At 38.9% G+C, this 143,485-nt stretch overlaps 4 protein-coding genes across 4 annotated transcripts; 3 read left to right on the top strand and 1 right to left on the bottom strand.

The window, feature by feature from the left end:
* Positions 1-2,979: 2,979 nt before the first annotated feature.
* Positions 2,980-53,388, bottom strand: LOC134648974 (phosphatidylinositol 4,5-bisphosphate 3-kinase catalytic subunit delta isoform). Its single transcript, XM_063503645.1, has 19 exons — positions 53,223-53,388; positions 52,799-53,047; positions 51,445-51,673; positions 45,644-45,873; positions 36,747-37,005; positions 28,324-28,502; positions 26,444-26,674; positions 25,297-25,496; positions 24,532-24,714; positions 21,712-21,918; positions 18,986-19,129; positions 17,961-18,085; positions 16,024-16,174; positions 15,081-15,269; positions 13,585-13,727; positions 12,874-13,025; positions 11,921-12,100; positions 4,611-4,730; positions 2,980-3,242 (listed from the first exon to the last, which is right to left on the bottom strand). The coding sequence occupies exons 2-19, from the start codon at positions 52,943-52,945 to the stop codon at positions 3,120-3,122; spliced, it is 3,192 nt and encodes a 1,063-aa protein (XP_063359715.1). The 5' UTR covers positions 52,946-53,047; positions 53,223-53,388; the 3' UTR covers positions 2,980-3,119.
* Positions 30,958-34,879, top strand: LOC134648942 (UDP-glycosyltransferase UGT4-like). The gene is made up of 4 exons (XM_063503586.1): positions 30,958-31,822; positions 32,424-32,646; positions 33,962-34,178; positions 34,576-34,879. The coding sequence occupies exons 1-4, from the start codon at positions 30,980-30,982 to the stop codon at positions 34,868-34,870; spliced, it is 1,578 nt and encodes a 525-aa protein (XP_063359656.1). The 5' UTR covers positions 30,958-30,979; the 3' UTR covers positions 34,871-34,879.
* A 2,314-nt stretch (positions 53,389-55,702) lies between the features above and the next one.
* Positions 55,703-65,794, top strand: LOC134649096 (28S rRNA (cytosine-C(5))-methyltransferase). The gene is made up of 7 exons (XM_063503811.1): positions 55,703-55,881; positions 55,957-56,212; positions 57,206-57,372; positions 58,494-58,589; positions 59,335-59,448; positions 63,859-64,033; positions 64,734-65,794. The coding sequence occupies exons 1-7, from the start codon at positions 55,759-55,761 to the stop codon at positions 65,792-65,794; spliced, it is 1,992 nt and encodes a 663-aa protein (XP_063359881.1). The 5' UTR covers positions 55,703-55,758.
* Positions 65,795-79,470: 13,676 nt separating this feature from the next.
* Positions 79,471-140,246, top strand: LOC134648975 (echinoderm microtubule-associated protein-like CG42247). The gene is made up of 19 exons (XM_063503646.1): positions 79,471-80,323; positions 115,146-115,337; positions 122,227-122,343; positions 122,921-123,051; positions 123,396-123,526; positions 124,295-124,433; positions 125,465-125,614; positions 126,133-126,304; positions 127,290-127,385; positions 132,315-132,452; positions 133,235-133,366; positions 133,664-133,792; positions 134,586-134,714; positions 135,310-135,438; positions 136,651-136,813; positions 137,479-137,661; positions 138,332-138,427; positions 138,508-138,622; positions 140,064-140,246. Exons 1-19 carry the CDS (start codon positions 79,823-79,825, stop codon positions 140,209-140,211), a joined length of 2,991 nt encoding a protein of 996 aa, XP_063359716.1. The 5' UTR covers positions 79,471-79,822; the 3' UTR covers positions 140,212-140,246.
* Positions 140,247-143,485: the final 3,239 nt, after the last annotated feature.

Raw genomic sequence — 143,485 nt, forward strand, 5'->3', positions numbered from 1 at the left:
CCGCTTATAACATTCTGACAAAAGGTAAACGTTTAGTATCAACGGCAACGACAAGTATAGCAGTAATAGTAACAGCAACACTTTAGTGGGCTAAAGCCCAGCCATACAAGAAACAAATCCGAAATATGAACCTATAGCACAGGGCGGACACGCCATACATCAAAAATGATTTGCGTTTATATGTGTGCGCGGCACGTCTGTACACGCGTCATTAGGTTTCTGACGGAATCCTGACATGCTCTCAGTAGAACAACTTACGCACACATTCATGTCGCGGCCTGTCGCGGGCGAGGTAATCCGAATCGGGGCGGGGCGGTGCGTGTCCGTTCTGTATAATACTATGACTTATTCTGTGCCTATAGTACAAGAAATAGTCTTGATTTTGGTTTGGATGAAATGAACGAAACAAAGCAGATACCACTCTATTCCAATTCAAAATTATTTAAATTTCATCGATCTTAATAAGAACTATAGATAGGACCGTGAGCCTTACTAGGTTAGCCACGCCTACCGTGCGCGGTGTGCCATCGTGGACCTTATCGCAATGCGCGAAGGGCTAACATTGGCGTGTAGCCGAGCGCGTCAGTTGACGTATTTGGCGGTCACTGGATATGTACGGTGGACCTTATATATTTGAAATAAGGTTTAGATTTGTCAGTTAACAGTGCGGACGACGGTACAACATGTATTATGCATCCTTGTCATCGCAACGTCTCCAGTAATCTAGCTAGTAAAAAATACACTGTCATTTCACTATGGGTCAGAAGCACCAACTACAATCTACAGACTGATCCACGATTCTAAAATTATGCGAACGTTTTGACAGTGACACGGTTTGGAGTGACTGACCCTTAAAGTTATAATAGAGTCTGAAGTGACCATAAAATAATACATGTGTCGGGGGCGAACTAAGACAATTGAAATAATGCGAGTGATTACTGAGTTCGCGTTAGTACACCACACCATGAGGTAGCCTGATGTTATAAAAAACTTAAAAATAGCTTCTCACCCTAAATCGATACTTACATTACGATCCATATAATACTGCTAAAACTATGATAAATCCCCTTCGAAAATATACAGGGTGCGGACACCGCTAGACCTCAACCGAGAAGATTGCGTCTCTAGTTTTAACAGTGCGATCACCCCGTATTAGTCAGGGACATTTAAAAAAGCTAGTAGGTGCAAAAATTACGTCTATAATGCATGATTTATATAGTTAATGGCGTAACAATACACAACGAGAGGAGCCCGGTCGCGGCGGTCCGTACATCGCCATACTTCCCTTCCCTTTACGAAAACATTTCACTAGAGTACACAAACGCTTAAAAACTACATGAAAAACGAAATTTTGATCCAAAACCCTAAACCTAAAAGTTTAATCTGATATTTGACCTAAATAGAAACCGCGGGGTGTCGGGTGCCCGCCGCAATTGCCTACATTTGCCACATGAACTACTAACACTAACTCCAAACACAATCATCACTAGTATAGGCCAGAGCACACCGGGCGCGTGTGCATAGACGTGCACGTGCGCGTTTGCTAAACGCACACGTCACGCAAGCGGTGTGCCGTCTTTTATAAGTAACTTTATATTTCGACGAGCGTACGTGCACGTCTACGTGTACGCATACAGTGTGCACAGGCCTCCAACCTTCTCCTGATCTCGCGTTTTTATCACAGCCTATTAACCGCTGCGACCTGCCGAATCGACTCGCGTATCGACTTCAATACCCCGCCTAACTTTCTACACTCGATGGGTCGATTCAGCGAATTTTTGGGCTCCTCTGCTCCTATAACTACATAATATACTTTTGTTACGTCATCGAAATTGTGATGAACATCAAGCATACACTCTTGGCCTTTAAAAAATGCAATATTTTGATACAATCGAAGTAGTTTCGAAAACGTAACAAAACGTGTAACAGACTTTATTAAAGATATGCTCGCCGCAGTTCCAGTCCATCGATTATAACGTTAATTACAATTAAAATTAAGTCTACTTTCCCTCGCACCCATACAATTTCACTATTCACGCAATAAACGCAACCAGCTTGCATCCTAAACGTTGAATATTTATCTATATATCCTTTCTCGCACTTAAGTATGACTGCGGCGAACATTATGCTCTTTAACTAATTACTGTGGAGAATTGAGCACGCATGTAGCAATCCACTATAAATTATACAAATGGGTACTTTGAAAAGGGGTATTTTGAAGGGTTACTGAAGACAATTTGTTATTAATTCCATACTCGAACTCTTCCTAAGCCTCTTTATTAATTTTCTACATTACCGGCTTTCTAGCTTCCCTTCAACAACCAATAAGTTAAAAAGAAACACAGATCTATCGCCGCAACACACAAAACCGTGATAAGTTTCAATACACTCTCCTTGCACCACTTTTGGGCTTTGGATTCCTCCGAAAACGGTGCCGTCATATGACGGCCGCTATATAGCGGTGAATGACGTCACTAGAACGTTGTCTATGTAAACAAGATGGCGCGGTTTCCTAGACGGCGTTGATTGTCAACGTAACGTAAAAAAGCGGTGCCGTCATTTGGATGACGGCCGTCATGACGGTGTCGATTTCGTGAACGTTTTATTAGATAGCGGTGACGCCGTTTTGAATAAATGACACGAGATTTGAATAAATGATTCCGTACTACGATTATTTTCCTCTTCTGATGATATTTCATCCTCCAAGTAAATTATAGATGTCATCGATCAATTGTCAGTAGAAAAAGGCGCGAAATTCAAATTTTCTATGGGACGATATCCCCTTCGCGCCTACATTTTTCAAATTTGCCGCTTTGACCTTGGTGGCTGACGGCGTGTTATAACGGCGTGGTACTTTCCACATGTCACCGTAAAGACGGCCGTCTTTTTGCCGCCGCTACATGACGGCCGCTATAAGACGGCACCGCTTTCGAAGGAATCCAAAGCTTAACAGAGTTGTAATTTCATCGCACGTAGCGGTACATATCTCCATAGAAAAAGGTCGTATGCGCACTCAATCCTCCCAGCAAATTGAACCTTATTTGGTAGTCCGTAGCGGCTGGCTACAGCGTCTGCGGGGAGTACTTGGACGGCGGCCGCCGCCGGTGGCCGGGCCGCTGTCAGTTGTTCTTGTCGAAGTTGTGGAACGCCCAGTTGAAGGACGTCATCCAGGTGTTTTTGACGGCCTCGGTGAACTTGAGCTGGAAGTGCTCGATCGCTTTTTCTTCTGATAAGTGTAGTACCTGTTGGAGGAAAGGGGGTGTTGAGTTTTACGTCTAAGGGTTAACCAACCGGTTTTTAGGGTTCCGTAGCCAAATGGCAAAAAACGGAACCCTTATAGATTCGTCATGTCTGTCTGTCTGTCCGTCTGTCCGTCTGTCTGTCCGTCCGTATGTCACAGCCACTTTTCTCCGAAACTATAAGAACTATACTGTTGAAACTTGGTAAGTAGATGTTGTAATGTGGTGAATGTCCACTTTTAGTGTTTAGCAGTAACGCTTTGGTTTACTGCGACATAAACGCATATTGCTTGTGTCAGCGCAACCTAACGTGTATAAAACAATAGGCATTTAGAGAATAAACGTTCAGAATGTTCTTATACTAGCACACATAAGGTGTTTAACTTCCACTAACTCCTCACCCGACTCTACTCGTCAATATACTTGCCATAGAAGAAACTTATAATATTTGATGGCGATCCTGCCATTCTTGAACATTCTTCATTGATTCTGTGAACCGCATTAAGATTTTCACACAAAAATAGAAAAAAAAATCATCAAACCCATACGTCTATGGATAGGTCTTCAAAAATGATATTGAGGTTTCTAATATCATTTTTTTCTAAACTGAATAGTTTGCGCGAGAGACACTTCCAAAGTGGTAAAATGTGTGTCCCCCCCCCTGTAACTTCTAAAATAAGAGAATGATAAAACTAAAAAAAATATATGATGTACATTACCATGTAAACTTCCACCGAAAATTGGTTTGAACGAGATCTAGTAAGTAGTTTTTTTTATACGTCATAAATCGCCTAAATACGGAACCCTTCATGGGCGAGTCCGACTCGCACTTGGCCGCTTTTTTTTTCGATGTGGCGCGCGCACAGCTCTTGTGAGCAAGGACCCCGCCAAGGATACGGGCGAGCCTTGCTCATATGCATATCTGTCGCCAGTTTTCCCTTAGTCGCCTTATACGACACCCACGGGACGAGATGGGGTGGTGCTATTCTATAACCAACCGGTTAACCGGTTATTAAAACTGGAGTTACCATAGTTACCAGTACAATTTGACACTGGGTTAACAGCTTAAGTGCTTAACTCCGGGTTAGTGGGATGGTGCAAGTGGGCCTAAAGGTCTAGCCACAGAATAAATAATAGTACTAAGTACAGAAGACTCACTCTCTAACAAAACGCGTCTGTTACGATCAGCACAGATATGGCCGCTAGGTGACGACAGCGTCACGCGCGGCTTATGGCTTTCCCCAAAATTGGGGCCGAACGGATGTACTTTTAGCTACCTGTAGCAAAGCGACGAAATCGCGGAGTGAGACACGCCTGGTCTAGCTTACGTTTTCGAGGATCTTTTGGGTTGTGAGTGACCAGGATACTTACTAGGGTATCTCGGAGGTACTGCAGGTCCTTCTCAGACTTGAGCTCCGGCAGGCCCGTGGAGATCATCATGGAGAACAGCGACAGGATCAGGTGCCCGTGCCGCCGAAGGATTTTGAACGCCTGCAAACAACGAATATTAACGTATTGCCACAGAATAAATAATAGTACTAGGTACAGAAGATTCACTCTGTAAAGCTTTGGTTTCCTCCGAAAGCGGTGAATGACGTCACTAGAACGGTGGCTATGTAAACCAAATGGCGCGGTTTCCTAGAGGGCGGTGATTGACACCGTAACGTCAGAAAGCGGTGCCGCTATTTGCATGACGGCCGTCATGACGGTGTCGATAGTTTCGTGAACGTTTTATTAGATAGCGGTGAAGCCATTTTGTACTAAAATCTCAAATGCACCTTCTGTAGCACGAGATTTGAATAAATGATCTTCCGTACTACGATTATTTTCCTGTCCTAATGATATTTCATCCTCCAAGTAAATTATTAAAGCTAAATCAAGGTCGTCCATTTTCTCTCCTGGATACGTTTCGTTTGACCTTGGTGGCTGACGGTGTGTTATGACGCCGTGGTACTTTCCACATGTCGTCACCGTAAAGACGGCCGACTTTTTGCGGCCGCTATATGACGGCACCGCTTTCGGAGGAAACCAAAGCTTAACAAAACGCGTCTGTTACGATTAGGACAGATATGACCGCTAGGTGGCGCAAGCGCCACGCGCGGCTTATGGCTAGCCACCAAAATTGGTGTGGGACGTATGTACTTTTAGGTACCTACTTGTTGCGACGCGACGAAATCGCGGAGTGAGCCACGCCTGGTATTGGCGGCTGATTCTGGTAATTGAGCATGTGCAAAGTGTGGTCACCCAATACTGGCATTTCATTAGCTGGTAAATTAAACTTTGCTGTTTTATCTCTAAAACTCCCGATTGTCAACTGCTTCTAGCTACAGGCTAGGTTAGACACAACTCTCTATAAGTATGAATTGACCAGTTTATGTATATCAATGTATGACACAGGCAACTTACCCACAGTAAAATCTTTCACTCGGATCCCGCGTCAGCGTGACAAATTGTCGTATTTTGTGCAAGGTTTTATTGCAGGTAATTGTATAGCCTCTAGAGTCCCAAAGGCCCTTAAGGCCGTGCATCGAAAAATAACAGGATCTTAGAAACGTGGCAGTGGCTAGCCCCGGAAACAAACAGTAGTGATTTTCGGATATATGTTTCTTGACTATATGATAAGTGATTTCGTAGTAGTCGAAACACGAATGCTTAAAATTTTCTCGATAGAAAATAAATCCAAACTTACGTGTTCATTTTTCGGTTTTAGCTTCGTGCAACTAGAAAACACATCCATATCCAGCACAATCCACCTTACAGCAAAGGTTTTCATCTCATCTTAACTTTCAAAGAACTAAATATTAACTTATTATCCTTTACCGATGGATTTATTATCGATTTTTGATTTTATGAATTCAACAGCAAACGCCCATTTTACGCAGTTCGGTTTCTCTTTCTGTCATGCGTCAAAGTCATAAATGCATCCTTTATGCCAGTAATGTTAGATGGCCGTCGTGCCTCAAAGAGGTAAGACCTATGTCACTTCGCGCAGCGCTCTGAATTACGTAAAATTTTAATATCCAATAAACGTTGAGTCGTAACTCCATTGAGTAGTAACGGAATCGGAGGTAAACCTATGATGGTGCCTTCTTACAGGCCTATACGTTACGCATGTGTGCGTGTTTGCTTAGCTACGTCATGCTACGTCGAAATCTATACTCTTTGTCAGTTACCGTTGTAGGTATAGGTTAGGAAATTTCGACAGATATGGAAATGTATCGGTAGCTGTTTGGTAGGTATTTAGCCATCAGAATCTAACCGTAACTTTTTGCTTTATTTTTGTTTGAAAATAAAATATCTATAAGAATATATTTTTTGCTTTTTTCTATTGTAATGATAAAAATAAATCTAGTATTTTTCATGCTCAAATAATTTAAAATAATTGAATAAATATTAAAAACTAATAGATATTATTCGTTTTAATTATTATATTATTAAGTTTGAATAAAATATTTTATTTCAATAATACGAAAAGTTATTATATTTAAGTACCACTAAAAAAGGTCCCTACTTACAAAAACTCACTTGCACGGGCCGGGGTTCGAACCCGTGACCTCCGGTTTGAAAGTCGCACGCCACTACAATTTCACATAAGTAATTTACAATGACATGATACCGTGGAAAAAGTGAATATTACAATGTACTGTGTTACTATCATTTTATAGTTTATTTTGGCTTGACAAGGAGGAATGAGAAAAACGTGCAGAGCGAGAGGATTAAATCTCTCTGTCCCTTTCTTAAAGTAGCCAATCCTAATTATGACATCTGTTTTGATATAATTTTCTTTGAACATAATTTGTCGATGTTCTTTTTTATATCATCGAGAAAGATTTTTATTAAAAAAATTTGTTGAATTTATATGTTTTATTTATGTTTTTTTGGCATAAATTTCATTACTTTTGACAAATTTTGATTGTGATGACAAACGATTTGATGTGATGTGTGAAACGAACCATGTGATCAACGATTTATCTAATAAAACTTCATTTAGTCGAAAAAAATAGTTGTCTACTACCGGGTGGAAAAAAATTATGGGCCCTGGAGGGAAAGTGCCTTAAACCTTAAGTTTGCTCATTTTACTTAAATGAAATTATTGTTTTTTAAAGAAACAACTGCATTCAAAGATTTTTGAAGTGAAAACTTCTTTAGCGGCGCTAGGCACTTTTTGAGGTGGGGAAAAAATGATAAACTCGAGACAGCGTAAGGCGATCATGTGACCGTAAGGTTTAGATGGCATTTAAATCAATAAAAACTCAATGACATTACATGAAAAAGGTTATAATCTTGTACGGGCTGAAATACGAGGATCTCACAGTATTATAACTTTATATCACTCAAATATAATTCAATAAAGCTACATCTTGATGAAATCGCTAATAAAAGTGAACTCTAGTACTGGTGAATAAAACTCAAAATATCATGACCAAATATATTTAGATGCGAGGTCTGCAAGGTAACTTTACAATTTCTATTCGAATTTTAAACAATTAACGCTATAAATTTGAATTTCGAATTTTAAACAAGCTCACTGACCAGCAATTTCGGAACCAAAAGTTTTCAATAGAAAGGAGGATGGGTCAATTATACATAGTACTGCAGACATTTTGGACTAGTCATTGAGTTTTCACTTCTGTCGGCACTCCCGGAATGCAACACGTTGTTTTTTTTTTTAAATTCGCTTAGTCGCGCCCGGGAATCGAACCTACTTTTTCCACACTGTATAAAAGAACACAAATGCTTTTCTTCTGGTAACTTAAATGTTCTATCTATCTTGGTGATATGTCAATGCAATCAAATAATCTGAAAAAATAATAATAACCCAATTTATGAATTCCGTTCCTTCAGAAAAATGCGAAATGTACGTACAATTTTTAGGGATATCGTACTTTTCCCAGAGACAAATTTAGTTGGCTAAGAAACATTTTCACTGATTTGGGGTCTGTACTAAAAATCTAACATAATATGATAAGGACTTAATCGTTTTAAGCTCAAGAGTGAGTTTTCCTAAAGCTTTTTCTAAAAATTATGTCTTTATTAACGTTAGGAGTGCACTGCAGCATGTCAAATGTATGCCAAAATGTCAAGGGAGAGAACAATAAATTAAGTTTAAATTCCACTTCCACTCATCAGCAAAGTGATATAAGTATATCAGCAGTTTAAAGTTATTTTATATTACAAAATTAGCGCATCAAAAAAATCAAAGTGCATAGAAAAAAAGTCTCCTGAGTCATAATAAAATTGATGTCTCTTGGGTCACCAGAAAAGTCACCAGGGAGAACGATGACCCAAATCAGATTTAAAAGAAAATGTAAATTTTGTGTACTACCTACGAACATTTTTCAAAAAACTATGTTTTTATAACATATTAGACCCAGGATAGATCTAATACCTCTTTTTTAGGTTCACCTTGCCTTCGTTGCGATATGTTTGGTAAGTCAGGAGACTTAAAAAATGAGCCATGATTTTGGGACATATTAACAAATATTTTTTGAATATATATTAATTTTAGCGGACTTTAATAATTTACCAGTTAAATTAGATGTAAATACCTTTTTAGTTAATCGTTAATATGATATATTAGTAGCAGTAAAACACTTTATTGTACAAAAAGACACATAAAACATGAAAAAACACACATCCTTCGTATATGGTAGAATATATTTTTCACACTTATAAGTAAAAACCAAAACCGATACGCGATTGGGAGACGCTCTTTTTGTATGGGATAAAAAAAAATTCTCCTGGATCACCAAGAAAAATCGACATATTAAAATAATTCAGTTCGTTTTTAAGTTCTAGTCACATTGACTTTTTGGTGATTGATGATCATGATTTGAAAAACATGATTTTCTATTTTGTTGCGATCGACCCGGGTAATAAAAATACGGCGAATTTGAACTTTTGTTTGTTGTCGTTGTAAAATGTATTAAAAAATAATGTAGGCACCCCTGACAATTGAAATTCAAAATTATCCAGAAAAAGCGGCCAAGTGCGAGTCGGACTCGCCCATGAAGGGTTCCGTATTTAGGGGATTTATGACGTATTAAAAAAAACTACTTACTAGATCTTGTTCAAACCAATTTTCGGTGGAAGTTTGCATGGTAATGTACATCATATATTTTTTTTAGTTTTATCATTCTCTTATTTTAGAAGTTACAGGGGGGGGGGGACACACACATTTTACCAATTTGGAAGTGTCTCTCGCGCAAACTATTCAGTTTAGAATAAAATGATGTTAGAAATCTCAATATCATTTTTGAAGACCTATCCATAGATACCCCACACGTATGGGTTTGATGAAAAAAAAAATTTTTAAGTTTCAGTTGTTCTAAGTATGGGGAACCCCCAAAAAAAATTTTTTTTTTTCTATTTTTGTGTGAAAATATAATGCGGTTCACAGAATACATCTACTTACCAAGTTTCAACAGTATAGTTCTTATAGTTTCGGAAAAAAGTGGCTGTGACATACGGACGGACAGACGGACAGACAGACAGACAGACATGACGAATCTATAAGGGTTCCGTTTTTTGCCGTTTGGCTACGGAACCCTAAAAATGAGTGTTTCAAAAAGGCACCCTGTATTCCTTACATACCTAAATAATCTCTTATTCAATAAAACATATAATTACTAAACACTGTGATTTATTTCAAATAAATTCAAATCGATCGGATAAAAGATATTAATACCTACCTATACAATGAATACGAGTACAGTCAGCTGCAATAATGTGTTACACACCGAAGGCCGTTTTGCGGTAGATCGTGTTAGATCTTATTTGTAGAGCCATAAGAGCGTGTCACATATTTTTGCGGCCGTCGAAGAGTAACATATTATTGCAGGTGACTGTACCTATGAAAAATTCGAGGGTTCAAAAGCATTTCAACCAAAGCATTTATAATAATAACGACTATGGACGCCTGCAACCCCAGGGGTATTGTAACCCCATAACAATAAGGTTGAAATTTGCATTTAGTGACCGAAAAGTCAGGTGAGCGTAATCAAGTAAGTAAATCTGTTTTCATCATATTTTATGAAAAATAATCTCTTTTCTGTTCTTGTGCTATTTTCTTATTATCAATAGGTACTCTTAACTTATATGCTATCTACGCTGCTGCTTCTATGCTGTTAACATCTTCCAAAACAACAATAAATATGCAGGTTTATGAATTAATTATTTTATTGTTTGCTATTATGAACAAGTAACAACGCCATCTGTTTCAATTTTTTCCGAATTTAAGTTTCTGGCCGACCGCAGCGACCGCGTATAATGGTAGTTAACTTCTGTAACGTTAGATGGTGCTAAAAGGTAACACAAACTTCACGTGCGGCGCGAAGCGTTTCCATGTGTGCGTGTTAGCGGGGAGGAAAGAACTAGCGGGCGTGGTTTACGAAGCGCCAGACGCGGCTGCAGTAGGCCCTTAAAAGGCTTTATTCCAAAACGTAATTTTGTCTCTAATTAAATAAGTCAAGGTTCCAAATTCAAAAACGAAACGAACGATTCTGGAACTTAGTGTAAGGCCTGAGTGGATGCTCGAGTTAGGCGTGGAGCGGGGCGGGGCGTGCGGCGTGCATGTTAAACAAATGCAAACGTATAGGAGCGGCCTTAGTGCACGCTGCTCAAATCACTTGTGAGCCCGACGCCACGCTGCACGCCCCGCCGAACGCTCCGCATCGAGCGTCCACTCAGGCCTTACACTTACACTTAGGAGGATAGACACCGTGCGTGTTGGAAGGTATGCCACCTCGTGACCGGAATCGAAAACTTTAACATTTAACGTGTCTTTATGTCATTTTGACTTATGTATTTGTGAGAAAGGGATAATTAACATAATCTAATTCAGCGGCATTATCATGGTCGCATTTTTATCACTAGTCATGTCATGCGTCACTTTCGCACTTACATACTTGTTAGTACGTGACAGGTATGATGACAGGGTGATAAAAAACCGACCATATTAGCCCTACAGTCTCGTAAAGTTTAATGAATAAGGGGGTATATGTATAACACTGACAATCCAACCTCTAGACTGAGCTTAGGCCAATTCTTTCATGAAACCGATGCTGCCAAAAATACGGGAGTGCGGGGGGACGAGGTGAGCGAATCCCGTGCCGTGATTGGTCCGTTTAAAGACACGGACCAATCACGGCACGGGATTGACTCGAAGATGGAGTAACGCTACCGTATGTGTGGCAGAGGGGGTAGTGGGACTATGCTATGTCTAGAGCAGTGGTTCCTAACCTGGGGGTAATTACCCCCCTGGGGGTAAAACTGGTATTTTACGGGGGTAATAACTAGTAATAAGCTAACCTAATATAACAATACAACAAACGTACACGTTTTATTTTTTATTACCATTGGGAGGAGGGGTAAAATCAGGTTCCTTAGTTAGTCATAGGGGTAACCGGACTGAAAAGGTTAGGAACCACTGGTCTAGAGGTTGGATTGTCTGTGATGTATAATAAGTGTGTGACCGTTTCGCAGTGTTCCCGGAATATCTTGAAGTGCAGCGGGTCGTTGACGCCGGAGCCGCGCTCGCCCTTGTTGATCACGTGTATGAAGTCGTGCGTGAGGACGAACGGCACGCGCTCGCGCTTGAACCCGAACTTCTGCTTGAAGTGCCCGAGGAAGTGGCCGAAGTCTATGTGGAATAAGGGGGTATATGTATAATAGTTGGTTACCGTTTCGCAGTGTTCCCGGAATATCTTGAAGTGCAGCGGGTCATTGACGCCGGAGCCGCGCTCGCCCTTGTTGATGACGTGTATGAAGTCGTGCGTCAGGACGAACGGCACGCGCTCGCGCTTGAACCCGAACTTCTGCTTGAAGTGCCCGAGGAAGTGACCGAAGTCTATGTGGAATAGCTGTGGAAGAAGGTTCACAATGTACTCTTAGCTTAACACGTTACATTCAGTGCCGAAAACCCGACTATCGGGTATATTATGATTTCGTTGCCAGGCCGGACGACCCGATAGTCGGGATCGTGATACTACGACTGTAGCTTTATATGACGAAATTTTTGTGGCCTGGCGCGGATGTCTTGTTTGGCTGGGTGGCAATGAATGTGTTAACCCTTTCAACGCCCCGCCTGTGAGCGGCGCGCCATCGTGATCCTTGTCGGAATGCACCAAGGTTGATATTGGGCTGTAGCCGAGCGCGTCAGTTGGTGTTTTTCACGGTTTAACCCTTTAGTGTAAGGCCTGAGTGGACGCTCGAAACGGAGCGTTCGGCGGGGCGTGCAGCGTGGCATCGGGCTCACGAGTAATTTGAGCAGCGTGCACTAAGGCCGCTCCTATACGTTTGCATTTGTTTAACATGTACGCCGCACGCCCCGCCCCGCTGCACGCCCAACTCGAGCGTCCACTCAGGCCTTACACTTAGGGTTTGATTATGCTACTTTTAGGCCAAACGCCGTCGTTGTCCACAATAATTACCGTAACGGATGGACAAGTAGCAAAAACGTCGATCAAATAAGACTCAATATCGGTGACGGTCTCGTTTAAACAAAATGCTGCCTCTGAACATCTTTTCGTAAAAATACTTGCTGACACGACAGTTTTGAAAAAGCGCCGTTAAATCGTGTTACCTAGACTGTATCTCAGACTATAAACTAAATATTCTAGTAAGCTTTCATTACCTGTCCGTTCCTTTTGACCATGATGTTGTCTGGATGGCGGTCGGCGATGCCCATGACGTAGGTGGCGACGCAGTAGCCCGCACAGCTCATCGTGAACTCCTCCACTGCCTTATTGAAGCTAGATTCTGACTGGTTATAATCCCGGAGCCATTCTGTGGAAATAAAAAAGTACTTTTCTCAAAAATGGACGGCAAAGTCGACGTTGCCTGTAAAAAAATAGGTCGCGAAGTGCGTAGTTTATGGTCATTCAAAAAATTAAAAAGTTAAAAACATTGCAGTCTCGATTTCGGGACTGCAATGTTGCATACAAATTCCATTATTTAACGAGTTCCAATTTAGGTGTCTCAAATACGTTGGCGTATTTTCAGCAGAAAAATACACGTCTTTTTTTTTAAAGGCGACAAGCAAATATTTTTAATGTTTTTACTTTATTCTGTGAAAATTAGAACGTTGCTTCTGTAAAATATTTCTATGTCTTGCACCATTTTTGAGAAAAGCATTATATATGACTCAGCTGGAAGGCTACTTGCTGGCTTCGGATTCAATTAAACGTACTCCCAAAGTCGTCCGTTTAAAACGAATCCTCAGCCTGCAAGTAGCTACTTCCGAACCTCGACAATAGTGTACTATTACGATATAAATATTATAAGCCAAATGTAAATGTATGATTATGCTTATCTAAACAAATAAGGAATTTATTCTTGTACATACGGAACAGATTGGCCTTGGATATGGTCGAAGCGACGTTGAAATTGGCTTTCGCCTTCTGTATGTTGGCGACAGTCTCCGCCAAATCTACCACCTCAATCATGCCGACCGCGTTGTCCAACGATATACAGTTGTAGGGGTTCAATCTGGAACAAATGATAATCGTTTTTAGGGTTCCGTACCCAAAGGGTAAAAACGGGACCCTATTACTAAGACTCCGCTGTCCGTCCGTCCGTCCGTCCGTCCGTCCGTCTGTCCGTCCGTCCGTCCGTCCGTCCGTCCGTCCGTCCGACCGACCGTCCGTCTGTCACCAGGCTGTATCTCACGAACCGTGATAGCTAGACAGTTGAAATTCTCACAGATGATGTATTTCTGTTGCCGCTATAACAACAAATACTAAAAACAGAATAAAATAAAGATTTAAGTGGGGCTCCCATACAACAAACGTGATTTTTGACCGAAGTTAAGCAACGTCGGGCGGGGTCAGTACTTGGATGGGTGACCGTTTTTTTGCTTGTTTTGCTCTATTTTTAGTTGATGGTGCGGAACCCTCCGTACGCGAAACCGACTCGCACTTGGCCGGTTTTTTTATAATATGGCCTATAAATGTCGGTCTTTTGATAGGCTTGCGTGAGGGTATAGATCCAACACGTAGAGGCCCTTTGGAGAGCTTTAATGTCAATGTTCCCAGAGATGACAAAAGCTTCACAAGAATCTATTTGGCCCCGAAAGGTACTGTCGCTACAATCATGGTCGTGCTTTCGTAGATTTCTGGTACCTACAAGTTGATCTCGATAAATGAAGTATAGAATATGACCATGTGACCGCCCGTGCGATGAAAAATTACTAGAATATGAACATGCGACTGTCATACAATATTGCGAATTTTGCGTTATAAATTCTACCACTATAAATTTTGTCGCGTTACCCAAGCTATTTGAAAAATAGTATAGTAGCGACACAGACAAGACATCCTCTAGAAATCTAGACTGAGCATAGTAGCGCTACCCCCTCTGCCACAAATATACGGTAGTTTTACTCCATCTTCGAGTGTCTTTGTGTGACGTCCGTGTCTTTGAACGGACCAATCACGGCACGGGACGCGCTCACCTCGTCCCCGCACCCCAGTATTTTTGGTAGCATCGGTTTCATGAAATAATAAATAATAAATAATAAATAAATAAATAAATAAATATTATAGGGACATTCTTACACAAATTGACTAAGCCCCACGGTAAGCTCAAGAAGGCTTGTGTTGTGGGTACTCAGACAACGATATATATAATATATATAAATACTTAAATACATAGAAAACAACCATGACTCAGGAACAAATATCTGTATCATCATACAAATAAATGCCCTTACCAGGATTCGAACCCGGGACCATCGGCTTCATAGGCAGGGTCACTACCCACTAGGCCAGACCGGTCGTCAAAATAATTGCTCTAAACTCCGTCTAGAGGATTCCTAGTCTATGAGTAGCGATGAAGGCTCACCGGAAATCGTATCCCTCGTTCTTCCACAGACTGTCCATGATCCTGAGCATCTGCAGCGTGAACATGTCCTGTCGCAGGTCGTCGCCGATCTTGAGGATGATCCGGATATCCGGCCCGCACGACTCGATGTTCTCGAACTCGAGCTGCAGGGGCCGCATCTTGCTGTCCATCACTTTGCACTTCTCCGGTCTGGGTACAAGGGATCGTTTTAATTCGGTACAATTGGGTATTTGACTGTATATAAAATGAAATATTTCACACCATGCATGAAATAAAACATCAGATGTTAGTAGAAAAACATAGATAGCAGTTATTTTTAAACACAAGTTCTACCTAATTAATACCTTTACACCAGGGATGTTGCGAATATCCGCATCCGCAACCGCGGAACTTCCGCATTATTTTCAACATCCGCATCCGCATCCGCATAAAATCGATGCGGATTTAATGCGGATGCGGATGTGGAACGTCTTAGCATCGGCGTAAGTGCTAGACTGCTAGGTAATTTAGTCATTAACCAAAAAAACCTATTAGAAATGAGCAATCAAGCGTGAGTGGGACTTAATGTACGGAACCCTTGGAACGCGAGTCCTACTCGCAATTGGCCGGTTTTTTTAAATAAAAATTACTAAAATGTAATATTTGACGTTTTTTATGGTACTATCTTGAAATCCGCATCCGCATCCGCATTCGCGGATGTGACCCTTTAAAAATCCGCATCCGCATCCGCGTCCGCGGATGTCAAAAAACCGGCATCCGCAACATCCCTGCTTTAAACGAGCAATTCTTGTATATTTATTTATTTATCTATCTAATACCTTTAAACGAGCAATTCTTGTTTATTTATTTATATATATATTTCGGGGATCTCGGAAACGGCTCTAACGATTTCGATGAAATTCGAGGTAAAGGATTATTCTCTACATCTGTAATATGTACTAACCTGACAGATTTGCACACGAAGCTGGGGTTGAGCGGCGACACGAAGTTGCAGAGCGTCTCGCGGCAGTGCTCCTCTTGCAGCAGCGACAATATGGCGGCTCGCGCTTTGTTTATGCTCTCTTTGTTGCGCTTGCGCACCATATTGTTCAGCCCTGTTAATAAATAAATGTTATGGAACAAACTTACACATAGGCATTATATTTAATTACACAAACGGATCTACCGCGATATAATTTAATTGTTTTTACCTTTCGCGGTAGACCCGTTTGTGTAATTAAATATGTGTACAAAACGCGAGAGTTTAAAGTGTTACATAGGTATTATATATAAAAAATCGTGAAGATTGTCCACGGATATTTACCAGTTGCTCTTCGGCGAAAGAAAACGTAAGGAAACTGGACCTTAGTACCAATAAAGCCTTATTTCACTCCTGGAGTGGAAAATCAGATAGCAGTCACCAATTACAATACGGAGAGGATCTTAAGTGATGGTCATGGGTCTCTATTGTTTCCCAAATAGTTTTAAGCCATACAATACAATACAAATACTCTTTATTGTACACCTCATTACAGAAAACAATACGGATAATACAGGAAGAAGAGGTTAAACAACAGGCGGTCTTATCGCTAAAAAGCGATCTCTTCCAGACAACCTTTAGGTAGCCAAGCCATAATGTATTGTTTGCCCGAATTTTCGTTAGTCATAATTCATTTGGTTCAGAAACGCGTCACTTTTCAGGATTGCCATAAAACAAACCTAACCTATCTATAGGATAACCTAACGAAAATCCTGAAATGTTAACGGTTTCAGTTTTAATAATATGACATATAATACATTATGACTTAAAACTTTATGGGAAACAACGGGACCCCGATGGTCACACCTGACCCATGGTCTGGTCTATCGTAAAATAGTTCACTGTTGGGCTCATAGAAGGTAGAATCCTATAGAAGTGGTATACGCGTGCCTCCGTGAGGGACAAAACATAGGCAATGCGACACTATGATTGATCGAATTTATTTGTTGCCCACCATAATCCATACTAATTTATGGTGGGGAATTAAAAAAATGTGAGACTTTGACAAGGACAACAATAATAGCGCTTTCGCTGCTACTCCTACTGAAAGATACATAAACTATCCCGTTCGGTCACTTCCCCCACCCCTCATTGCCGATCCAGTTAAAATACTAGATTCATGGTTGGGCATCACATGACCATTCCTTGTAAAAATACTCTGAGGAAGCCTTTGTCCAGCAATGGCCAATGTTCGGTTGATGTAATGATGACTATATTGTTGAGAATACTTAGAAATTCCAAAACGACATTTCTGTTCTCAGTTCCGAAGGCTACGTGCAAATCATTAACTTTCCGTAGCGTATCTTAGTAGTCTCTCTCTATCACACTTCCTAGTGCGACAGTGACAGTTGCGTTTCGTTCGCTACGGAGCGTTAAGACGAAACAGGAGCTGAGATTTAAATATTTTAGGTAAATATACCCGTCTCGCTAACGGAAGCGGCTCCTAAAACTAGTGCGATAAGGACAAGGCGAAAAATCCTGCGTAAAAATCTCAAAAATCGAGGTTTCGTACTCGACTGTTTCCTCCTCCAAAACTTAACCAATCGTAACCATATTTGGAAATCTAAATGGTTATGAAATTATCTGTGTCGGACCGTTTTGCTTTTTTGGCTAATTGATATCAGTTTTGAATACCACGCCTCTCATTGCGGCATAGTCAATTAGGCAATTTTGGCCATTTTTGAAGGCCTTTAAAAAACAAAAATATCAAAAAAAGCAAAACGGTCCGACACAGATATTGACAATATTAATCTGTGTTGAAAAAATCATAGCTCTAACTTCAAGACCCACGGAGGAAACAGTCGAGTACGTTTGTATGGAGAAATGACCACTCCTGTTGACTCTAGTCTGATGGTACTTACACTTGAGTTTGTCCAAACAGCTGATCTGTCGTAGCAACGTGTCCACGTGGTCTTGGCTGCCGCGACAGTACGCTTCGAGGACCAATCCGAATCGTATTGATACCGATGATACGTGCATCTCCGACCTGAGGTAACAGGATATTGAACATTAAACAAGCAACAACGGTTGCACTCCGGGAGTGCCGATAGAAGTGAAAACTCACTTCACTATGTTACCGACGCCCGGTAACACGATACATACGTTTAGCGGAGGTATTTTATTTATTTATTATATATTATTATCATTCTCAAATAAGATCACACTTTTTCATTGACATGTTTATTTACATACTGCTGATTTGACATGTTTATTTGCTGATTTGATGACAACGTCAAATTATTTGAACATAGGTAGAGTCTTGAAAAGGAGTCCGCAACATTAAGTTATAACATTGAGTTTTTCTTTATTAATTTAAATGCCATTTAAATGATGAGTGGCCACCTTACAGGGCTTACGGTCACGTGATCGCCTTACGCCCCTTACGGTCACGTGATCGCCTTACGCTGTCTCGAGTGTACCATTTTTTCCCCACCTCAAAAAGTGCCCAGCGCCGCTAAAGAAGTTTTCACTTCAAAAATAAAGTTAGCATGGGAATTGTTTATTACGGTCACAGTAAAAATTAGAAGAATGTTATTGTTTGGATTGGACATGGTGGTCATAGTTCGAAAACAAAGGTAATTTTGGTTCCATCTATGGAGCCAGGGTGTTTCAAAGAATATTTAAAATATTTAAGAGTTAATTAAGTAATTGTGATTAAGTGTCAATTCAAAATATGAGCAGGTTCATAATCGAGCTTATCTGTTTACAGAAATTGTGCAAATTGGATCCAAGAATCACAAACATAAACACTTGTATAAAATCTGGTAACCTGTCGTTTCCCACGATATGACGTCACCCATAAGCGTTCTGGCTCAAATATGAGCCGCTGGGAGCTGACAGATTAATCGAGGTAAAATGGCATGTAATGGGAGGTATTCTGACTTACCTTAAATGCCAGAAGAGGTAGTGTCCGATGGTCATGTTGTTGAAGGCGCGCTGCAGGAGGAACAGAGACAGGTCGCACATCAGGTACGACTCGTGTTTCAACGCTTGCACGAGTTGTAACAGGTACAGAAGGAGTTCTTCGTCCCTGTAAATAAATAGAAATTAGTACAATCAACAGTATTACATAGTATAATGCTGGTGAACAAGTCATTTCTAAAGAAAATTTGGAAATTCAGAAATGTTAATTGTGTCTAGGAACGTACTAAATGCCATTAGGAGCGGCATTCGAACTAAACACATTGGCCTTTCTTTCATATCACTGAGTGCATGTACCCGAGGGCCACAGAACCCAATTTTGTCATTTGTTTCAACCAATGTATAGATAGGGATCCGCGTCAGAATCGAGCGTGCATATTTGGAGCGTATATGGGCTCGAAAAATCGAGAACTCGCATGCGAGTTTGATTACATTGCGTCGTTTGATCGGTCGGCTGAATTGATGTAACCTCAATGATCCGCAACGTATCCAAAATCGTATACGAGTTCGCGCACCGGTCTAAATGAGCCCTATGTTTCGTGACCAAGGCGATATTTGAGTGTCGCTCTAGTTCGAGTCTCACCCCACTCTCAAGTGGACAGTTTGGACAGTAGCAGGTGTCACATTGCATGGAAAAGACTAACATTTTTAGGGTTCCGTAGCCAAATGGCAAAAAACGAAACCCTTATGAATTCGTCATGTTTATCTGTCTGTCTGTCCGTCCGTCCGTATGTCACAGCCACTTTTTTCCGAAACTATAAGAACTATATATACTGTCGAAACTTGGTAAGTAGATGTATTCTGTGAACCGCATTAAGATTTTCACACAAAAATAGAAAAATAAAACAATAAATTTTGGGGGTTTCCTATACTTAGAACTGAAACTCAAAAAAATTTTTTTATCAAACCCATACGTGTGGGGTATCAATGGATAGGTCTTCAAAAATGATATTGAGGTTTCTCATATCATTTTTTTCTAAACTGAATAGTTTGCGCGAGAGACACTTCCAAAGTGGTAAACTCCTCACTTGACATAATTATGGCATAATATTTTGGGGAAATTCGGTAAACGTTGAATCGACATTCATTCTTCAAAAAAGATGCATGCGTATAATATTTAAGCTTTGGCATCTGGAATCTCCTAGAGAAGTTTTTAAAGGCAATGAAATATTAACTCATGTATCTATATTTTGGAAATTTGTGTATTGGTTAAGGAACAAAATGACATATTTATTAAAAAAAGTGACTCCAAAAATAATATAAGATCGCAATATAAATATGATGTTTGTACAGTTAGGTCGTCTAGCTTTATACTAAGCAAGAGCACATATGTCTCAGGTATAAAAATATTTAATCACTTGCCTGAATATATTAAGGCCCAAGAGGGGATTAGATTTAAAAACAAGCTCAAGAAATGGCTGTTAACAAAAAGTTTCTATAATTTAAATGAATATTTTATGTACATAGACAATGAATCGTTATGATGTTATGTTATTGTTATTTGCATGCACTAGGTTAGTTGATAATTGTACGCCCGAAATGGGCAAGCTGGTGGACTTTTGTGATATTTATAAGATCTATGTACCAGCTTTGACAATAAAGAAATCTTATCTTATCTTAAAATGTGTGCCCCCCCCCCCCCCCCGTAACTTCTAAAATAAGAGAAAGATAAAACTAAAAAATATATATGATGTACATTACCATGCAAACTTCCACCGAAAATTGGTTTGAACGAGATCTAATAAGTAGTTTTTTTTAGTCATAAATCCCCTAAATACGGAACACTTCATGGGCGAGTCCGACTCGCACTTGGCTTCTTTTTTATAATTGTGTAGGTACTGACGTGATCTTGGCGAGGCACTTGACGGCGAAGCTTCGGACGGCCGCGTCGGCGTACGCGTAGTCGAGCAGCTCGAGAGCGGACTCGACGGGCAGCATGGGCCACTCGGACATCATGTGCACCACGCTGGCCGAGTCCGCCTGCTAGCAGCTTGGTCAGCAGGTGGGGTGCGGTGTCGCGGAAGTGTTTTATAATTGTGTAGGTACTGACGTGATCTTGGCGAGGCACTTGACGGCGAAGCTTCGGACGGCCGCGTCGGCGTACGCGTAGTCGAGCAGTTCTAGCGCGGACTCGACGGGCAGCATGGGCCACTCGGACATCATGTGCACCACGCTGGCCGAGTCCGCCTGCTAGCAGCTTGGTCAGCAGGTGGGGTGCGGTGTCGCGGAAGTGTTTTATAATTGTGTAGGTACTGACGTGATCTTGGCGAGGCACTTGACGGCGAAGCTTCGGACGGCCGCGTCGGCGTACGCGTAGTCGAGCAGTTCTAGCGCGGACTCGACGGGCAGCATGGGCCACTCGGACATCATGTGCACCACGCTGGCCGAGTCCGCCTGCTAGCAGCTTGGTCAGCAGGTGGGGTGCGGTGTCGCGGAAGTGTTTTATAATTGTGTAGGTACTGACGTGATCTTGGCGAGGCACTTGACGGCGAAGCTTCGGACGGCCGCGTCGGCATACGCGTAGTCGAGCAGCTCGAGAGCGGACTCGACGGGCAGCATGGGCCACTCGGACATCATGTACACCACGCTGGCCGAGTCCGCCTGCTCGCCCCACTCCACGCACGCCAGCAGCTTGGTCAGCAGGTGGGGTGCGGTGTCGCGGAAGTGTTTTATAATTGTATAGGTACTGACGTGATCTTGGCGAGGCACTTGACGGCGAAGCTCCGTACGGCCGCGTCGGCATACGCGTAGTCGAGCAGCTCGAGAGCGGACTCGACGGGCAGCATGGGCCACTCCGACATCATGTACACCACGCTGGCCGAGTCCGCCTGCTCGCCCCACTCCACGCACGCCAGCAGCTTGGTCAGCAGGTGGGGTGCGGTGTCGCGGAACTGTTTTCTGAGGATAAATCATACAAAAAGTTAAGAGCCAACAGGAGTGGTCATTTCTCCATACAAACGTACTCGACTGTTTCCTCCGTGGGTTTTGAAGCTAGAGCAATGATTTTTTCAACACAGATTAATATTGTCAATATCTGTGTCGGACCGTTTTGCTTTTTTTGATATTTTTGTTTTTTAAGGCGCTAGAGCCCTTCAAAAATGGCCAAAATGGCCTAATTGACTATGCCGCAATGAGAGGCGCGCTATTCAAAACTTATATCAATCAGCCAAGAAAGCAAAACGGTCCGACACAGATAATGTCATAATCATTTAGATTTCCAAATTTGGTTACGATTGGTTAAGTTTTGGAGGAGGAAACAGTCGAGTACGAAACCTCGATTTTTGAGATTTTTACGCAGGATTTTTCGCCTTGTCCTTATCGCACTAGTTTTAGGAGCCGCTTCCGTTAGCGAGACGGGTATATTTACCTAAAATATTTTAATCTCAGCTCCTGTTGGCTCTTAATATTTTTCCCTTATATTATACCTAAGAACTGATGTAAAAAAGTAATGAAATAAATGCATTTGTATTTGTATAATGTAGGCCAGGGGTCACCAATTAGTTTCTTCAGGGGTCCGTTTCTCCTTGAGTTTTTTAAATAAACAAGAAATAAAATAGGTCGGCGGTCCGGATGCGGAGCGCGGTCCGCCATTTGGTGACCCCTGATGTAGGCATACACTTGACAATGCCAAAAACTGCTGTCCTGAGAAACACTGAAGTAAAAAACTTAGCGAAGTCTCATTTCTTCAGAACGATATCAACTATTTGATTTAAATTAATTAGGTACATCACCATAATCATTTATATGTCTTACTGTACACACCATAGTGGTTTTGCACAGATTATTTTTTTATCTTAGCAATAGGGTTTTGTTACGTTATATGACTCATGCCGGACGTTACATTGTCAAACGTCACTCCCCATATTAAAGTGTCATTCAATAGAACTTGCTAACTATGTAAACAAAAGTTACTAGTAAATTGACATTCAGTGTCAATTTTAGTATGGCGGTTTGTTTACATAGTTAGCAACTTCTATTGAATGACATTTTATATTATAATATCATATTACCCTATGGGGCTATTCATAAATTACGTCATTTCAAATGGGGGGGTGGTCTGGACATCGGATGATGGTAGCATGACGTAGGAGGAAACGGGGTCATTCGAAGCATGATTTTTGGATGATTTTAGGGGGGGGGGGGTTGTCAAAAATCGTCAAAAATAGATGACGTAATTTATGAACAGCCCCTACAGAGAAATGAAGTTTCCACCACACCAACTGGTAAAGACTATCTTGATTGATATCAATATCTAAACTGATAGGAAAGTTGCATTTTATTATCTAAGAATATTTTACGTAAAACATGTATAGCTGGTCAACCAAATCTTGCCAGTAAAAAAAGGCGCGAAATTCAAATTTTCTATGGGACGATATCCCTTCGCGCCTACATTTTTCAAATTTGCCGCCTTTTTTTACTGTCAAGATCTGGTTGACCAAGTATAACTATTATTTCTTTATCAAAAAAAATACTCGTACTTTTAGAGCCTGGAATGGAAGCACGGCTTGACTCGGTAATATTTTTGGTATCTATTACAATTTCCCAAGAAACATTGTTTTGTTTTTGCTATTTTATTATTATTATAAATGGGCTTACTCATGGCCACAGACTAGCCGAGGCGAAGACGTGGCCTACGATGGAGCTCGCCCAGAAGGTGCCTGTTCACCCTTGATTTGAAGGTTGCCGGGTTATATGAGCTCGGAAATATAGACGCCGGCAAGGAATCCCATTCCTGTATTTCCTGTATTCGACGGGATACTGTGCGAGTACTGACCTGGAAGCCCAGATGTCCTTCTCTAGTTCGTGCATCTCGTACAGCGGGTCCTTGTACGGCGGCGAGTCCAGATCTCGCGCTAGCCGCGCCACCACCTCCGGCGAGCCGTTCTCGGGGAACTCGGCGCGTTCTCGCACCGCGTCGGACGACGGTGTTCGAGGGGATACTGTGCGAGTACTGACCTGGAAGCCCAGATGTCCTTCTTCTCTAGTTCGTGCATCTCGTACAGCGGGTCCTTGTACGGCGGCGAGTCTAGATCTCGCGCTAGCCGCGCCACCACCTCCGGCGAGCCGTTCTCGGGGAACTCGGCGCGTTCTCGCACCGCGTCGCACGACGGTGTTCGAGGGGATACTGTGTGAGTACTGACCTGGAAGCCCAGATGTCCTTCTTCTCTAGTTCGTGCATCTCGTACAGCGGGTCCTTGTACGGCGGCGAGTCTAGATCTCGCGCTAGCCGCGCCACCACCTCCGGCGAGCCGTTCTCGGGGAACTCGGCGCGTTCTCGCACCGCGTCGGACGACGGTGTTCGAGGGGATACTGTGCGAGTACTGACCTGGAAGCCCAGATGTCCTTCTTCTCTAGTTCGTGCATCTCGTACAGCGGGTCCTTGTACGGCGGCGAGTCTAGATCTCGCGCTAGCCGCGCCACCACCTCCGGCGAGCCGTTCTCGGGGAACTCGGCGCGTTCTCGCACCGCGTCGCACGACGGTGTTCGAGGGGATACTGTGTGAGTACTGACCTGGAGGCCCAGATGTCCTTCTTCTCGAGTTCGTGCATCTCGTACAGCGGGTCCTTGTACGGCGGCGAGTCTAGATCTCGCGCTAGCCGCGCCACCACCTCCGGCGAGCCGTTCTCGGGGAACTCGGCTCGTTCTCGCACTGCGTCGGACGACGGGAACATTATTTGGTAGGGGCATTCGTAGCTGGAAAGAAGAATGGTTTAAGAAGTTTGATTTAAATGTGAAATCTGTATTTATGCAAAAGGTTGAATTGTTGTCATAGCTCCGAATTATTATACGAATAGAATTATGTATAATTTTTACCGTTGTTATTATAAATACCGAGCGAGCGCGAAGCCTAACAAAACGTATGTTAGAGCTTGGGAAAAAAAATGCTTTTGTATGTGTTTGGAGGCTGTTCTCTTCTACAGGTCACATTTCTTAACTGATTCGTGAAATGATGCGAGTCGATAAATGTTTTTTTTTTTTTATATTTTTTATAATAGTTGAGCCATACATTTATGTAGTTTAATTCTATGGAAGAACAAACACGCGAGATCAGCAGCTCACAGAGCCACTAGTAAAATGAAAGTAAAATATTGGGTTATACGAGGGGAAGCTGATTCGCGGCCTAAGTTAGAATAAAAAAAAGAAAAATAAAAAAAAACTATGCTGCTTTTCCCCCACCACTTTGGCAGTTTAAATATTGCCGCCATTACTAACGATTAACTTTTCAGCCGCCCCTCGTATTTATGCTGAATTTCCGTTGGCTAGGTGTGTACTCACTCTGAGAAGCGCACTTGCAGCGCGGCGCACGAGTCCGTGCTGGGATTCGACACGACGGTGCCCAGCGGGTGCAGTAGCATCTCGTCTTGAGTCTCGTCGGCGACGTACGTCCACATGAACAGCGTCACGCCGTCCGTCCGGAGGAGGTTCTTGTAGTCGAATATCATCGTGTTCGCCCACGCCAACTTGTTTATGTCGTCCTGCGGAAATATAAATAGGTAGTATTAGATATAATCATAAAGTAGACTTAAGGGTATGGTTTTAATCCATGAATTGAAACTTAAAATATGATTAAGAATATCCGTCTCGCACGAGTGTAGGAAGTGACGATAAAAGCCATTGCCAGATTCGTGTTGATTACACGAAATTAACAATTAATTCTTGTTTTATTTAGGCAAGTGACTAATGTTGCTAATGTCAAATATTCATGGAATTATTTTCATTGTCTAAGAATAGAGATAAGTAAATAACTAACATGTTAGTTTTGTGAGATGGCTATGTTGGGATATGACACTCAGATTATCCTAAAGCTCAGCTAAATTCAACGTTTCTTCAAAGTTACCTATGAAATGAAAGTTTATTCACGAGAACATATGGTACAGTAGATATTATTAAAGTGTACATTATTGAACCATGATATGTTCGGCCTTAGGGCATACCTTAGTGGTGGAGTGCCATTGTGGTATTTTGAGCGCGCATTTGTTTTCAAATAGATAGATTTAACAATAATAACATACCTTAGTGGTGTCCTTCTTCCCCTTTTTGCTCTTATTACTTTTGTACACCTCGGAGGTGGAGTATATGACGAAGCAAAGCCTCGCCATGCGCGGTATGTTGAGCACTTTGATCGGGAACGTGAGCGCTTGGTCCCAGCGCGCCACGCCCTCGTTCGAGACGGCCGCCATCTTGGTCTTCGTTTTATACTATGTAGTGATAACATACCTTAGTGGTGTCCTTCTTCCCCTTCTTGCTCTTATTACTCTTGTACACCTCGGAGGTGGAGTATATGACGAAGCAAAGCCTCGCCATGCGCGGTATGTTGAGCACTTTGATCGGGAACGTGAGCGCCTGATCCCAGCGCGCCACGCCCTCGTTCGAGACGGCCGCCATCTTGGTCTTCGTTTTATACTATGTAGTGATAACATACCTTAGTGGTGTCCTTCTTCCCCTTCTTGCTCTTATTACTCTTATACACCTCTGAGGTAGAGTATATGACGAAGCAAAGCCTCGCCATGCGCGGTATGTTGAGCACTTTGATCGGGAACGTGAGCGCTTGGTCCCAGCGCGCGACGCCCTCGTTCGAGACGGCCGCCATCTTGGTCTTCTGGGGCTCGCAGATGGGCTTGCCGCCGTGGAAGATACCGGCTTGGCAGACCACCTGGTGATTTGACGGACATATTTTATTGAAGGACATTATAGTACATATACTAAACAAAACCAGCCAAGTGCGAGTCGGACTCGCGCACCAAGGGGTCCGTACGGGATCCCGTTGTTTCCCATAAAGTTTTAAGTCATAATGTATTGTTTGTCATATTATCATTAGTCATAAAACTGAAACCGTTAACATTTCAGGATTTTCGTTAGGTTATCCTATAGATAGGTTAGGTTAGGTCAGGTTTGTTTTATGGCAATCCTGAAAAGTGACGCGTTTCTGAACCAAATGAATTATGACTAACGAAAATTCGGGCAAACAATACATTATGGCTTAAAACCATTTGGGAAACAATAGAGACCCGGTCCGTACCATTACTCCAAAAAACGGCAATAAAATCACGTTTGTTGTATGGGAGTCCCACTTAAATATTTATTTTATTCTGTTTTTAGTATTTGTTGTTATAGCGGCAACAGAAATACATTATCTGTGAAAATTTCAACTGCCTAGCTACCACGGTTCATGAGATACAGCCTGATGACAGACAGACAGACAGACAAACAGACAGACAGACGGACAAACAGACAGACAGACAGACGGGCAGCGAAGTCTTAGTAATAGGGTCCCGTTTTTACACTTTGGGTACGGAACCCTAAAAAGTACCCAAGCTCTCCAGTGCCCCGGACTGAATTCGAATTGCAATACGCCGATTATAAGAAAAATTGTATCTGCATCTATCATTTTGAATCTCATCTTTCTTATTTACTGATATCATTAGATATTCTGTTATGTTATTCTTGTGTCGGCATAAAATATTCATTGGTTGATGTTTCAGGGTCCACGAGAAACACGGATGATAGTTAAAACTATACATAATGCAAATTAAACCTTATCTTTAACCAAGTAAAGATGCTTTCAGTACAAGCTTTATAGTCACGGACACTGTATGTTTTATAATAATAACTATTATCAGCAGTGTTCTCGCGAGTCAATAACCTCCGCCATAGATAATAAATTAGATGATAAACAACAAAGCCAAATTAGAGTTTTGAATGATTCACGGTTTGTTTCACTATAGACTTATATCGACCTTTACCTTTTGTATTGTAACTACGGTCCATATCCCGGGCATTATAAGTCTAGTAAAGTCAAATGAAATTAATATATGTAAACACATGTCAGTTGAATGATAAAATGTTTGAGCTTAATCCACAAAGACACTCAATGTAAGTTAAATATTCTTTATAAGGATAATCTTTCTTTTGATAAGGTTAGCTCTTCGGGCTAGTTGCACCAACCACTTGACAGTGAATTATGATATTTCCCATACAATACCCTTTAGGATGAGTTGAACTACACCGTCTATTGTCGTTAAAACGTTCGCTAAATTCCCTTAGCTCTGATCTGGACTCATCTCCACAACCTTGTTTGATACTTATAAATATAACTTAAATAAGTGTAAGGCCTGAGTGGACGCTCGAGTTGGGCGTGCAGCGGGGCGGGGCGTGCGGCGTGCATGTTAAACAAATGCAAGCGTATAGGAGCGGCCTTAGTGCACGCTGCTCAAATTACTTGTGAGCCCGACGCTACGCTGCACGCCCCGCCGAACGCTCCGCTTCGAGCGTCCACTCAGGCCTTACACTAAGTCAACCAACCTCGACAAGTTTGTTGGTGTCCACATTGAGACCCCCGACGCTTTGCACGGTGCATGTGTAGTTCTGTTCCACGCTCCATGAGGAGAGGTACTCTTCTTGGCGTATCCGCCGCATGGTGCCGGTAGGAGGCTCGGAGGCTAGCCTCCCTCTTGATTCAACCAAGTACCGGGAATCGCCGACTGTTAAGAAACATTTTATATAAGATTAAATTCGTGGTTCGTTTATGGTGACCGTTCCGACTGAACATCTAGCGACCTTCACCAAGGAGGAGTTTTGGCCGAAGGGTGTCAAGTTTCGGCGGTTCCGCGGCCGGTTCCCTGACACTGCAGGGTTGCGTAACGCATCGCAATCATAATGTGATTTTGAGTGTTTAGTTATTTTTATAATAATATGTATGCTAGTTTTAACGTATTTATGTATGGGCCACTAGTTGCCTGAAATAAAGATTTCATTTCATTTCATCAAAAAAATTACATTTGTCTGCTTAGGGGATGTATTAGAAATATTTTACATCACAGGTTTAATACAAGATAGTTGAAAGTTTTAATCCCTATGAATGTACATATTGGTTTATATATTACATATATTTGTTAACTTCATGTAAAATCAGTTTGACGGCATAGATCATTTGAATGCGAGTTGAAGTTGTAATAGATATTAGGTACGAGTAAATATGACACCCATGTGCCTTTGAATTTGGTATAAGTGTCGGAGGCAGATCGTAAAATCGGCCATATCGAGATATTCCTAGGCATACCATGAAACGCCGCCATTTCATGATCTGACTAGCGACTACCAGCCATATCGTTCAAACATCAACGTTTGACGATTTGCCTAGCGACGTTTAGGCATATCAAATAAGTAGGGTGTGATATTCCTAGGCATATCATGAAACGCCGGCATTTCATGATCTGCCTAGCGACCATCAGCCATATCGTGCAAACCTCAATGGGTGATATTCCTAGGCAGATCATGAAACGCCGGCATTTCATGATCTGCCTAGCGACGACCAGCCATATCGTGCAAACCTCAAGGGGTGATATTCCTAGGCAGATCATGAAACGCCGGCATTTCATGATCTGCCTAGCGACCACCAGCCATATCGTGCAAACCTCAATGGGTGATATTCCTAGGCAGATCATGAAACGTCGGCATTTCATGATCTGCCTAGCGACGACCAGCCATATCGTGCAAACCTCAAGAGGTGATATTCCTAGGCAGATCATGAAACGCCGGCATTTCATGATCTGCCTAGCGGCGACCAGCCATATCGTGCAAACCTCAAGGGGTGGTATTCCTAGGCAGATCATGAAACGCCGGCATTTCATGATCTGCCTAGCGACGACCAGCCATATCGTGCAAACCTCAAGGGGTGATATTCCTAGGCAGATCATGAAACGCCGGCATTTCATGATCTGCCTAGCGCGACCACCAGCCATATCGTGCAAACCTCAAGGGGTGATATTCCTAGGCAGATCATGAAACGCCGGCATTTCATGATCTGCCTAGCGACGACCAGCCATATCGTGCAAACCTCAAGGGGTGATATTCCTAGGCATATCATGAAACGCCGGCATTTCATGATCTGCCTAGCGACGACCAGCCATATCGTGGAAACCTCAAGGGGTGATATTCCTAGGCAGATCATGAAACGCCGGCATTTCATGATCTGCCTAGTGACGACCAGCCATATCGTGCAAACCTCAAGGGGTGATATTCCTAGGTAGATCATGAAACGCCGGCATTTCATGATCTGCCTAGCGCGACCACCAGCCATATCGTGCAAACCTCAAGGGGTGATATTCCTAGGCAGATCATGAAACGCCGGCATTTCATGATCTGCCTAGCGACCACCAGCCATATCGAGCAAACCTCAAGGCTCAAAAGGAACGTAAACTTGTATTAAAAGGTACGATCTGCTGGCAACACCTCGGACGCAGCGTCATATAGAATGCAGCGCCACCAGTGGCAAAAAGTGCAATTATTTTACGATGCGATCGGTTATGAATGAAGCTAGGAATTTGACGAATACATTGCTCCCATCGATCTGCCGAATCTTTTATGAGACAGATCGTGATATGCCCGAGTTAATTTTAGTCAGATCATGAAATGGCGGCGTTTCATGATATGCCTAGGAATATCTCATCAATTATTTTACGATGCGCCCGGTATGAAGCTAGGAATATCAACGAATACATTGGTCTGACCGATCTGCCGCCTCTTTTATAAGGCAGATCGTGATACGCCTGGGTTAATCTTAGTCAGATCATGAAATGGCGGCGTTTCATGATGTGCCTAGGAATATCTCGATATGCCCGATTTTACGATCTGCCGCCGACATAAGCATTTCTTTAGGCAACTATAACTACTTCATTTTTTAGCATTAGAAAGAAGGTAAGCGATCTTGACGTGTCTTTTTATTGAAAAACAAGTATTAAAAATAAGTTGCACCTAATATGTAACAATTATATAGCGTATATGATCATTTAAATTATTTTGGTTCCATAAGTAATATGAAATCCACATAAGTACCGCAAGTTGATCAATCAAGTCATCTGCCGAGTTCTGTTAATTTATAAGTCAAGGTCCACGGCCACACGCAAAGCTTATTTTCATTCAGTCAAGCGCCGGCTAGCGGCGAGCGCACACGTCAACAATGTCTCGCGTCATCGTACTCACCCTCCTCGCCCTACTAGCCCAAGTCACAGCTTTAAATGTCCTAGTGATCGTGTCCATGCCCATACCTAGCCACTACATGGCTTTAAACACCCTATTCAGGGAACTAGCCCACAGAGGCCACAAAGTTACTGTCATGAACAATTTCCCCGACAAAAACCCCACGGCGGGGCTGGAGTTCATTGACCTCGAGGCGTACCAGCCCGGCGCCGTTAGGACAGACGATTTAAAATTCTACGAAAGTACAAGTTCTTGGTACGTGCCTTTGTACAACTTTTATAGACATTTTATATTGAGCCCGGGTGGTACTGCGCATGATTGCGAACATCTTTTTACGCATAAGAAGGTTAAGGAGCATTTGGATAAGAAAATTAAGTATGATGTAATATTTGTGGAGCAGTTCCTGAGCGACTGCGGGTTTGCGTATGCGGCAGCGATGTATGACTCTCCGATCATAGGGATAACCTCACACGTGTTGTTACCAATGCATTACTCAAGAATGGGATTACCGTTTGACGTCAGAACAGATCCGCACTATTTCTTTAACGCTGGAAGCAATCCGTCACTTTGGCAAAGGGTTCAGATAACAGTAGTTGACTTTGTAATTCAAAATTATATGAAATGGAACTTGCAGGAGAGCATAAGAGGTGTGTTCGCTAAGCATCTTCCAGAGGTTTCGGTGGATTTAGAGAAGATGGCGAAGGAAAGAATGGCGATGATGTTTTTGTACCAGCATCACTCGATAACGGGAGGGAGGTTGTTAGCGCCTCAAGTTTTGGAGATTGCTGGCATTCATGTTCAGAAACCTAAGCCAGTGCCGAAGGTCAGTTACGGCTGCAAGGTCATGGCTATAAACATGTGTACAATTTTTCATAGTAGGTATATTATGGATTCCCTGTTTAACGGCGCTATGTTTCAATGTCAAGTTTAAGTCACAGAGGACAGACCTTCAAACAACAATTTATAAAATTTATTTTTACCTACATGTACCTATAATGTATATGGCCGTGACAACGTTTGCAAGAGTTTTATAAACAAAGCTGTGCGTGATTTTTCTCCTTTCAGATGATCGCTTTCGTAGATATCAAGACTATATTCCTCCTTAGAGCTTTCGACATGCCAAATGACATAAGTACAAGCAGTATTAGCTATTTAGCTATAAAAAAAGCATACCTACAGAATGACCCTTAACGAATTAAAGTTGTTAATAAAAACAACAACTGACTAAATATTTACTACGTCATTTCAAATGTTGCAAGAATAATACAATCCAATAATTTAATAGAACCCTTTAAATAGTACCTTATTTGTTATTTTCAAAGCATTTGATATATTTTAAGCGGTATGTGGTAAAAAATATTGCAGCCAATCAAAATCGCGTTTTCAAGTGTCTATCTAAGTAATCTAATAACCCCTTATTCTAGGATATAGAAGAGTTTCTGTCATCAGCAGAACACGGCGTTATCTACGTCAGCTTCGGGTCCCTTCTGAGATCGAACTCAATGTCCGATAACAAGCGAAAGCAGTTCGTCGGAGCTTTTGGAAGGATTCCTCAAAAAGTGATATGGAAATGGGGGAACGACAGTTTTCCCGAGCAAAGTGACGACTTGCTTGTGGGAAGTTGGTTTCCGCAGTTGGATATTTTATGTAAGTTTTTTGTTGATATTAAAGTAAACCTCAGAGCCGATTGGCGCTACGATATCGTACAGTCCATGTCGTACATTTTTCTTTTTTACTAGGTACAGTTTTCGTAGGTACAGGTTCCCCTTTATTTTAACAGTAGGTACCTATACTATTGTCAATTAAATTAATACATGCTAAAAATAATGATGTAATGACGTCATAATGAGACATTAAGGCCTTTAATTAGGCCACCGCAAGTAATAGTATCCTTCCTGTTAATATACCATTATCACGAATTTAGAAATTTCCAATCTCCGAAATTACGTCAATGGTTCACTATGACGTGCGATAAAGCAAAGCCCATTTAAGGAATAATGAATAATGTAAAATTCATCATAGTGTTATAACTTATAAGTACAAGTACAATGAAAAATTTAGTTGGCCTTCCTGATTATGAATGATTGCTTTGAACAAATAGAAAATTAGGTTATGTTACGAGCAGCAGTAAGTGGGCTTGAAGGACAAATAAACAGAGATAAAATATCTCACTGTCCTATTTTTAGGGTTCCGTACCTCAAAAGGAAAAAACGGAACCCTTATAGGATCACTCGTGCCGTCTGTCACAGCCTATTTGCTCCGAAACTACTGGACCGATTAAGTTGAAATTTGACACACATATGTAAGTTTGTGACCCAAAGACGGACATGTAACGTAAACAATTCATTTCATTTTAAATATGGAGGACTTTTGGGGGTAAATGAGCAAATTAAAAAATAAAGTGTTTCAAACTATATCGTGTTACATATCAAATGAAAGAGCTCATTGTAAGAATCTAAACATCACACATACATATAATACACAAAATATTTCTTTACCTATAGATGACAGGAAAACCTATTAGAAATGTGCAGTCAAACGTGAGTCGGACTTACCTAAGTACTTAGTTTTTAAATACATTTTACTAGTCACTTTTCATTAAAAAGAAATATTGTTAAAAATTGTGTAATGTACGGTACCCTTGGAACGCGAGTCCGACTCGCACTTGGCCGGTTTTTTTTAATGTTGTGAATATATCTAAGTCTTATTCTCTCTATCACTACTCGTTTTCTAGTGTTCCTACTCGTATTACCCGTGTACGAAACAATGGGAACGAGAACGCGCGAACTCGCATGCGATTTATAGTTAGGTACATTGCGGGCTATTGAGGTAACATCCAATTCAGCCGACCGATCAAATACCGCAATGTAATTAAACTTACATGTGAGTTCTTGCACCGTCTAAATGAGCCCTAACTCTCCCAATCTTCTCATGGACGTCAACATTTTCAACTATTTTCCAGGTCATCCAAAAGTCCTAGCCTTCATATCGCACGGCGGCATGCTAAGCATGTCAGAAGCGGCCCACTGCGGTAAACCCCTGCTGACTGTGCCGTTCTTCGGCGACCAGTTCAGCAACGCGGCTTCAGCACGAGAAAGCGGATTGGGACTTACGCTCTTCTTTGAGGAGATCGATAGTAACAATTTGGAGGGAGCTATTAGAGAACTGACTTCGGAGAAGTAAGTATGAGGAGGTTATAATGGGAAAAACAAGATAAACGTTTGCGTTGATGTCCTTAAAACGAAATGTACACGCGCAGATGACATTAGTTGTTAAACCGCCCACTTCCGGGATTACAAGTTAAAAGTAGATAAATATCATAGTATGTATTACATCCAATGTAAAGAATTTTATAAATGTTTGTATTATTTAGGTATTAGCGTTGGCCCGCGTCTACGTCCGGGAAGAAATTGTAAAACAAGGTCTTTAATAACAATTGAAATAATTATAATATACCGCTAAGAAAAATTACTAATCGGTGTCGCAAAACCGAAGTTTAAATGGAACTTAAGTGATTAAATGTGTTTTAATCACGAAGGCTTAGGTAACAATCCTGACTAAACATCTTGTTTTCAGAATGCAATCAAACGCCAAGCGCATCTCTCAGCTCTGGCATGATCGGCCGCTCCCAGTTATGGACAGCGCCGTCTATTGGACGGAGTATGTAGCTCGACATCGTACCGCGCCACCCTCTCTACCACAGAAACTGAATACATCGTCGTTTTATACATCACCGCTAGATGTCGTTTGTGTGATCGTAACTTTAGTATTTGCAATCTTATTTGTAATCTACGCTATTTTGAAAGCGGTTTTTAAATTTGTATGGAGATTGTTTGCAAAAATATTGGGTAAGAAGGCGAAAGGAGAATAGTAATAAAATATAGTTATAGTATGTTTGTCAGTTCATTTCAATATGTTGACGATAGACAGAAAAACTAATTCAAGTTACGAACAGCGCCATCCATAAGAACAATATGGTAAACATAAGCCAGTAGGTACAATACTCATAGCAAAGATAATTTGAATTCTCTTTGCTCATTGTGACTAGATTTATGTTTTATTTTAGCTTTAATGTTTTTTGTGTGAATAATTTTAAAATTGGTGGAGATTATTAGTAATAGTGTAATAGTGTTGTAATAAAAATATTGCGCAATTTATCTATGTTTCTGTTCCTTTAAACCTACCATAAACCAAAAAAATATTCTCTGTTTTTTTTATTATGCTTTTTTTTTAATATGTACTTACTTTTTTTTTGACGGATTTTTGCCAAAAACTTATTATTTATCTTTTCCATCAGCTAAAGGAAAATTTATCAACCATCTGAAAATTGGGCAAGCTGATGGAAATCGGGTTTTATGGACGATAACAATGCCAAAAACGACCGAGTATTACTTAATGTATAAAAAAAAACCAGCCAAGTGCGAGCCGGACTCGCGTTCCAAGGGTTTCGTAAGTAATTAAGTCCGACTCACGCTTGACTCCACATTTCTAATAGGTTTTCCTGTCATTTTTAGGTAAAGAATGCTTTGTGTAATTTTTTCATAATTTTAGACCCAGTAGTTTCGGAGATAAAGGGAGGGGAATGGTCATTTTTTGGCTATTTTCTTGAATTACTTCTAAATTGTTTATCCTAAAATTAGAAAAAAAATATATATTTGAGATTCTCACAAAAAGCTCTTTCATTTGATATGTAACACGATATAGTTCGAAAAACTCCCCGGAAAATAGGCTGTGACAGACGGACAGACAGACTCCGGTTCCGTTTGTTCCTTTTGAGTTACGGAACCCTAAAAAACGTGTCTCTAGAACGATTCTGATGCCTTTTTTTAAGATATATCCCCAAAGGAATAGCACAGTTCAATAGTTCGGCTAGTTTGTTGCAAAGTTTGTTTTCACTTCCTTTTGTCGCGTTTTGCGATAAACAGGAAAACCAGCGAGATCCGATGCGTGAGTATGAATACCGCAATGATATGGTTGTTATTTTATTCGATTTTGTATTGAGGATAATGTGTGGACGAGAGTATTTTTTCTATGAATGAATAGAGCCTACATTGTTGAAAGCGCCGGAAAGTTTGCTATAGATGGATCTGGTAGTTTCAGAGTCGGCCCGCAAGGAGCCCAATATTCGTGCTCATCACATAAATATTTTTGTTTACGACCCGAGCCCATATAGTCGTACCATAGACAAAAGAATACATTACATTCTACGTAAATTATCTTTGGTCATACTGAGCGCCTGATTGATATTGAGGATTAGGTTCCAACTGACAGATGAGCTCCTATGAGTTTTAATTCTAGTTTTCTAATTAAATAATTAGAATAAACTTGTTTATGGCCTTAAGAAATTGAAGCTAGCAGAACAGATTGACAGTCAATTTAGATGACACTGTACGCCGCCGTACATTGTATTTGAGCATAGTAGCAAATAGTAGGTATAGCTAAGTTTTCTTTAGCCGTCTCACTGAGGTGCACGATATTTTTTCAGATTAAGGTCAACCGAGGTAAATGCGTCACTTGAGATAAATGCGTCTTTTAAAGATTTCTTCTAAACGGAACATTTTAGAACTATTGAACCCTAGAGCTGTTTGAAGTGTGGTCACTGAACTTTTAATGCAGACGGCTATAATAGTTCTAAAATGTTCGTTTTAGAGGAAATCTTTAAAAGACGCATTTACCTCAAGTGACGCATTTACCTCGGTTGACCTTACAAATATCTTACCGTCCCAAAATTAAAAAAAGAAACTCACCCGACAACGACAGCTTGTCTATATTGACAATCATCACATGCGGCACTTCGTCTCTCAACAGCTTCTCCTGTATATAGAGAAACTGGATCAGCGGGTGGTCTCCTAACAGATATTCCTCGCGGCCGGCCACTTTCAGCACGTATTTGTGCCTGTCCTGACTGGAGTAGCGCATGGAGTACTCTTTGATCTTTTTGTGTAGAATGTATTCTATGTGCTGTTTGGGAGTAGACGTCGCTGGCGCGTGGGTCGTGGTTTTGCGCTGGAAGAAATAAATAATTATAGTCAACCAGACACACACGTGCGTAAACACAGAGAAACACACACCCACATATTCCAACAATCAGACACACATAATACTCACACACGCGCGCGTACATACACATCTTAGTTTCACGTGTTTTTTTTTCTATAATTTAATTTAAATATTGTTTAAATTATAAAATGTCTAACATTTTAACCTTATGCTTGTAATCAGGATTGAACTGGCTCTTGAGACACAGGGAAACCTACTTTGAGAGCCAGGTACCATTGTTATGTAATAACTCAAAGTTGCAATAAAGATTTTTTTATAACACACCCCTCTGCCGGTAAGGTTGCCAGAGCTCAACGAGGATGCGAAGTGTTAGGGTCGGCAACGCGCATGTAACACCTCGGGAGTTTATAGACATTCATAAGCGAGGTTTAGTTAGACTAGCAAGAACTTGTATTCATTTTTTATTACATTGCGGTATCTGAACAAACTTCTAAATGCAGTTTATAACAAGCGTAACTAAACGTTTTTAAGAGGTCGGCAACGCACATGTGACAGCCCTGGTGTTCGAGGCGCATACACATAGGTACTTATACAGGAGCATACAACGGTAACTGGTTACCTTAAGGCGGGCAGTATGCTGATTTGCCACAACGTGCTATAAAAAAAAATTAATTTCCTTAAAATTCCATCTTGTACACCTTTTCCGTAACTTTTTGAATCGGTATAGAGTAAAATTAAATAGATTACACAATAGGTATTTACTCTATTTACAAAATTACAAATTAATTTGCTTTAAGATTCGTAACCCCATCCTAATAATAAATTCATCTTATCCTAATAATTATTATATAATAAAGTCGCAACCTTCAGTAAGACATACATATATGGTTGGTCAAACCAATTTGTCAGTCAGTATTAACAACCAGGAAAACTATACTCATCCTTTTTTTTGGGTGCTAGTACTAGTGTAAGACAAATATAGTATAGTACGATTCTCTCCGTCTATGTTTGAATTGAGACAGTCCTTTGACAAACTATATGACTTATGATCAACGCGTAACTTGCGCGTAACACACAACTTGTAAGTATTTTTAACTTTTAAACTCTTTGCAAGTTTGGAATGACTATGACTATTAAAACTATAACCTACGCAAAATATATGTCAGTTAAGTCAACGCGACAACTGCCAAAACCCACAGTTGTTTTACATATTATAATTTACATTTGATACATTTCAACCATTTCAAGAACAGAGAATTGCCTAAATAATTTATTAGCCTTGGAATTTGCATAAATAATGTTGAAATCACGATTCGCTCTTACTTCCGCCGAGAAGGAAAGAATGAGAATTGAAGAGGGGAGGGTATTTGCATAATTTTCCTCAGTATTTGGCATCAGGCCCCATATATACCATACATATCTTTTAACTTATTCATGAGGGTGCGTAAAGCCAGGAAATTAGAAGGAGACAAAACGACATATAATTGAAAATTAGATGTTTTCGTGATTTTTTCTATCGAACCAACTTTAAGTAGCGTGTGATTTGCATTGCATTTGCCGTTGATAATAACGTGTAAAAACAATACACTCCTTTTTTGGGGCAGTCGTGTAAAAAACAATATAACTACAATTTTGCCTTTGTCTCTTTTTATTTATCGGTCATTACGTTGGTACTTAATGCTAATTAGAGCAGATTGAACGGATCAGTCTTACATACATCGTCCCTAGCTTTCGCGGCGGACGTCATTATCTTTAGACCACTCAGCACCGGGATCCATTTCTAAGTTGTGTATACATATGCCATATAGTAATGGCGTTAGTTTTCGTCCACCTCTAATTTTCATCCACTTGACGAAATTTGAATATAAACCTACATTGCTGCACAAATTTGGACTTATTAAAATCCTTAATGTCTAAACAATATATCTAACTATTAAATGTATTATGTATTATTCGCTAATCTGTCAGGTGGACGAAAACTAGAGCATGGACGAAAACTAGCGCAATGACCCTACAATTTTAACAAGATTGTCTGCTGTCTCGCTTACCGCCTATTTATCTCACCGGTATACACCGATCCACAGAAAGAAGGGGACCAAGACGCAACCACAGCAGATGTAGGGGAAGAGGAACAGATGGACCAGATCGAGCAGGCCGAGCAGGGCGAGCAGGGCGAGCAGGGAGAGCAGGGCGAGCAGGGAGAGCAGGGCGAGCAGGGAGAGCAGGGCGAGCAGGGAGAGCAGGGCGAGAAGGGAGAGCAGGCCAAGCGGGGTACAGGAACAGGGGAGAGAATCGGCCGAGAAAAACTTCGTCTCCCTAAATATGTGGCGCGACGCTTGAACCCCTCGGAGGTCAGCGGCCGATTGAGCTTTCTCGGCAAGACTGCAGAAGGAGATGGGTGAGTACCCTAGAGGAGCGTTTCATCTGACCCACAGGTACAGCCACAGAAACAAAGAGATGGAGCCTGGTGTGAGGGAGGCACTGAAGAATATTACGTCTCCCAGAATATGTGTAGAGACGGCTGAACCGCTCGCCGTTCGACTGAGCCTTCTCGGCAAAACAGCTGACACCTTCATCAGTAACTGGCCGGAAAAAGCATAACAACGGGAGTTTCTCTCAATTTCTGATTGATAGCCTGTAATAGCTGTAATATTATAACATTTATAGCCTACAAACATAATATAATTTATATTATTATATAATATATATCTTTTCATGACATGTGCTTTTTTGTCACAGATACACCTACCTAAAGGCTACAATGACAAACATGAATCTGACCGATATCAGCCATATCAAAAGCTTCCAACATCTACAATTCCTTGACGTGTCCAACAACCATCTACAGCAAAAGGCCCTTCAAGTCATTAAATACCTCCCCTTCCTCGTTCTTATACAAGCAGACTTAAACTTACTCATCTCCGCTGCTTTGCCAAGAATGAAGTACCTTCAAGTTATCATTATGAACGGCAACTATTTGAGATCGGTTCACAATGTCTACCAACCAGAACTGAGCACACTAGAGGTGGCGGATAATAAGATAGAAAAGATCCATTTCGACAATAATATGCCAAGTATTCGATGCCTCGATTTTCGTCACAATCTTATTCAAGATATAAGCAATTTGAACTTCCCAAACTTGGACAGTTTGTATTTAGCTGGGAATAGAATTACAAGTCTAGTTGGCGTAGAGAAACTGGTGAATTTGAGAATATTGCATGTTCGTGGTAATCCGATAAAATTATTAGACGGTTTCAGTGAGGCTAATGAGACTTTGGAATACATTAATCTGAGAGCCTGTAAGGTGCGGACATTAATACAAGTGAAGAAATTGAAGGTGAATTCTTGTTTGTTCGTGATCACTTTATTTTTAGGATATTTTACTCTTGGGGTCCAAAGTCTTAATACTGCACACTACAAATAATCTCCAATGAAATTTAATGGCTGCTTTTGTTGTTTAATTTTTAAAAGAAACAAACTCAATCATATTTTATTCAAATTAGACTGACAAAATTGTATGGTGGGCCGCTAGAGGCTGTTTACGATAATAAAATTGAGCCTTTTAAACTAGCTTCTGGGTCATCAATTAGATGTAGCATTCGCCTCCCCAATACAATATCAACATATAAGTACAAGTAGTACAACTGTTTCCCCAGGTGCTGCCAAACCTACGAACGTTGATAATGAAAGGTTGCCCATATGTGGGCGGTACAGGAGGAGACGATGCTGGAGGAGAGGAAGACGATGCCGACATCCGACTCGAGATGTTAGCCACGCTGCCGCGGCTCAAGAGGATCAACAAGGGAGTAGTCACTCCTGAAGAGAGGTTAGTTTAATGTAGGGTTGTCTGTAAATGGGCGGGGCAGGGGAAGACGAGATGTTAGCCACGCTGCCGCGGCTCAAGAGGATCAACAAGGGAGTCGTCACTCCTGAAGAGAGGTTAGTTTAATGTAGGGTTGTCTGTAAATGGGCGGGGCAGGGGAAGACGAGATGTTAGCCACGCTGCCGCGGCTCAAGAGGATCAACAAGGGAGTTGTCACTCCTGAAGAGAGGTAAGTTTAATGTTAGGGTTGTCTGTAAATGGGCGGGGCAGGGGAAGACGAGATGTTAGCCACGCTGCCGCGGCTCAAGAGGATCAACAAGGGAGTCGTCACTCCTGAAGAGAGGTTAGTTTAATGTAGGGTTGTCTGTAAATGGGCGGGGCAGGGGAAGACGAGATGTTAGCCACGCTGCCGCGGCTCAAGAGGATCAACAAGGGAGTTGTCACTCCTGAAGAGAGGTAAGTTTAATGTTAGGGTTGTCTGTAAATGGGCGGGGCAGGGGAAGACGAGATGTTAGCCACGCTGCCGCGGCTCAAGAGGATCAACAAGGGAGTTGTCACTCCTGAAGAGAAGTTAGTTTAATGTTAGGGTTGTCTGTAAATGGGCGGGGCAGGGGAAGACGAGATGTTAGCCACGCTGCCGCGGCTCAAGAGGATCAACAAGGGAGTCGTCACTCCTGAAGAGAGGTTAGTTTAATGTAGGGTTGTCTGTAAATGGGCGGGGTAGGGGAAGACGAGATGTTAGCCACGCTGCCGCGGCTCAAGAGGATCAGCAAGGGAGTTGTCACTCCTAAAGAGAGGTAAGTTTAATGTTAGGGTTGTCTGTAAATGGGCGGGGCAGGGGAAGACGAGATGTTAGCCACGCTGCCGCGGCTCAAGAGGATCAACAAGGGAGTTGTCACTCCTGAAGAGAGGTTAGTTTAATGTTAGGGTTGTCTGTAAATGGGCGGGGCAGGGGAAGACGAGATGTTAGCCACGCTGCAACGGCTCAAGAGGATCAACAAGGGAGTTGTCACTCCTGAAGAGAGGTTAGTTTAAATAGGGTTCTTAAAAAACACGTCGCTACGCTACGCATCCTCGCACATATCTGATGAAAACGTAAACTAAAAGATCGAAGAGATGCATGTTTTTTGACAATAGCTTCATTCCGAACGCTCAATTCATGTATTAGGTATGTGTTGCTTCCTTTTATTAATACCTATAATATACTCGTATAGGGAAAAGTAAAAGCTATAGCGTGTAACAACTATCGAAAACCCTTTGCTATTACAAAACAGGAAAAATACTAAAAATTTCCAACCGCTGTGTGCTTAACCACTTCCTCAAAATGTATGATCTATTTCATTTGAACATTCCATTTCATTTAATCCTATAACGGGAATAATTTATCAAAACAAACCCACACTTCTAGCCAAATATATACACTAGCTTGAAACTTCTGCCCGCGACTTCATCTGATGCGTTGGAATGATGATAAAAGTCTTCCCCGGGCCTCAAACTATATCCATGCTAAATTTGATCTAAATCGGTTCAGCGGTATAAGCGTGAAAAGGTAACAGACAGACACGCAGGCAGTGTTACTTCCACATACAGAAAAATACGACAGTAAAATAAAAACGGTGGTATCGTAACTTTTTGTGGAAAAATTACAGAAACGTAGGTTTCTAGAGTTCCGTACAAAACTTTGTTCACGGAGCTCTTATGGGATCACTTCGGTCTTGGAAATCGGTTAAGGGCGTTTTCTAAAATAAATATTGAAAACCCGATTCTCCCAGATCCTGGTGTTTTTGGGTTCTTTCAACTCAGAATCACTAGCATATTCGATACTGATGATAAAAAAAATTGTCCCAAAATTTTGTATGAAAATTGTACATTCCACTACGTCACGTTACGTACAAGTGAAAATTTTTCTCATACTAAAAACGTGACGTAATGGAATGGACATTTTGGGACATCTTTTTTTAATGGTAGGATGGAGAGTGCTGTCGATACTGAGTAGAATGAGCCCAAGAATGTCCAGATTTGAAAGAATCGGGTTTTCGATATTTATTTTAGAATAAGCCCTTAAATGCAATTTTTTGTTAACCATAGGTACAGCCGAAAGTTTTAATTTATTACCCATTTTGTACCTTGTCGCAGTGACTATTAGTATGAGGTCTCTAGCGACTTTCATATTGCTGGTCACTGTGACAGGGTACGAAATCACTACATAGTAGTATTATAAAACAACCCAACGGATTTTGATGCGGTTTTTTTTAATAGATAGGGTGATTCAAGAGGAAGGTTTATGTATAATTTGTTAACCCGTGCGAAGCCGGGGCGGGTCGCTAAGTGGGGCATAAATGAATACTTTCGACCGTACTTATCTTCTTTTATTTGTAGTATTATTTATTTGTAGGGACAAACTCTGTACCTTCTAACCTAATTTTTTGGTGCTTTAGGACTGAAGCAAAAGACCTAATGGTGCAGTGGCTAGAAGAAGGAAAGGAAGACGAAGAAGAATTGCCTGAGGAAGCAACCGAGGTACACGATGAAGATTAAAGATTAGGTACAAGACTTACGTGTTGTTACTTTATTTTAATAAATTCTTCTTTATTTTATTTTATTCCTCAGTTATACAGCCAGCAGCAGAAGTTGCTAAGCGGGCGAGGTGTTCAATGATCTTGACGCGACTTTATTGTTAAGAAAAAAAGAGCGTGTCAAAGTAATTTTGAACACCTCGCCCGCTTAGCAACACTTCTCCGGCACACTTGGCGCAAACGATTGGCATCTTGGCTAGGCCGCCAGCGCGCGTAGCCAACTTGCCAATCGTTAACCCTAAAATTCACTTAAAACATAAGCACGTGGAAAATCTTGGCAAGGGACACATTTCAAACAAATAGTTTCGAGGGAAATACGTAAAAATGCGTAACAAAATTTATTGTGTTCAAAAAATAGGAGCGGATTAAGAGAAACGATTAATATTGATTCTATTTATATGGCAAAGTACACGTGTAGACGTTATCTAGCTAGGCATGTCCCACGTATTTGATAAACAAGATTCTAGTAGCTTTCAACCATAGACTACTCACATTAGACTTCGCATTATAAATGTAGTCAGCATCAGATAGTTAGTGAAAGTGTTACTATTGATATAAGAATGTATGGATATTTGGCCACTTTAGCCGTCACTATCTATTTGATGCTGAATGTACGAAGCGCTCGATATTAATAGGGTCGATTGCAACATACCGCCTGTTACCGTTAAATCGTGTGCTAAATTATATTGCATGGGATTTTTTATAGTTCTCTGCCGAGTGACGTTGATCAGCCTGTCAAATATGGTTGGTGCAACTGGCCCTAAGACTTTAAAACGTAATGTACTTACATTCAAAAAAATTACTTTCCGTACAATTTCGTACCTTGTTTCAGTGACACTAAAAATCAATATGAGTCGCTAGGGACCTCATCATACTATTGTCACTGTGACAAGGTACAAAATGCTATCGGTCATTCACAATGACGCGCAGGTTTGTTAAATCTAACCTTTAATAGCATGACAATACGAGCCAAAGCACGCGTATTCGTGAATGAAACGATCTATACTGACATTAAATTCCTTGACCGTACTACGCCAAACATACCTAATGAAGAAGATTCTCGGGTTGCCAATCAAGGTTTAAAGCTATCTTTATGTCGAATTTTATGCAACTCCGTATTCCTTTATGCGTGATTGAGTGGCATCCAAACATACTTTCGCAATTATAATATTAGTAGGAGACAAAAGTAAGCATGGGTCATTATTTATGTTGGAGTAACTGAGCTACAAGTGCTCATACTTGACTGATATGAGGGAGTGACACTAATAGTTGATGACCGAGAGTTGTCTTAATGCAATGTCTAGTAAGTAGTGATCTGTGATTTCGACTAACTCTCTGTTTTCTAGGAAACACTTGTTTTCTATTAATATCATAATACAATACAAAGTAACAATGATAACAACTTTATCTTTATTAATGTTTTGTAGTAAACAGCACATATTTACTACAAATACGTTTATTTTTGTAGAACTTTAGTATCTAATACAACAATCTAACAATATTTGACGAAATAGTAAGCAAGTTAGTACGACTACTTTCATAGAAAGTAATTTAATTTGTTCTTAGAATATTAGGCGTCCTAAATATATAAATGATTACATAAAACAATAAAAAACAACGATTAAGTAATTATGTTACGTTTTTGTGTTAAGCTCATGGCGTTAATGTCGGATAGTTTTAGCCTGTATTTATTTGTGTATTATAAACTCACTGTCGCTTTACTGTGCCATTTTATACCACGTCGATGGTAAACAAGCATATAGCCCGTCTGAAAGTAAGCTGTTACCGTAGCTTAAGCACGGCTGTTACATGCACGTTGCCGATCTTATTGAGACCTTTTTTGAAGAATCCCGTTGCCAAATTTATTACTAAATCCTTAAATGATTGATGACTAACGTCTCCATATTGCGAGAACTCAAGATCTCGTCGCAGCTGTCATCTGAATGTCTACGCAGTCCTTGAATACTTCGGACATATAGCAAGGAAAGACGGTGGCAACCTCGAAAAGCTTTTTGTGACCGACAAAGTGGATGGGAGAAGGCCTGGACGTGGACGCAGTCCAATACGTTGGTCTGACCAGATCCGCACCGCTCTTGACTCCACAGTTCACATGGCTTTTCACGCCGCCCAAGACAGAAACAGATGGAGAAAGATCGTAAGAGAGACAGTGATCCAAAAGGGAGGTCACGACCCTCAATATTGAGGAATACGACGCAAAGAGGAGGGAGGTAAATGATTTACTCACGTCTGTATCGACGATGGTGGTAGTCAAATAGAACTTGTTACTACTAAGATGGCTCTGCAACGTCCGATGCACGATATGACTCTTGGCTAATCTCGGCGGGCACTGGTACCGCAGCCTCTCCAGTGGGGTCGCTCTGGCGCGCTTTACGAGACTCTCCTCTGCTATGTACCGGGTTCGGGTCCGGAAATCGTTCACTTCTGAACTCCGGAGGTTGTCGAACTCATTTAGACCTGGGACAAGGGAGAAAAAAGGTTAGGGCATAATTATCATTCACTAAAGCTCTCTTTTTATAAAAAAAGGTTCCAGATATTAAAATGATAGCTCGCTTGGTTAGTTTGCTAACCAATCATCTTGTTTTGAATTTTGTGTTAAGCAGAAACATCTGCAAACGATAGAACAGAGCTTAGAAATAAAGTAAAAGTAGAAAAATGTACAGAAATGCCCCGAATAGTGGTTTTGGCCGAATACCGAATATTCGGCCCCTCCCTCGGCCGAAGCGCCGAATATTCGGTATATCATTTATACATTTTGAGCCACATTTATGAAGAAAACTGTTCGCCAACAAAGCACAATGTTTGCTAAGATTTAATTTTGGTTGCTCACAACTAGTGAATGTTGTCAGCAGAGTCAATAAAATCGAACCTATGATAATAATAAAGTTATTAGTAACCACTTTAGTAACCAACAAACGCTCAAAAAACAGTCTCGCTCGTATGTAACAACTTGCCAAGAACACATTTTAAATTTTAAGCATTAAATATAGTGGTTTGCGGTTATTTTTATAGCGTAATTTATCTTTTTAGTTAGGTGTAAGAGATATTCGGTATTCGGCCGAATAGTAGGCAACATTCGGCCGAATACCAAATATGTATTCGGCAAAGTGGCCGAATACCGAATATATTCGTGGCATCTCTAAAAATTAATGTCTCGGGCGACACTCGAGCTCGCGACTCTGGATCACTATAGTTCGTTTTCTTAGCATAAAAAATAAGCAAAAGAACGTAAATAATCGTATATGATTCATAATTGTTACATATTTGCCGTGACTTATGTTTCAAAAAAGTGTTTTTCAATAAAAAGACACGTCAAGATTGTTTACCTATTTTCTAATGCTAAAAAACGAACCATCGATCTGCCAACTGAGCTACCGAGATTTCACCCGAGGACAGCGAATATTTCCACCATATGCGCTTTAGGGAGGCATCCTAGCTAGCGACATTGATATATTATATAGATGGGTATAATAATATTAGATAGATACCTAATTTAATCTAATGTCGAATTTTAAGAAGAGGTGAATGATTAATTAATAAAATCATCCTAGTATTCATACAGAAAGACCAGCAACTTATTAGGCACTATCATAATATTCACAATACATGCCCACTAATGTATTATGCAAGCCATGTCAGGGTATGGGCACATTCACTTTCACCTATGACTAATCTCAACAGGAAAACACATTGAACACTTAATTCAATATTATTATTAGACTCTTCAGACATATACAGTATATTGGAGGGGTCTCTATTGGTTCACATAAATTTTTTGTTCCGATTTTATCAGTCCATAACGTTTTCCATCATAATTTTTATTAGTCATATTGTCAATAGTCATAAAATTTAACAATAAAAATTGGAGTTCCGATTTTTGCAGGTCATCATTATTGTTAGTCATAAAATTTGTTACTCATAATATTCAAAGTCCAGATGGTATACCATTACATAATGTTGAAGGCAATAAACTTGATTATAATAATTGTTGTAAGGTCTTTTATCGCAGATTATAATGATAAGTAGGAGGTCTCTGTTGCTTTCCATAAATATTATGTTCCGATTTTTTTAGTCCATAACGTTTTCCATCATAATTATTATTAGTCATATTATCATTAGTTATAATATTAAACATTACAAATTGCATTTCCGATTTTTGTAGGTCATCTTTATTGTTAGCCATAAAATTTGTTACTCATTATATTCAAAGTCCAGATGTTACCATACCAAATGTTGAAGACAAATAAACTTTATAATAATTGTTATAAGGACTTCTTTCGCAGGTTATAATCTTAGATAGTCACGTGATTAGTTACGCTACGCTACGCGGGGCTCCTATTTCTGCTCTGAGGGACACAAGGTAACTAACGAACCTACCTGAGGAAACAGGTTTTTTTGTTTGACTTACTGATTTCCCCGCCAATTCTTATTTTTCATGTAGCTAATCAAGCCATTTCGGCCCGCTAACGAGTCGACAGAACCCCGCTACGCGGGGCTCCTATTTCTGCTCTGAGGGACACAAGGTAACTAACGAACCTACCTGAGGAAACTGGTTTTTATTTGTTTGGCTTACTGATTTCCCGCCATTTCTAATTTTTCATGTAGCTTATTAAACCAATTCGTCCCGCCAACGAGTCCAGGGGTCCTACTTCCACTCTGAGGGACACAAGGTAACTAACGAACCTACCTGAGGAAACAGGTTTTTTTTGTTTGACTTACTGATTTCCCCGCCAATTCTTATTTTTCATGTAACTAATCAAGCCATTTCGGCCCGCCAACGAGTCGACGGAGCCCCGCTACGTAGGGCTCCTATTTCCGCTCTGAGGGACACAAGGTAACTAACGAACCTACCTGAGGAAACAGGTTTTTTTGTTTGGCTTACTGATTTCCCCGCCAATTCTTATTTTTCATGTAGCTTATTAAGCCAATTCCTCCCGCCAACGAGTCGGCGCGGGGCTCCTATTTCCGCTCTGAGGAACGCAAGGTAACTAACGAACCTACCTGAGGAAACAGGTTTTTATTTGTTTGGCTTACTGATTTCCCCGCCAATTCTTATTTTTCATGTAGCTTATTAAGCCAAGTCGTCCCGCCAACGAGTCGACGGAGCCCCGCTGCGCGGGGCTCCTATTTTCGCTCTGAGGAACGCAAGGTAACTAACGAACCTACCTGAGGAAACAGGTTTTTATTTGTTTGGCTTACTGATTTCCCGCCATTTCTAATTTTTCATGTAGCTTATTAAACCAATTCGTCCCGCCAACGAGTCCAGGGGTCCTACTTCCACTCTGAGGGACACAAGGTAACTAACGAACCTACCTGAGGAAACAGGTTTTTTTTGTTTGGCTTACTGATTTCCCGCCATTTCTTATTTTTCATGTAGCTTATTAAGCCAATTCGTCCCGCCAACGAGTCGACGGAGCCCCGCTACGCGGGGCTCCTATTTTCGCTCTGAGGGACACAAGGTAACTAAGGAACCTACCTGAGGAAACAGGTTGTTTTTGTTTGGCTTACTGATTTCCCGCCATTTCTTATTTTTCATGTAGCTTATTAAGCCATTTCGTCCCGCCAACGAGTCGACCGCCTCCTATTTCCGCTCTGAGGGACACAAGGTAACTAAGGAACCTACCTGAGGAAACAGGTTTTTTTGTTTGGCTTACTGATTTCCCGCCATTTCTTATTTTTCAAGTAGTTTATTAAGCTAATTCGTCCCGCCAACGAGTCGACGGAGCCCCGCTGCGCGGGGCTCCTATTTCCGCTCTGAGGGACAAAAGGTAACTAACGAACCTACCTGAGGAAACAGGTTGTTTTTGTTTGGCTTACTGATTTCCCGCCATTTCTTATTTTTCATGTAGCTTATTAAGCCATTTCGTCCCGCCAACGAGTCAACTATTTCCGCTCTGAGGGACACAAGGTAACTAACGAACCTACCTGGGGAAATAAGTTTCTTTTGTTCTAATTCGTTTCTATACTGATCGCTTAAGACGTAATTTACATTAGGTAAAATCGGGAGTCTTTTACCATTTCATAACGTTTTTCATCATAACTTTAATAAGACATATTACCGAAAATCATAATGAAATGAACTTTGAAATAAGTACCTAATAGTAGAGAGAGTAGAGTAATAATGACATAATATGAAGGATGTTATTGATTTGGTTTCTTAGACGTAATTCACTTTAGTCATTAAAACGATAATGATTAACGACCAATTAGTCCATTAAAATATATGCCTGAAAGTATTTCTGAATAATTATTGATACACCTTTGAATGTTATACTCATCAATTTTATAATCTCTGTGATTTATTTTGTGTGTTTAATATTATAGCTCTTTAATATTATGAATATTAAACTTTATACTTGACTAATATTATGACTATTGATGTTTATGTCCATAAATCATAAGGATATCATTTTCTGACAATCGAAATTCGAAACAGTAAGTTTATGGGAAACAAAGGGATGACATTAAAAAGATATGATTAACGACCATTAGTACGATGAAATATATGCCTTAAAATATTTCTGAATAATTATTGATAGATCTTTGAATGTTATACTCATCACTTTTATAACTTTTGTGATTATAGTGTTTAATATTATAGATCATTAATATTAGAACTATGAAACGTTGTACTTAACAAAAATTATGACTATTGATGATTATGTCAATAAATCATATAGATATCAATTTCTGAGTATCGAAATTCGAAGCAATAAATATGTGGGAAACAAAGGGATCCCATATTGGAGTATGACTTATACGAGTAACAACACTAAACAAAAGGTTTAGTATGAAAGAGAACTGAAGAAATTGAAAGTGTTTGTGAAACATAATACTAAAAAGACCCAAAAAAGAGTTTGTATTTGGTTTAAGAGTTTACAGATTAAGATTTAAGAATCACATGAACCCACCGCCAAAAAAACGCTCCCATATAATCGATGTTATGGCACAGAATAAATAATATTACTAGGTACAGAAGACTCACTCTCTAACAAAACGAGTCTGTTACGATCAGCACAGATATGGCCGCTAGGTGGCGACAGCGCCCACGCGCGGCTAATGGCTAGCCACCAAAATTGGTGTGGAACGGATGTACTTTTAGCTTCCTGTAGCAAAGCGACGAAATCGCGGAGTGACCCACGCCTGGTTATGGTATCATTTTGAAACGAGTGAGTATAAGTTTTGTATTTAAAACTCTCGCCAATTTCTTTGATTTGAAATATCATTACATGTCCCTAATTTTTAAAAGTGGTACGAGTAAGTATGGAAAACTTTCCTTAAAATGGCGCATCCAGTCTGGTGATAACATTTCTACAAGGAAATAAGGCCATTATATAAACTGAATAAGGATAATGTAGAGGAAATAGAAACAAGTAAGCAGCCAAAAATATTATATGGTATTACCACTTGGCCAAGGACTATTAGATAAGAGAATTATTTTCCCCTTGCACATTTCTCTGTTACAAAAAGTTTTTTAATAATCTTCTTACACTTAAACCACATTTTGACAGTTATCTTTATCATCTCAGGACACATGGAATTTATTTAGTGTAATGGGAGTGGGAAAAGTAAGTGAAGTGACTATACTGACAGACTATTTTGACTCAGGCTCTTGGCACAATTGTTCATTGGGGTAAAAAAAAGCTGTAGCCACAAGATTGTGCCGTGGTTACCGCGCAAAAAGAGAGTGGAAAAGGGTTGGCTCCCCAGGTCCAAATTGTGCTATATTTCTATATAAACTGTGCTACAACCTGGCGGTCTAGCATGAGCTGCGTTGTCGTTCGAGTCCATACTTGAAGTCGCGCTAAATGTATGGAGTCGCGCGCGAGAAGGCAACTCATGCTAGACCGCGTGATAGCATTACCAATATGGGGAAGGCAACTGTCTATGATATTGACTTATTCCAAACAAAAAATGTAACTTTAGATTGGATAGAAATGCTGTCAAATTCCATATAAAAGAATGTACCATCAACATAAGTGTCAATTTTAGATTTTACCAGTCTTTGTTTAAAGAATGATAACTCACCTTTTCCAATTAAATGACTTATTTGCATATTAAGGAACTGTTCCCCAGGCCTCATAGACCGTTCTACGATCTTGAGCACCCCAAAGGTGGGTTTGATGTCTCGAAGGCGTTTGTTCTCGTCGTTCACCTCCTCCAGAACCGCCAGTGAGTTTATGAATTGGAACACATAGTCGGACATCTCGTGCAGCATCCCAAATAAGGGATATCTCGCAGCTTTCATCCATAACTCCTGAAATATAAGTTTATGGTTAGTTTGAGTTCAACTATCAAAAAGTATTTAATATAAAATTGTTTCAATAGCATGTATGTTATTGTGAATTGGGCTAGAGTATTTGCATTTGATTACTAAAAAAAACTACAGCATATGAAAAATCTGATTTTGAAAATGTTGACTCAAATTTGTATCTGACTAGAACAAGATCTGTTTCAAAATAATTTAGGTTCTTTCCAAGTTTATCCTAAAAAGTGAATGAGACATTCAGGATCATGTTGACTCAAATTTGTATCTGACTAGAACAAGATCTGTTTCAAAATAATTTAGGTTCTTTCCAAGTTTATCCTAAAAAGTGAATGAGACATTCAGGATCGGATCATTAGGTACTTATAAACAGAAAATCTTCAAAAATAAAACAAAGAGTTCTGTATTAAATAATATAAAAACGTAAAAAGGGTTCAATGTTCAATTTAGATAAAAATAGAATGAGATGTTTTCATAAATGCTTGATATCTTCTATAATTACACACTTGCATCAATAACAAACATGTTATTTTGTTTCCATTCAACGGAAACACAATGATCATTATTTGATTCTACATCAGATAACAGTATCAGTGATTTCATTTTCATTATACTTCGTTTTTTTTAGCATTTAGAAATAAGGTAAACAATCTTTATGTGTCTTTTAATTGAAAAACACATTTTAAAAATAAGTTACGGTAAATATGTAACAATTATAAATCTAATACAATCTTTTATAGTCTTCTGCTTTCATAAGTAATAGTTATTGATTTTTAAAAAGTGTTTTTCAATTAAAAGACATGTCAAAATCGCTTACCTTCTTTCAAGTTCTTCCTAATGCTAAAAAACGAACTATAGTAGCTAAAAACTTGTTTTTCATCAATATCATTAAAATGTAGGTATGCGTTGTTAACTAAGATTGCAATAACTCAGCCTACATGCTCGAATCGAGTGCACAGACAAGTAAACAATGTGATCTACTTTCTAAAAATCACAGCTATCTCTAGACATATTACTCAACAGTTTAACCTACTTTAGCGAACTCTGGTAGCTCAAAGGCGGTCTTTGGACCACGAATGAGTCACTCGGAGCCAGGGTGCTCCCTCAAGTACTAACCTCCTTCACGTCGTGCAGTGTTGCGTCCCAATTTGGTGTAATAGGAATGTAAACAGAGTTGGGCAGCAGACATGTTAAATCCACGATATAGGACGGGGACGTCGTCCAATAGTCCCAGGTATTGGGGCAGCTCGGTGCAGGAACCATTGTTTTGATTGATTACAGCCAAATTGTCCAAATTACCCCCACGACATTTCAGAACCTTTCACTCATAACACGCTCACATAGCGACCGAGTCGCTGGCTTTAACTGAAAATATTACATTAAACATATTAGTCATTATTATTGAAACCGCCGCACTGTTGAATCATAGCGTTTCCTGGTATTTTTATGAGAGACAAATCGCCATTCGAAATGAAACTGTCAATGATTATTACACAAACAACATTGACACACAAATAACACACCACCATGTTATCATTACCTAGACATAAAACTTTTACATAATTTACGTATGCTTCGACTGTGAACTAAGAACCGAACACAAATTATGTTTTTGAGAAATTGTAAATAAGGATTACGTGCAACCAATAAACTACAGTAGTAAATTGTTTTTGGTACTTATATTTTTTATATTATTGCAAGTATTGGAGGCCAAAGCTTGTTATTATGATTTTCAATCTGCCAAAGTTCAAGTAGACTAAAGAAATGGTAAGGGTATGCACGTACGAGCAATTTAGTCGCAAGGCGATTTATTTGTCTCTTACGACAAATTAATCGCCTCCTCGACGTGATGCACGCACGAGAGCGGCAGCAACACGACTTTTTTCTACGCAGTCATCAACATGGATTTTGAACAGACGGCTGTGGCCGTTGCACTCGTATTTAAAAAACCGAAGAAAACGTCGAAAAAAACAATATTGGGTATGTATTGGGTGCATCCATTACATAGATGGTAGTTATGACTATGTTGTCTATGTTAAATAAAGGATTGACTTAATAAATATATAGTGGTCTCCCTTCCACTTCTTCAATTAACCTACTATTGTCGATAATCTCATCTTCTACGACCGGACTTTCACTTCGTATTGAACAGCGCGTATCCGTACACGTACACGTACAAGCTCTCGCCGCGGCGGTTGAGTGGCATAGCCGGCCGGCGACTTATACTGGTTCAACCAAATCTTGTCAGTAGTAAAAGGCGGCAAATTTGAAAAATCGCGGGTTAGCAACACTGTGTTCGAATAATTCCAAAATCGCGTGTCATCTGTGTGTTATCTGTGGAATGTGGATCGTGAATGACAGCCATCATCTTATTGTTTACATTCTGAATCGTTTCTATTTCAAGAGAAATTTCTGCTGTCACCATTAAATACGAAGATTATGCATGACCTAAAGCAAAGCTAAGGTGCCTGCAATGTACAATCATACTCGTTGACGGTAAACATTACTAAAATTTGAGGTTATGATAATTCACTCGAACTGACGTATGAAGGGCGGAAAAATAAACACATTTGGTTCGATGTACATTGCTGCTTTTCTTAGCGCAATTCTGCTCTTTGAGTGTTACATGGTGTTACCCTACTTTAATTTGCAGTACATTGCTACTGACAAGATTTGCTTGACGCACTATATTTGTCGCCCGTGCGCACACTAGCATTAAATTAAAACCAATAGGGAAGGAGACAGTTGCGTCGCGGGCTTGTCTCCCAAACCGCGGACAAAAAAGTCTCCCGGGAGTTGCGTTGCCACTTGTGCGCACTTCCATACTAACCCATATAGCCAGTTTAGACTCTCGCGCGAGCCACGAGCCGAGCCGCGAGCCTAGCCACGAGACGAGAGTGTAAACGGTGGGCTCGTGGCTCGTCTCGCGGCTCGTAAGCTCGTCGAGCTGATATAATTTAAACACTAACGGCACGGCATAAGGTTTTTAATAGCCAATTTAAACTCTCGCGCGAGCCACGAGACGAGCCGCGAGCCGCGCCACGAAACGCGACTGTAAGCGGTGGGCTCGCGGCTCGTCTCGTGGCTCGCAAGCTCGTCGAGCTAATATAATTTAAACACTAACGGCACGGCATAAGGTTTATAACCGAATGACGAGCCGAACGCGAGTGTAAGCGGTGGACTCGCGTCTCGTGGCGCGGCTCGCGGCTCGTCTCGTGGCTCACGCGAGAGTCTAAATTAGCTATAACCGAATGACAAGCTGAACGCGAGTGTGTCGAGGCGAGCCACGAGACGCGCCGCGAGCCGAACCGCGAGAAGCGAGTCTAAACCGGCAGACAGAGCGCCTACCGCGAACCACGTTCGACGTGTTGCCTCTCTGTCGCACTTGTAAATTCGTACGTAAGTGTGACAGGGAGGTAACACGTCGAACGTGGTTCGCGGTAGGCCCTCAGACATGATGTGAGAGACAAAATAGACGCGGAGACAAAAGTTGCTCGTGCGTGCATACCCTAATGAGTTCTATTGTAATGGTAAATTTTTATAACTGAAATTAAAATCGAATCATTGAATACATTCTTGCATTTCATTGTATACTGGGTCAACCAAATCTTGTCAGTAAATAGGGACAAAAAAAACTATACTCATCCTTTTCTTTTGGGTGCTAGTACTAGTGTTAGACAAAGATAGTATGATTCTCTCTGTCTATGTTTGAAATCAAACAGACCTTTGACACACTATAATTATTATGTGTTATTATTTTTCAAAGAATATCTGATGATATAGCTGGTCAACCAAATCTTGTCAGTAAAAAAAGGCGCGAAATTCAAATTTTCTATGGTCCGATATCCCTTCGCGCCTACATTTTTCAAATTTGCCGCCTTTTTCTACTGTCAAGAACTGGTTGACCGAGTATATATATCTGAGCGGTTTATCGTATAGCCTAAATAGTTTATAACCTCAAACTTGACAGCATGAATATGGCATGAATGATGCATGAATGGCAATGACATTTATTTAGTCTCGTGATTGTAGTTGAACAATGCAATGTTTTTTGCCACATTTTAGCTAAAAAGAAAATGTTTGAACATTCTGTAAAAGTGCCGAGACATTACAAGGTTGCTGCTAATATTTTTAAGAAAGTTTCCACTGAAGGCGGTAGCGTCAAAACATTGTTGTACGACGACAAACTTCGTCACTTTGTGAGTATAAAACAGCTTTTTATATTTTGTAGTTTTTGAAATTAGTGAAGAGTTTAATATGTGTAATGTTTGCAGAGAATTAATGTGCTGTATGCACTGATAACAGAAACAATCAAACATGCTGCTGATATTGACAAAATGTTTGAAAGTAGTGGCCTTATCACAAATGAGCCTCGCCTAGACCCCTGGCTAGCGAAAGTGTTAACGACTGAATTGTTGTTTGGCAAAAAGGCTCTCCCAGGGAAAAGCAAACCTGAACAAACAATACGATCATACAAAGAGAAATTCGAAAAATACACTGCTGATCATCCTGAAGATTCAAAAACAGAAGGTAATTTTACTTTTTTTATTTTCAGATTGATTAAGATCACCTCATAAGCTCCAACAATGGCTGACACATCTGACCAGGGTCCCCTTATTCCTAAGCAGACAAAACTGGCAGCACTGGCTTTAGCCAATCTGTTTCTGTACAGTGTTGCTATGTTTACCCTGCCATTCATTGCATTCTTCGGGATGCGACATGTCCTGACTGATTACTACCCGGTGGACAGCTTTACACGGACAGTGTGGTCTGTGGTGTCTGCAGTGGTGGTGGTTAACCTGATCATAGTTGTGTATGCATACCAAGCTTATCATGAAAAGGAGTATGATGAGCATGGCAATGAAATTGACCAACATTCATACAAAGATGCTGGTGCGGAGACTGAAAAGAGCTGTTTAAATCTTAAACAGGACTGATGATGTGTTCATGAACATTCCTTTTTTGCTGAAAGAAAGTATTTTAGTTTAATGATTGATATTTATTTTGATAAGCTGCTTTAATATAAATGTAGCCAGGCTTCGTAAAATAAATAGTTGTATTAGATCTGTGTTTTATTAATTTAGTCAGATATTGTTTGTAATATTAACTTTACAATAAGTAAATTCTGTTACAGAAGCAAAGAAACAGATTTCTATATTTTCTATCTTCACTCACTAAAATAAATATGATTCTGTGCTCAAAAATCAAATTACAACATGTTTCTGGTGAATCTGGCCACTCTTCATTTGTGTACCATTTTTGAAAGACTATCTAACTGTTTGTGTGCATATTGAAGTATGGTATACAGCATGAGTGATTTATAAATGGCGCGCAAGCCAGATTTACACTTACATGCTTTCAGATAGGTACCTATTCCTCCTGGATCTTAGAAGACTTTATAAAGACAAAATTCTAAAATTTGATGTTAACTAACTTTTATTAAATAGGTCAAGTTCCTATATTCAAAAATAAAACTGTCTGGGATCCTCTGTTAAAAGTTTCAACCTATTTTTCTCCTACAAGCTGTCCGCAGACCACGCTATGTTCGCATCAACACCAACCTCCTAACCACGTCCGATGCCATAAGAGCCTTCCAAGATGAGGAGTACCGCTTCGTGAGGTGCACATCGGGGTCCTACAATGATTATCTAGAACAAATAAAGGGCCTGGGCGAGTACGACTTTACACAGGTTCGATTGTTTCATTATTGTTTTGAGGCTGCGGTCTGGACGCACGCGACCAGTGTGGCGGCGGGTAGCGACCACTGCCGCCACTGCTGTGGTTCAAAACAGACTCATTTAAGTATGAGTGAAAATCGTGTTAGTTTAAATCAATATAAAAGACGCATTTAAGTCTATACATTTTGATGGAGTCGCACGAACCACCAGCAGTCGCCGCCCACCGTCCCGCTTGCCTAAGTGTCCTTACACTTCCTGAGTGGACGCTCGAGTTGGGCATGCAGCGGGGCGGCGTGCATGTTAAACAAATGCATACGTATTAGAGATGCAACGGATAGTTGTTTGGCCGGATACCGGATATCCGGCGGAACTATACCTATATTTTGAGTTTTGCAGGTGGTGAACGTTCGCGCGGACACATTTCTAGGATCGTCTGTGTTTTATCATGCATTACGTAGTAAGTTCGTTTATAGTTACAAGTGCGCGCGCGTATTTTTGTGTAAACAAATAAGTGTATTGTGTGACATTGGTTACGTATTCATTTCTATCTAATGTGTCGTTAGCATTATGACCGTGACTGTTTTTTAGATTCCATTTTTTACCCCAAAATGTGTTAATTTTACTATCCGGTATCCGGCCGGATAGTATGTCACTATCCGGTATCCGGCCGGATACTAAAATAACGGCCGGATAGGCCGGATACCGGATAGTAACCGGATATCCGGTGCATCTCTAATACGTATGGTAGCGGCCTTAGTGCACGCTGCTCAAATCACTTCTGAGCCCGACGCCACGCTGCACGCCCCGCCGAACGCTCCGCTTCGAGCGTCCACTCAGGCCTTACATTCAACTTCAACTTCAACATTTATTCAGCAAATAGGCCACAAGGGCACTTTTACACGTCAACATTGAATTTACATACAAGCAAAATAATAATAATAATACATCAACAATTATTAAACAATTACACTAAGTATCGTACTGCATTTCATAAAGTTAAAAGAAAGTGAAACTACTTTGGTTATTCAAAATTTGGTACATTATACCTGGTTTAGTCTACGTTTGTTTGTTTAGCGGGTAGCCTAAAGAGGCAAGAAGTCGCACGTCTAATGTGAAATATTCTTTAATTACAGGACTATCACGTGAAGACGGTGTTTGTATTCTCTTCGGGCACCAAACTGCATGAACATGAGTTGTATACGGAAAACAAGATTATATTGCAAGATAAGGTAACAACAATTCAGTCGGGCGTTTTATAAAATACTAAACCGTAAAGCGGCAGGGACAAATATTGTAGCTAGGAAGAGACTTTCACTTGTATTAGGTACAAGTTGTTTCATGCATTAAGTATACTTAATTACTTACCTATATTTAAGTGTATAATATAGAGTAAACCACTCAATGGCTGAGAAGTCACCACTGCCACTTTAAAATACCTATGATCAGGTGCCAACAATAAGGTAGGTGCAGTCACGCTCCGTGATTGTTACGCCATTTAGGGTCCTAGCTAAATTTGACATTTCATAGCGTAAGTATGGAACAACCAATTTAGCTAGGACCCTAAATGACTTTACATAGACACACAGTTCTTAGAACGAGGCATTTAGTGCTAGACTTATATCGACCGGGATATGAACCGTGATTATGATTAACTATTGTATTGTTTTCGAGCTCCCGAAAACAATACGAAAATTATAATTCGAGGTATTTAGAGGCCATGCAAACAAACAAACAAACATACATTTTTGACTATTTTCTTTCCCCGACGCAAAAAGAGGGGTGTTGTAATTTAAACAATAATGAAACGACTGTACAGTCACGCTCCGCGATTTAGGGTTCTAGCTAAATTGGACATTCCATACTTATGGAACAACCAATTTAGCTAGGACCCTAAATGGCGTAACAATCGCAGAGCGTGATGGTACTTACCTAGGCTAAGGTAATGATAATAATGAATGAACTTTTATTCGACAGGCTACAACCCTTGCAGTTCATTTGCTGGCCCCTCCCCCCGGCAGCATAGCCTTGGACATGTGCGCGGCGCCCGGCATGAAGACCACGCAGCTCGCGGCCTATATGAGGAACGAAGTACGTATGCCGTACAATTTACACAAAACACATCAATAACATACCTGCGGGCTCAGCACGGTTCCATTTTTATCGACTATCACTATGCCCGCCACTTTCGCACTTACATACTTGTTAGAACGTGACAGGCATGGTGATAAACGATAAAAATGCGACCGTGCTACTAGTGCTGGATACCGTCCTGATAAGGACCGTTTGTTAAAGGAATACGTAGTCATAGCCAAACATTGTTATGATTTGATTATCATCATATCAGTTTATCACCCACTGCTGAGCATAGGCCTCTCTTTAAGTAGGCACGACACTGGTCCCGGTCCGGTCCTGGGCTATAACCGCGAAAATCGAAGTTCGCAAATTGCGGGCATTTTTCTCTGTTACTCTAATTACGTCTTCATTGGAGTAAAAGAGAAAGATCCCCGCAATTTGCGAATTTCGATTTTCGCGGTAGCCCCTCTGAGCTAATCTCATCCAGAAGTGATACGCAATCTTACGGAATGATTTACATACTTATAACACTTATATGTATGTAGTTAATAACTTTTATACAAAGCTTAATTAATCATCTCCCTTTTCTGTAGGTTTTTTTTAATCAAACCTTTATCTGATTGCTACAATATAAATGAAATGAAATGAAATTTCTTTCTCGAACAACCTTCATAGACTAAACGAAACGACTAATAAACAGGTATAAGTATAACAATCACTCAACTTTTTAAAAGTTTATTTAACTTGGTCCTAGTTAAGGTTTTAAGTAACAAAAAAAGGTCGAACCTTTTTTTGCTTGATTAAAGCATGAAACTTGGCACAGTTGTTCCTTATATCAAAATAAGCCGATTAAGATCGGTAGCCCGAGGGACCCCCCGCTTAAGCCCGAGAGGGGGGGGGGTCAAGTAGCGCCCCGCCCGGCTTCATTCTAAAAATTCTAACAGGCCCCGTTTAGCTAATAGGTCATATTTGGTATCAATTTCGGATAAATAAATAACGTAGAATTCATTTCTGGTATAAAAAATTGCAATTTGTTGAAAAAAAAATTAAAAAAACACAAAAAATCTAATTTTTCAAGTGTAATTTTTGTTTTTTATTTATTGTCAAAATTAAACTGCTTGGTTTTTCTACATACAAAAAATATGACAATAAAGCCTATTTAATGCAGATTTTAAAAACATAACTTTTACTAACCTTTATGAAAAAGAAATTGCATTAAAAAAACATATATCGTCCCGCGCCGGTGAATATCTTGTTACCGACATAGGCATCGATATAGACAACATCCGAAGTACACACTCTGGAGACCGACTAAATGTGTTGTTTATTATTGTAGATCATATATTAAAGATAGAAAGGCGTACATAATATTTGATTAGAAAAAAAATGTGTCGTTCAGTGAAAAAAGGGACCTTGGAAAAATTTATCATAGAGCCTCTCTTTTGTATAGAAGCATAGTTAATTCCAACTACTCCATGGACTCCATGGTCCCTGTTCTCAATGAATAAGAAGTAAACTGTAAGTATTATTTAATCTACTTACTTATTACATTATAGAATAATTTGCCAGTAACTGGCCGCTTTAATAACTAGCCGCTCTAAACTAAAAATGAATTCTATTCACCTATAAACAGAATTCATTTTAGTATAAGGTTCCAAAAACTGGCCAGCTTTCAATAACTGGCCACTGGCTAGCCTAAAATGATTTTTTGGTTTTGGGTGGCCAGTTACTAAAAGTGGCCAGTTACTGGCGAATTACCCTACCACACTTTAATTTTGCGTCTTGTGTCGTAATACAGTTCCTTCCCCAGACACATAAATGCGTACATTTCATCATTCATGTAGTTGCATCGCGTTTTTTATTCCGGTTTGCATTTACTTCTGGTCAGTTCCAACCATATTCTGACCAAAGCAGGTGTCAGACCAGTGTCGAACCCGTCGTCTGCTTCTTGCTTCCATTCCCAAGAAGTCTGACGGACTGAGCAAGTTTGACGACGAACTAACGTCTGAACTGAACCTAAACATCAACCCCTCGGTACACTGCGCGTAATAGGGCATTTATATGGCTCCCTTTTGTTAGAAGTAGGTATACATTATGGAATTTAATAATAAAATAACTTAGCAGTGACTTAATCTCATAGAACAGGTATACAACTCTTCATTTCAATATCCCGGTGTAACTTGCCTTCTTCAATATTGCACTTATTACCGATCATATAATAACATTTTAGTATTTTAGGGGAATGCTTTTAGCCACTGCTATTGCTCCATCTTGTAAGGGCTTGAATCCTTGTAGTGGTTTGGTTGAACTCTGAACAGATTCCATGCTTCGAATTCACTTTTTCTCCCCTTTCCACTGAATGCTCGAAACAGGGCTAAGACTTCCGCTCTTTTAGGGTAAATAAAAGATAGTTTACTTAGCTTATAGAATAGATAATTTTATTAGCTTAAAATATAATTCCCTGACCTGGATGCAATGGTGTGTCATGTGATATAATTGTGTTTTCCACTGTGTCAACGTGAGCCCACAATTCCTGTAGTTGGGGAAATATTCGTACGCATGAATCTAGTCTAGCTGCTATGACTACGTTCGTGTCTATACTGTGCGTATCAATACCTTGCAATGACTGTTTTACAGCATCTGCAACTAGGGCCATCATATTAAATGAATCGGACTTTTCATGGTTCTTGGACTATTCGGAATCTCACGAGGAACATTACTTGTGACATGTTTCTCTACACAATTTCGCGATGGCATAAATAAGGACTTTTAACTCTTCGAAGTTTTGTCAACACAGTGTCTCAAAATGATTTACCTAGTGGTAAAGAAATGAGTTTCACTAAAAGATCAGTGGTTATAAGTGAAGCTTACCGTCATGGTAAATTAAACTCTAATTTATTTCTATCGGGCCCTGAAAAACCAGGAGTCGTACTCGTATTCCAAGCATTCTCTCGATCGACCTTGTAATACTGTAAGCTCAATAAGACTTGTGATGTGGGTACTACGTGATATATATCATATATATTTGATACATACACTCAAAACATCCATAGGTAATTCAGGAACAAGTATTCACGATAAACAGACAAATAAATGCCTTCTAGAATTTGAACCCGGGTTCCCCATTTAATATAAGGTGTATAAAAGTGAGATCTAAGCATGGACCCTTTTTAGCCTGGCCGATACAAGGATTCAAGCTCCTACAGGATGGAGCAATAGCAGTAAATAAATAGCATTCGCCAAAACTTTATTATACCTTTATATGATGATAGGTGAAATAACCTTGTAAAGCAAAGTAAAGTGATACTTACAGATAAAGCCGTTGCTAAATAATTAAAAAATGCCCGAAATAATTCTTTACATGAATCGACTACTGAAATAGAAGCAGCCTTATCAGGATAGGATTATATGTTTGGGGTCAGACTTTAGTTCCTCTTTAAACTTGCTCCTAGTCCGTCTCCTTGGGAATGAAAGCAAGGAGCAGACGACTGTTTCCAAACTGTTCTGACTACCCTGCTGTGGCCAGAATATGGTTGAAACTGACATATATACGTGAATGACGAAATGTACCCATTCATGTGTCGGGGGAAGGAACTGTATTAATACACAAGACGCAAAATTTAAGTGTGGTATAATGTAATAAGCAAGTATATTAAAGAATACTTACAGTTTACTTATTAATTGAGAACAGGGACCATGGAGTCCATGGAGTGGTTGGCATTAACTAACTACGAGTATGCTTCTATACAAACACGAGGCTGGCTGTGATAATTTTTTTAAGGTCCCTTTTTCACTGAACGACACATTAAAAAAAATTGTACGCTTTTCTATCTTTATAATAGAATCTACAACAATAAACAATACATTTAATCGGTCTCCAGAGTGTGCACTTCGGATGTTGTTTATATCAATGCCGATGTCGGTAAAAAGATATTCACCGGCGCGAGACGATATAAGTTTTTTTTATGCAATTTCCTTTTAATAAAGGTTAGTAAAAGTTATGTTTTTAAAATCTGCATTAAATAGGCTTTATTGTCATATTTTTTGTATGTAGAAAAACTAAGCAGTTTAATTTTGACAATAAATAAAAAACAAAAATTACACTTAAAAAATTAGATATTTTGTGTTTTTTTAATTTTTTTTTCAACAAATTGCAATTTTTTATACCAGAAATGAATTCTACGTTATTTATTTATCCGAAATTGATACCAAATATGACCTATTAGCTAAACGGGGCCTGTTAGAATTTTTAGAATGAAGCCGGGCGGGGCACTACTTGACCCCCCCCCCTCTCGGGCTTAAGCGGGGGGTCCCTCGGGCTACCGATCTTAATCGGCTTATTTTGATATAAGGAACAACTGTGCCAAGTTTCATGCTTTAATCAAGCAAAAAAAGGTCATTTCACTTAACACCCTCACTATCCAGGGTAAAATCTATGCAGTAGAACGCAACGAAGACAGATACAAGACCTTATGCGACTTCGTGGAGAAGACTGGGTCCAAATGCGTGGAGACGATACACAAAGACGCCCTCGAGATCAGGAGGGGGGACTACGATGACGTCGAGTACATCCTGCTGGACCCTAGCTGTTCGGGATCTGGTAATTTTGTTTACTTAACCAGTGGAAGGTCTCGCGTATGATGGCGATAGTCCGTTTTTTTAGCATTAGAAAGAAGGTAAGTGGTCTTGACGTGTCTTTTTATTAAAAAACACTTTTTTTTTAATAAGACACAGCAAATATGTAACAGTTATAAATCATACTATGATTTACATTCTTTTGCTTTCATAAGTACCTAATACAAACTAATCTTTTAAAAGCGTTTTACAATCATTTTCAATAAAAAGACGTCAAGATTGTATACACTTTTTCTAATGCTAAAAATATGAACTATATGAAATGATCACTAGTTTTAAATGTTATTGATACCTCGTAAAACCGATAAGTAATCCTAGGGATTCTGAGTCTTAGAAATAATTCAAAAGTTGATGATTTTTCGAATCATGATGATCACCAAAAAAAAATAACATGATGAAATGAATGGCCAAAATGCTCTAAATAAATGTCTTGACAGTACATGCGTGTTTAAATACTTATGAACACTTTGGCCACTTCGATGTATCCAATGATTACCGAATATGCTTGATGATATTTAAAAGTGATTACAAAGCGAAGCAACAATTTCGAAATAGCTTGTGTAAATAAATTAATTTACAAGATAAATTTGATTAGTCAATACAAATTAAAAATATTAGTTAGACTATTTCTTTTGAACGTCATTTTATTAGTAAACTAATTCCAGGCATGGAGCTTTGCGTACACAACTACATCGAACCAGCCCGCCTAGCCAAACTGACGTCTCTACAAGAGAAGTTCCTCAAGCACGCCATGAACGCCTTCCCCAACGCCAAGAGAATCGTCTATAGCACTTGCTCCCTCTTCCCCGAAGAGAATGAAAGAGTCGTCACTAATGTCGTGAAAACTTGTAGGACTAAGTGGAGGGTACAAGATGTAAAGGAACTATTAAAAGGGCAATGGAATAACTTTGGCTCTGGCATGTATGGAAGCATGGGTAATAGGTGTCTGTACGCTAAGCCAGATACTGATAATACTACTGGGTTTTTTTTAGCAGTGATAGATAGAGATCAGAAGGATTTTGAGAGGAAAGCTAATAAAGAAAAGGATGCCAGTAAAGTAAATAATGAAGATGATAGTGTTTCACTATTTGAAGAAGAAGTAAATAAAAAGAAAGACAAGAATATTAAGAAAAAAGATGAGACAAATGAAGATAATGACGAAATTACTTCAAACAAAGTAAAAAAGAAAAATAAGAAGACACATGAGAGTCATGAAAACGATGAGCAAAACAATGATAATAATGAATCCCAAATAACAACAACAGAAAATGAAGATGTAACGAAGAACAAGAAAAAGCGGAAACATGAGAGGATAGAAAATGATGAACAGAACAATGATAATGTTGTCAATGAATCTGAAATAACGGTAAATGCAGAAGGTAATGAAGGTGTACCGAAGAAAAAGAAGAAACGGAAATCTGAGAGTGATAAAAACCAGGAGCAAAACAATGATACTGTTATTAATGATTCCGAAATAACGATAAATACAGATGGTAATGAGGATGTATTAAAGAAAAAGAAGAAAAAACATAAAAATCAAGATGTGGGGGAATCTGTAATTATAATGATTACAGATAGTGATGACGAGGTTCCTAAGAAAAAAGAAAAACATAAACATACAGATGAAATGAATGAAGAGTCTTTAGAAAATGGCGACATCGGAGAGAAAGTTAAGGAAAAGAAAAAAAGGAAAAAACGTGATAAAGAACTAGAACTTTTGATTTAACACCTGATATTGATACGTTATTTTTTATTACTCTCAGACCAATGTTATAAGTACGATCAATATGCAGAAGCGAAAGTTCGAATCGTCCTTCTGCTATGCGACAAAACATGGATACTGAATCTGTTACAGTGCTTTAATGTACACTGAGAGTTGTATATTTTTATTAAATAAATTGACAACCTAATGCTTTGCTTATTTAAATGCCAGAACAACCTAGTCCATCCCATAAAATACGATTGAGAGTCACTCATGGAGAGACTTGAATTTGAAATAAAAAGAAATGTAAGAGAGTCAACGATCTAGGTAAGTACTTAGTCCGTAATTAAATTAATTACAAAATTAACAGCCCAAACTTCAACAACCAATCGCCGCTCAGCCATAAATCCTTAACACAAGTAGGGCAAATATCGCAAACGACACTTAATTCGTCTAGCCTTTCTTAGAACCTGATATACTTTGACACCATAAGTTTTACCGTGAATAAGCCAAACGATTTTTAACCCTAAGACAATCACAGTAAGTTCTTTATTAATTTTACTTGGTCAATAAAGTTACCATTGGATTTTGGACTTTATTTGTAAGGCGGTAAGATCGGTTGATGGTGTTATCGGATAAAGAGTTGTCGTAGCGTACCTTACACGCTACTGTGTCACGAAGTTCGTGCGTTCATATTTTTGCCACGTGGAATTCAGTCTGAGGGGTCGATGGGAAATTAGGTTTTGGCAGATTTAGCAGTTGGAAATGGAATATAAACATTTGGTTTGGTAAAGTTGTATACCTACTGGTAGCGGGTGTAGAATGCTACCTGCTAGGTGAACTTTGGACTATACTTATATTATATGCCATTGTAAAATTAGGTAGGTACCTATTCATATCATATCTTTACTGGTGTCATAGAATTGCTTAAATATTATAGCTATATTATTTTCGAAAGCGTCTGTCTTTTTTGTCAACTTTAAGTAGGAATCCTTCCTTATTTAATTTAGCCATGACTTCATGCGCAGTTACTCACCTAATGCCGGAACCACACTTCGCTATGCGTTATTTGTTATGCGACTACGCTGTATTCGCTCAAATATTTGTTATGTGAGCGAACAACAAACACGGCATCCACACTTCGTGCCGGTGTGCCAAACTTGGTGCCGGTGTGCCAAACATATGTGGTGCGTTTTGACTTTGAAAAGCGTAAGCGAGTGAATGAGTGAACAAGTGTGGGCAGTCGAGACGCATATTCGGCTTATTCGTGTCCTTTGAAGTGTGTCAAAAAACCGACAGGTGGACGGATAGGCGTATTTGCTATTCGCGCTTATGCGTTATGCGGGCAAATATAGAAAATATAGACGAATGAACCCTCCACACTTCATCGTATGCGGCCGAATAACGCGCATAACAAATAACGCATAGCGAAGTGTGGTTCCGGCATTAGGTTTGTGCCAACTTGTTTGGCCAGACCGCCATTAAATAAAATAAGAAGACTCACCTTCTTCTGTGGGGTAACTCGAGCCATGCCGAACGAGTGCTGATAGCTCAGAAACAGTGTATAAGAGCAATATGTAATGTAGACATTTTAACATCTTGCAGGCCGCTTTTTAAGGTCTTAAAACTTTTGACTGTACCTAGCATATATATTTATGAAGTTTGTCTATTTGTGAAACTTCATCCGGAATTTTTCAGTAAAAAAAAAAGATATATGTAAGTTCAACACGAGGTACCCTGATAGACTTATTATTCCACCTAAAAAAACAAAATTGTATGGCAAGAATGCGCTATGTATGTCAATTAGTATCTATAATCGTTTACATGATGACATTAAAGAATTACCATTTAATTTATTTAAACCTAGGTTAAAAAAATGGTTAATAGACGAATGCTTCTATAGTGTCAGTGATTATTTTGATTATTATAATTGTTAAATTGGAATGTAGTTTTAAGTTCTTGTATATTCTTGACATTTCTCGAATCTCTTAATTATTTAAATTAATACCTACTACTGCGTTGTGTGTGTTGTGACTAATGTGTAAATTACTAATGTATTTTAATATTTTTATGTGATTCGTACTTCCATTAACTATATTTTTTCGTTATGACTTTGTTGATTTAAAATGTTGTAAGTAGGTGTAGATTTTGCTTGCCAGCTACTGGTGAAATATGTGCTTCACTTATAATTGTTGACCATCTATTGTACCATGTTTTAAGCAAAATAAATGATTTATGATTATGATTAAGGCAAAATAAGTAGGTAGGTAGCTTTTTGGTACGGGCGGTTTTTTGGACATTTATTTTTACGATGTATTTATCGGCAATTCACATCCTTACGGCTCTTGCATGGGTCCCTGCAATTCCCTTCGCGGTGCTAAGAGTCATTGACACAGTTTTCAGACCAATTTTACCATGGTCTAATAAAACATGGTCTTCTCTTCCCAGAGTGTCACTTGCCTACGTCACAATAACATTGCCACTTTATTTCAACATAACATGTTACATGGGTACATTATATCTATGGTTAATAAGTTAAAATATTTCTTTATAATTTAATAATTTTCATTTATATGTATTTTATCTTAAATTTTACAATAGCACGTAATTTTTAATTATTCGTTAGCAATATCTTCCGATTCACGAAAGAAATTTCAGACGTTCGGGTAATTCTGTTTACACTACTGGCAACACAGGATAGCGCAGTCACATTTGACAATCCGCCATTTTGTCACTGACTGTCATCCTTGTCGAACGCGTGTTAATTGTTATTTCCTTCTCGCTCAGTGTCAGCAGTCGCAGTGTTTTCCAAACTTTTCACGTCGTAAGCTTAGTAATTAATGTTTTGTTACGAAAATGGTTGGCTGCTCTATTCGGAACTGTAAGAGTAGGAGTGAAAAGTGCAGTATAGATTTGTTTTATTTTACTATGTTCCTACATGAATAACTTAAAATTAATGCCGTTAAAATAATTTTCACCGTTGGTTAAAATTCTCCCACATTTTAAAGTTTGAGAACCTGTAAACAGCATGATGACGTAGGCAAGTGACAGTTAGGTCATTCGCGAATCTCGGAAGAGAGTACCAGGCGGAGTATATTATTATACCATGAATTTTACCCTTAACTGTTACATTAGACGACGCAATATTCCAAATTCTCGTTGTGAGTTTCGTTCAAATTCCATCTTAAAAGCACAGCGAAAGTGAACCATATATCGTTTGCAACAAGGTACAAAATCGAATGCTTTAGAAATAGATAAAGGGCAAACTTGAATGCGGTCATTCTACTACTATTCAATATCGATGCTCAGAAGAGAAAGGGTCTCAGTGTCAGTGAATAGTGATATTCTTGTTACTTTTTAGAAAGGTTATTTTTAAGCGTAACGAATGGGCATACGGATCAACTGGGGTGTTTCTAATCGGACCAAGGTTGGCGATAAAATAAGAAATATTGCGTGTTTCCGCTCTACAACGTTTAGTGACTTTGGATAATATTTTGTAATATTTTTATATCGTGTTAATTCAGTCGAAATTTGACCAACTTAACCGCGAAAAGCGAAGTTCGTCAATTGCGGGCATTTTTCTGTCACTCTAATTAATTATGTCTTACTGAGGGTAAAAGAGATAGATCCCCGGAATTTGACAATTGGCTCTGAAAATTTACTTAAATAGTTGTCCTTCTGAAGTCCAGCGACACAAAGTAAAAGTAAAATTATGTAATGTACAATTATCTACCTACTAATTGACGGGTGTGCTAAACTTACATGAAGCAAAGTACTTTAGCGGTTTAGGCACTTTTCAGCCACACGATAAAAGGAATAAAATGATACATTATCGCGGAGGCCGGGTAACAGCAATTCGTGGATGAGATTTGATTTTGTCGGATGAAGTGAACGAAGTGAAACAAGAGTCCGACAGTGAGACGAATCCACAGATTGCTATTCCCGCCGGGGCATAGATAGTGCTTTTATCTACGCATGCGAGGTAAAAGATAAAATATTCAAGCATCAAACATCACTCGTGCACACTTGGATCTTAACCATAAAAAGTTAAAAACGTCAAAAAAAAATCATTCAAGTTCAAAAACTATTTTCCCTCCTTAATTTCTTAAAAGAAAAAAAAAAGGTTAAAACTATTTAAGGCAATTTTAAGAACGCTGTTTTTGCAAACCTGTATAATCATTATAAAAAAATAAAAATAGTCCTATAGTCTATGATTACATTAAGCAGGCTTCGCACGATCTTACAAAATGGTTATGCTAGAGCGAGACATATATATATGGTATTTAACCTATCTCGCTCTATTTATCCCATATTCTAGATTAAATTGATAGCTGTGCCGGGTCGTCTGGATGCGGTTTTACTTAATGGCCGTTTGCATTGTTTCTTCTTAAGTGGAGTCCAGACGAGACAATATTTCGCCAATCTGATGAAATTGTCCGATCGAATCAGGCCGTGCGGACGCAAACGCCAATTTGATTCCTCAATCAAATCAGCAGATGCGGACACAAAAATGCCAATTTTCGAAGTTGGTATCTTGGGGCCCGATTCGGATTTTGAACTAGACATCTAATAGATGTCTATTAAACATCACCAAGATACGACAACGATATGTTTAAGATCTTGCCTGTCAAATTTGACATTTGTGAGATTCTGGAGATACTTATGACCGATTTCCACAAGATATTTAAATTTATTATTACGACATTTTAACGTAAAAGTGACATTTGTTTCCCGAATTGAAAGAAAAAAAAAAGAACTACTAAACTACTACTACTAACTGCAAAAGAGAACTAGTTGAAATCTAAACTACAACGTATCTAGTACCTACATATCGTATCGTTCTCTAGTCTACGGATCTTGTTTTCCGAATACCGCGGTTGGAAGGAATGCAAATTGGTGATTAAATTTGTGTAGGTACGTGTGGACGGTAAATGAGATTGGCCCAATTATTTTCCTGATCAAATCGGTCGATTTGCCCAGCTCGTCTGGACTCTACTTTATAGGTAGGTAAAAACAATACAGAGGACTTACCGCGAAAAACGAAATCCGAAATTTCGTTATCTGCTTCTATCGCTCGAATATGCAAGTGTGATAAAGAGGCAAATAACGAAACTATAGAAACTACGATTTTGGTTTTTCGCGGTAGTTTAGGCCTTGCCATGCCTTATTGGGAAGGCTGTCAGCCCTGATCTTCCCGTCAGCTAGAACATGAAAATGATCCCGTAACTACAAGCAAAAAATCGAAAGATTTTTGCTACAATAAGACGATTTTTATTACCTAATTTTATGTATGTAAACATTTATTTAACACCTAACGATAACATACTTAAACAAACGAATCTAACAATGCTTTTCGTGATTGGCCGCAATAGACTCATCACGTCATCATTAACAACCAATAGCGGAAACCCTACTATCTCCTTCCCCATTCAAACCTCGACCCTTTCCCTTTGGTTTAAGCTTCAATATCGAATAACAGTGTGTTGTCGCGATGACACGGCGGTGACACGTTGTCATAACAAGCGCATCCGGTTCGTGATTGGTTGGAATTAGGGATGAACGCCCAGCGGGCACGCCCAGAGATGTGCGTTGCGTGGCAACTTTTATTGTTAGATCGAAGAAAATAAGGCTATTCAGTTTTCTTTATTTTTTATCTAAATCTGATAATCATTTATTGAAAACTATGGTAGGTACTTAATATATTAATATTAAATATGTCATACCACAATCGATTAGAGAGTAATACAGTATAATAGTCAATTTACTTAATCCCAGAAAATAAATAAATCTTATTATTTTTCAAACAGCCGAATTGGCTACTTTCCTACTAGTCAAATCAGCTTCTTTTTTAGAACTGTCAAAACGATTTGCTAATAGGGAATTTATATGAAATCATGTGTAGTGACGTCACGGTCAACTCGCCTACTTTTTATATTTTAATCCGATTTATTAAATAGAAACTGTATATTAAATAAAATAATTATCTGGTGTTTTATTTCGTGCACAGTGAGAAATAATTTATTTTAAGTAGAGGAATGTACCCAATTGTATTGAGATGAGTACGATGGCCGCTGTCATCTCAATGCAATATGCCTGCAGCTGTCACCCTACCCCATGGTCTAATAAAACATGGTCTTCTCTTCCCAGAGTGTCACTTGCCTACGTCACAATAACATTGCCACTTTATTTCAACATAACATGTTACATGGGTACATTATATCTATGGTTAATAAGTTAATTTATTTCTTTATAATTTAATAATTTTCATTTATATGTATTTTATCTTAAATTTTACAATAACACGTCATTTTTAATTATTCATTAGCAATATCTTCCGATTCACGAAAGAAATTTCAGACGTTCGGGTAATTCTGTTTACACTACTGGCAACACAGGATAGCGCTTTCACATTTGACAATCCGCCATTTTGTCCCTGACCGACCGTCCTTGTCGAACGCGTGTTAATTGTTATTCCCTTCTCGCTCAGTGTCAGCTAGGGTTGCCAACTATTTTTTGGTAGAATATAGTATTTTCCAGAATAGGGCATCAAAAATATAGTACATTTAAAAAAAATATGGTACTTTTAGATAAAATACTAAACATAAGTGTAACATACGTTCAATCGGAAATATAGTATTATAGCGTACTATATATTTTTCCAAAAGTATATAGTACAGAGAGCCAAAATATAGTACAATACTATATAATATAGTACGGTTGGCAACCCTAGTGTCAGCAGTCGCAGTGTTTTCCAAACTTTTCACGTCGTAAGCTTCGTAATTAATGTTTTGTTACGAAAATGGTTGGCTGCTCTATTCGGAACTGTAAGAGTAGGAGTGAAAAGTGCAGTATAGATTTGTTTTATTTTACTATGTTTCTACATGAATAACTTAAAATTAATGCCGTTAAAATAATTTTCACTGTTGGTTAAAATTCTCCCACATTTTAAAGTTTGAGAACCTGTAAACAGCATGATGACGTAGGCAAGTGCCAGTTAGGTCATTCGCGAATCTCGGAATAGAGTACCAGGCGGAGTATATTATTATACCATGCCCTACCCAAGCTATTTGAAAAAATACTATATTGTGGAGTAATTAACCAACAAGTAGGGGAAATACGGACAAAATGGCATATACGGACAAAATGTCATAGCGGGTTTATTTCGAATTTGGCGGGCTATAGCGAGGTCACGAACATAACAACACGTGACGGCGGCCATTTTTACAATCCTGCGAGACACCCAGCGCCATTGGGTCAGTCTCTTTGAAGTTACGAGTGAAAACGTGTTTCGTATCCACAAAAAAATATTTTATTTATGGATTTCTTCGGATTTTTGGTGAGTTTTGTGTTATATTTGTATATTATATTTACTAAAATTGAAGACTTATTATATACACTTGTGATTAGAGTTAGTATTAATACAATTTTCAATCGGTTTAATTAAATATGATTTTTAATGTTTGTTGTGTACATTTGGGCAAAATGACATGCCTATACGCTGGACAAAACGACATAGTGTTTGTCATGTTGTCCGTGACGTGTGTCGTTTTGTCCGTAGTGTTTCGATTATTTACTTTTGATTGTTACTCTCTAGGAGAGATGCCGCGGGAGCGTCAATTTGTTCAAACTATCGATTCCAACTCCGATAATGAAGAATGTGCCGCCGAAAACGAGGATGATGAAGACTGCCCCTGCATTTATTGCAATGATCTTTATTCGCGGTCTAAGAGGGAGAATGCTGGTTAAGATGCATGAGTTGTTTTCGTTGGGCTCACGCCTCTTGTGCTGATGTCTCAAAGAAGACTAAAAGATTTATTTGCGAGCTTTGTTCTTAAAATTTTGGTATGTCATTATACCCATATTTAGTGTGTCATTTTGTCCATACTATATGGACAAAATGGTTTTTTTGATACGTCCATTTATTTCTTAATATTTAATTTGATATAGTTCCTATTCAATAAAAAGACTGTATTACTAGTAGTCAATGAACCTAAGATCATTGTCAATGTATGAGACTGATTATAATTACAATAAATAAAGATATATGATCCAAAATCAAAACACCCTGTCATTTTGTCCGTACTTCCCCTACCTACTTTTTTCAAACGTGTAGGTAGTTCTCGATTTTTGTTTTGAAAATATTACACACACGAACGATATACATATTCGACCGTTTTCGTACCTGATTTAATACGGGTAGGGAGCTGAGTTTTTATACATTACGATAGGTACATAGGTATATTTCATGGCTACGAATAGTTGTTTTTATATAATTTTGTTTATTTCTAACGAAAAGCGGCAATTAAATTGCATGTAATAGTTCTATGCCGTAGTGCTTCGTAGAGGGTCTACGAACTGCTACTCGTACGTCACATTGTAAGTGAATTGTAAAAGTTAGCCACATAGTTGTTGGCAATTTGGCCGTCTTTAGATCTAGGTTGAGATTTAGCACTAAGTCGGGGAATGCTTTGCTTGGTTTACTTTAGGTACTTAATTTCTGTATAGCAGTTATTAAACGATGGGTTATTTTATAGTATTTTATGCAAACGTTGTTTAAGAGAGATCAAAAAAGGCGAGTGGCGTGAGTACCTAACAATTTGAGGCGAAGCCGAAAATTGTTAATAAAGACGCCATGAGTATTTTTTGACTCAGTTAAACAACGTTGCATACAATACTTTTTCTACGACCAAGCACATACTTTGAAATAAAACTGTAAATTTAACAAATACTTTTTATTCAAGAAGTAGCAAAGAATAGAGGGTACGGGCGGGAAAAGAAATAAAAAAAACATGTCTATGGTTCCCTCATCAGTCAGAGATGACCATTAAAATTGGTTGTCAAGAATGTATTTCATACAATATTTTTTAAGTGGTGATTACAAGCAATATCGTAAAAGTGCCAAAAAGATACTGCGTGTATGCACACAAATGCTTTTTTGGGGAATAGACTAAAGACTTGTCTTGACAACTATAAGATAGGGGTTTAAAGGTGTGTGCACGACCCTTTAAATGACAAATAAAAGTACGGGAGTAGAAAAAATAAATTAAGGTTCACATCAAATAACTATAGGTATGTAAGGAAAATAATATTAAAAAATATTAAGTATTATATGATGCAGTTATGTGCTTGTAGGTAATCATAATTTAAACTTTTATGTATAAAAGGCAGCTCTAACATGAAATTCAAGAAAAGTAGAGAAAATTGTGGTAATTAGTGTTTGTAGAAAAACAAAAAATCTCAGTGCTTAAACGTTTTTAAGTTATAAGAAACGCGAGAATTGGTTATTAAATAAATTAAGCTACCTAATAATAAATTCCGCCATAACGACCGCCAAAGCAAAACCCCGATTTATAGTTCGTTTTTTTAGAATTAGAAAAAGACTACGCGATCTTTGACGTGTCTTTGAATTGAAAAGCGCTTTTTTAAAATCAGTAACTATTACTTATGAAAGCAAAATAACGTAAATAATCGTATATGATTCATAATTGCTACATATTTGCCGTTACTTAATTTATCAAAGGTTTTTCAATAAACAGTCACGTCAATATTGTTTACCTTTTTTCTAATGCTAAAAAGCAAACTATAGATGTAACATTTTTGTATGGATTTGAACAGGTTTTGACACTCCTCGAGGATCGTCTTGGTTATTGGCGCGCATCTGTACGACTTTCACTTCATATCGCATGCACCAATCAGCGTTAGCGATCTTCAAAGTGCTATCATAAATTCAAGTTATATAGTATTATGTTAAGTTTAGTTGATAAGTTTATTCTGTATTTCTAATTTTTTTTTCGTGTTTTTTTTGTAAGGTGTGGCAATAAAGATGTTTTTCTATCAAAACCATAACAAACTGGTCATCTGAATGGGTCTCCAGTTTTATACACGACACGGCATGCATAAAATTGGTGCCATGAATCATATTTAAACAGTTTTCTTGAACAATGCTAATCACTTAACTAGCGTCTATGGAGGCGACATTTCACGCGACGGTTAAGCTTCAGAGGTAGGTATTAATCAATTAACTTACATACAGGATGTCTTTTATAATATATATAGATCAGATGTAATATATATAGGTCATACCGAACGTGTCCCAAAGTCCCAACTAGGCCACCAAACGAAGGAATTACAGCGGAAATAATACATGTGTAAGCCAATTTTAGCATGGGTGTAGGGGGTGAAGCTAACGGGTAGGGAGGGGTTTAAGGTCCCTTTTTATAGTTTTTCGTAAATAACTCTTAAACGGTGCCCCGTAGCAAAAAATGTTCTATAACATAAGTAATCTACATAAAATTTTCTACAAAAAAGATTCAGTGACTTTTTCGCTAGGATCAATATTTTAAATTTTTTTCGTAAATAACTTGTAAACGGTAGCTCACAGCAAAAAATATCTTTTACATAAATAATCTATTTGAGATTCCTTATAAAATAAATGCTACGTTTTTTCGCTAGGATCAATATTTAAAAAAATATTTAAAGGGGAAAAGGGTATACGCCTGACAAGCGTGGTTTAAATATTGATCCTAGAGAAAAAGATTTAATAACCTTTTTGGAGGAAATTTTATGTTAATTATTAATGTTATAAGACATTTTTTGCTATTGGCTATCGTTTACGAGTTATTTACGAAATACTAAAAAAGGGGACCTTCGAATTAATATTCTCCCTTTAATATTGATCCTAGCGAAAAAAAGTAGCATTTATTTTATAAAAAATCTCAAATAGATTATTTACGTAAAAGATAATTTATTGCTGTAGGCTATCGTTTAAAAAAACTAAAAAAAAACGACCTTAGAACAAATTATACGTCACTTTCCAACCTTAATATATTGATTCTAGCGAAAAAGTGTACTAAATATTTTTTGTAGAAAATATTATGTAATGTACATAATTAATTTTTTCCCCTATTAGGATAGAAAGAGCTCGTGATTCTGAGTAGAAATAACATAAGATATTCCAAATTTGAAAAAAAGTGTAGGCGACAACAAAAAAAAAACGCCCTAGCACGAGGGGGTAACCAACAACTTTGTAAAACAATAGTTATTTGGTTTCAAGACTTTCAAGTAGTAGGACCCTGGCGTGCGTCAATACAGCAAGACATATTTAAGGGCTTGTTCCACAAAAGCGCCTAAAAGTTGCGAATAATTAGATGTATCTTAAGTTCTTGACTGCCCACTAAGGGGTATCTAAGCTCTACATTTCACCGTCGAGCCAGGATTTACAGGCCGTCGCTTTATTACAGTTAGCACGGAAACTTGTGCTGAGCACCGGAATATCGATTTTGTATTGGTATGAACACAGGGTACACAAATATATTTAAAATATTGTTGCAGTGGTACATACATATCGATTTTGATGGCTATACATAGGACTGAGGTTAGCATAAACATTTTCTTATAATGAAAAAAAACGACTACTTGTAGGAACTACTTAATCATGTTCTGGAAATGGTCGATACATTTCAAAAGCGGCACATAAAGAAGATGTCTTAATTAATAACCTTTAACCTAAGAACGCCACAAACTAATGATCTAACCTTAAGTAGGTAGTATATACTTTATATGTTTAAAAAATGTCTTCATTTTTTTATAAATAAAAATCGATTCACGATAGTTGTTTTTCTTGGTAGCTCGGGCCTTAAAATCCTTTATCATAAACAAACCATTTATCTACATAATATACGACCCTCTTATTATTTTTACAAAACCCCATTTCCCCAGCATTAAACCCTGCGTGGTAATTGGAAGCAGTAAAAAGGCAAACACGAGCGAGAGCGAAAAAATACAGCCTTAGCCTACATCTACATCTATTACATACTTTACATAGTCATGCCGACTATGCTTTGTTGACCGGTGAACGGCTGGCGTACGTTAATGCAGCAATAGCAGATTGAGCGGTATTTTTTGAGTTAAACCACAGATATAATAGATACAATTATATCTATGAGTTAAACTAGGTTCGACATTTTTATTATTAACTTGCGTACTTAATTTAAAAAATGTAGGCGAGAAGGTTTTTTTTTATATCTCTTGTCTCAACAATCAAGTCAAGCAACAGAAACATTTGAAATTCACAAAGTCCACTGTTGAGTGTTGGTCTATTTCGCATCGCTATCTACAACTCGTAATCCAACATCACTGACTTACAGGCCAATTCAAACGTACGCTGATATCAGAATGATATCTAATGCACGATTACTGAATAATATCATTTTGATATCATTCTGATGTCTGTGTCCGTTCGAACTGACAATAACTACTACGCATGACTACAGGCGCTACGTCGTAGCCTGTTATAGCATGGTTTATAACAAAGGCGTCTTGTCTTATCTTGCGCAAGATTCCTATCCCTCAATCAAATAACGGTTAGTAACAAGATAATTTAAGGGCTTTTTATTGTAATTTTTAGTAAAACTATTTAGGTACTTATTGATTATTTATGTAACAAATCGAAAGTTAGTCGCTTTTCGACTATAATCGACAAGGTTTTGATTTACAAGTGTAACAAAGCTATTTCTTTCTCCCACATTCGATCATAACCCGACTAAACATAATTAAGTGACACGTACACTTCTTGAAATTTCACCCCCAACTGGTCTTGCTAGCGTGACGCGTTCGGGAGCGCTGGCCGCTACCCCGCGTCCTTTCCACTCCTCACTCGGTTCCGTTCACAAAACATAACCGGTCGACTCCATCCTTACCATTTGCATATTTAATTCACTAAAACTAAAACTAATCACAGTGCTTAGTAATAAAACGCGCCGGAAATTAACGTTTTGTTACAGCCGCTCCTGACCGCGTGCCGGTTTTCCCGCGTTTTTATATTTGAAAATTTGAATTTGGAATCGCGGCTGTCATTTGTTATTGTGTGTGTGCTCATGCGGTGATTGATGACATCGGAGGAGAATATGGCTGCTGCTGTTGTTGTGAGTACGATTTTTAATGAAATTAATTAACCCATAGTACCTATTTGAGACTATTGTTATATCTGCTTTAAATAAACGTAGGTACCTTGATCCATTCACTTAGCTATATGATAAGTGAAAGGATCTAAGCTAATCTTTTTTTTAAATAAGATTTCCAGTCACAATGTGCATTGTTTGAATCCTTTCATTATTTTACATTTACTGTTGTGGCTGTTTAGTTTAAAATTCCCGACAGATAGTTACATATAAGATATCGACTACACATTTTGCAGGTTTATTGGCAAGGAATATCCCATCAAATTATTTCAATTTTCAAAACTTACCTAAAAGATCCTTACACAAACATATACCTAAACCATTTATCCCCCTTAGGTGTGGGCTAACAGTATAAAATGCCTAACTACATTCGTAAAACTATAAAGGCATTTTTATGAAGCCTTATTTTCCCACATAAAGTTTTAACCTGTCGAATCCCACGATATGACGTCACCATAAGCGTTCTGGCTCATATATGAGCCGTGGGAGCTGACAGATAATAAATCAAAAGTTTTTCTTGTTAACATTTACAAAATACAATCTACTTTAATACAAATATTCACAGAGCTCATTATTGTAAATCAAATACTTAAGCCTTTTATACACTTTGCACAGTATATAATATGAGTGTATAGTTATATGAGTAATATTAGCAAGTTTCGAAATTACTTCAAACCCAGCGCATAATGAATGTAATGCAGTCTCAACAACATTTACGATCAATCATAACTTGGCAGGTACCTGAAAAAAAAACAGTCTTCGTGAACATGACTGTATATACTTGTCATGTCGTTAGACCTTATCAAAAAAGTTCACCGATGACTAGCCAGTTTTCGTATGACAAATCATTACAAAATTATACCTCATTTACGAAAATATGAAGTCATGTAGCATTTCAGCGTAGAGCCATTAATGTCTGTGCCTTCAGACGGTAAACATTTCGCTCGTAACGCAAATTGACTGAGCGTCGACAACCCCTCGTGTGCTACACACGTGTATCTCATTCATGAATGGGTCATCTTGATATAGATAAGTAGTTGATTGAAAGTGTGTGAGGGGGCGCGCGGCAGTCTACGAGCGGCGGTCGCGCGGTATGTCGCGTCGGTTGCTCCGGCCGCGTCAGAGACGTTCTCGTTCGCAGGCGGCAGCGGAGCCCGCGCCCATAGCAGAGCCCCCGCCGGCGCCCGAGCCGGAGCCCCAGGCGCCGTCCGACGACGAGAGGGAACCGGGGGACTGGCGGCCGTCACGTCCGGCCTCCCCGCCGCAGCGTCCTGACGATATCTCTGAAGCTTCCGAAGCGACCGCGCGTCCTAGGAACGAGCCTGCTAGCCGCTACGCTAACCTCAACTTCTGGAAAGCTAGACGAGTAACCTTCTACAGAAATGGCGACCCGTTCCATCCAGGTGTGGAGTTCCGATTTAAGCCGGGAAGAGACTTGGCGTCGATGGATGCTTTGCTGGATAGATTATCGGAGAGATTGGAACTGCCGAGAGGAGCGAGGTTCATATTTGGAATGGATGGCGATAGGAAATATAGACTGGAGGAACTTGAAGATGGAGCTTCGTACGTGGTGTCTTCATACAAAACTTTCAAGGTAAGTTGTAACTTGTAACAAATTCTTTAATTGCTCATGACGCACATGCGAGTATAACGTTTGCTACGCTTAATTTTCGCTACTGTACCTAAAGGAAAGAAAAAAAAATCGCTACTATTTACTGTTACTTGACTTAATTGGGACATTATCTATGAAAAGGGACCTTATTGTCGATGGCGCTTACGCCGCACAGCTTCGCGCAGCATTATATTTATATCGGAGCATAGTTAATAATGGCGTAAGCGCCATCGACAATAAGGTCCCAAGTAAATAGTAGCGATTTTTTTTTCTTCACGTTACGATTTGTCAGTATATTGTTTATTACAATAATTAATATTTGCCGTGAAAATTTATTGTAGCATCGTGACGCATGTGTGTTGTCATGAACCTTTAACAAAGCATACGTATAATTCCTTACCTGAGTTACCTGTATATGTATTCTTAAACAAAGTTTTCATATCAAACCGAAATACTAAAGCAGTGACTGAGAGATCTTAAGATGTTTGCCATCAAAATCCAAGTCCCAGAAATTCAAATTTTTAACCCTGTGCATGCTCCCATTTGCATTTAATTAAACAATCTTAAAAGAAAAATAACTTAATCGCATAAACATAATCCGACATTATGAAGTTAGGTTAAGTAAGGTTAGTGAAGTGTTGCGTGACCCAGTGAAATATGAAAGGACCAAATAGAATATGAAACGGCAACGGTGAATTAATGTAGGGCAAGAGTGACCAGGCGGCCTGCCAAGGTGCCAATCGCTAACGCTCCGTAGCGAACGAAACGCAATCTGTCACTATCACTCTAATATGGAAGAGTGATAGAGAGACACAAAGCGATTCGACGGTGAAGCGCAATCGATTGTCACCTTGGCATATGGAGCTTGATTCTGATTTAATAGTTTGCTACAGGTTTGAACAGGTTTTGATACGAGCTTGACGTTGATTGGCGCGCATCTCACGCACTTTCAATTCATTTCGTATGCACTATCAGCGTGAGCGATCGTCAAAGCCGTATCGAAGTAATATCAAAACCGTAAAAAATATTCAATCTGAATCGAGTTCATTGGGGCGGATTTAAAGAAGCTTAAATATTAAATAAATTCTAGTCAAACCAAAATGAAACTTAGTGTTGCTTGCAAGTTCATTTGGGTGAGATTATCAGACGGAGATTGAAATCAAATTAGTGTCATAATATTCCTATTACGGAGATTTAATGTAGTACAGAAGCATGTTTGTAAACGTTAATATTTAAAAATAATAGTAAAGTCACAGTTGAAAAATATATACATCAAGTTTTTTAAGGAGTAAATTACATGCGTATCACACATAGGTAATATAATAACATTATTACGTTTATAACATCACGCATTACCTCTGAATCTGTCATTACTCTAGCTAAATCTAAATAGGTATACCTGGTCTACTTCTGTTCTAGCGCCAAGCTCTGATACATATCCAATTGCCATGGTATAATAATATACTCCGCCTGGTACTCTATTCCGAGATTCGCGAATGACCTAACTGGCACTTGCCTACGTCATCATGCTGTTTACAGGTTCTCAAACTTTAAAATGTGGGAGAATTTTAACCAACAGTGAAAAATATTTTAACGGCATTAATTTTAAGTTATTCATGTAGAAACATAGTAAAATAAAACGAATCTATACTGCACTTTTCACTCCTACTCTTACAGTTCCGAATAGAGCAGCCAACCATTTTCGTAACAAAACATTAATTACGAAGCTTACGACGTGAAAAGTTTGGAAAACACTGCGACTGCTGACACTGAGCGAGAAGGAAATAACAATTAACACGCGTTCGACAAGGACGGTCGGTCAGGGACAAAATGGCGGATTGTCAAATGTGACAGCGCTATCCTGTGTTGCCAGTAGTGTAAACAGAATTACCCGAACGTCTGAAATTTCTTTCGTGAATCGGAAGATATTGCTAACGAATAATTAAAAATGACGTGTTATTGTAAAATTTAAGATAAAATACATATAAATGAAAATTATTAAATTATAAAGAAATAAATTAACTTATTAACCATAGATATAATGTACCCATGTAACATGTTATGTTGAAATAAAGTGGCAATGTTATTGTGACGTAGGCAAGTGACACTTTGGGAAGAGAAGACCATGTTTTATTAGACCATGTCCAATTGCTATCATATTCCACGATTCAGAATTCACTCATGGCTGCGTGCCACATGCATATTTGTCGCGTCTCGCTCTACTATATGCTTAGAATAGCGTGTAAAAAGGACAGAACTTCGTTTGTTTTTGCGTGTGTCGAATAGAGGCAAAGCTGTCGCGTGTTCGTATTTTATACACCAGTGCACTTTCCTATTTAATACTTTCATGAAAAGTGTGACAAACAGCACTTTTGTAATACATTTGTACATTCAGCAGCAGAAGTAACTAGCTACCTAAGCGAGCAGGGTGTTTGTTCAAAATGATCTGAATACTAAAAGTACTTTATTGTTGAGAGCGTGTGCAGATTTTTTTGGACATCTGGCCCCATTTGCCATTACATTCATACGTCTAATGACTGTATATGTGCGGGTTAGAAAACACATACAAAATTTAAATTTAAGTATGCCATTAAATAGGCATAAGCACATAAAGGTTTATAAATTGAAGTTAATCACAGGTCGCGTTTATTTTAGGACCTACCTGTAGTAGCTAATTCAACTTTCACGAGACCTTTTATGACCTTTACTTTATTAAAGCAGAGACACCCTCGGTATCGCTTCAATTCGTGACTTTAACTTATGTTTTGGTCAAATTGTGTTTTTTGAAAAACAAATTATAGCCAGCTTGAAATGAATGTAGTATGGTGCTTTACGCACCCTGACGCAATCCCCCCTTTTAGCATGGAAATTAGTCCCAGTTAACAGTTTATTCTTTACAAGCGACCCGCCCCGGCTTCGCACGGGTTAACAAATTATCTCTTGAATAACTCTATCTATTAAAAAAACCCGCATCAAAGACCGTTGCGTAGTTTAAAAGATCTGAGCATACGTATGGACAGACAGCGACTTTGTTTTATACTACGCATGTAGTGATTTTTTGGGGAAAATACATATCACCCAGTGTTGCCATTTCAACAGCCGTATTACCATAGAGGCATCTGCTATAAACTTGGGTCCGCTGTCGTCCGCGGGGGCCGCGGCCTTGCCCACTCGCCGAGATGTGGGCCACAGGATAAGCACGCACCCCTCTTATTTGCATGCTGATTACGTGTAACAGAATTTTTGTTTTACCTCATACTTATCGATAAGACGGCTAATTGCAAGAAAATTACCTAAATACCATTGTGCGAGTTTGCTGCGGGAAATCGTAGCAAATAAAGGTTTTCATTTTGTATTTTTTTTGTTTTTAGTTTAATTGCACGCATGGGCAGGAAATCAATGGGATTATCAAGGAATATTTGAATGTAATACTTAATTACTGCTTTACTCGTACTGTTCGCGCCCCTTTTCATTCATTATCATTCACATTCATCCATATCGCTCACTCTTTCTTTCATAAATATATTCGACCTCATTTTTCACATCACCCGCCTCTTCTGCCGACCTATCAAACCGCAAATAAAAAGTAAACAATTAAAATATTGGCATTGCTGTCATTGAGCAAAAATACATCAATCAATATAAACTATTATGAAAAGAGGTTCAAAGAGGTTGTTAATGAGTATAATCGCACGTTGCTTAGGGCTAAGGCGGCTGCCGTCCCTAATTATCAGCCGATCATAGCCTTCGAAGATTTGTACTGCCGCATCAGGAGAGCGGTTAAGCGGCTGCAACCAGCCGCACCGCCGGCCTCTTCGCCACCTTCTATAGTGGAGAGAGCCAGACCTTCTTTGCCAACGATGGAACTGATAGCGTTCGATGGAGACATACGTAACTGGCCGCTGTTCTACGCTAGTTTTAAATCTAGAGTGCACGACAATCTGTCGCTTACCGACGAAGAGAAGCTTTTCTATCTTATTGGGAAATTGTCACCAAAAGCTCAAACTGTCTTCGCGGGTATAACTCCGAGCGCTGAAAATTATCAGCTTATCCTCGATAGTTTAATTGACAGATTTCAAGACAAGCGCACTCTTGCCTCGACCTACATGGATCAAATGCTCAATTTAAAGGTTAATTCTAACTTTCAGACATTCATCGATAAATTCGTCACAGCTGCGAATGCGCTTAAAGCGCTTAAGCTTGATGACTTAAGCGACTTTATGCTTCTGCATATAGCATTAAAAAAGTTAGACCAGGAATCTCTACGAGCATTTGAAATGCTGCACCGCAATACGAAGTTGCCTACCTTTCGTGATCTGTCAGATTTTATGAAGAGTCAGTTTAGGATTTGTCAAAATGTGCAACCATGTACCGCCGTCTCCGCCGCCGTAAATCCATCGCGCGAAAAGGGTGTTAAGTCGTCTCAACCGCGTAGTGCCGCACCAAAACTACAAAGTTATGTCGCTTGCGCGAGCACTACTAAATGTTTGTGTGACAATATTGTCCATGAACATTTATTTAAATGTCCGTCCCTCAACAACTTAACGCCTTCCGAACGCTTCAAACGCGCTAAAGAGCTTAAGGCATGTGTTAACTGCCTTAGTATCAAACACCGCACCCGCGAGTGCAATTCCGAGGTGAAATGTCGAGTTTGCCGTCAAAAGCATCATACTCTGTTGCATTTTGACAACGACAAGGATGAAAAGGCTACGACGTCTGATGTGTCAAATACATCTGCGAGCGCCGCGGCTGAGTCGTCTTCACCGCCGGAGAGCACATCTTGTAACACGTCTATCGTGACTCAAGCACTAGCGGCCTCTAACAATAAGATGTCAAATCAAAACTCAACATCTTCGTGTGATACGGTTTTGCTGTCCACCGCAAAGGTTATCGTCCGCGATAATAAGGGTGGCACACAAGTCATCAAATGTTTACTTGACACCGCGTCACAAAGTAACTTCATTACTGAGGAGTGTTGTAAGCGATTAGGTTTGAATTTTAATAAAAAACCAAGCGCTGTATTTGGCATTGGGAAAACTAAAAAAATTGTTAAAGGGAACGCAAACATTAAAGTATTTTCGCGGTTTGACGAAAACGTCAACTTTGACGTTTCGAGTCTTGTGGTAGATCGCATTACCGACGACTTGCCGTCAGTGCCCGTGGACATGTCAACACTCACGCATGTTCATGGACTCCCTTTAGCTGATGACACGTTAGATACGCCCGTCGCAATTGATGTGCTGGTGGGTGCAACTATATTCCCACATTTGTTGCTACCGCACATTGTTAAAAGCGACGTGAACCATATGCCACCGGCTATTCAGACGGTATTGGGGTATATTTTAATGGGTTCGGTCCCTGCTTTACAGGCACCGCGTAAATATACTTCGGCATGTTGTACTTCCGTTCAGGACTCCATGGACCACCTCCTCAAAAGGTTCTGGGAGCTTGAGGAAGTTTTCGCTCCGCCCGCTCAAAGTCAAGATGACCTTGAATGCGAGGATTACTTTCGTGCTACCACCACGCGCGACGCTAGTGGTAGATATACTGTCGCATTGCCTTTCCGAGATGACGTGTTCAAGCTTGGAGAGTCGCACTCTGCTGCTAAGAGGCGCTTTCTTTGCCTTGAAAGGAAGCTAGAGTTATCGAGTATCTTACGTGCCGCCTATGACGATATCATTCGTGAATACGTCAGTAAGGGTTACATATCGGAGGTAACTAACTCCATGAACGCCTCACTAGCCATCGCGTATATAATTCCTCACCATGCTGTCGTGCGCGAGGACAAAACGACGACAAAAGTGCGTATGGTCCTGGACTCGAGTAGCAAAACAAGCACAGGCCTGTCGCTGAATGATGTTTTGCACTCAGGGCCCAACCTTCAAGGGGATTTGTTTTCAATCCTTCTAAACTTTCGCTTATTCAAAATAGCGCTTTCGGCCGATTGTCGTCAAATGTTTCTACAGATTGGTATTCGCGAAGCGGACCGCCAGTTTCAACGAATCTTATATAGATTCCGCCCGGCAGATCCCATTACTACATACGAGTTTAATCGTGTGTGTTTTGGCATGAAGTCGAGTCCCTATCACGCGCTCCGCGTCGTCCGTCAGCTTATTGCAGACGACGGGCATAAGTTTCCCAAGGCTGCAGCGATTGCGTCCTCCTGTACTTACATGGATGACGTATGCTTTAGCATTATGTCAGATGACTCGCAACAGCAGGATGAGTTTGTTGCTATTGCCGCGGCTAAGGAGCTGATTGATCTATTCAAATGCGGTCAATTTGATCTTGTGAAATGGACCTGCAATTCAGACGCCGTGCTACGTGAAATACCTGCTTCGCATCGGGCTTCCGTAGACATTGAAATTGACCCAGGGGTCTCGCAAAAGGTTCTTGGCTTATGTTGGAATAAATCTGGGGATTACTTCCATTTCAAAGTGAAAGAACCAGACTCAACGTGCACTAAAAGGACGATCTTGTCCGCAGTGGCACGTCTATGGGATAATGTGGGCTTAGTAGCTCCAGTGGTCTTATATGCAAAACTCCTCATCCAGGAGCTTTGGTTGATCAAATGCGACTGGGATGAGACTCCCCCACCCCATATTGTGGATTTATGGGAACGATTCCGTTCGGAGTTGCCTAAACTCAATGAAATCCACATACCGCGCCATCTTGGAGTAGTACAGAGTTGTACTATAAACCTTTTAGGCTTCGGTGATGCATCTGAGCGTGCATATGGAGGTGTAGTATATCTTCAGGTTCTAAAGGGAGACGAAGTGACTGTCCGGCTGGTGTGTCCCAAGTCGAAGGTCTGTCCCCTTAAAACAGTCTCCGTCGCGAGGTTAGAACTGTGTGCTGCGGTCCTCCTGGCAAAGCTCATGCGGAAGGTGCAAGATAACTTCGAATCCCGTTATAACATTAACGAGATCTATGCGTTTACTGATTCGAAGGTTGCCCTCTGCTGGATTCAGTCATCACCACACCGCTGGCAAACGTTTGTTGCCAACCGGGTAGTTAAGATTATCGAAGCTATTCCGGCCAGCTGCTTCCATCATGTGGCGGGCTTGGAAAATCCCGCGGATTGCCTGTCCCGTGGACTAACGCCTGCTAAGCTAGTGGATCATCCTTTGTGGTTCACGGGACCAGCTTGGGCTTCCAAGCATCCATCGGAGTGGCCTTTAAGGGAGCTCGATCGAAAGTCCATCGGTGAGGTGCCAGAGCTTAAACCTCTTACACACGCTACAACTACAGATGTGTCAGAGTCGCCACTTTATTCGCTCGCTCAGCGGATATCGTCGTGGTCTCGTTTATTGCGCATCATCGTATACGTGTATGGCATTCTTAAACCGAAACCGCGCTCTAATACGGCACTTACTCGATCTGACTTAGAGTTCGCTGGAGGTAAAATTCGTTCATCGTTACAAGCGTTTAGTGATGATATTGATAAAATTAAGAGCAAGAAGTATTGCTCGCCTGCTTTACAAAAGCTTAAACCGTTTATAGATAAAGACGGTCTCATTCGTGTTGGAGGCCGACTGTCAAATGCTGACTTGGAATATACGCAGAAACACCCAATTGTAGTTCCGCGACGTGATCATGTAGTTAATAATATGATTGTTGACTATTTCCACAGAAAGCATTTGCATGCCGGTCAGATAGGCCACGTTATCAGTTCCTATCGTAATTGGCACTGTGGTTGTTATAAAGGTAGATAATGCGCCGCCATTTTCATGGCCTTTAGGCGTTGTAGAGGCAGTACATCCTTCGAAGGACGGTTTAACCCGCGTTGTCACTGTCAGGATAAATAAGGGAAGTTTTGTACGTCCTGTCGTGCGATTGTGCCCACTGCCTAACCAATAATATGTACATAGTATAATTCGTTAGGATAATACTTTTCTTTAGTTTGTTATTTCGCTATTGTTGTGAATGTTCGTTTCTTAGTTTGATGAGAAGGGTTATCTCTTACTTTATTTAGTTTTGTTTCCTTTAAAGGAACCCTTTAAAGCCGGGGGAGAATGTTCGCGCCCCTTTTCATTCATTATCATTCACATTCATCCATATCGCTCACTCTTTCTTTCATAAATATATTCGACCTCATTTTTCACATCACCCGCCTCTTCTGCCGACCTATCAAACCGCAAATAAAAAGTAAACAATTAAAATATTGGCATTGCTGTCATTGAGCAAAAATACATCAATCAATATAAACTATTATGAAAATACGTTTCGCGTGTGAATAATATAGAGGTTAAAAGAGAACGGAGAAGGAAGAAGGAATAACGAACCACATTTCTGGCGGCCGCCGAATCCAATGAAAATTACATGCAGGTAAGGTCGGCCCATTAATCCCATAATTTATTCATACATAGCCATAGCCCCATCTTATCTTCGGGCTGCGCTTCCTTCCGCTGGTCCTTCGTCATCTATTAGCCGCTCCACGTACCGTTGGTAATTCTCAATTTTTGACCCACATATTGAATCAGGAAGCGCCACCTATTAGTTCATTCCTACAGTAGTCGCCATCAAAACCTCTATTGTTTAGACGTTAAAGTGCATATTCAGATAGGTTCGACCACCCTGTCCGGTCCGATATATCTGTTGGCGACTGTACAAAGTTAATGTCCGCGTGAAAATTCCGCGTAAAATAATTATTGAGCAACTACATTTTATTTTCTTATATAAATTATCGACTGATCTTATCTGTATTTAAGCATTGCAATGATCGTCATAAGTTTAGTTATCAAATTTGGATCAGATTAAGTATGGTCATTCAAATAAATAATTAATTAAAACTAACATAGTACCGTTTGCACCCTTAATACCTACACATGCACATGTAAATTTGAGCCTAGATTTTTTTTGATGTTACTACATAACTGACAGTATGAACCCACCTAAATGAACACGTATAGACGTAGGTGGTAGGTACATAAATTGATAATAGGTGGCAAGTACATAGTTCTAATAATTAATGAGGTAGATAGTTTGAGACTTCCGTTCTACATATTTACAAACGTCTATAATATTTCAGCGTTGGAATCATTTTCGGCAACTCGCATGACCACACCCACGTTATATTAGGTATTTAAAAAGAAATAATTCCTACATTTATATTCAGTATATGCTCTAGATTCTTCACATCCCCCCCGTAACCCCTTTCAAAAATTAAAACCTAGTTAGTCTAGATGAGGGGTTAAATTATAATTACCGCTAGTCTTAATTGGTTGCAGGAGGTCTTTGGAGGTTTATTATAAATACTGGAAGGCACTTTAGTTTGTCAATACATTATTTATTATTTAATTTATAAACTTTATAAACACAACATTACATGACGGCGTTTGGAAGTAGAGTAATTGACATTCTCAAGTTTGAATTAAACATCATTCAAACTTGAGCTTCTGTATTCAAATTAAATGTGTCAAGCCAGTGTCGATTGCATATACACCCTCTACATACCAACACACCCCCTCAATCGACTCTGCTTGAAGCATTAATTTACAGCGCTATTCTTTAGTTAAGACAATATTCCAATAAATAATTTCATATAAGTACAATAACCAGAAAAAACATAACACATCCTGTATATTTCCCTCATATTACATCACCCTGTATATTTCCAACATATTACATCACCCTGTATATTTCCCACATATTACATACATGTAATCCCCATTCAACAAATACATTACAGTAAATTCTCATTCAACAAGATAAGTACTCAAATATTCCTCCACTCGATACGTCACCACAAATTATCTATAATAAACGTTTTATTCTTCCACTCTTTAATAAATCCTTTATTCTCCTGCTCGACTCATCAACAATAATCCTCTTCTATATTTCCTTTATACTCCCACTCGATTCTTCCATACTAATCATATTATATAAAATAAAACCTTTATTCACCGACTCAACTCTTCAACATCACTAATAATCTATACCTAATAACAATTCTAATACCAATTATAAAATATTAAAATACAGACTTAGAAACAAAAAAAAAACTCAAGGATATTTATCAGAAACGATGTAAAATGTACCTATTAAAGGGAATGTTACTCTTCTTCTTTTTTGGTGGATGAGGTTAAATAATGATTCAGTTACACTTTCTACACTTACACCCCCTTAAGTGAATCATTATTAAGCACCCCCTCAATTTTGAATACATTTTGTTTCTAGAATCCTTGATCCTCAAGTTTTCTTTAAATAAGTACATATTTCTGTATTATAATATAAAAGTTTACACACCCTATAAAAAAAAACTTACATACTACGATATAATATAAAAGAAAAACCCCGACATTTATTCAAAATAGTTATTAACGTTCACTTTAGCCAGCACTTATACTACATTGTCTACACTCAATAGCTCACATTATCACTAAAACACTAATCTTCGTTGACATTTTTCAAATTTTACAGCTGGTAAACTTTTCGTTAGTATATCAGCCAGCTGTGATCCAGTTGGACAGTATTTTACTGTAATCTGATTCTCGTCGATTTTCTCCTTTAGATAATAGTATTTTACGTCTATATGTTTGCTTCTTTTTCCCATGATTCCTTTCTTCATAAGCCAAATCGCAGACTGATTATCCACTCTCATCTCAACTTCGAGTTTTTCTTTGGTTATCTCATAGATCAGATCCCTTACGAACAGTAGTTCCTTACAACATTCTGCTGCTGCTATAAATTCTGCTTCTGTACTGCTTAATGCGACTACTGATTGTTTTCTTGAGCTCCATGCCACTGGTCCACCATTCAGCCAAATCACAAAACCAGAAGTGCTGCGTCTAGTGTCTGGATCTCCCGCAAAATCCGAATCACAATAACCCCTGAGAACTTTATCATCTTTACTAAAGTGAATCCCTTTTTCTGCTGAACCTTTAAGGAATCGCAAAATTGTTTTAGCATTGTTTAAATCATTTAAATTTGGAGAATTTTGATGCCTCGAACAATAACCTACGTGAAAACTAATGTCTGGTCGCGTTTTATTCGAGAGATATAACAATGACCCTATCATCTCGCGGTAAAGCTCATGAGACTTTGTATCAACTTTAACAGATGGATGTTCTTCTATCATAATTGTTGGGCATTTACATTCTTTTGCATTTTCAAGATTAAATTTTTTAATGATTTTCTCACTATATGTCTTCTGAAAAATTTTAATCCCCTTCTTATCTTGCTTTATATCCAAACCTATATAATTAGTTACTTCATCTAAAATTCTTAGTTCGAAGGATTTTTGAATTGTATCTATTATATGCAATAGATCTTCTTCTCTTTCTCCGAGTACTAATCCGTCATCGACATATACTGCAAGGATAATTTTCCTTTCACCTTCCATGACAAAGATGCATTGATCAAGTTTCATTTGTTTAAAACCCATCTTTGTTAAGAACTCTGTAAACTTGATATTCCACATTAGTGGAGCTTGTTTTAAACCATACAAGCTCTTGTTTAGTTTGCATACTTTGCCTTCTTTGTCATTGTAGCCTTTAGGCACCTTCATATATATACATTCCTTCAAGTCTCCATGTAAAAAGGCCGTTTTCACATCAAACTGCTTCATCTTTAGACCTTTCGCTGCCGCAATTGATAATAGAATTCTTAAAGAAGTAGTATTGACTACCGGACTATATGTCTCATCATAATCTATTTTGTACTTTTGTTGAAAGCCCCTTGCAACTAGTCTGGCTTTATACCTACCATCAGACTTGACAGTAAAAATCCACTTGCTAGTAACTAATTTCCTTCCTTTTGCTTCTTGTTCATCCACAAATGACCACGTCTTATTTTCTTCAAGTGATTTAATTTCTTCTTCTATAGCTTGTTTCCATTTGTCCTTTTCTTTTGATTCTATTGCCTCCTCGTAGGTCAACATCGATGCTTCAGTGTCATAATTCATTAAATAATCTTTATATCTATCGGGTAGTCTACGTTCTCTGGCAGGCTGAACTCTTCTATTTTCATTATTATCACTATCATTATTTCGATTTCGATTACTTTCAACTCGATTTTCAACTAGTTCAGTATCAACAGGTTCTTCATTTCCATCATAGTATTCTTCATTACTTTCTTCTTCTTCTACTTCTCGGTTTGTTTCACTTTCATTTATTTCAACTTCATTTGTTTCATTGTTATTTGTTTCATTGCCATTTGTTTCGAATTCATTTGTTTCTACTTCATTTGTTTCATCTTCATTTGTTCCACCTTCAATTGTTCCACCTTCAATTGTTTCACCTTCAATTGTTTCACCTTCATTTGTTTCGTCTTCATTTGTTTCGTCTTCACTTGTTTCACTACTCAATCTTCTCAAATGAATATCGCCTTCTCGAACACTCTCCATATTTCTACTACTCATTCTTTTTCTTAACATTTCACCTTCTCGACCTTCATTATTGTTGACTCTACCACCTTGATTTTCTTCCTGTCTATTAACTTCTTTATTTCGTGTTGTGCCTTCCCTAACCGTCTCTTCATTCTCTTCGAATATCTTCCAAAGAACTCTAATGCTTTCATCATTTTCTTCATTTAGATATATACCTTGCTCGTCTTCATTTATTCTTACATCCCTGGCTCTTACAATTGTTTTCGTTTCATCCACCCATATTTTGTAACCATTTCTGATATAGCCAATCAGAATTCCTTTATTACATCTAACTTCTAACTTTCGTACACCTGAGTTTATTTTATAATAGGCTGTTGAACCAAATCTTCTTATATGCGATACATTTGGTTTGAAGCCAAACCACATCTCAGCTGGAGTTTTGTCTTTACCTTCGGTGGGGCTTCTATTTATTAGGAAGCTGGCAGTTGTAAGTGCTTCGCCCCATAGATAGTTTGGAACACGGCCATCGAATATTAATGCTCTAGTTCTTTCTAACAGGGTTCTATTCAGTCTCTCCGCTTTTCCATTCAGTTGCGGCGTGTAGGGTATTGTTAGATCTAGAATTATTCCTTTAGAGTTGCACCAAGACATTAGATTATTGTTCGAGTATTCGCGTCCATTATCGCATCTTATTTTTTTCACTTTTGAATTGAAATGATTTTCCGCTAAAGTCACAAACTGTTTTATTTTGTCAAAGGCTTCACTTTTAAAAGTAATTAAATAAACGACACAAAAATGTGTAAAGTCATCTAGGAAAGTAATAAAATATTTTTTGTTATCCCAAGTGGGAGTTTCTATTGGACCGCAAACATCCGTATGAATTATTTCCAAAGGGAATTTAGCTTGAATTCTATTGTTTTTGAAAGGTTTTCTAGTCATTTTCGCTTTGACACATATTTCGCAAAAATGTTCTTGATTTGCCCCCCCAATTTTAATACCGTTTACCAATTTAGCTAGACGCGGCACATCCGATACGTGACCGAGCCGGCGATGCCAGATATCGACATTCTCGGAGAACAATACCTCTCGAACGATATTTGCAGAAAATTCTGTTTCATAGAGACCGTTTCTAGTTTTATAACCAGTAAGAATAATATTATTATGTTTCTTTACAGATACCTTATTTCCAGCGAAGAGTACAGATGCACCGTGATCAGTGATTGAACTTACAGATATCAGGTTTCTAGAAATTGCAGGAACATATAGTACATCTTCCAGTTCAAAACCATTTGTGTTGACTGTACCTATTGCTTGAGCGACGAGGTTCTCTGCATTGGCACATCTTATATCTACATTTATATTTTCTGTGGAATTTATGATATCATTATTGTAAAACATGTGGGAAGAAGCACCTGAATCAATTATAGCTCTAGTACTAGTCGTGTGTTTTATTTGTTCACTCACCAGGCTGAACGTACGGCAAAACCTTTCAATGTGTCCCTTCCTATTACATTTCCTGCATATTTTTGTAGAAAAACATTCACTGGAAGTGTGTCCACTTTTATTGCAAATGGTGCACTTTTTATTAAAGCAGAATCTCGCAATATGACCTGGTTGATTACAGTTAAAGCACTTCTTTTCATTACTTTTCATGGCCTCTTCTGTTTGTGGAAGTATTTCTGAAGGACTACTATCAAATAGCTTAAGTTCTTTTTGAATACGTTCAATGAGAGTATGTATGGTTTGATCAGATTTTGGAGTTACCTCCCATACAGTTCTAAAGAAATTTAAATTAGCTGGTAAGATTGTTAAAATCTTTTGTATAAGCATGTCATCATTTATTTTATTTGTGGTAGACTGTAGTTCGAAACACATATTTTGAAGTTTGCTAATATCCTGAAGTATATCTCCGCTGAATTTATAGTTGTAGAATTCAATTACCTTTAGGTGGCTGTCTTTTTCCACTTTGTAATTAAAGACAACATCTAACTTATCGAAGATATCCTTTGTAGTTGAGCAATTAATAACATAATGTAAGATATTCTCATCTATTGATTTTAAAATAAAATATTTAGCCTTTGCGGCTTTACCTTTATCTTCGCTGTCTTCTCCAACTCCTTTGGCGTCCAGAAATAATTTTGCTAATTTACGCCACGTAGGATAGGAGGAATTTAAATTCAATTTGTTTAGGCAGTCCGAATTCTCCATCATTTAAAATTACGTACTGTTTACTGAAACGTCAAACTGGTTGCTAGCCTTATTTTGTAAACAACTCCGTTGCTAGGCTTATCTTCTGAAATATTTGTGTACGAAAGCTGAATCGTTTTCCTGAAACACTAAAATTACTTATTTTACTTTATCTTGTGGGCTCCATAACCTCTTAATTGGTTGCAGGAGGTCTTTGGAGGTTTATTATAAATACTGGAAGGCACTTTAGTTTGTCAATACATTATTTATTATTTAATTTATAAACTTTATAAACACAACATTACATGACGGCGTTTGGAAGTAGAGTAATTGACATTCTCAAGTTTGAATTAAACATCATTCAAACTTGAGCTTCTGTATTCAAATTAAATGTGTCAAGCCAGTGTCGATTGCATATACACCCTCTACATACCAACAGCTAGGATACCTACATTGTTTGTTCTAGTAATTAAAAGGTAGCGGTAACTACAACAGTAATATCAAGTTTATACCTACGGTGCACGAAAATGGGGGAACCCAGCGCTTTGTTTCGAATTTATGATATGTACTCGTACAATACAAACTATAGATACCTAATATGTTATATAAACTTTGAGTAGCGAATACTAAACCTTTATGGTGGCCTAGGACTACGCCGCGCTCGTGACGTGAGTCTTCCAGCCTTCTTGGCGTCGGCGGCAGGGGTTGTAGAACTTGTCTCTAAAATTTTATCTTTGGATGGAGACAGGACTACCATACCCTATGCCTCTGACGCTCAGTCGGCCTGGAGGGCTCTCAACTTGGGTGCGTCCGTACCCGAAATACCATTTCTCCAACGTTGTTGGGACGTCGTGGGCGTCAAGCGGATCTTCGATTCCCTGATGACAAACGCTGTTGGTGCAGATAGGGCCAGACTAAACGCAGCTTCGAGGCCTGAAAGTGGTGCTTGGTTACACGCCCTCCCATCTCCAAATCTTGGCACTCTGCTCGACAACGACTCACTGCGGGTGGCCGTTGCTCTTCGTCTGGGCTGCGATGTATGTCAACCTCATTTGTGCATCTGCGGCTCTATGGTGGAGAGTAATGGTCATCACGCACTGAGCTGTTGCCGCTGCGCCGGTAGGTTCCCACGACACCATGCCTTGAACGACATCATCCGCAGGGCATTAGTGTCGGCAAACATCCCCTCCACGCTAGAACCGCCAGGCCTCAGCCGGTCGGATGGCAAAAGGCCTGATGGCCTGACACTAGTGCCATGGGAAAAAGGCAAGTGTCTACTATGGGACGCTACATGTGTAAGCACTTTTGCCCCCTCACACCTTTATCGCACCATCCGGACGGCGGGCGCAGCCGCTGAGGTGGCGGCCCTACATAAACATCAAAAGTACTCAGCACTCAGCACTAATTACCTTTTCGTTCCAGTAGCCGTAGAGACGTCCGGTTGTTGGTGCGCTGAGGCAAAAACCTTCCTTAGGGAAGTAGGTCGCCGCCTGCAAGAAAGGGGCCTTGACCCGCGCTCCGGGTTTTTCCTGGTGCAAAGGCTGTCCATCGCAATTCAACGCGGTAACGCAGCGAGTGTGATGGGCACCTTTGCACCGGGGGTAGCGCGGGGAGGCCTCTTTCAGTAGTTTTTATATTCCTTGTTTTATTTTAGATATATTTAGGACTGTTAGTTTTAATTTAGTATTATTCATAGTTGTATTTAGTTCATAAGTTATTTATTTGTCTTTTTACTGTATTTTTCAATGAAATAAACTTTATTCTATTATAAATATTGTACGTCTAATACGTTAGTATATTACGAAATGCGACGCTCCATAGTGTCCATTTACTCTACTCTATTTACTTATTTTTGACGCTCTCTGATGGTGTGAAATCCTCTTGAATTTGGTATCTACAGATTTCGAAATTTCGTCTTCCACGTCAGGTTACATATAGCTACCACCTAATAGACGCTTCATATCGTAAATCGAGCGTTAGGTACTGATGCCCTAATCACTTAATGAATACCTTTACCCTACAAAAACTGCACCTTTTTGCACCGTCGCAGTTGGGTAAAAACGCAATTCCGGACAGTGCCAACACCACATACAAATACTGTAAGTACAGGTCATTATTAGTAACACCCAACAACACGCTAGCGCTAGTTCGCCTTGCGCGGGCCAGTATAATAGGATCTGTTGGCAAGTCCAACAGAACTCTGTATTCCGTTACCATGGAAACCATAAAACACTCACTTCACAATCTCACCTAAAAGAATATGTGCTAATTTTATTGTGCTTTATGTTAAATAATATAGTTTTGTGACTACAAGTCTTAGTTTACTTCTTCGCCCATTCGAACCAGCCTAATCCACCTCAGCATGGCCGAGGCCGTTCCATATGGTCCTTCGAGCCGGACTAACTGTTTATTCTTCCTATATTATTCCAGAGACTAAATTGATATTTCATGTTGTTGCATGTATGTACATATTTCTAGACCCTTTGACAATAAGCTTTATTTTATTCTCGATATTTTTATTTTAGGCAGCTAGAGTCCGTCTAAATAAACTTCAACAGAATAAGATGAGGTAGGGTCAATATAAACGTAAATTGTCATAGAAATTTTACTTTAATGATAACATTGTCGCACTTTTTAATTGCAAATGCCACGCAGAGTTAGCTTGGTCTAATGCCGACCACTGCCTAACAGTCCGCCGGGCGATATCGGCCGGTCAGTTGTTCGGAACCGTCAAATTTTTGTTCTAACTGACAGGCTGATATCGTCCGGCGCCCTGTTAGTCAGTGGTCGGCTTAACTCTACAGTACGGATATGATGGTCGTTCTTGTCTACGTGACAGCGTGATAAAACGGTGTCCGTCACTTTCTTTCCCACGGTGTTAAACAGTGACAGTTATTTTATCACGTGGATAAAGATGGATAAAGCTATCCATAATAGGCTGGCTGGTATGTGGCTATGTCATTTTCAGGTAATAATCATTAGAACCCCTGTAGAATAGTCATACGTTTCTTAGATATCAGTCATTAGTCATTACATTCTCTTATTTAGTGAAACAGTTATTATTAACGACACTACTTAGCTGCAGCTAGCCTAGCCACTGCGAGTTTGGCCAGTACTTTAATATCGGGGAGCCTAGCCAAGATGACAGTCGTAGATAATACACGCCAATCGAAACTTAAATAATGTATAGAAATAGTCACGTGACTTTTAGTAGCATCTGTCAATCCAAACTATGTCTTTTCCTTTGGCGTTTGTCGATATACGATTGTCATTTTGGCTAGGCCCCCGGGGCTATAGAAATAGAGTTCTGGTGACCAGAGGGCTGGCCAATATTTTGCCCAGCGGATCAGGCGGCCTAGCCAGGGTGACGATCGCTATCGCTTCGACAACGAAACTCTTTGTGTCTCTCTATCACTCTTACATATTAGTGCGACAGTGACAGTTTGTTTCGATCGCTACGCAGCGTAAGCGATTGGCAATTTGGCACGTTCACACGTTGGCTACGTGGCCTGCATTGCCATCCAGCCAGCGGGGCAGTGCGGCCAGTCTTCTGAGCACACCACCGAGCGACTACGACTTAGTCCAAATTTTTTATTTATTATAAGTTATTAATATAAGTGTTATTATGTTTTACAAAAATAAATTTCATGAAGAGTTTGCGCATATTTTATATGTATCTCGCGGTCATACTAACACTGGTTGCGGTAGCGAATGTCCGTTTAGCGATAGGAGTAGCGAAATAGGTCAGCAGCGACACCCGAGGGCATTGCACCACCTTGCACTTAGTATGCGGGCAAGGACTTACTCGAATGGCTTCTATGAAACTTTCGATAGATACAGTTTTGAATTTAAATAGTGGAATCAAACTGGTTTGAGATAAACGTTACAATTAACGTTAATTGGTTAATAAACGTGTTGGGATTTAGTTGGACTTAGTTTTATGTACCTATTAATAAATATCGTCCGAGCTGTGGTTTGTAGCTACGTAAAATGGTTTTGGGTCTCGAAATCCTTAAATCCACTATGCGAACGTTGAGAAAATATTTTATTTTAAAAAATGCAACTAAATACCTAACTTTGTTCAATTTTTAAAAACGACCCCTAAGATTACGGGAATACGGAATAATAGATTGCTAAATTGGTGGTTTTTAGGTAATTTTTTTTAACTATATTTTTTGCCAGAAAATACTACTTGTGGGAGTAGAAGACAGAGAGAAAAATGCAGTTATTTGAGTTTGGAAATCATATATCCCTTTTTACTCTTGATCCTTGATCCGTTTTAGATCTTGTTTTTTATTTTTTACTTAGTCTCTTAGCATAATTTCCATTTCCTTGTCGTCTAAAATGACATATTTTCCATCCATTTTTTACCATTAGGTAATTCTAACTACTCACCGTGCGGCCAAAGTCAACCCTTCAATATACAAACACTGCAGTCATCAGCCTATCTCAACCTTACGTCAAAACCGATAATTGCGGAAGTAATAAATAACCAGATAAAGCGACGTTATGGAAAATCCACACTTAATCTAGAAGCTAGACCTTCGGAAAGTCATCCATCTTGGCGATAATAAATTAAAAGTTAAACTCTATTATTTTGCTGTTGTTTTTTACCTGACTGCGGTAAAGCGAAAACTGATAGGTTAAAATGATGTGTTCGATCAGTATTTATATCTAACACGTCTTGACTTTAATGACCATAGATCGCGTTTGATATATTAAATTGCACAAACGACCCCTTAAACTTAACCTGCGCACTGAAATTAAAATTAATTTGAACTATTGTTTGTTTATATGAATACTTATGCCTTCTTTATTTTTTCACTGCATGAATCATTTCGTAATGTCGCGAAGAAAGCTATAGCCACTAATGTAGGACATGTAATGTAACATAGACGCATATTCAGAAATGTTATATGGAATACCAATACGATATCAAATTCTATTGCCTATTTCCATAGCATTCGTGCGGTGTAACGTTATAAGTGCAAACGGCTTGTAATACTTAGATTTATTACATATTTCTAGGACCTCAAGCACGCCAAGATTTTTTCCTTCAAGAATGCATTAAGTATGTAACTATTAGAAAGCCCTTACCGTTCGAAATAGTTAACTGACATTTTAAAAACCCTATTACAAAGGGATAAGGTTTTCTATTGAATATTTTGTGTTCCTTGGTGTGTATATGAGTTACTCCGTTTTAGTTTTCAACATGATGCAATAGGTTAGATGTAATAATCTTAAATGCAAATGTATCCTAGCTTACAATGGAAAGAAAAAGAGTTTTTTGTTTTACATAGCACTTATTGCACTAACCTAATGGGCATGTAGCGCTAACCTAACCGCCATAAACCATTTTACGTCAAAACTTATGTTTACCGAAATATGAATATTTTCTTTAATAAAGGCACTGCCAAAACTTGTTTCTTCTGGATATTTCGTAGACTACGGAAGATATAAACTTTATAAAGATGTTATCACACTTTCAACACTGCAATATGTTAAATTCCCTGTAAAGCATGCATTTTTCAAACGTGTAAGTACACAATGCATCGAAAGCGGCTGTCGAAATTAGGGATTTAGGTCAAGCAACAAATTGCCGATTGCAACGAACGTTAGTTTTAAATGTAACGGCATCCGAGCCTGCCGAGGCCGTACGAGATATTTGTATTTAGGTTATACTCATGGTGAAGTGTAGTATGACTAGATTTCCGAAAATTTGTCTGATAACTGGTCCTCGCTTATTTATTTTATAAAAGCTATGCGTACCAAGATTCATAATTTGTGACGAATACCTTACCTACCTACCTTACCTACCTACCTTACCTTAAAAACTTATTGAAACACTAATTGTTAACTTTGTAAAATGATAAACTAAAGTCAAGACGAAAATTATCACGAAAAGAAAAATTACGTACATACTTAAACATTTTAAAGTAGGTAAGGATGGAAACTTTTATTCTTATTATTTTAGTGTTTTAGTATTGTTCTCAATAAGTAATTAGCAGTAATTACTACGTGATTGGTCTGAGAGTAAAGAGTGCGATTTGATAGTTTGTCGAATAATAATTAACGTGAAATAACTTAGGAAACTTGACGTCAAGCCGAAACTAGAACGCCCTTTCAATGTAGGTAAGTATAGTAATTTAATATTTTGTACCTATACACCTTAGTTACCGTCCAAAGCCCTAATGAGGTTAAAACTGTGAACATTCCACCGAAATACTAAATTAGATTAAGGTTAAATTTAGCTCGCTTATTGGTTTTGAATGTTACGACCCTTTAAGTTATTACAACACCTTATCAAAGCCAGACGTCTCAGATCTTTTTGGTTAGCACGCTACGTATATATTTACGCAATCGTCCATTTCATAAGCATTCACAAAACTAATCTGCGGGAAAATTAAACGGAACAAATAAACGTTGTAATTTACTAAAACAACACTGTAAATTGTTGTTTTAGTAAATTACAACGAAAGCGAACTTGACACACATTCTAGAAATCATTCCATTTCATTAAGCATCACGTTTGACGCCCAATCCGGACCGAGCGTTTACGAGATTTAACTGGCCCAAGGTAAGGACCTTATTTAGACTTTTAACATAATGCGTAGTCCCAAATTAGGTGTTATCGGGTCGCGTGCTGCTCCGAGCAATCTCCAGCAATAATTGCCCGTGCGTCGGAGACCGATACATATCGCGTACAAAGTGGTACGTTTAGTTGCTTGGTTGCGTGGACCGAGAGTGACCTTGCCCCACCCTTAGCTTTCCACCGCCGTATTAAATTTCGAGTAGTCTGCCACATCCAACCGTCGTAAGCGGAGTTGTGCATCAAGCTCTTCTAAACCTTAGTGCGTTGAGATAGAAGCTGTTGCAGCTTGTCAGAGATTTGTTAGTTGCGCTCGCGATGGCGCCGGACGCTATTGTTTTGCTAGTGCTGCAAATTAGCCAGCTGTTTGTTGCAATAGTGGGGTCTAGTACCCGCTTTGGTGTCTGAGACCACCGACGTGTCTTACGGTCCTGTGTTTATGTAAACAAACCTGATTTTTAAATCCAAGTGTTTTTAATATTGCCGTTATGGTAAATGCGTCCGCCCATGTTCACTAATTTGTGGTTATTTACTTATCGAAAAGCAACGGTCACGGCATATTAGCATACGGTTACTATTAAGTGTAATTACCGTAACTGAAACATTGTGCTTCAAACATACTGTTTAAATTCTTTTCAGGCCAATAGGATCACGACAATTCACAATTTAGGCCACAATTAACTTACTTGTCATACATTTTTCACTTTGAAAAGTTCATATGATAACCTCATTGGACGAATAAGTTTCATAAGTTTGTAATTTTGGTAACTAAGTAACTGCGACCAAACTCTGCGCTGCTAGATGTTTGTTTGGCGTGTTGTATAACTTACTATTCATACAAGTATAACATACCATTTTACATGAATTGACCCCTTAAATATACGTAGGTATAAATCCATTTTGTCGTGCTTCACATAAGTTTATATTTTTATGACCCCATATAAAGTCTACGGTTAAATGCTACGTGCTACGCCGTCGTAGCACTCGTTCATAAAGCAGTGTAGAGGGGTTTACGACAACAACTAAATATGTATTTGTATTTTTTTTTATAAATTAGTGAATAGAATTGCTATAACAGCATTTGTCACTTGATTGTAACAATATAAACTGTTCGTATTATTGAAGATCACAAGTGAAATTGTATTTCATTTTTACAATGACGAGGAACCATAATCTTATGAATATAAACCTGTGTCATATTAAAATACTAACAGAAACACACCTTAACTGATGATTACACATCGGTAACTCGTGGCATTTAGGTAGCACTTAAAAGATTAGTGATGAGCACACATCGGTAACTTGTGGCACTTAGGTAGCACTTGACAATTTCTAACAGACTAGTGATGTGACAATGTTCTTCCTATACGAGTCGAGAAAAAGAAACCACTAAAAAAAAGGAATTAATTAAACTAATCTTTTAAGGGCTACCTAAATGCTACGAGTTACCGATGTGTACGTGATGATTGGTAAAGCCTTTATATTTCAAATAGATTTACGAATTGTAACAAATATACTATAGGTACTATTGTTCTTTGCTGCATATTTCCTATGACCAAAAGTCAAATACTACTACAATATTACGTACAGCGAGCTGCAAAATGCATACCCACTTTAGTAATGGAATTTTAATAGAATTTATTTATAAAGTGGGTACTTATGTACTTTTGCATCTGGGTGTACATTGTAACCCAAAAACTTAATATTTAGATAGTACGGTTCAAAGAATTAAAAAAAGCGCTAGCTCTATGGTTCTTTGTTGTCTACGGTTCTAAGTTATTAAAGTACCTAATTAACATAAAACTACACTACCTCTTTAACCGTCCGTCACATATATAACAATTAATCATATACATTACATACGTGCCAACATTGCATGGTAACCGCCGACAACCAAAGAAACGCGTCCCACTTACAATTAATTAGAAATTAAGTACATTTTTTCTCATACGAGCTGTTTTTCCAACCCTTAGCCGGGTCAAACACATTTTACTGTAGGTATGATTAACATAGTTCGCGTTTTTCCTGTGGACCTCGCAAAGTTAAAAGAATCTGAAGCTATTTTTTACGCTGCACTGCACCCACAGTGCACCCTTACAGGCAGGTTGCATTTTTCTGTACTTGAGACCTAAATAAGAAATATTTAACGATGTGACATACGGATGGACAGACGGACAGAGTCGCACCATAAGGGTTCCTTTTGTACATTTTTGGTACGGAACCCTAAAAATGATATGTCCAGGTTGTTAACTATTGTTATTTTGTGTATAGACAAAGAGAAAAAGGACCTTTTTCTGAAATGTGTCTGACTCATCCATATTTTTCGAGGTGAATGGAATATTATGGGTTAAAGCAGCGGTCGGCAACCTTTTAGCAGCCAAGGGCCACATAGTAGTTAACGAAGTTGACGCGGGCCGCACTTTGTTAATATTTATGACTTTATCAGACATTGTCGTTTGTCAATATTACATACAAAATAGCCAGGGAGGCTCGCGGGCCGCAAGTGACAGGTTCACGGGCCGCATGCGGCCCGCAGGCCGCGGGTTGCCGACCGCTGGGTTAGAGCGAACAACTTTTACTATTTAGCCAACCTCGAAAACTAAAATAAAATTGGCTCTCCATAGGACACATCGACATCGAGCAGCCAAAATGTATGAAACAGGCAATTTTTGTGCGATTTCGGGTTTGGTCCCATTGCAAAAAAATCTCAGTATGAATTATATATTCACCTCGCTACATAGGGCTAATGGTTGAAAAACCGACCTGTATTTACATGTACTTTTAAAATCCATAATTAGCATAATTTTATGAGTTATGTATATATGGAACAATATTCAGCTTACATTGTGAACAATGTATTCAAGGTTTCATATGTGGGTCAGGATACGGTATTTAAATATTGATTTGTAAAAGCTTTAAGCTGTCCCAGTGTACCTAGTAGGTATGAAAATGTATGCCAATTTTGGCGCAAATTGTACCTAACATGCTAATACCTATTGCTAATGTACTTGGAACTTGTCTGTGGCTTTTCAATATTTTTTAATTCATTCGAGGACTCGCAAAGTTACCTACTAAAAAAAATACTTACAAATATGTTGCACGTTTTAGGAGGCCTCTTAAATTTAGTCCTTTTCCTTTAAGGAATTTTATTATTTGTAACTTACTTGACTTTCTGTAAAGTAGACATGATTCAAAACATCATAATTATTTATTGTAAGTCATCATCATCTTCCTCGCGTTGTCCCGGCATTTTGCCATGGCTCATGGGAGCCTGGGGTCCGCTTGGCAACTAATCCCAGTAATTGGCGTGGGCACTAGTTTTACGAAAGCGACTGCCATCTGACCTTCCAACCCAGAGGGTAAACTAGGCCCGTATTGGGATTAGTCCGGTTTCCTCACGATGTTTTCCTTCACCGAAAAGCGACTGGTAAATATCAAATGATATTTCGTACATAAGTTCCGAAAAACTCATTGGTACGAGCCGGGGTTCGAACCTGCGACCTCCGGATTGCAAGTCGCACGCTCTTACCGCTAGGCCACCAGCGCTTCAATAATTATTTATTGTAAGTATGCAGCTAAAATCCCCAGAGCCTATAAACCATCAAGCTAACTGTAAATGAAAATCGTACGAGGGCGATTCTCAGAGATGACGTTCGGTGCCTGACTTCGGTGCCAATTATTTTTTTTTACTTATTTGATACGCGACTTTATTTCTTAAAATCTAGCCTTAATATAAAAAATATTGGTAGTGGAGGCCTCCATTAGAACCTTATAGTTTTTATGATATTTAAGATTTATAAAACACCGAAATCATGTGCAGGCACTGAAGTCAATTTGCGTCACCGAATTCAAAAATGCTTACACATAAATCACACTTCAAATATATATCTAAATTATATAATAATTTATTCATATTTTTCATTCTTATTTGTTGATAAGCGATGTAGCGAGGCTAATGATATCGTAAGCTTAAATAAGTTTAATAAATAGTACCTTTGTTTACTCAAGATTTTAAAATAACCAAGTTACGGCTTATGAAACAACATCTCTAGAAGTTATCCCACAGACCCACACTAATTGACTATCCTCATATCATACAATAGGGCAATGTATGGTCCTGAAACGAGTTTCAGACATGTCGACCACAAATGCGCACATAAGTGCCATGAAGGAGAAAATTTTTGCTTCATACAATCCGACGGCACACTCATCAAAAATAAACTTATATTATCTACACCTGATCAATAGAAACTTTTGAGTGGTGTTCAATGCTCAAAGATATTTAATGCACTTATAAAACAATGTAAACAATACGGAAAACAAGTATTTTTGCTAGACTTATAAATAGTATTTTTGAATGACAGAGTTTTAAAGCGTGAACTCCCTCAATTTCAAACTATTTGAAGTGTAAACAATACGGAAAACAAGTATTTTTACTAGACTTATAAATAGTATTTTTGAATCACAGAGTTTTAAAGCGTGAACTCCCTCAATTTAAAACTATTTGAAGTGGTTGACTAATGCCTAAAGATCTAGTCACCTGTTAATTATGTTCTCCTGCACCCTCAAACACTTCTATGTTCAATTTGTGTTCATGACCATGCTTTAGAAATATTGAGCAGTACGCTCAGTGCCTTTGGAGCGATCTCGACATCAGAAGGCCACTTTATTTTTAATCCCTTGTTCTGTGGGTGCATCTTGCATAGTATATACATACACAAGTTATTTAAAAATAAGGGGGATCGAATTGACTGCATTTATTTAATATGGCTGACACGTTTAAAGGTATCGAGGTGTAGGGCGTCAAGTGATACAGAGGACAAATTCACATAATTTACTCCATTGGATTGAAGAGAATATCAAGACAACAGCGGAAAGAGAAAAAGAAAAATCGGGTCTACAATTTTCAACATACGTCTGGTGAAAAAAAAAACTACTCATTGTAAACTAGTGATTTTGTGTACCTATACTATGACTTAATTTACGTACAAGCATAGTTTTACGTTTATACAACGTATCTTGTACTTTTTAGGTGTGCTAAGTTAGAAAATAAAGTACAAGAAACTAGTTTACAAAGCAGGGTTTGAATTCGGTGATCACTTTCTTGATATCGGTGGTCAAAAATTCCACCGAAACCAAGGAAATCAACACCAGTGATATCAAAATTGATCGCTTTTTAGCAATTACAGAATTAGCATGAATGATACAGAGATGATGTACTAATGATGAATTCACGTACTTTTAAGGATTTCTTAATCACTTGCATAACGATAAATGCACTAAAACTGTGGGAGAAAATTGCACCACCGATCTCAAAAAAACATAGGACCAAACCCACCGAATGACAGAGAAACTTTAAAAAAATCACCTTAGTATACTGTGACTGCACCTGTACTTTATTCAACGGTTAAGGCACATCTAAAGCATACTATGTTTGAGCCACTCAGTTCCTGGTCTACAAGTTTGTAAGAGTACAGACATGGTTTACAAATTGCACCGAAATCAGTCACTAGCCCGGGACACATCGCAAATTTGGTTTTATTCAATGTGTCAAGCAAACACATTATTTTGATATAAAGAATATGATCAGTTAACTAATACCTTATGCGTGAATACCGATAATAACTCCGATCTAATGCCCCATCTTGAGTAATATTTTTTTGTTTCAAACAATCTGGGTGCGGGACACGCCCACCGAACATCATTTTTCGCATTTGAATTTTTTTTCGTGTATTATATAAATAATAAATAAATAGTTTGATAGTGTTCCAGACAGAATATATGCTGGAGATTATGCCTGAATTAATTCAGATTTATTGAACAGTAAATTCAATGTTTTTTTGCTCCGGACACGTAAAAATGGCCCTCCTGAGAAATGCCCACGAGTATCTTTTACTCTTTCCCTCTTTTCACCCGACACGTCGAACTATTATTAACTTTTTTTTTAATTTTGAACGGTTGATCTTCCGACTATCGGCCATATTCGAACTTTAAGATACGTCAAATACTAGAAATTGAAACGATATGGAATGGATATGTCAGTATCAAACAAGTGTCAAAAGTGTCGTTTCTTCAAACAAAAGCGTCACTTTTGACACTTGTTTGACACTGACATACCCAATCCATATCGTTTCAATCTCTAGTATTTGACGTATCTTAAAGTTCGAATACAGCCGTTATGATCTTAAAACGTGTATCAACCTTAAAACGTCAGTACAAGACATGTATACTGAACTACCCGGTCATGCTTTTAGCATATGCTAATGCATCGGCCAGGGGATACGTCACGCCGGCATATGCTAAGCGGTCCGCATGCCGAGATAGTGCCAGTCAGGTACTTGAACTTGGCTGGGCTGTGAACGCGAATGACATTTAACGAGGACAAAATGAACTCTAGTGTCGGTCTCAAAGATTTTAATTTGTTGGTTATGATCTGATGATTAAGCCACTACAGCTACGTTCGCATTGATACGAACAAAAGCAGCTACTAATCATCTCTCATACTGTACACATACTATTCGATTACGTTTTTCTATAATAGGTCAAAGTTTTCATGGCAATTTTTTATATGTATGTTTTTTGTATGTGTTTTTGATTGTTCCGTAAATGTAAAACCACATCTCATAAGTACATAAACTATTCGATTACGTTTTTCTATAATAGGTCAAAGTTTTCATGGCATTTTTTTATATGTAAAATATATAGTTTGTGATTGTCCCGTAAATGTAAAACCATATCTCATAATAGGCAAATGAATTGCTTGAACTTTTTGTATACATTTATTCTATGGTATAAACATTTAATTATACCTACTCCTTGTAAGACTTGACGAAAATGCATTGCAAATTTTACGAAGTATGAAGCTGGTTGCGATCTGTTTTCATCGGAATTTACAACCGTTACGATATGTTCAACAATTTTTCAATAAAGTAAAGAACCTACCTACCAAGCGAACATGGCCGTACCTTAAACCATAAAACCTTACAGGTTATAACTTAAGTATAAGACTTCAAAGTGTAGGCGTCAAAGTGTGGGGCCCAAGCAGATTCCGTTGGCTAGCAGCAGCTGACCCGATGCTGGATAGCGACGAGGACGCGTTCGTCGTTGTGTCTCTGCCTGTCTCCGTGCCTGAGCCTCCTGTAAGTCTCTGTTTCTCTATCACCAATAAGACGTTAACTCGAGAATGGCATAAAAGTGTGGGGCCCAAGCAGATTCCGTTGGCTGGCAGCAGCTGACCCGATGCTGGATAGCGACGAGGACGCGTTCATCGTTGTGTCTCTGCCTGTCTCCGTGCCTGAGCCTCCTGTAAGTCTCTGTTTCTCTATCACCAATAAGACGTTAACTCGAGAATGGCATAAAAGTGTGGGGCCCAAGCAGATTCCGTTGGCTGGCAGCAGCTGACTCGATGCTGGATAGCGACTAGGATGCGTTCGTCGTTATGTCTCTGCCTGTCTCCGTGCCTGAGCCTCCTGTAAGTCTCTGTCTCTGTCTATCTATCACTCTAGGGGGCATCAAAGTTTCGGGCCTAAGCAGGTTTGCTGAATGGACAGATTTTGATGACCTTACCTACTCTACATACGATGATTCAGAATAAACCATGTTCACTAAAGTTTAAAATTTATAAAATTAGGTACACAAAATCGTAGACATTAAGAAACATATTGTACTGAACCACTGCAATAGATATTTATATATGCGTGGGTTTGCTGAGTCTACCAAGGGTGGTATCAATTTGCCAATTTCTAGCTGTTTGGCATAGATATGTGCTTGTAGATGTTTTGAAGGAAACAACCAAGAACTGTAACTTCTTACTTACTTCTAGATTACATCAAAATTCAAGAGTACCGCAATAGATTTTCCTAATAGCAATTGTCATTACGCTTCGACCATGACCATACCCTAAGCCTAACCTCAAGGCCTCAAGCCAACCTTACCGTCTTTGTCCCCTTTACTTTTGCAAGTTAATAAGTTCAGTATTTACAGGACGCGGCCTTATCTAGGCTCCTAATCCTTCCGGACAGTTACTTACCACATACTACCGTTCATTTCTCAAGGCTGAACAGTCAGACCCAAATATACTCGTACATTACAACTTTATGCCAACGGAATAAAATTCACATTCGTTTGCATATTGATTACCTACTTGTGATTTTACTATATAGTTCCTGGTTAATTAACGTGAACAAACGGACGTCAAATGTTAATGTTGTACATATGAGTAATTTATACGGAAAATTATGTAATCAAATATTTTTCTTATAAATATTCAAGAGTTTTGCGTGTGGAGTCGTGAGTGCGTCGGGTAGATACGGTAATGAGTATGAAAGTAGGTAAGGTTCTTAATGGTCTACAAAGAAATTAACGAAACGAAGGCCGAAGGTATTTTCTTTGTTTTTCGACAGTTCACTAGGTTGTTTTCGTAAAATACCACGTCGTTATAAAATTCCGGTGGACATGCAGGACGCCGGACGTATTCACGACGAAAATTTACCTTCGGTTAAAGTCGTGAGTAATATCTTAGACTTCTTATAGGCTGAGTAGTGGACCTTCATTTTGGGACCGTGTTCTTTATGTTGTTTGTGATTATCTTCTTACTAATGGTATCAACAAAGTAAAGTAAAGTAAAGTAAACGGTAAGTAAATTTGGACGTGAATACGCGTGAAGTAGTAAAATGCCTCACAAAAGTCACAAACGCTTTGTGAAATTGGCTAATCAACCAAAATTCTATCTAGATTTTGGGCAAAAGTAGCTATTATTTCTTTCTTCTGTTGTAAGTTTACGATTACTGCCAGTTAGGACATTATTTAGGTACGCAAACGAGTTTTTATGTTCTTTGAGACTTAGTACTCTACAAGAACATAACTAAGCCAAGCCGTTGAGAATTTTAAAGGTGCCGTAACTCCAGTAATTTTACAGTTTTGGTTCTATAAAATCGTTAATACCATGTTACTTTAAACTAAACCTCATGTAAATTACAGTGCATACAAAAATCCAGCTAAAACATTTCACCACGTAACAAAATCACATCGCTAACGAATAAAATCCGCCCGATACCCCAATTACCCGCTAAACGACAAAATGTCCAACATTTTCGCCGTATTAATTCCGAGCGCCGCAGTCCACTTGCTATGCAGCAATTTTCATGAGACGACCTCGCTTAACACACGATGACTGGCCGAAATACTGTTGGCCAGCTAAGCTTGAGCTCATGTTTTAAGAGGAAAGACATTACTGTATGCTTACCTCAAAAGTTCGTTCTTCTGTCAGGATGCTACGATAAAACCCTCTGTATAAGATGCACTAATTAAATAGGTACTTACTTACTCAAATACAAGTTTATCAAAAAGATAAAGATAAACAACAGCATTCTGCAGGGAATCTAAAGGTGAAGTCCAGATTTTAATACTATTTGACAAGCATTAAAATATACTGTCAGCTAACTTATATGGCCCATAGCAGCCAAAATCTTTGCTCGAAGAAAATGGCTCAATTGTGCCAAAGTTTTAAAACTCTCAGCAAATTGATTCAACAATAAATTATAAAAGTTAGGTAATAAAAAGTCTGTGTCGTAGTTAAAGTAAAGTCCGTCAACCAAATCTTGCCAGTAGTAAAAGGCGGCAAATTTGAAATATCGCGGGTTGCTAACTGTGTTCAAATAATTCCAAAACGCGTGTCATCTGTGTTTTATCTGTGGAATGTGGACCGTGAATGACAGCCGTCACCTTATTTGTTTTCATTTGGTTTTCATTCTGAATCGTTTCTGTTTCAAGAGATATTTCTGCTGTCACCATTAAATACCAATACATTAAATAAGAATAAGCAAAGCTAAGGGGCCTACAATGTACAATCATGCTCGTTGATGGTAAACATTACTAAAAATTGAGGTTATGACAAGTATTGGAAGAACTCTTTCGAACTTTTAAGATTATGTTCAGTTTTTTTGTTTTAGGGTTAAAAGGCATAAATAAAATTAAAACGTATGCCTAAATCTATCCATCAAGACCATAAATTGTGTCCTGGAAACCGTCCATAGGCCCACATGTCTAATATTTTCAGCAATCAGTTGTGACTATTTACAAAGGTAAACCTTTTAAACAGTATTAAGAGCCTTGATTATATCGCCGTTCTTTCGCAATATCTACCTAATCCATACATGTTTGTTGCAGGATTAAATCTTGCCCAATATAAGGCGTTCGTAGTAGATAGTATCTTTTCAGACAATACTTACCTATGGCGGTTTATGTACGTGTACAACGCAACCAAGTCGAAAAGTGACCCTTATCTTATTTACCTTTAAATTAAATAAACACCCAAATATCAGTTGTTTTATTTTTAATATGTATATTGTACAATATATACCAATCAAAAAAATTACACAGGTATGTCATATTCATCCAGAATAGTACACTAATTTACATTAACAAGTGGCATATTATATTGTAAATAACAAATATATGCACTATCTAATTATCTGCATTTTGATATGATTTTATTTTAGTAAACTTAGAAGACATAGATAGGGAACAAAGAGAATATAAGCACTACGATAGGGAGTTGTTTTTGATATCTTCAAATTTGTTCATCATTTTGATTAACATTGTTTTAACATCGCTTTTAAATTGTCCGTCCATGTTTCAATTTTTTTCAATAAACCGCGAGTGACAATTTGAATTGACGTACGCAGGGCGCGCTCAGCGGAAAAAAAAAACTGTTGGTTCGATGTACATTGCTGCTTTTCTTAGCGCAATACTGCTCTTTGAGTGTTGCCCTACTTTAGTTTGTTTTACATTGCTACTGACAAGATTTGGTTGACGGACTATAGGTACGGTACTTTATTAATAATTTTGAAAAGGAGTTGGGTGGTTACTTGAGTTGATTAACTTTTGAAACACAGTTTTCGCGCTGCACCCGAGCGAGCCAAACGCGAGACCGTTCATACACCCTTGTTCAAACTTAATCAGTATTCGCGAAGGTCAATCTGGCTGGTGTTGCACGCACGCCGATGTCCTTGACAGACGGTCAGTACACCTGCCAAGGACTTTTCGGTGGTCGAATCGCGCGTGTTTACAGTACTGTGTTGGGTGGCGCGGCGCGCGCCCGCGGCAATATATCGCGAATCAGGATACGGTATTACGCGAAAAGTGCTGAGGATTTGAGGATCAGTGTTATGGTTAGTGAGCAAGTATGTTAAAGGGGGGTTAATAAGATTAGAAAAAAATAGGAGTTTTATTTACGTGGCACAGGACTGAATTTATAATTCCTGCATTTGATTAGATCAAAAGAACGAGACCACCGTAGGAACTTTACAAAAAAAAATACTTGCAGTTCTTTCAAATTTACAATTATTAATATTATTAAATTGTACAACGGGACTTAATCGCGTATCTTAAGTTTTAAGATTTACCTCCGACGTTTCGAGGTCGGCGTTGTCCCCGCGGTTAGAAGATGTTGATGTCAACTTAAGCCAGTCTTCTCCGAGACCACGGGGACAACGCCGTCCTCGAAACGTCGGAGGTAAATCTTAAAACTTAGATACGCGATTAAGTCCCGTTGTACAATTTAATAATGTGTAAAAACCATGAAAGTTTAAATCAGTGTTAATATATTTAAGTACATTTATATTTACAAAATTAGAACAAAAGACTCCCCGTTTGAAGTCAACTAAATACTTAAGAGTTAACGTAGAGTGAGTTACAGTCTTCTTATTTAAGACAAAGCTCTTTATTAGCGCTAAGTTTAACTATATATTTAATTTAAAAAACATTCCATATTACCTATTAAGTATCAAAAAACCGTAACCAAATTCTTAAAGCAAGAAATTCCAACTTCAAATTAAAATTCTTATGCATAAATAGCGTTAAACAATAAAATGGGTACCGGCCGGCCCCCAATATAATAATGTAAAGTAGGTTAATGCGTTGCTATTCGCATATAATACGTGAAAAAACAACGGGTCGGAACTGACCAGCATTCCCTCGTAAAGCCGAAGAATTCTCGAATAAATTCTTCTTCGTTTAAACTGTAGCTACACACGTAGTAGCTACGGCTACTTGGTTATTGAGGCCTACTTACAGACTGAGGTGATTAAAACCACTACATAAATTAGACAACTTTTGTGCAAGATTAGTGATGTTCGAAAGCTTAATTACAGGATTACATTTACAAAGTTTGACTGGGCTGCCACGAAGGAATATGAAATAAATCGACTTTCTTTAAAATTTGTTATTAATTTGCCGTGGGTAATAAGTGCATTTATATTTATTAATAAATATTCAATAACAATTAAAAATTTAAACTAAAACTAAAAAATTATTAAGTAATTTATTAATTTTAATTTTATTAAGTTTTTTTTTCACTCGAAACTCAAGGTTTGCCAGCGTGCGATGGAGCGTAGTACCTATATTAGGTATTCGCAGAACTGATCGGATCAGAAACACGGAACTACGCTCCAGAACTAGAGTTGTAGATGTAGGCGTCAAGACCGCTAAGCTTAAGTGGGACTGGGCTGGACATGTCTGCCGCATGCACCCGGAAAGGTGGGCCAAAGTGGTTACTGAGTGAGACCCACGGAACACAATAGACGGTGCAGGCCGGAGTTCAGGCAGACCGAAAAGGAGATGGCGGGACGACTTGGACGCATTCTACCCCAAATGGTGGGAAAATGCCGATGACAGAGTCGAGTGGAGAAAACGAGGGGAGGCCTTTGCCCAGCAGTGGGACACCAAAATAGGCTAGAGAAAAAAAAAGTTTTTTTTTGTAAAGTTACTCTTGTCTTGACATAGCAGTCGCGGTCACGTTAAATGACGAATAATTCTACGCCAGTGATCTCCGTTTGATACTTCTCTGGCATTGTTATGTTATGTGTCGATGGAAATGTTGGTTAGGATTTTTATCTGACGTAGGTACATTCTTACTTAACGAGACATTTTTTATTTCTAAGTAGGTACTAATTGTGTATTACAACATACGTTTTGTATATTACAACAGATATATAAATCAAAATAAAATAAATCCTCAGCATACTAAAAACACACTTTCACCTGACCCCCTAGCCTCACTCCAAATTGCAATCGCAATCTATTGTATGCACATGAATTCGGCGGTGTTTGCCCGAGTGCATTTATCAGACGCCAACCGGGTCAGGGTCCTCACACCCACGGAAGCAATTGAACATCAGCATTAGCCAGGGCTCGGCTAAATTGCGGGTGCTGAAGGAAATTGTGTATTACGACTACTTACTTAATGGTATTTTGTTTTGGAATGCGGCGGTTAAAATGGTCTCGTTTTTAATAGGTATAGTTACGAAAGAATGTGTGGCATATTTCAGGGTGTTTGAGCAAAATTATATTGCTGATGTAGTGGACTTTGCTACACATTTTAAGTTTAGTTGATATGTTTCATAATTTTCGTAAAAGTTACTTAGCACGTATAGTCTACCAAATGTCTAGTTATTTAATGATCAATATTAATGAGGTAGTTACGAATTTCAAATATGTGAAATAGCAATTATTTTATAGCAAAGAGAGCATGCATAGGAAGCATTTAAGATGTTCCGCAAAATCCCTCAATAATTTTGTTTGGAAACGTCCAGTAAGGTCACATCTCCCGACAAAAGACTCCACATAAATGTTTATTCAATACCAATAACACTTATTGATACATAATCATCCAAAGTAACTAATGAAAGCTTCACCAACAGGCAGCAAGTTACGGCAAAAAGAACGGCATGTGGTACGGCGGCACGACCGCCGCGGCGGCTCCGAGCGGCTGGTCGCGCGCCGGCACCCGCAAGCAATCCGTCGCCGAGTCCGACGCACCCCCGCCGGGAGGTGGCAAGCCGACCTCCGGCCGTGTTATACGAATTATTAACAACATGGACCACTCTATACAGGTGACTTGTGGTGTAAAACGTGTTCATTATGTAACAGCTGGTCGCGCGCCGGCACCCGCGAGGAGTCCGACGCGCCCCCGCCGGGAGGTGGCAAGCCGACCTCTGGCCGTGTTATACGGATTAGTAACAACATGGACCACTCTATACAGGTGACTTGTGGTGTAAAAGTGTTCATTACGTAACAGCTGGTCGCGCGCCGGCACCCGCGAGGAGTCCGTCGCCGAGTCCGACGCGCCCCCGGCGGGAGGTGGCAAGCCCACCTCCGGCCGTGTTATACGCATTATTAACAACATGGACCACTCTATACAGGTGACTTGTAGTGTAAAACGTGTTCATTACGTAACAGCTGGTCGCGCGCCGGCACCCGCGAGGAGTCCGTCGCCGAGTCCGACGCGCCCCCGCCGGGAGGTGGCAAGCCGACCTCTGGCCGTGTTATTATACGTAGTGTGGTGTAGAATGTCCCATACCGAACGCCTGGTCGCGCGCCGACTAGATTTCTGCAAAGTAGGTAGGTTTTTCTAAGAACGATTTCAGTAGGTATGTATCACACATCATGGCCTTATTCGCTGAAAGATTTTTTATTAATCCACACCTCTAATTAAAATCAAATCAACTTAACCTAGTAATAATGAAACGGTCACGCTGATTGCTTCAAACAGTCAGTTTTTATCCGCTATCAAGGGTAAAGGTGCCTATAATTACCGTAAATACAATTTATTTTGCGGATTGCTTTAATAAGTAGCTTTGCGAAGACCTTGGAAGAGTTGGAAGTAAACTCATAGGTTCAATCGCGTAAGTGCTCGAGGTTACGATATTTATGATTCATATTCACTAATGGGCTTTATTCTACTAGTCTTGTAAGGCCCGTCATACATACATCCGTATATCACGGATAAGGTTTGTTAGTGAAATGTGAAGCTTGTTGTTTAGACAATAAGGTAGAATTAAACATTTAGCTTAAAGTAAACCATAAATGAACTCAAGTAGTGCTGTTGAATTTGGAACACCTGTAAAAAAACAATATTAACAAATTATATTAACATAATGACAATTCCGTCACAATACATTTTCAATGTTGCAAAATTCGTAAGGACTAACATTAATCACTTCCCATTAAGGCCCGACAATCTGCGATGTTTGAGAGACAGACAAAGGGGCAAACTAACTACAACAAAATGCAAACTAACCAAGTCTGCCAAAACCAGCTATGTAATCGGTCCGAAAATATACAATGGGTCAATTTCTGAACACGATTTTTTTTCTGTCCGTGATGAAAATCGCGGGTTAGCATCAGATAATACTTACCATTTTTTTTTTTACATAAAGAAGTCACCCTTTCACACCGAGTTCCATATGAATTCACTGATTAGTTGGTTTTTAGAGTACACTTAAAAATACCGAAAGGCTCAAATTACTACTCCCGTGCCCTGTCCGGAATAGACTTTTGAGCATAATGAAAAATCCTACGAAAAATTCTACATTAGTATCACTAATTTAGTGTCAAATACTTAAACTAGATGATATTTACTATCACTGAGCACATACACTATTAGCTTCATTGTGGTAAATAACTCGTGATCGATGTTTAAATTTTGTCCGAGCGCGCGAGTACAATTTCGTTGGCAAAACTCAAAGGGCTCTGACAGCCGACGTTTGTATTTGAACCGCCTCGTATCCCGCCTCACCTGTACTGGCAGTATTCGGCTGTCTCTCAAAGCAAGCGGATGTAAGTCAAGCCGCGGCGTGTTCGAGCAAATCGCGTAAGTATTTCGGAAGCCGGGTGGGCGACAATTTTTTTCTAATTTCGATGCCCCTTATAAATTTTATTTTCCACATAGCTTTTCAATAACAATTGTCATATTTAGGAGCCCTTTATGTATCTTTATGTAAGAGATAACATAACAGTTTGGTCAAACACGAATTAAATTTTTGGCGAATTTTTTTATTACGAATTCTAATTTCCGTGCCCTAATTCCCATAGCATATTTACCTAAAACAGCTGATTAAGTGGCACGGGAATTAGAAAGTATTACATATATTGTCAACAAATCTTTTATTGGGGGCACTGTAAGTTAATTGGCAATGTTTACATCATATTATTATTACATATATATATTGGCATTGAATATATATTATATGTAATAATAATATGAAGTATATCTTTTTATTTTACATTTAAGGAAATCTTAAAGAATGCACAAAAATCTGTGAACGGTTTTTTAGTATAAGTATTATCCCACCAAAAACATTTTCATGTAAAATGTTGCCAAGACGAAACCATAAGGCTCGCACTGACAAAAAGTTATCAGATCTCTTGTAGAGCCAAGCTTCTAACTCTACAAGCCCTAACTTCACAAACTCTACACCTTAGTCAAAATATGTGGCTTGACCGTTTTGCTACTGTCACATGGACGTAAGGTGAAAAATGTATTCACTATTCATTATTTTTTATAATACAATAGTTCTTGGAGTAACGAAACGGCCAAGCCACATATTTTGACCAAGGTGTAGAGTTTGTGAAGTTAGGGCTTGTAGAGTTAGAAGCTTGGCTCTACAAGAGATCTGATAACTTTTTGTCAGTGCGAGCCTTATGGTTTCGTCTTGGCAACATTTTACATGAAAATGTTTTTGGTGGGATTTCACTTCTTTTTGTAAGTTGCTTCCATGCCCTAATTTAAAGGGTTGCGCGTGTGATTTAAGGTACTATTAAAAATCCTGAAATACGTACCTCGGGGCATCTTTTATACAATCTGCTTTTTACTGATTCCCCATACAAACTTCAACCCTCTTTTTCCCTTAACGCCCTTTTCCACCCCCTTTTCATCCTTACGGGTGATTTTGGGGTTGAAAACTATTCTATGCCATTCCCCATTACAAACACTCCAAATTTCCAATCTACATACCAAATTTCAACTAAATCGGTTCAGCGGTTATTGATTTCCCATACAAAATTCCACCCCCCTTTTCCCCCCGTTAGGGGCAAAAAATTTCAAGTTTTTGAATTATTTTGTTGTTTGTGTACTAATACTATCTTACATACCAAATTTCAGCTTCCTAGGACTTCAGGAAGTACCCTAGAGGTTTTGACAACAGTGAGTGAGTGAGTCAGTGACGTAATTAGGGTTTTTTAGATATGAATAAAATCTTAAGTATAAGAGCTATGCAATTGAAATTTTTTATGTTTAATAAGTCCACTATTGACATCATATCCCGAGAATTTTGTTTATCTGGTATAATCTAAACCCAAGTTATGAGGGTTCAAAAAAACGACGAAGCGCTTCGAGAAAAGGTAGGTAGTGCCCTTGCGCTTCGCTTTGCTCGTCTTGGCGGGGGCACTACCGTGCCCCCAGATAGTACATACAGGGTGGACCCGAATAACCCGGGCAATTTTAATACGTAAGGTAAGGTGGGGTAAGACGACACCGGGGTAAGACTATCACTTGTATGGAATCCTTGTACTGTTAGTCTTGCCCCACCTTACCTTATTCATTGATCATATTATAACATTAAAATATTATATAAACATAAAACTATTTCTGGAATGATTACATATTATAATACCTGTACCTAAGGTTACATGAAACAAAATGAGTCAAATTTGCAATGTTTTTTTTTTGTAAATTTGACAGCTGACAGCGTATGCCGTATAAAGTTTAAATATCTGGGAGACTGAGCTTTGCTTGGAAAACATATACCTACCTAAAAACTCAAAAATGCGCGTGTTTCCAGAGATAACACCTAGCTAGATCGATTTTTCACCCCAGAAAACCCTCATATATGATCAAATTTCATCGAAATCGTTAGAGCCGTTTCCGAGATCCCCGAAATATATACAAGAATTGCTCGTTTAATAGATTAGTTGTTATAAATTAGCTTTTCTAATACAAGAAAAATTAAATATATCCTATTCTTACTATATTATAAATGCGAAAGTATATAAGTCTGTCTGTCTGTTATCTCGTCATGCTTAAACCGCTGAACCAATATTATGTTGATGATATTTGGCATGGAGATAGTTTGAGGCCCGGGGAAGGACAAAGGATCTGGGGGCACGGCAGTGCCGCCGCCAAGTCGAGCAAAACAAAGTGGCACGGCCGTACCATCAAATCTCAATAACATTCTATCAAAATAACATTTAATTTGAACATGTAGTCTAAGAATTAATGCACTTTATAATCCCTTAGTTTTGTCACTGACACAATCACTCACGATCATCATTATTCTAAGGTACTTCTAGTATACCCACAAGTTCCAAATTTGAAACGTAATACTGCAATATTAGTCATGTTCTAAAGATCTAATAACTGCATAAATAAGTTTGTAATCCTAGAAATATATGCGATAACAAATTTACCTTTTAGTTCTTACAACTAGTAGGGAAAGTAAAGGTACACTACGATGTACGATGTGAGTATGTATAAAGATGTGTATAGTTATGATATATGTGTATACATAGTATCAGTATGGTATGGGTATGATTACCTGAAAAGAAGGACAGCCTACAAAAAGAGATGGGATCCTATCAAAAACATTACATGTAAAAAGATGCAAGTCTCGCAACGCAGTTCTTCTACTATAAAAAAGTTTTGAGATCAAGACCAAGTCGGTTATTTTAATCAGTGCCAGGGGGTATTAAAACCGTAATACTATTAGATACCTTATTAGGGTTCCGTAGCCAAATGGCAAAAAACGGAACCCTTATGGATTCGTCATGTCTGTCTGTCTGTGATAGTCTTACCCCGGTGATAGTTTTACCCCACCTTACCTCATATGTGGTCAAACAATTTTTTGTGTTATGAATTTATGAAGGCAGCATATTCGATTTCTTCAGATTAACTTACACAATAACTTCTTCTCTCTGTGCCCCTATTTATTTCTTAGTATCATTTCCTATACGGCCATATACCAGATCATACACCTTGTACCTATCTACATGCAGATACATAATGACACTTTTTAATGAATAGTTTTGTATGTAAGGCGGACAAGTTTACGCAACTACTCAAAGTATAGTTTTGAAATATGTATATTTTACTAAGAAAGAGAGATTAGTTGCCATTAAAATCAAGGAAACGATTAGTCAAATACGTAGTTTTTAGTGTATCATACTTTCGTAGATTTGTCGTCCGAAACTAAAATTAAAGAAGGTAAATATTCGATGCCACTTCAGTATGGTCGAAGTATATTATTGTAGATTAAAATATACATAAATAATAGTTTTAACTACCAAAATAAGTTAAGAAAACAATTCCTGTGCTATGTTCTAATTTACGTGCTAGTAAAATCTAATTCCCATGGACACACTAATTCCCGTGCCCTGACCAAACTTTTAAATTGAAATAACTTTTATAGTTTTATGAATATTTTTACCCCATAAGAAAATTAATATTTATTATATTTTTTATCAAATTATCAGCATAATTTTTTTTGTGTAATGTTGGTATTTCAAAATTCCATGGGAATTAGACAAAAATGCTCGTTTGGTGAAATTGACCCCAATGCTATCCCAAATGACATACAAAACATAGAAAATAATAACTCATTTTATAGGAAATTAAAGAAATGGCTAATTAATAATGCTTTTTATGACATTCGAGAATTCTGTGACATTTAAATTGAATTTACTTTAGTTTAATTTTTAAATTTATGGCTATTTCTTATTCTAGTTAACCTGACATTGTATAATTTGTTTTAAAGTAAACTTTGCTCATTCTGTTATCAATAATGGAAAATGTAATTAAGAATAAGTGTTAATTTAATCTTATCTCTAAGTACCTACAATGTTTTGACGTGTAATGTATCCGTGCATATACGAAATAAAGAAATATGAAATATTTAAAAAATATCGGGTAGGTACATTAATTATTAAGTTAAGCATGCGTTACATATTCCCTTACCTATGGGTGTACCCATGTTTAAAAGCCACGCTGTATAAGTATTGTCGATATAAGCTTCGTTTGAATGCATGCAATACATTATGCTAATATCATAATATTACTTTCAATAGCTTGGCTTACAAGGCACGTGGAACCAAAGTACCCGTGATAAAGTAGAACTACGCTGTAAATGGCCCTAATCTACCTGAAGGGCTATTAATAAATACTAGGTACTGTGTACAGTTGCATCCAACCTTGCAATAGGTAATAAAATAGCTATTAGAGCATATGATATGATACATCTGCGAATCATCTATGATTCCTTTAACCCTTTCACCGTCTAATACGTCAACTGCTAATGGGCACGGCTACGGCCCAATATCCACCTTCGTGTATTCCGACAACGTTCACGATGACGTGACGCGACAATAGGCGTTAGGATTAAAGGGTTATCCAATAACAATAATTTATGTAGTTTAGATGCACGGCTCTCAAATTTCAAATGTCCGTCCATCCTTAACAAATTTAGAAAAGTACCTATTAATATAGGTACAGTGTCAATATGACCATCCTTCCGACAGTTCCGACCCGACAGAAAGCAAAAAAGCAACCACTTGATGAAAAGCTTCAATCATGCCAAATAACATGATTTCTGTCGAAATAAACCACCATACTTTGAGCTAATAAGTACTAAAGTGTAAAAAGTTTAGGACTAAAGTGTCATTCAATAGAACTTGCAAACTATGTGAACACAAACCGCCATACCTACTAAAATTGTCACTGAAAGTCAATTTACTAGTAACTTTTGTTTACATAGTTCTATTGAATGACACTTTACATGCCAATCGCTAACGTTACGTAGCGAACGAGACGACATATGGAAGAGTGATAAAGAGACACAAAGCAATTCTATGGCGAAGCTTAAGCGATCGTCACCTAGCTTGGCTAGGCCCTTGGAGGATATAATCAAACGGAGACGCCATGTCTGTAATTTTCTGTACATTTTATTGCAGTGCCGTGTCTTGTTAAACCTGCGTACCACGCAGCCTTTCGAAGAGGTGCTGGAGGATTTGGGACAAGTACTGAAAATGAGTGGAGCCAAACGGATGTACACAATCACTGGACAAGAGGTAATTAATTATGTAGATTACTAGTAAGTACCTACGTGACCAACAAACACAAAATCAAACTCAATACGCCTGACATGTTTTTATTACATATATTAGAACAAATTAAATTATTTTCAGAAAATACCTATTTTAATTTGTTGTTATTTCAAGTAGAAACACTACTATATAAATTATAAACTGAAATAAATGTCATATAGGTACTAAGAAAAAGTGACCCAAGCCTCCAGTGTCCCAGGCTGGAATCGAACCAGCGTCCTCTGCTATCGCGGCAGGTGCCTGTTGCCACTCGGCCACCGGGCCACAGCGGCATAGGTCGAATTTTTCCAAGTATATGCAATTCATACTGAAAGCTTATGACGCCCCCTGGCCACCTCTAAGGTAGAACAGTATGGTTCGACCTTCTAACTGGATCATCTCAAGTGATACCGAGTTAGCGAGAGAGATGGCGCTATCAATCAATACATATTAGAACAAATTAAATTATTTTCAGAATACGTTTTTATTTTTCATAACCTTTGTTATTTTAATACCTACATACTTACTTTCATTCTGATTTGACCTCCCAACTTTTTTGTAGGTGAGAAGTTTCTCCCAGCTTCGCAACGAGTTTGCCGACGTGGAAACCTTCTACCTGGGCACAGTGATGGTCGCGCCAGCTCTGAGTCCCGGAGTTAGCGCGCCACTGCCAGTCGAGTCTCCTATGAGAAGGTGAAATAATATCTAAGTTCTCTTTTGACTCTTTCTAACAGACACATCAGTCATATTAGTGACGGATAAAGACTGAATTTTACGTGACATATAAAAATAAACTGTCTTAGGGCTCATTTAGGCGGCGCGCGAACTCGTGTACGATTTTAGTTACATTGCGGACCATTGAGGTTACATCAATTCAGCCGACTGAGCAAATAACGCAATGCACCGTCTAAATGAGCCCTTAGGGATCGTCATTTGACGCGAGAGATACTTACCTATATAGGCTCGTAGGTATAGAGGTATAGCTTTTGATAAGTGATTTGCATTATTATTTATCATACTTTAAAAACCATTTGTAGATCTCGATCCCGAGGAAACGTGGCCGCAGCCCCAGCCTCCGAGGAGGTGTCAGTACGCGGGCGGCGCGCGCGCAGCAAAAGCCGACCGAGGGTGCTGTATGCACCTGAAGGAGAAATCGTTCGCAATTCAGGTACATGCTCACAATAACCAAGTTATTAAGAGATAATAAGTAATTTATTTATTTACAAGTATGAATATTGTAGGTATTGTAAGTATGCTTCATCTTCGTCGTTCACTCATGACTGTGTCCCTCTCCCTCCGTATTCATGGGCTGCCCTCGGCATTGACCCTTCCTGCATAAAATAGGTACCCTTTGTGTCGAGCGTAGACTGTAGCTTTTTTCTTTATGTTTGTTCTCCGAAGTGTGAAGAAACGCAGTCAGGAACGCGCCGGCCGCTATGTTGCCCAGAAGTCAGCTTTTACCTCCAATTTACCACCAATTACCGGGATGTGTTTATGTGAAATAAAAACACATATTTAAGTTTAATAATACTGGAGAGTGTTCAAGCTAAGTGCTTGTATGGATGAGTAAAACTCTCTGAATAAGCAACCAAGATCGGGGTTTATATATTAGGCAAATATCCCGCCGTAGGTACTTTTCCAGCAACTAGTGGGTGTTACATGGAGAGTCAGTTTTATTTATTTCGACCAATCACCTTAATCTATTACATTTTATTAAAAACAGTGATACAAGACTTAAAACTAGGCACATAACATTCCACACAATACATTAACATGATATAAACACATAAAAGTAAAATTACACGAATTTACACGTAAAATCAAGATTAATCTAAAACATGCATGATTAAGAGCTATCCACGACACTTTGCTTAGTGCTGCTGCTCTATTTTCTGTGCTGCATATATTTCAATACTTACCTCATAATGTTGTCCAGATTACACCCTACTGGAGGTGCTAAAAGAGGAGCCGATCCGCGTGACCATCCGCGGTCTCAGACGCACCTTCTACCCGCCGATCCACCACGCTCCTGTAGACAACACGCCACCAGAGAAAAAGCTCGCACTCGAATGGGTGTAAGTCCTTCCATATTTCATCATTTTTAGGGTTCCGTACCCAAAGGGTAAAAACGGGAACCCTTATGGATTCTTCATGTCTGTCTGTCTGTCAGTCTGTCTGTCCGTCTGTCACCAGGCTGTATCTCACGAACCGTGATAGCTAGACAGTTGAAATTTTCACAGATGATGTATTTATGTTGCCGCTATAACAACAAATACTAAAAACAGAATAAAATAAAGATTTAAGTGGGGCTCCCATACAACAAACGTGATTTTTGACCGAAGTTAAGCAACGGGCGGGCGGGGTCAGTACTTGGATGGGTGACCGTTTTTTTGCTTGTTTTGCTCTATTTTTTGTTGATGGTGCGGAACCCTCCGTGCGCGAGTCCGACTCGCACTTGGCCGGTTTTTTTTTATTATCATTGTTGTCATTTTATAATTATACGTTTGCATGCTAAATTATTGACGACCATAATGTAAATTCATATAGATTAGCGCAAGAATAATTTATACTGTAATTTATCATTATGAAATAAATAAACTAAACTAAACATAGTTTTTAGAACTGGCAATCAGAACAAGTTTTATCGAAGTATAGTATGTGTCTATTTTATTTCTTCACAAAAATACTCTGTCTCAAAAATACTACTACATTTTTCCTTGACAATAAACGCTGATATACCAATTAGGTTTATGGCAATCATTTTCTTAACTTATTGTGTGTTTATGCCCCAAAATATATTCAATACATTTTCCCTATAATAGAAAAACAAATATGCAAAGCTAATTTTCATAAATACCTACAACGAAGTGAAGTATACTAAGTATAGAAGCAATTAACACACACTATGTTATTGCGTCGTCGAATTTATTCTCGCGCCCTTAAGGTGACAGTCCATTTCCAACCGCAGCTGCACTACTGTTCATTTTACTATGGAAATTGACAGTAACAGCGGCGCGTTCAGTACCAGTAGTGCAGCTGCGGTCAGAAATGGAATGGTACCCTTAGATATTACGATCAGATAAAACCACCATCAATCATTCACCAGCTACGGCTACCGAGGCTCCGACTGCCGACGAAACCTGTGGGTGCTGCCTACTGGGGAGCTCTTGTACTACGTCGCAGCCGTCGCCATCATGTACGACCGCGACGAGGAAGCGCAGCGGCATTATACGGGACATACCGAAGATATACAGTGGTAACTGGTATTTTATACCAGATTGTTAAGTCCATTTTATAGCATTAACATTAAAAATATTGAAAAATTACAAAAATACAGGACTTGAAAGTTTCAAAATGTAAGTTTTTTTAACTTCCAAAAACGATAAAAGTAAGGGTATCTACCATTCGATTCCTTACATTTCATCCAAAAAAAGATTATATAGAAACTATATACATACATAAACGCAATATTTCACCGACAAAAACGCAATTTTCTTGTTTTGTCCATACTACAAGATGGGCTCCCAGAGACCTAGACGTCACGTTCCCTTATCGTTTTGTATAGGGCGTTTCGCAAGTAAAGTGCGACTGTCGGCCTTTGACTACAATTTCTGACTTTTGTGTTACTTTAATGCAATGGGTCCCATATAGATATTTGATCCTAAAAACAAACCCGATCGATTGATACCATAAATGAAAATTAGTCATGTAGCCTATTACCCAATGTTTCATGTACCTACTCTGGACGACTCTACTAACATGAAACCTTTTCAGCATGGAACTGCACCCCTCCCGCGAGTTAGTGGCGAGCGGCCAGCGTGCCGGTCGCGGCCGCCGCGCACAGGCGCACGTGCGCATCTGGAGCACAGACACTTTGCAGACACTACACGTTTTTGGGATGGCGGAGTTTGAGGCTGGCGTCTCTGCTGTTGCCTTTTCACAGCTGGTAACGTCTCTTTCTTACAGTGGCATAGTGTTTGATCCAATATTTACTTTAGTACGTTGCCGTAAACTTAGGTAACAGACACTTCACTCTATACAGACGCTTCACGTTTTTGGAATGGCAGAATGTGAAGCTGATGTGTCTTTAGCTTTCTAGCAGCAGGCAACGATTATTTGACTTTTTTGTGCTTTTTATATTACTTCTAATAGACACACCTAACATTAATTAAAATGACACACATTATATACCTAACCACGTAAATTTGGTCCATAGTTGTCAACCGTCTACCGCAATAGGGGTGATGACACATATTGAATTTTATAACAAAATCTAGTAAAATAGATAGCAAACGAGCAATTTATCACAATAATGTGGATATTAAAATAAAATATTGAAAAATTACAAAATTACAGGACCTGTAAGTTTCAAAATTTAAGTTTTTTTTAACTTCCAAAAACGATAAAAGTAAGGGTACCATTTGATTCCTTACATTCCATCCAAAAAAATATTGTATAGCAACTATATACATAAACGCAATATTTCACCGACAAAAACGCAATTTTCTTGTTTTGTCCATACTACAAGATGGGCGATAATGTCACGGCCTCTGGCCGTTTTGTATAGGGCGTTTTGCGAGTGAAGTGCGATTGTCGGACTTTGACTACAATTTCTGACTTTTGTGTTACTTTAATGCAATGGGTCCCATATAGACATTTGATCCTAAAAACAAACCCGATCGATTGATACCATAAAAAAGATTGTCATGTAGCCTATTATTATCTAAGTCTACGTTCGCTAAATAATAGCACCTATTTCGACTTAAATCTCTTTAAAAAAACTTTAACTAAAGTGTCATTCAATAGAACTTGCTAACTATGTAAACAAACCGCCATACTAAAATTGACACTGAATGTCAAATTACTAGTAACTTTTATTTACATAGTTAGCAAGTTCTATTGAATGACACTTTATAATCGTCTTTAAACAGAACGGAGGCAGCTACGTATTGGCTGTGGATGCCGGCCGTGAGAGCATTCTCTCCGTGTGGCAGTGGCAATGGGGGCACCTGCTGGGGAAAGTTGCGGTGAGTGGCCTACTGATTATTATTTAATGCACTATCTGCAACCGAGTGTTCGCGGTGGGCAAGGTGATTATAATAATGTTAATATTTTCTTAATATCATACAGTAAAGTTGTGTTCAAATTATTCCGGATACCCCGCCCGTTAATCCACTTCTTATGACGACTGGTCTGGCCTAGTGGGTAGTGACCCTGTCTGTGAAGCCGCGGTCCTGGGTTCGAATCCCAGTAAGGGCATTTATTTGTGTAATGAGCACAGATATTTGTTCCTGAGTGATGGTTGTTTTCTATGTATTTAAGTATTTGTATATTACCTATATCTATCGTTGTCTGAGTACCCACAACACAAGCCTTCTTGAGCTTACTGTGGGGCTTAGTCAATTTGTGTAAGAATGTAAGAATATTTATTTATTTATTCTAATGCAAACAGTAGACAATCATTGCAGCTCTTATTTTACTTTTTTATAAAAAAAATCGCCTGTAACACTAAAATACGGTTGAAGGTGTCAACAATTAGTACACCTAGTTTAGCCAACATATGCGAGTAACTACTAGATTAAACCTACTTTTACTAATGTTTCCTTTGTTCGCATTTTGTTCGTAATGGTGTATAATACATCAAAATATGTAAAACAGATTTTTAGCACCAGACGCCGCGATATTTCCAAGCACACAAAACCAGCTCACTCGTGAACAAATGAACACAGCATGTAAACCAAGCATTTAAGCACCAACGAATACGTTACTTTAGTCACGCGAACTTAGCAACACTGACCCTCCGTGAACCTTATGTCTATTACAATATGGTTTAAAATTTGTCAGTAATATTGTACAAAATTGTACAGGATGTCCAGCGGCGGAATTTCAGATTTTAAAGTCAAATAATTTTTGAACGTGAAGTCACTAATTAGAGTACCGAATTAGTAACAATGTGTCACTGGCCAGCAGAGCATTGCACATACTGTTGAGGCATAGTTATCGTACCAAAGGACTCACTTATGAGACTATGCGCCAAAAATGTCATTCTCTGGATGCTTAACAAAAATAGATAATATATGTCTCTACATACCTATAACATATTATCAATGAAACTGCAGATACTTTTGAAAAAGAACTGTCGGAGATATATCTCTATTTGGAAAAGTATTCGGGTGGTGTAATTTAGGAATAAATGGAAAATGTTGGAGGAGTGCGTACCTAACCTACACAGCGAAAGGGGCTGTTCATAAATTACGTCATCTATTTTTGACGATTTTTGACCCCCGCCCCCCTAAATCATCCAAAAATCATGCTTTGAATGACCCCGTTTCCTCCTACGTCATGCTACCATCATCCGATATCCAGTTCCAGACCCCCCCCCCCCATTTGAAATGACGTGATTTATGAATAGCCCCAAAGTCGATATTTAGAAAATTAGTTTTACAACAACGGTATACACATTCATCTTTTTTATTTCATAAAATTTTATAGTTACGGTTTATAAGTTTTTTAATTAAAATTTTGAAATCGAAAATCTGCCGCTGGGCACCCTGTACAACTCTAGACGTCAGTGACGGCGGTACAAGTAGCCGTAATATAATATAATACAGAATATAATTTGTCTGGATTGTGAGTTGAACGTTGTCAACGTTTCTAGGCCAAGGGACACATTAAGATGGACGGATAGGGGTTTCGTGTTCGGGACTTTTTTCTAGTGAAGTAAGGACGTATTTTAATATGGTGGACGGTGGAAGACGTGTCACTTTAAAATTGTAAAGGGTTTTTTGGGATCAGATTGTGGTACCCTTTTTTGTGGTTTTGGCGTTTAAACAATGGTTTCAAGATAAGAAAAGAAAGCATAACTATTTTATTTTTAAACTTTTATGAACTGGGTGTTTTTTTGTGATTAACTATAAATAGGTACTTTTCTTTATAAGTAGGTATATAAACGAACTGCCTTTTTTATAGAAATATAGAGTTGTAGGGAAAATTCATGTTATTTAATGTACCTAGTTAATGTTTAATTTCAATTGGTCTGTGACGGGTGACGGGCCTTACAAATAGAAACATACGTTTTTTTATCCAGTTATGTTTTATAATATTCTAACATTTGACTTGCAAAATGGGTACATATTCTGTCAAGTTCAACGAAAAAGATAAAAAATAATACTGGTCACATTTTATACTATTCGAACATTATTAACTGGGTGGAGTGCCTAGCCAAGGTGACAATCGTTTGAGCTACGAAAGTCAAACGCTTTATGTCTCTCTATCACTCTTCCATATTAATGCGACAGTGACAGTTGCTACATAACGTAAACGATTGGCATGTTGGCTATGCACCTGTTTTATTACAAATGAAAATATATGTAGGTATATTCCTATATCTACAAAACAACTCGCAATAGTTATTTTCGATATAAGTGCGAAAAAGAGGATATTCGAAACGAGTGGCGATAAATTAAAACACGACCGAAGGGAGTGTTTTAAATCGACACGAGTTGCGAATTACCTATTCGCACGTGTATCGAACAACGTTTTACAGTACATATGGCACTTTAAAGTTTCGACATACGCACGAAAAGTGCTATTTTACGCACTAGTGCGGAAAAGTAGCTCCATATGTACTGTAAAGGCATTAATATACGACATTGGACGAGTTCAACACACCCACACCGAGACCACGCCCACCTCGCCTCTACGACGCTACGCCGTAGCAACTCGTAGCCAGCTACGCGGCGCTACGAAAACAATTTAATGTATAGCCAATTAAATTGCGTCCTTACGCGACACTTGATAGGGATCAATTTCAACTGTGTTCTTTGTTGGCATACTTTTTTTGGTGTGTGGTTTATAATTATGTGATGCCGTAATAATTACCGATCATTTATTATATCCGTCATAAGTTTTTCAACTCTGATTAGTGTAATAATTCTAGCGTTTTATTGCTGCTGAGTATAAGCGGTATTCAGATGTTCGAAACTCAACTCGATATTTTACTGATATGATACGACCTTGACAATAATACTCGTATTGCACGTACCAATACGGGTGTTTGGCCGTATAATATCAATTATCTACTAATCAAATTCAGATATTAAAACCTAATAAAATGCATTAGAATCTACTTAATTTCCGTAATAATTATAGGATATAGCATCACTCATCTATTTTCATCTAAGCCTTGAAATGTTTTTTTGCAATTTTTCGTACTTTAAAGGATGACTCACGTTAGGCCGGGCCGTGTCCGGGCCGGAGCTTCCGGAGCTTTCGTTTTCTATGGAAAGCATCACGTGATCACCTGTCATCTGTCATAGAACACTTAGAAAAGTAAGCGACGGAAGCTCCGGCCCGGACACGGCCCGGTTTAACATGAGTCATTAATACGTAAACGAACATGCTCGTATAGGACTTGTCTGTAATCTAAATGTACTGAGTTGTAACTCTAGGTCCATGGGGTCCCAGCGCGCATAAGTTGTTCGCAGAAATCGCGAAGCGTCTGGTTGACGTAACTGGTGACCGAAGAGCTGGCGGCTACCTCGCACAACGTATCAGCATTGCGATACAGCGAGGAAATGTCGCCAGCATCCTTGGTACAATGCCTCAAGGGCCTATTTAAGATTTAAGCTAGTTTTTAATTTCTTTTAGTAATACACTGTATATATCTTGTTTGTACCTAAATAAATGATTATATGTTATGTACTTAAATACTTCTATTGATTATTTCTACTATAATTATTAAATTATGCCACAATTATCTTCAAAGCAAAAGTGGCAGTGGCTATCAGTACATAAATCTTTGTATTTGTCAACGTTATCGGTGGCGTGCCGTGCCGCCTTCTGTCCGCGACTGTACCTACTTACTCAATGATTTGTGACGCGGCGCCGTTGGAAAATATGAACGCGACTGTACGCCTTGAGTACCTACAGTTGTTTTTATATATTTTTTTTACTATAGAAAAATATTGTGTAATTGTATTTATCTATATTCTTAGTTTGATAATCATCCAGAAATATATATGTTGAAGCAATATACGTACATTTTATATATTATATACCGGGGTGTTTATTAAAACTATAAACATAATTAATAGGTACCAAACTGACAATAAAAAGAAACCTAAAATTAAAACTCCCTACAAAACTAAAACTATACCTAAAAGTAAATAAAACATAATATGGGTGACCTAGCCTAGTCCAATATGTATATGTCACCGTAAAATTGTAAACACTCGTCATATTATAATCTCGCTAGTTACATTATAAACTGACGGTAGGGAGATTATAATCTAACCTAACCTAACCTACGTTAGATTATAAACTAACGGGTTCACAATCTTACGGTGTCATATATAAATATTAAGCTATACAATCTATACATACCTAGGTACTTATTTCGTCTAAAAAGCTGGTAAGATGCTTACCTATTAGCAGACTGTCAATTATTTGCCACTAAGTAACTGAAACAATGTCACAGAATAACTAATAGTACTTACAGAAAATTCACTCCTTCACAAAAGTCAGATTTAGGTATAAAATTACACCTATATCGCCGCCTGCAAGCAGAATTGAAACTTATAACCGCGCACGAACCGTGAATCTCCTTTGCGCGCCGCAGTTTTATGACCGAACTGTGTGTGTCTGCACGGGGTTATCACTTGACAAGTTTTTATACCTATACCCACTGATTTATTATTTTTAAGATAAATATGTAGGAATTACAAACGTTGATTATGTAAACATACATTTTTTATCCGGAGATAGTATGTCTGATTCTCACGGAAGTAAGTTTCAAAGCCATTGTGTATTTTCAATTTTGCGCGAGCGCCACGTGACACGACTATCGTGCACGCCGAGCGGCAGCCCACTGCCATACGCCTGTCCGATGGGCGCGCCGGCCAAATGTACCTAAACTGCGGAGTGACACCCCCCTGACAATGTTTTGTTTCATAAAGACACTACAAGAGGAGCTGACGGGCGCCGCTTTCCACCCCCTGGACGACAACCTGCTCATCACGCACGGGAAAGGACACCTGGCATTCTGGAACCGGCGGAAAGATGGCTTCTTCGAGCGGACTGATATTATCAAACCGGTAAGCGCCGCTTGCACCATCCCACTAACCCGAGGTTAACCGGAGTGTCAAATTGTACTGGTAATACCAGGCATAACCGGCTGAATCCGGGTTAGTAAATGGTGCAAGTGGCCCTAAGCGCCTCTTGCACCATTCCACTAACCCGGGTTCAGCCGATTATACCTGGAGTTACCATGGTTTCCAGTACAATTTGCCACTGGGTTTACGGTATAATAGCTTAACCCCTGGATGTTTGTACATGAGTGCATATAGGGTTAATATAGCGGCTATATTATAAACCGCAACCTAACTCTAAAATAAGAAGTGGACTTATCCATCCAGCAGGGCCGGATTGCGGACATTTATCAAAGCTCGGATAAACGCTGGTTAGTGGGATGGTGCAACTGGACCTAAGTGTGTTTTAATGTGTTCACTGAGATTCCGACTAGACTTTAGCCTCTCTGCGTTATATAAGAAATTAAAACACTTGTAAAAAAAACAGAGCCCCTGTGCTATTGATAAGTCAAACATCATCAAAATCATTTTAGGAACTAACAAGATTTTTTCATGCACTGTAGTTTTACCTTGCCTAGATCAAAATAGGAAGTGACCACAAAGTCAAATATATAACTTTCTGGTTCAGTTAGATCTGTGTAGGTTATCTAAAACAATTACTTATTTGAAGTAGAATTTGTGATTTTAGTTGGCAACGTCTAAAACTGCAAGAAACCCTCTTAACTCCATTCTAAATGCATAAGATACCAACTCAACGAATGACTGTGATGCGTTTTTGTGTCTTCCAGCCCTCTCGCACACACGTAACGGCGCTGCAGTTCGAGCAGGACGGCGACGTGGTCACAGCTGATAGCGACGGCTTCATCACGGTGTATAGCGTCGACAGCGACGGCGCTTATTTCGTGAGGATGGAGTTTGAGGTAACTGTTACAAACTGTTGTGTGTTACAGAAACTGGTCCCACAGATGTATCTAACTAGACTACTGCTGAAGTGAATGGCGATGCGATGACAATAGGTTGTCCAGAGCTAATGTTTGACAATTCGGTTATCACAAAATCTATAGTGCCGAACGGCGCCATCTATTTCAGCCGTCAAAACTGCAGCTCCATTTTGCACTAATTTGCTAATCTTTGTAGGTATTCCTTTTGTCTATACTTCTAGTAACAAGTAACAATTTCAGCACTGAATAACAGAAGTATCTATTTTGTTTTCATAGGCACACATTAAGGGCATCAGCTCATTGGTGATGCTCTCGGAAGGAACTCTCATTTCTGGAGGAGAGAAGGACAGAAAGATAGCAGCATGGGATTCTCTGCAGAATTACAAGAGGATAACTGAGACAAAGGTAACTTTACGAAGAATTTATTGCCTAAAGTGTCATTCAATAGAACTTGCTAACTATGTAAACAAACCGCCATACAAAAATTGACACTGAATGTCAATTTACTAGTAACTTTTGTTTACATAGTTTGCAAGTTCTATTGAATGACATTTTACTTACAAACGCTTTTTATTACAAATTAAGGTAGGTATCAAATACATTATTAAATTGTACAACGGGACTTAATCGCGTATCTAAGTTTTAAGATTTACCTCCGACGTTTCGAGGACGGCGGTGTTGTTGTTGTTGTTGTTGTTGTTGTGGCGGCGTCCTCGAAACGTCGGAGGTAAATCTTAAAACTTAGATACGCGATTAAGTCCCGTTGTACAATTTAATAATGTGTAAAAATCGTGAAAGTTGAAATCAGTGGTATTTATTTTATTTATTTTATTTTATTTTATTTATTTGGGGCATCAACAACAATACAAAAAGTACATGATACATAGCACAATGAACAGAAAACAAAGCCAGTAACAGATGTCCACAATAATACAGCTAACATGCAATAACAAGTGGCAATAATATAAACATCATTAGGAAAAATGAAGGAAATGAATGAATGAATCAAATACAATTCTAAATTTGCCATCTCCAAAAACAAAAGCCGTATTCTGATCGAGCAGCCTTGACAAACTAATGCGACAAGATGTTAATTTTCTCTTTCACATGGTCCATATAAACCCTCCTTGCCTTTCCTCTCTTCCTACTTTCACAGACATAAAACTCTTTCACCAATGTTTTAACTTTTAATTAACAGCTGCCAGAATCTGCTGGCGGAGTACGCAGTATCTACCCTCAGCGCCCGGGTCGCAACGATGGCAACCTCTACGTCGGAACCACGCGCAACAACATCATGGAGGGATCATTACAGAGACGGTTCAATCAGGTACATTATATGAGGTACACTTCTCTTTAGTCATATCAACGTGTTTTCAGTCATCACTGTCACAGAATAAGTAATAGTATTATCATACTGAACGGCCACGCACCGCCCCGCCCCGACTCGCATTACCTCGCCCCGCGACATGAATCTGCCGGACTTCTGGCGTGCTCTCAGTAAAACGACTTACCCACACAATACACAATGACGCGTGTACAGACGGGCCGCGCACACATATAAACGCAAATATTTTTTTATGTATGGCGTGTCCGCCCTGTGTCACTGTCATCAGAAAATCAGAAATTTTATATTTGAGTAGGTAATGTTAAGATAGCCTCATTGGATTCCATAAAATGTAAGCAGTCACGGTAGGCTTCGTTGGGCAGGATGAGCTTGACGCCCAATAACAAAGACTGGTAGGAAACTTTTCAAGATCAAAATACCTAGAATTAATAGGGCCCTTCTTACCCATAAATGGAACACCACTAACACTGGTCGTGAATGAAATAAATAAGGTATGGTAATATTTACGTCACCATTCAAGAGATATCTCGGTTCATAGTTTGACACTAAGATCTAAAAGCTGACTATTCATTCGCAGGTTATCTTTGGCCACCACAAGCAGCTCATGGGCCTGGCCGTCCATCCGGACGACGAAATGTTCGCGACAGCCGGTCACGATAAGAACATCGCCTTGTGGCGCGGACACAAACTCGTGTTTGCTACTCAAGTATGTTATAATCAGTTTACGCCGATTCCAATAGGTACCGTAAAATGGGGTGAGTAGGCGCAAAACTGACATTCAAACCTCGATAACATTTTATTTTTACATATGCAAACTGAATGGTGTATATAATAAGTGTTCCGGACGTTTGTATTTTAGTTTTTATTTTATTTTGGGTAGCTCCATTTCATAACTTTGACGATAAACAGGAAAACCCACCTCACCCCGTAGTCCCTCGTATTTGGGGTGAGTTGGGTTTTCATACAAAGGTGATTTTGGAAGATTGTTTGATCGATTTTTTTTTATTATGAGTATTACTATAGCTCCATTTTAATTTGGAATACATAATTTTTGTAGCAGTAGCCTTAAAAATCCATCTCACCCCCCTTTCAACCCTTCTCTCCCCATTCATAACCCAACTCTCCCTGCGAATCCTACTCACCCCATTTTACGGTAGTGGTTTATCCTGTGATTTCATCAGACCACCAGACGCAAACGTCACGATAAAGAAGAAACGGTCACAATAAAGAAGCGAAACTTCAAAATTCGAACTTCAAGATATTCACAAGAGACGACACGTAACGTACTAGATCCATTCTAGATACGTTATAGTTTAGATTTCAACTAGTTCTCTTTTGCAGCTCAATTCGGGCAACCAATGTCACTCAAATATCATCATAATATGTCATGTCAAATATCGTATGAACGAACTTTTTCCATTAAGATATCTATTAGATGTGACTTGGATGAGTATCTCCAGAATCGCGTAAATGTCAAATTTGACAGGCTAGATCTTAAAAATATCGTTGTCGTATCTTGGTGATGTCTAATAGATGTCTAGTTCAAAATCCGAATCGGGCCCAAACTGTAAGTAGGGTTGCCAGATGGTCGGGATTTGGCGGGATTCTCCCGATTTTTAGTATGTGTTCCCGATTCCCGACCAAGTGCAAATTGTCCCGAAAAACAGGTTCACGTTATAAAACAATGATTTCAAGTTCCGAACTGTCGTCGAGCGAGCGCGCGGGGCATGCGTGGCTAGAGATTGTGCGGTGAGGGAGCGATGATTTTTTTTCCCGACTTGAGTCCCAAAATCCCGAAAAATTAATATTTTTTCCCGATAATAGCGCCTTTCGATCTGGCAACCCTAACTGTAAGGAACTTTTTAATAGGTAATACGTTTTGTGTAGTTTTGGTTACTAGTTACTAATAATTTTGTAGGTTGGATACGAATGCGTATCTCTCGCCTGGCACCCGGGCGGCGGCGCGCTAGCCGCCGGCAGTACTGAGGGGCACCTGGTGGTGTTGAACGCAGATGCCGGAGCGCATGTGGCGACACTACGTGTCTGTGGATCGCCGCTTAATTGCTTGATGTATAACTCAGGTACTATCACTAATAACATAGAGAAAAAAATACATAGAGTGCTCACTCCATACATCAGTTTTAGTACCAAAAAGACTATTAGCATCTAGCATCGAGTAGCGGAACTATCAGTACTGCTACTTGACAATAGATGTAGCACCGACCGGAAAGTCTTATGCTGTCGAGATAAGACTTTCTGGTCGGTGCTACATCTATTGTCAAGTAGCAGTACTGATAGTTCCGCTACTCGATGCTAGATGTAGACACTGAAATTAATAGTCTGAACTGATGTATGGAGTGAGCACTCTTGTCTTACTATATTTCTCTATGCTAATAAAAAGTAAACGGTACTTAGTTAGGTATTGATAAATTCTAATGGTCAAATATTCATTCAAAGTATCAGACATATTTTCGTGACTATATCTGAATTTATCTGGGTTCAGGTGTGTCTACGGTGGATGGCTTTTATCTGTGCTCATTGACATAGATATCTAGGGACTGGCTTTACGCGGGCAATAATAATGAGGCATGACATGGGCCCATACAGCGGTGTGAATGTCTGTGCTATTTTTTCTTCAAAAAATCGTTTCCTAAAACCCTAATGGTACCTATATTATAAGGTTGGTTACATTCTATAGTTATTGTAGGCAAGCAAATTGATTTCAAGTTTCCATATTTTACTGTAGCCGGGGACCTACTCGCCATCGGCTCCCAAAACGGCAGCATCTACCTGTTCCGCGTGTCTCGCGACGGTTTCTCCTACAAGAAGTCGAACAAGATCCGCGGAGCACAGCCACTGGTGCAGCTAGACTGGAGTCTGGACGGAAATTACCTGCAGACCGTTACGGCTGACTATGACTTGGCATTCTGTAAGTTTTTACCCTCAACTAACCAGGAACTTTGATGTAGCGGCCTCGGAAGTTTTCGCATCAGGCCTGTGGCTTTCCCGCTGCCTTTCAGCTGGCTAAATGAAAAAACTCGCGGGCCGGGCGGGAAGGACTACTCCTTCCTCGCGTTGTCCCGGCATTTTGCCACGGCTCATGGGAGCCTGGGGTCCGCTTGGCAACTAATCCCAGGAATTGGCGTGGGCACTAGTTTTTACGAAAGCGACTGCCATCTGACTGTGACCTTCCAACCCAGAGGGTAAACTAAGCCCTTATTGGGATTAGTCCGGTTTCCTCACGACCTTCACCGAAAAGCGATTGGTAAATATGAAATGATATTTCGTACATAAGTTCCGAAAAACTCATTGGTACGAGCCGGGGTTTGAACCTGCGACCTCCGGATTGCTAGGCCACCAGCGCATCACGGGTAGTCTATCTATATGTATATTCTTCATGATGATATCCCTATCTGTTCTCAGCTTTGACACATGACTCAAGTATTTTACTACTTGTCTAATGGTATTAACTCACATTTATAGACGGGTCTAACGCGAAATTTCGCGTTAGACCCGTCTATAAATGTGAGTTAATATGTGTTCAAAACGCGAAGGTTTTAAATATTATATTGTCTAATGGTGTTATTTTGTTTTTTCAGGGGACATAAAGTCCTTGTCACCAGAAAAGAGCCCGATAGCAATGAAGGATGTCAAGTGGTCCACGTTTAACTCTACTGTCGGATTTTTAGTTTCTGGTAAGATTTGCGTTGACTATGTTTATAATAAAGACTGGAGATTTGAAATCGGCGTTGCTTGAATGGCTTTTATGTTTCAGGAATGTGGAACAACAGATTCTATCCGATGACGTCTCTGATATCGACTGCTAGTCGGTCAGCTGCGCACGACCTGTTGATCAGCGGAGATTCTGACGGATATCTGCGCTTGTTCAGGTATTTCTTCAGTTTGTGCTTGTTCTTCGGCTTTTCAATACTAAACTTTGTATTCTAAGTATGAATAGTTTACTTTTTTTTTTGTTAAGTAACAATATAAAACGAAAGAAAGAGATGCCAAAACCTTCTTAGAATCCTTGTAACGATTTTTTCTTCTTCCACATTATCGGTTCCTCAAACTCTTATCATTGATCTTTTATTAGACGAGTCTGGGTCAATAAGTAGGACTAGGGCTTCCAAATACCGGACTTCTCACAATACCGGTATTAATACCGAAACTGTCTTCGTCAATACCGGGATCCCGGTATTGGATATGAAACGCTTAAAAATGTATCGTTTTATTAAAAAAGGGACTTAAAAAGGCTCACTGGAATACCAGATATGTCCTAAAAGCTATTACAACAATAAACAAGCTATGCCGCTATCTGCAATAATTTTCTTTCACACTCCAGGCTGGCAATAATCTTATCCATTTTTAGTCCAATTTAACCAACCAGAATACTTTTTTCAAATTTCCGTCAAAATTGGTTTGCCATTATTACAGTTATCCTTGTTCTTTCGTTTTATTTTTTGATAAAATTATAAGAACTAATTATGTTAATGTCACTATCATCATATTCATCACACAAAACTTCAGGATTCATCCACCACCAACCATCAAATATTTATCTGACGCATAGGCAACGATCTTGTTTCAATTATAAAATGAGTGCTAGAGGCCAGTCGTTAGAGTTAGACCATTTATTTGTACAGTAAGCAGCAGAAGTTGCTAAGAGGGCCAGGTCTTCAAAATGATCTTGACGCGATTTTATTGTTAAGGGAATAAGTACGTGTCTAGGTAATTTTGAACACCTCGCCCGCTTAGCAACTTCTGCTGCTGACTGTACGTCATAATTTCATATAAGTTCGACGTTTAAAATAACACTTGCACTGCGTGTGCTATCTAAATCGTTGCAGACTTTTCTTGGTCTAACTCTAAAGTCTATTTTTATATTCGGTAGACTAAAATGACATTTGATAGTATGAAATGACACACGATGTTCATACTATGAAATGTCATTTTAGTCTATCGAATAAAAAAATAGACTTTAGATGCGCGTCTGACGTTTAGTAAGCTTTTTGATATAGCCGAATATAATGGATTTAAAGGGTTTATACTGCACATTTCCCTCGTTTTTAAAAGTACCGGGATCCCGGTATTGCATTTAAAAATACCGGTATTAAAAAATGCATTTAAAAAGACGGGATCCCGGTATTTCGGGATCCCGGTATTGGAAGCCCTAAGTAGGACCTTCCGTATAGGTACTATCAAATCTGCTGAAGTTCATTTTTACTAAGCCCTACAGGTACGCCGCCTTAATTAAAACGACCATTTTTATTGCAATCAGAATATATATACTTAAACTGCTTCATCGTTAACCAATTATTCGTACATCAACAGATACCCCTGCGCCAGCCCCAAAGCGGAATACAACGAGATGAAAGTGTACAGCGGTTCCGTCTACTGCGCTCGCTTCCTCTTCAACGACCGCTGCCTGGTCAGCTCCGGGGGCGCCGACGCGGCGCTGATGCTGTGGGAGCTGGACTAGCACGAGGCGCCCCGGCCCCGGCCGCCCGCCGTCGTGGTCGCGCCCCCCACCCCCTCCCCGCCCCTAGCGAGGACCTTCAGGGTACTGGATTTTGATGAGCTCGATTGAAGCAACGTAGAAACCAGGTATGTTGCGGATGCAGATTTTGCGGACGCGGATGCGGATGCGGATATTTTAAGGCTCCGGACCTTCAGGGTACTGGATTTTGGTGAGCTCGATTGAAGCAACGTAGAAACCAGGTATGTTGCGGATGCAGATATTTTGCGGATGCGGATGCGGATATTTTAAGGCTCGCGGATGCGGATGTCAAGATTAGGTACTTGGAAAACGTCAAAATAAAACGAAACGTTTAGTATTTGAGCAAGAATATAGGTGCGTTATATTTAATAAACAGTAACTTGGCCGACTTTTCTGGATCTAGACGATGTCGTTATAGGTAATGACGAAATTACCTAGCACTTACGCCGCCGCTAAGACGTTCCTGTACCGACTTGTTCGACATCCGCATCCGCATAAGCTCCGCATCGATTTTATGCGGATGCGGATGCAGATGCGGATGTTGAAAATAATGCGGAAGTTCTGCGGTTGCGGATGCGGATGTTCGCAACATCCCTGGTAGAAACAAATGAAGTAAGCACCTTATAGATGGATGATCATGCCATCTCCTGTTAATCACGATCCACGTTCGGGATCCTGGATTTTGAGCTGAAGTGCAGTATACTACTGATAAGTTACATGAGTCTTTGATGACAAGCGCTATGTTAAAGTTTGGACTTGTGTTGTCGATCCACCTCGGCTGGAATTTTTCGACGTACTGCCGTATTCCAACTTTAAGATATTCACAAGAGACGACACGTACTAGATCCATTCTAGATACGTTATAGTTTAGATTTCAACTTGTTCTCTTTTGCAGCGCAATTCGGGCAACCAATGTCACTTTTACGTTAGATATCTATTAGATGTGAATTGGATCTCTAAGCCATATCTTGTGGAAATCGTTCAAGAGTATCTCCAGAATCGCGCAAATGTCAAATTTGACAGGTTAGATCTTAAACATATCGTTATGGTATCTTGGCGATGTCTAAAAGATATCTAACAGATGTCTATTTCAAAATCCGAATTGGGCCCGTAGGCTCTTTTAAGTAAGAGTTTATTGAACGATAATTTTTGTTCACATTTTTCTCCTGTCCAAAGTCTGCCCAGATTCGTTGTAACTTATAAAAGTGGTAACTGTATACTGAGTTCACGTTTAGCTAAGGCGCTAAGACACTGGCACCTTTTGCTAGTGACCTTTGGGACATTTAAGACTTCCCAAGTTGTCCTGATTTGACACGAACATAAATACTTATTTATGGAATTTCACTGTTTTAAGACACTTGCAACCTGGAATTGTACGCTATAAATATTATTATGAATTGTAATACCTAGGTATTTATTTAGGTACTTAGTTCCTGACATAGGTACCAAGTATTGGGTTGTATTGGAGAGTTTTCATCTATTACTGAATGAAATTAATGTATTTACCTACATATTAAGTCACTGCCATTTCTAATTTGCATTAATCTATGGAATAGCGTGTAGGTAAGTAAAGCAAACATGAAAAATATTATTTATTAGAAATTTAAAAGCTGTCTTCGACACAAACGTAACTTTTTCATATTTTTTTTTAAATCTTACATATACATTACATACCTACAAAGATCTTGGACATTTGGTATATATTTGGCGCAATACAGCGAATAATTATGTTAAAATTGGAGATCCTACTCTGGCAATCGGTCTGTTTCTAAGTTTCAATGTGTTTTCAAATCCACGGCATTGAATGAGTACTGCAATAGACAGATGGGGCTGTGAGTAGGTATATAAATACTACTCTTTGGAGTAGGTACATAAGTTTGAAAACGGCTATAATGTCTTTGATATCTACCACCTTTCAATTTCCTTTCTGCTAGCTGTCTATTATAAAGATGGGACCGGACCTATATACATGTGTGCTTTACCTATCTTTGTTGAGCGACCGATTGATAGTGTAAATTGTGGTGAAATGATACTTTGTAAGTAACGATAATTTAATTATTTTGTACGTTTGTTGGGTAGGTAGGTACAGTATTTATTTATATTTATATTAAAAACGGTATTATATGTATTGTAATGATTGTGCATGTGGCCCTTTTCTGTAGCGGATTTTAGAAAAACCTAATCCGGTTTTGTCTTTAAAACATTGTATTGGTCAAAATAAAGAAAATATAAGTTCTGCTATGCAACAAATCTCCAATTTCCTTGGAGTTTCACAAAGTATGTCGCTAGTCGCTATAAAATACATATAAATATATAGATAGTACACCTATTTCTAAAATCCGCTATGAAAAGATATCGGACCAAATGATTCGTTGTGAAAGATTTGAATACTTCTTCCAAAATGTGGCAGGCCACTATAAATTATTACGATCAACTTTTTGTACGTTATCATGCTTTTCACTGTAAAAAAATAACATATCAGTGATCGATTATACGACACTTCACGCAAATATAGTTAATTCAATTAAGAATATCAAAGTTATTGACAGTTAACTATCTAAAACTTGAGTAGATATTTTCAACACAAATTACTTAGGCAAAGGAATCTTTCCACAGAATTATCACGAATCAAATAATACGTAGTACGATGTAATCGGAAATAAATTCAACATCAACATAAAATTACCTGAAGGGTCTACCGCGAAAATATCTGCTTCTCTATGGCTCAAATATACCTACACGAGTTAAAAGAGCCAGATAACGACATTTCTATTTGAAATTTTCGTGAGAGGCCTTCAGCGCTGGCATTATAATAAAGGTTGCTGACTCACAATACCGCATCTATCCTCAAGAAGTAGGTAATGTTAGGTTACACACATACCTATATTACCTATCTTAGGTGTTTACCTATCACCATAAGTGCCGTAGATTTTCGGGCTGAAGGTAAGGCTCACGGATGTTCGTATGTCATCCGCCTTAAATACTTATTAGCGCATTCACTGCCAGCGCGAGCGTAGCCGATAAAACGGGAAAACTGTATGTAGCGAAAAGCGTCTACGAACAGGGAACCCGCTGGCAGTGAATGTCTCAAGGGCCAAGATTCGCTTATAGCAAGAGTTAACTTGCTGTAATTCAATAAATTTTATTATTATCAATTAATTATGAGCAACAAAAATGTCGCGATGACTAAAACACATTTTACAGTAATTTCACACATTTTTACGTAGTTGTAGCTGTTAATGTCAATTTAAGAAAA

The sequence above is a fragment of the Cydia amplana genome, chromosome 6 (assembly GCF_948474715.1).
Source record: "Cydia amplana chromosome 6, ilCydAmpl1.1, whole genome shotgun sequence".
Lineage (NCBI taxonomy): Eukaryota > Metazoa > Arthropoda > Insecta > Lepidoptera > Tortricidae > Cydia > Cydia amplana.

Bases quoted from the DNA above. Each gene is read 5' to 3' on its own strand.
- LOC134648942 (XM_063503586.1), top strand. From the start codon at position 30,980: ATGTCTCGCGTCATCGTACTCACCCTCCTCGCCCTACTAGCCCAAGTC. The intron at 31,823-32,423 runs GTCAGTTACGGC...CCCTTATTCTAG, and splicing joins AACCTAAGCCAGTGCCGAAG to GATATAGAAGAGTTTCTGTC. The intron at 32,647-33,961 runs GTAAGTTTTTTG...ACTATTTTCCAG, and splicing joins TCCGCAGTTGGATATTTTAT to GTCATCCAAAAGTCCTAGCC.
- LOC134648974 (XM_063503645.1), bottom strand. From the start codon at position 52,945: ATGGTTCCTGCACCGAGCTGCCCCAATACCTGGGACTATTGGACGACG. The intron at 21,919-24,531 runs GTCAGTACTCAC...ATTTATCCTCAG, and splicing joins AAGGACATCTGGGCCTCCAG to AAAACAGTTCCGCGACACCG. The intron at 3,243-4,610 runs GTAAGTATCCTG...TTCCTCCAACAG, and splicing joins AGTACCTCCGAGATACCCTA to GTACTACACTTATCAGAAGA.
- LOC134649096 (XM_063503811.1), top strand. From the start codon at position 55,759: ATGTTTGAACATTCTGTAAAAGTGCCGAGACATTACAAGGTTGCTGCT. The intron at 57,373-58,493 runs GTTCGATTGTTT...CTTTAATTACAG, and splicing joins GCGAGTACGACTTTACACAG to GACTATCACGTGAAGACGGT. The intron at 59,449-63,858 runs GTACGTATGCCG...CTCACTATCCAG, and splicing joins CGGCCTATATGAGGAACGAA to GGTAAAATCTATGCAGTAGA.
- LOC134648975 (XM_063503646.1), top strand. From the start codon at position 79,823: ATGTCGCGTCGGTTGCTCCGGCCGCGTCAGAGACGTTCTCGTTCGCAG. The intron at 132,453-133,234 runs GTAAGCGCCGCT...TGTGTCTTCCAG, and splicing joins GGACTGATATTATCAAACCG to CCCTCTCGCACACACGTAAC. The intron at 135,439-136,650 runs GTATGTTATAAT...ATAATTTTGTAG, and splicing joins AACTCGTGTTTGCTACTCAA to GTTGGATACGAATGCGTATC.